Raw genomic sequence first — 144,179 nt, 5'->3', positions numbered from 1 at the left:
GAATTTGAGGCAGATAAAAAGTCCTTTGTGTGCATAACAAGCAGGTCTTCCACAATCATTATGGCGGACGCACTGACGCATTGCATCAGCGGGCCAGCGCGCTCAATGTGGTATCTATTATGTAAATAGGTTACTAAAGTTTGTAGTCGACAGAGGGCGCCATGATGCTACTTCCCCTCCACGTGACACTCATCTCTCACAGTGGTTGTCCAAAGTAACTCAGTGGCTACACACTTCTGCAAAGTTCCCATTTGATACCATGTCCCTATACCGAAACACCATCTGGTTTTTAAATGGAATACACCATTATACAAGGTCAGTCAACTATTTTAATGACTCTTTCGATGCTTCAATAAGTTCAATGTTTAGATTATTATTAGATCTCTTATTTTTCTTGTTATTTAAGCCTCTTGGTGTGTATTTCTTTCAGCCAAAGGGGCTTATGTAGAGGAATTATGAAAGGCCTGATCACCGAATGGCACCACACAAACCGTCCTTTATGTGCCATCACAATCGGCACCATTGACAGTTGATTTGTCTTGACGCAGTGGTTCCCAAACTTTATTAGGCCGAGGCACATATTTAACATGTACCACTAAACAAAAATGTAAATTAAAGGGTACATACTGAAACAATGATGATATCTTAATTTACTCTCAAATTTACTTACTCAGTGTGAAATGCGGGCATGTTTTGTCGAACACAAAGCTATTATTCTGTTGTATGAATGGCAACTGGTGGATACACAGGTTAATTGTACCTTCTGCCATCCAGTGGAAGAGCATTTAATTGTTCTGCCTGTCACTATGTGTTGCTGGCATAACTAGATGATCTCTCAGGCACAGTGGTTGGGAATCATTGGTCTTGAGGATAACATTGAGCGACATGAATGGAGTTAAAATGTTGACACAAAAATACATGGTTTTCATATCAATTTGATTATACCAATATGTGTGTGATTAACATGTCAATTCTGTTCTTATAGAAAGGGATATGAAGCAGCATCTCAAGCCTTCGAGCCACAGGATCTGGATGTGTCAGTCGTGGGAAGGTCTTTTATGATCACTGGAGCCAATAGTGGTATCGGTAGAGCCACTGCCATGGCAATAGCCAAGAAAGGTACATACTTTCAACACGCAATTTTTATGGCAAAATTCAATGACACCAGATATGTTTGCAGGTGGGAGAGTGCACATGGTCTGCAGGAACAAAGATAAAGCCGAAGAGGCCAAGGTGGAAATCATAAATGAATCCGGAAATACTGTAAGTTGTCGTCGACATCATGGAGGTATCAGCTGTCGGTCAATGTTTTTTAGGGATGGTTAGGATTTGTCAAATGAAGAACCATATTTGTTTTTGCTTGCAAGATCAGGCAAGTGCACAGACAGTTTGGGGGCAGGTGCTCAAGCCCCAAAAAAGGGCACCGACCCATCGCCAAAATGATTCATACATTTAAGAAAAAACTGTTTTATGTATTTAATTGTATTTAACTGTATTTATTTTTGTTAACACAATCAAAATAGTTACTATTAGAATACAACTATTAACAAAGGAAGTGAAGGGAGGCTGCAGTGGATACAAAAAAATCTGCACTCCTCTGTTGAAATAAAGTCTTTGGAAGGAAAAGGTGGGAGCGTTGTACAATTCTCCCAAGAACCCAAATAAATGCCAGTCAGATTTCAAAACACGTACGCGAAAAGTTTATGACAGAGAAGGTAATTTTGGAAAAAAAAATATTGATAAATGATGAAAAAAAGGGCTGAAGCAAAAATGGCACTTTTTTGTCAAGGCAAAAGGCCATGTGGTTGAGCACCACTTAGTGTCTTTGTGTGCACATGCCTGGGCAAGATGCTTGAGGATCACATCAGTCGTTCAGTACCCATTGCCACCCCCCAGCACTGGTGCCCCTTGGGGCCGAACATATTGCACATGCCAGAAACCGCCACTGTAGTTGCTGTTTGTTCCTAATGACATCTTTTTTTCTAGGCCCAAAATTCAACTAGTCTCTGAGGGATTACCATCCTCCAATTGCAGTATTAGCAATTAAAAACTGTAGCCTACTTATTTTCAATAAGGACAGGATGGCAAATGTAGCAACTAAATTCAAACATTTAGGAATTATTGGTCAGGGTCATATCGAGGAGCCTACTGACTTTCAATGTCAGACTCAAGATGCGGTTCAATTTATCATAACAATTGTTTAATCAATTTCCCTCGTTACTAATCACTCCAGGGCAAAACACTCTTGGTAAATGAAGAAAACTCCAGAAATCTTGAATGGGATGTTTAGCTGGGGAATTATGGAATATTCAAAGTTGGAGTGGGACAATATTACTCAATGTGTTCATTCCAGGAGGTGTACATCCATATTTTGGACTTGTCAGAGTCACGTAAAGTGTGGGAGTTTGCTGAAGCCTTCAAGAAGCAGTATACATCTTTACACGTCTTGGTATGTCCTGTCCAACAACAAAGTGTTCATATGTTCATTTTTTTTTTTTTTTTTTTTTAAGCAAGCCAACATTTAATTTGATATAATTGACAGATAAACAATGCGGGGTGCATGATACACAAGAGAGAAGTGAATGCTGAATTGCTGGAGAAGAACTTTGCTATCAATACAATGGGTACAAGACTTCATGTACTCTTCACATAGAGTAAACATAAGAAGAATATTCTTACAAATGCCCTTTGTCTATTTTTTTTTAGGGATGTACCTTCTCACTGAAAGTCTCATACCACTTCTACAAAAGAGCCGGCATCCGAGGGTGGTATGAACCAGTACACGATGTAGTGGACTGCACAGCGCCACTTTTGTACACACTGTTAAGTGCCTGTTGTCTAAGGCTCTAAGCACACTGTGCCTCTGTCAGATCACTATGTCGTCAGGGGGCATGCTCGTCCAGAAGCTCCAGATTGATGACTTACAGTCAGAGAAAGGATACTTTGATGGTCTCATGGTCTACGCCCAGAACAAAGTAGGAAGGGGACAATCTGAGGGGAATCAGGATTTGCCTAGTTGAAGAATAAATGAGTTGCTGTTCTTCTCAGAGACAGCAGGTGGTGGTGACAGAACAGTGGGCCAGAGAGTACCCTGACATTCACTTCTCTGTGATGCACCCTGGCTGGGTAGATACACCAGGTACTGTATACTAATACAGTGGACACCCCACTTTTCATGGAGGACAGGACCGCAAATCGAAAAATATAATTCCCCCGCTTTTCACGGGGGATAGGACCTCGAATAGCAAAAAAATACAAAACGATAATTGACACCCATTAGAATTACACTGGAAAAAAATTAAAGCCCCAAAAAATTGGGGAAAAAAGGATTGATTTTTTAAAATTTATTTTTAAAAGACACTAGTGAGGATCAGAGAATGAATGGATGGATGGGGAATTACAAAAAATATATATATCAGCCAATAACCATGGGTGCCGAGCATGCGGGGGGTCCACTGTAATATAGGAATAACATGTTCAGGCTAAGAAAAGTAACAGCACATGTTGCTGTTTCAGATCAAGTCTGTTGAGTCATGGCACAATAAAAATTAGCAGATGAATTTAAAAAGCTTGTATTAAATTAAACCAATTCCTTATCTGCAGCTGTGTCCACATCAATGCCGCAGTTTCACCGGATGATGGGGCAGAGGCTGCGCAGTGCAGAGCAAGGAGCTGACACTGTGGTTTGGTTGGCGTTATCCAAGGCTGCTGGCAGAACCCGTAGCGGGCAGTTCTTCCAAGGTGAGGAACACTCCCTGGGAGGCGTATCCCTTCACTATTTTGTCGTGAGCTGAAACGTGATGGCCTATATTGCAGATCGGAAAGCTGTCCTAACCCACCTGCCTCTGGCTTGGACTCACAGTTCTACAGTGGAGGTTCTGACTTTCATCTCTCAGTTGGAGATGCTAGCAAAAGCTGTGCAGTCAAAGGCTGATGCGCTCCTCAGTGATCCACTGTGGCCCAGCACATCCTAAGTAGAATAGGTTTTGACTATTACAACTAATTAAATCAATTACTGAAAAGAGTCATATTTTTGTGTGGCTCATTTAAAACACTGCAGAACTTTACAGACTACCAGGGAACATATAAGTAAACAGACAACACTCAGACCTTCTGAGGTATGTACATGTTACTGTAATAACAAATGACATGATCTTGGTACCAAAATGTCCACAAAAGCCAATTTATTTATTTATTTAATATTTATTTATATTATATAACAGTTAGATATCAAAATATAAGTATTTTCAAAGTGATGGGTCATAAAATATTTTGCTCTCCACTTTATTAATGTACATATACAATGTATCTTAAAAACTGTAATACATAGACATACTTACTAAAATATCCGCAATACCTAACTTTATATTTAACTTTAGTACATATATGGATTAAAATCAATGCATTTGGAGCTATGAAGGAAAATATTTTTTTGGGCGACATCGTGGGTTTTGGGGCCACCATCTTGGAATTTTGGATGGCTAGTGGTATTTTAGAAGAGTAGGATTTGAATAATGTACCAAATCTCATGCTTGTATCACCATTTGAACAATCCTTCCACTTATCTGCTCCACTAGATAGGCGATTTATAGTCTTCAATTGACAGCACACACTTGTGTAATGCAAGAAAACAATATAATTGGAGAAAACTCAAACACAAAGAGCACATACAAAATCCACACAGAAAGATCTAAAATAATTACAAAACTATAACAAAGCAAAAATGCTAATAGGGCAGATTAAAAAAAGTTATTCATGCAAAGTATTCATTTGGCTCCAGGTATCAAATACTGGGTGCTTATTTAGTTTTACATTTTAATTCTACCCATTCATTTCAGATACATGCACTTGCAGAACAATTACCAAACCTTTCACTTATGTGCATTAAGCTGACAAAATAAAATTAAATGTAGAAATGTAATTATATAAAATGAAATTGGTTTCAGCATATTTAAATTACACACATTTGAGCATTACCTCGGTTTATTTTTGTTGTATAACACTCTACATTCTAAAATAAATTATTTTACAGCATCCAAACAACAAAAAATAAGGTGCAGATTCACATTTTTCACAAAGGATTGGTCAGTCTGATCTCTCGGGGTAGAAGAACGAACGTGGCTTCCTTGAGTAATACTGGTTCTGAGTATGTGATTTTCTCTGTATATATCTCTTCCATTTTAGTACATTGTAGTTGTAAGGCCCGAGAAAAGAACACAGTCCGTCCTCCGTCTACACAACCCCATCTATGCGATGTAGGTGTACATATTACGGTCTTCTGGAGTCCTTGCCAAGTATTCCCTCTCTATAAGTCCCTCTATGCGCTTTTTGATGACCACGGGGCTGGGGAGGAAGCGTGCCTGCAGCTGCTGAGTCACCTGAGCACACCCAAGTCACAGCGTGTCAAAAAGTGGCAATTTGAGCTGTCAATACCAGGAGAGGAATATTCACCTCGGCCACCAGGACGTTGTGCTGTATCTTCTTCCTGGACTTCATAATGCGCACTATGGCTGCCTCAATCATAACCTTCCTGTCGTCATCAACTTTCTGCTGTGTCTCTTTCCTCTCTGGGTCAGATTCACCTTGTTTAGCAGCGACTAGGAAGGATACAGGGTACAAGTTGATGTTCAAGGTATTTCTCTTTCTTGAGGCACAATTTCTTGAAAATGGAAAACACTTGATTAAATCTAGATTTGTATTTTAACTTGAACTCTACACAGAAATAAACATCCTCAGTTTTTCGACAGTCCCGACATGCAACATTTTGAGGTTACTAACTGGACAGAGCGTTAGAATGTCACGTGGCACAAGAACGCACACTCAATAACCACCGTACTTACTGTTTTTCCACCGAGTTTTTATATTCGTAGCTTAGAAGTGTTTTTCTTACAAATGTTTACTAGTTATAACATTTCAAGGTTATGAACAGTGGGCAATGAACTAGTTTGCACGCACGTTTAGTTATAGCCATCATTAGTTTATCCATTTCATTGTTTTACATTGATGGCCAATAAGTGCTTTTCATACAAATATTTACTATAATCATTACATTTTGTGGTAACTAACAGTGAGCAGGCGGCATGGTGAACGACTGGTTATAGCGTCAGCCTCACAGTTCTGAGGACCGGGGTTCAATCCCCGGCCCCGCCTGTGTGGAGTTTGCATGTTTTCCACGTGCCTGCGTGGGTTTTCTCCGGGCACTCCGGTTTCCTACCACATCCCAAAAACATGCATGAATTGTAGACTCTAAATTGCTCATAGGTGTGAATGTGAGTGCGAATGGTTGTTTGTTTGTATGTGCCCTGCGATTGGCTGGCAACCAGTTCAGGGTGTACCCCGCCTCCTGCCCAATGATAGCTGGGATAGGCTCCAGCACGCCCGTGACCCTAGTGAGGAGAAGCGGCTCAGAAAATGGATGGATGGATAACAGCGAGCAATCAACTAGTTTGCGCAGTAGCGTCAGAATACGTGGTCACCCAGCACATTCAGTTCCACCATACTTACTGAAGTTCTATTTAATTGCTTTACATTTATGGCCCATTACTTATAAGTAGTTACTGTAATTATAGCTTTTGAGTTTGCTAAGGTGTTAGTGTTAAACTATGATGCATTCTGACTCACAAATTCATGTTACGTCGCTGGTAATGAAACTATACCCGAGGATGTAATTGAATAAAAAAATAAAGTAAATATAATATTGAAGTACATGAATGAATTTGAAAAATCAACAGTTGAAAAAAAATAGGTGTCCATAATTATATAGGTGGTGCAGGTGCTATGCTCTAAATAGGGGTTGGTGCTGCGACTATGTCTTGTCATGCACACACACCTGTCTGTATTTTGACTCTGTGCACTTTGGCAGTAAACTGGTCATTGACTGTAAACACATGTCCGTTTTCAATCTCCTTGGACTTTGGCTCTTTGGTGAGAACTCTCTGCGTGGGCTTCCCGCAGGCTAGAGACTGCAATGCTCGCACTAACTCCCATCTGGGAATATCTGTCTCATTGTGGATCTCCTTTTAAAAAAAAAACAAAAAAAGTAGGTCGGGGGAATGCATAGCAATGTCACAGAAAGTCATCATTTAAGGTAAAGGATGAAGCTTTGGTTGCAACAAACCTCAAACGAGAAGCATTCTTTGTGGTTGAAGAGCATGAGGATGGTCATCTGGAATGTGGACACCTGCAGAATGGTCTTACGGGAGTTTGAACCGCTCATTTGGGCACCTCCCACGCTCGCTTCACAACCATCATCCTGGATACAGGAGTTGAGAAAGTTTTATACAACCTCCCAAGAAAATACATCCTCTAACAACGTGAAACATTACATTTTGATGCTCACTTTTTTCAAAGCGCCGTAGAAAGTCGCAATTAGATCTGCCCCACCCATGTGATGTTGCAGCGTGAGCTGTCTACCACTGTGTTTGGCGAGGTAAAACCTGCCAAAGAGAAGACTTGAGCCTCTAAGAACCAAATACCAACTAAAATCTGGTGACACGTCAGTTAAACATGTATTACCTTTTGAAGACCTCAAAAGCGTGCTGAGGGGAAAGAGGGATGGTGCATCTGGGTGTTGCTGACTGCGTGGGCCAGTAACCGGTAGTGAGGACTCGGACGGTCAAGTCCACGCCACATAGAGAGGCCTGAGAAAGATGGGGGCAAAGAATTTATTATTTATTAATTTTCCACTCAATGCCGTGGACGTTTACATTTCTCAACTGGAATCCAAACATTTATTGCCATCGACGTAGATTCGTCAAGTATGTTTACTGCCACCGACGTATGTTTTAGTCAAGTATGTTTTTCAGTGGGTAGGCATGGAATTAAGGTTTGTAAACCACTTTCATGTCTAACAGATCCCTGTTAGTGGTGGTATTGCATCGCTTTGGAGTTGAGGTTAGCACAGATTTTGAGTAAAAGTCTTACCGACGTGACGTGTACGTGTCGTCTGAACTCATCCATGGTGGTGTTGGAGATGGTCATATCTCGAAACATCCCTTCTAGCTTTGAGGTGAACTGACAGCCACATTCTGTCTGCGAAGAGCAAAGACGATGAGCCGGACAACTGGACTAGTGATGTTAAGAAAACCGACCTTCTCTTACTTTGAGCTTGGAGATCATGCTCTTCTCTAAATCGTCCGAGACGCTCTTGTTGCTCAGCAGTCTGCGGCCCAGATGCTGCTTGTAGTACCTTTCAAAAACATCTTTCTCTTGCAGAAACCTGAACAACACCATGGTCTTGTCCAGAATCAACTCCACCTCCTGTTCTGTCAACTTAATAAGAATACCAAAGAGAAAAATAATAAAATAAGTTGCTTTTAGGATGATGGATGTGATAATTCGTTCGGCATACCCCTCGTACTCCTTTCTTGAGCTTATCGTCGATGAAAAGTGATAGGTACTCTGGTGAGCGGGAGTTGAGATTGAGGAAATACTCAAAGTCTCCTGCTATGGTTTGTTTGAATAGTTTGTCATTGTTAAAAGACTTGTGCAGGAAATGGTCAAACACCGTCTTCAGGTTTAGCAGGCCCTGTTAAGGAGGCAACAGCAGTCAGTCGTATAAGTTCCGTCATTGTTGTTTTTTTCAAGAGTATTAAAGTCATGTTTTGATTTTGGAAAGTCTGAAATTTCTGATCAGGCAAAGTGCATTAAACAACTCAAGGGTCAAATTGACATATGGTATTTCACGGTTATGAACAGGATGCGGCATGCTCAGTTACGTCGATACTGTTTTTCATTAGAGTTTTTTGTGTTTGCTGTTTTGATTGATGGCCTAAGTGTTTTTCATACAAATATTGACTGTAATCATAAATTCACTACGGTGCTAGTATAGGTTAGTTTTGGACAATGACGTGATCTAATGTGCAAATTCACTGCCATGAGGACAGAATTCCAATGTAAACCAAGGACGCCGACATACTAATTTCAGCGCGATGCAGTAACGGGACATCCCTCGGCACAATAAAAACGCTAAATTATATTGGTGGTACTAGATATTGAACATGGTAATCACAGTACAGTGGAACGTCAGTTTTATTATTCCCTAGTTTTCGATAAGATTTTTTTTCATCTAAATTTTGCCCCACTTTTTGCAGATCCAATTGGTTTTCATACAAAAAAAACCCATGTGACATGGCCATTAATTTCCCATAATCGATGTGCATTCATACAAGGCATTTTATAAGTTGTGTAACAAGGGTTTATCAGACAGCAAGCCGTGTTCCACAATTCGCAGTCCCCTGTAGAGGTGTCAAATTAATTGATTAATCAACAACTAATCGATCAGCAAATTAATCGCCAACTATTTTGATAATTGATTAATCATTTATAGAGCCACTGTTTAACTTAAAATTGTCCAAATCCTCTGATTTCAGCCTCTCAAAAGTAAATATTCTCTGATTTCTTTTGTCCTTCAGTGATTATCGTTTATGTTTAAGCAAAATAAGAAACTTGCAAATGTTTGCTTTTACTTTTGTAAAAAATTATCAACATTTTCACTATTTTCTGACATGCTATGGACCAAACCATAATTAAATCATAATAAATTTATGGAAAAAATAAAAGTTAGTTCAATCTATTACGAAAAAAAAAAAAAAAAAGTTATTTGCAGCCCTAGTATTTTGCATGAATCAGTACCCAAGAAGTAGCTCTCAGTTTCAAAAAGGTTGGCGAGTACATCACTCCCTCTCATGTGATATTGTTAATTGTTTATTTGGTTTTGTTTGAATTATACAAAAATAATTGGTGAATAAACAGTAATTGGAAAATCTTGCAATCTAATTGAATGCAAAATAATTTTTTATCCGATTTTTGATTATTCGATGGAATAATCGATACAATTGAGTCAAAAAAATATTCAATAGTGACAGCCGTGGTCCCCTGTGAAAAGCAAATAGTGGAGTTTCACTGCACTTGTACTTGATTTGGGGGAAAAAAAAAGGATATTGATGCATCGCTAAATATTTCCCAGTTGAATGTAGCGTTTGCTTTCCCTGTCAGTATACCTGTATATAGTCGACTGGGTTTTTGCCCTCTCCTTCCTCTGATACTAGAGCCCTGCCCTGCTCTCTCAAGTACAAGCTCATACAATCACACATTGTTTTTAGGCCATTTGGTACACGGCTGAACAGCTTGTACATGCACAAAAGGTCTGTGGGCAGAAGCAAGGAGAACACAAATAAGTGAAATAGTTTACGTAGGACAAATTCCAAGGTTACTCTACCTTCTGTTATGCCATTGTGGAGCATGTGGACCATGCCGGAGTTCTCCATCTCCACTATGGTTTTCATATGTTTAGTTATCAGCTCCCTTTCAACCACCTTGACAATTGACTCCTCCGTTGACTTGTCTAAGCAATGTTTGACCCGCTCGATCTCCTCGTTGATTCTGGCCTCCACCTTCTTGATGTAGATGCTGGTGCTGTTTTCTGTGAGAAACCTTTGGCTTTCCATCTAATCGGGCCAATATGGGCTGTTACTTTAATGTCGACTCCGGGTACCCTCAAGACGACACAGGCACCCGGAAGCAACTCACCTGGTAGAATTCGGCTGACATTTCTAAGAATGGACGCTCAAAGTCTTCCTCATACACAATCCTGCTGTCAAGGCCGAGAATCATCAGCATCTGGCAGGTGTTTCTGATGGATCCCCTGCAATTAAAATGTTTACAGTCAATAATAATGCTTCTGGGAAAAACATACTATAGAAAATGTACTTTTTTTTAAAGGTTTGTATACAAATAGTTGGCTCTCATGAGTCCCTGTCCAACCATCAAGTGTGAAATTAAACAACCAAGTAAATCTCTTATCTGCCTTTTTCTGAAAATGTCTACTAACTGTTACGTAACAGTTGGGCGAATTTACACAATCCGCCTCTACCTATTACATGGGGGAGGCAGTGTCCCCTTAACGCTGCGCCTTTTTTGATAAGCGCCACATACCGGTACTTGGGAACTGTTTTAAAGTGTAAAAAAAAAATGTTCAGTAAGTGTCCTTTAAGGATACATGATGGCCACCTATGGGTGACCTCTAATACTTCTCCATACCTGTCCACAACTTCTCCCCTCCTCTCTCGTTTAATCATGTCCAGTAGCGTCTGCCATAGGTGTTCTCGAATGCAGCTGTAGTGAACCACCTGGTCTCTGAATACGATGACGCTGAGGTTGTACACATTCTCCACATTGTTTTGCTGAACATAAACTCGGTCCTGGAATTGCACAGTCCAGCACACAGGATCATTCATAAAATGTGTATGGTCTAACACAGAACACAGTACAAACATAACCTTGGGCCACCAACTGTACTGTACATATTATACCTACAGGGGCTTCTACAACATCCTATTTCAGATCCATGGGCATGTATTTGTTGTTCACGTCTACTGACGTTCACCAAACCCAGACTGATCCATAGATATTACCAGATTGGTGTAATTGGTCTATTTAAAGGAAACATTTCCACTGCTCCAGGCCAGTTGTGGCAAGCTTAGTTTACACCACTCCAACCACTGCTTGGTGTTTTGCTGAGGAGAGGAGAGCACTTACGGAACTCCTTTGAAATATTACGTGGTCAGAAACTTCCACTTTCAGTGATAGTACCCCATACATTTGATTTTGGAAAATAACGGGAAGACATTTCATGACTACAAACAACCCATTCCGTTCCAAATGACTGTACAAGAAAACTGGATGAGTTAATATGAATTCAACATTCTCGAGAAACTACATGGCTTCACTGCCATATAGAGGTGTGTGTTATCAATCTTGACTTCAATTAAATTGGCAAGCATCGTTAATTTTCACATAAAAATCTCCAACAATCAACAATCACGCAAACACGGCAGGTACAAATCAATTACGGTTATTCAGCACAGCATACAGGGACTCTTGTTCGACCCCAAACAAAACACGTCATACTTCCAGGTTGGTCAAGCTTTATATACAAAGGAAAAATCTATTTGCCAATGTATTAGAAGAATGAAAACATACTAAACATAAAAAAACAATATAAACGCCAACCACACTGCTTTGGGTTACGGATGCTTATGAGTGATGAGTGACTACATAAAAGGACATTCATAAACATTGCATAATCCTGCCTCCATACCATGTACATGAGGATGTCTCTAATCATGATGGTGGCAGTTTGATGGTCATTCCATTCTTGATTTAGTATTTGCAGACATTTGTTATTTAGACATTTGAGGACATCTTGTCGTACCTGTAAAAGGGATTATATTAATCAACGGTGAGGTTATATGCAAAGTCACAAGGGTATATTTCTTTACTTTGTTGATGAGATGCTCTGTGACAACCTCCCTTAGGCCTGTATAGAGCTTCTCCCCATGCTTGTGGAGCACCATGGTGTAGGCATTCCTGTACAGCTCTTCGAAGCTCAGCCCACTGTTGTTCTTCCTCTGGATCTCGTGGATGGCATTCTTTAGCAGGGCCCAGATATTTTCCACATACTTCTCATCCATTGTCATCTATAATGGTAAGGTGAAACCCACTGATATTACACACATAGGACATGCTGTGTTAAACGAGCTGTTTTCAGTGTATCTGTGTGTGGTTTGCCACCCCTTAGAGGGGGCAACAGGACTTGATGAGCAGGCACAGCAGCTTGAGATAAAACATTTTTGGAATCTGCTAAAGAAACGTCACCTAATTTCAAGACAAACTGGACAATTGTTTGTTTTGTATATATGAGATGCCCTTGCTGCCAATGTTCTCACTCACTGTTCCACACTTTCTGCTAGTTAACTGCCTTGTACACACCCACAAATTCATCTTGTAGAGGTGTGGCTAGAACAAGATCTGGCCACTATTTGAAACACAGGAGACTGCCTTTACGATAGATTTGCCTCCACTATGACAGGTTTTAAATTATTTCTTAAAAATCCACATCTTTTCCTTAGCATTTCCTGACCATGCATCAAGAGTTGCGAGCTTTATGTTTTTTTTATTTTTTTATTTGTTACCAAGGTTTTCAGTGTTTTATTAATTTTATAGTTTTATTGGGTGGCACGGTGACCGACTGGTGAGCACATCTGCCTCACAGTTCTGAGGACCGGGGTTCAAATTTTTGTTTGGAGTTTGCATGTTCTCCCTGTGCCTGCATGGCTTTTCTCTGGGTAATCAAGTTTCTTCCCACATCCCCAAAACATGTCTGGTAGGTTGATTGAAGACCTGTAGGTGTGAATGTGAGTGTGAATGGTTGTTTGTTTATATGTGCCCTGTGATTGGCTGGCGACCAGTTCAGGGTGTACCCTGCCTCTCACCCGAAGATAGCTGAGATAGGCTCCAGCACGCCCGCGACGAGAACATGCAAACTCCACACAGGTGGGACCGGGGATTGAACCCTGGTCCTCATAACTGTGAGGTAGACGCTCTAACCAGTCGTCCACCGTGCCACCTTGGCCAGACCCCCCCCCCCTTTTTTTTTTTAATGGTACAGATGAGAACATCTATACGGGTTGTCCTCATTAAGGTTGCGGGTTAGTTCTCGAGCCAACCCCACCTGACTTTAGCGACAGGCGGGGTAAATTCTAGACTGGTTGCCAGTAAATCGCAGGGCACATAAAACCATTCACTCACCCAATTATCACGCGCTTCTTTTTGGAATGTGGGAGGAAGCCGAAGAAAACCCACTCAAGCACAGGGAAAACATGCAAACGTCACACAGAAAGGCCGAAGTGAGATTTTAACCCCGACCCTCAGAACTGTGAGGTGGACTTGCTAACTAACCACTTGTCCACTATGTCCCAGATTTGAACACTGTACGTATTCATAAAGAAAAACCTGTTTTAAAGCATATGACTAAGTACAATGAATGAAAGGATGTTGCAGTAGATGGGTTGAACTGATGTGTCAAGCACAACTAAATGCTCTTCCACTAGATGGCAGAAAGTACCATCAATCTGTGATTCAACCTGTTGCCATTCAAACACAACAACTTTATGTTCAACTATACAGGCCCAGATTTCACTGTGTAAATGGAGAGGAGATCCTCGTTATTTCTATATATAATACATACTTTTTGTGACAATTCTGTCTGGTGGTATGCCATAAGATGTTTTGAATGTAAAAGATGTGCCTTGGATAAAGGTTGGGAAACACTAACATAGTATGTGGTTGAAACCTCATGGCACAAAAATATCACAAAAGGTTTATACACAGGTTAATTATATACATTCTGCCATCTAGCAGAGGAGCATTTAATTGTTGTCACTATGTCGCTTATATATATATATATATATATATATATATATATATATATATATATGTATGTATGAATAACAATACATTATTAATGGTAAATAAAAAATCAAAACTTTCATTCATTGCACTGTTTTGTATCCTTATACCTTGATTGCACAGGACGTTTACTGCATTTTAGTGTTTTATTATTCTTATTTTCCTTGTACTCATCATGCACAAGCCAAATTCATTGTGTACCACAGCTTGTCAAATCATTTTCTAACCAGGTGACAACTCACTAATATGGCCGACATGGCGTTCGTCCTGTTTGTGGTAGCTTTCACTTGTCACTTGGTCAGTATTGTATTATTTTTCTTTTTACATGCCAGTTGGGGAATCTGCTTGCACTTTTTTTTTTTTTTTTTTTTTGTAACTGTCTGGGAGCTGTCACATACTTACAGGGAAAGCGCGTATCCTCATTTTTGCTTCCTTCTTGGTTTCGCCTTTAAGATTAGACATGATTCTCATGGACATCTGATGACGCTCCCAAATAATAAGAGACAGCATTCGATGCGTTTGGGTGCTAGCTTTGTATAAGGACGCGCGCTGGGCGGACATTTTGCCTTTGTAACAAACGACATTATGGCGTCATAAGCTAGACTTGTAGAAAAATGACTACGTAGATGCTGCTCCTTTTTTTGGAAGGAGGTGGAACAATAACGAATGATACCTGTCGCTTCCACCAATAATGCATTCTGCGATATATGGTTTAAAAAGAAAAGGAAAGAAAAGAAAAGAAACCTTAACCCGTCGTATAAGATCAACAAGAGCGACAGGGAAAAAAATCTAAATAAATGAGAAACATAACAGACCAATTACGTGTAGAAATGAAGGTCTCGCGAGATTCTGCGTGTCAACAGTGGCAGGTGCCAGGAAAGCCAAACCGAAGTGGTGTCACATGAGGCTAAAATGAAGTGAAAAGAACAAAAAATCTTCAACGGAAATCCGGTAAGTATGTTGTTGTTGTCAACTACTGCACATTGTTAAAACTAAAGACTTTCTGACATGACAGGAGAAAATTGTGCCCTCAATAACATGTGCACAAAGTGCTAAATTGAGGCCACGTGTAAGGTATAAGGTGTGCACTAAGTACCAACTTGTGGCCTTGAAGTAGGTATAATATGTGCACAAAATACATAACAATAATAATAGAGTTATAAAAAGAAAAACCTTCCATCACAGTAGAACATTGACTTTTTGATTTAACTTCATGACTTTTAAAAAATGTAATACTGTATAATGATGCTCTTGTCAGAAGCAGTAGCACTGCTGTTCGTGTCAGCCGAGTATAGAGATGAAATGGAGTGAGACGAGTGACACTTCATCACAAAGATAAATGTGTGTATAAAAGCGGTTCAAATGGTAAACTATATGAAATGTTAATTAATTTTCTGATCAATTAAAGTAAAGGTGTTGAGATGATTCACTTATTTGATAATCATCAAGAAGGATCTTAAGGACTTTATGAAGAATTTGATCAAATTCAAACTTTTTAGTTGACGATAAACATTAATATTCCAAATCTTTGGTGGTAAATATTAGTAGGCTAACTTTAGCTGTCAGATAATTGCAACAGATTTCAAAAGCGGCACAAAGTGGTCTAATTTACTGAAAGGGGTCGGGGGAAGCCGTGACTATGTTAGCCTTTGATCCCCAAATGACTAGCTAGCTACACCCTGCATCAAGTCAGTGCTGCCGCCACGGCTCAGCATGACAACCAAAGTGGGATTAGCAACTCTTACATTGATAATTGCGAGAACTAATGCGAATTGCGGGACATTGACCATCGACACTTCAAACGTAGCCTATGTCGTAATAAATATGCATGCTTCAATTCGGTACCAAGTGGCTTTTGTCTTCCCCGATTCGCCTCTCCCTGCAGAGAGCCCGTGAGCCTGACTGTTTAGAACCAGCAGCGGCTGTTCGGCGGATTGAAGCATTTTACGAAGCAGGGGAAAACGACTAAACCATTAACAGCGTTCATACACAGCAGAATGAGTGCGCTCACTTGAACTTTAATCAGGATGGGCTTTTGAGTTTTGATGCAGGCCATTTTGTTTCGACGGCGTGGAAAATGCTTTGCCACATCCTGTTTCAAGCCATTGGCGCGGTGGCGAATGGACAACAAGAACCCTGCAGAAGCACCGCAAAGAGTTAACTCGGTAAGGTTTAAATCAACTCTCAGACAAGGAGGAGGAAATCAAAGGGAAGAAAACAACAAAATAGACGATTAAAATGCCGAGACACGTTGTGGCACTAAAACTGACACATACAAACTGAACACTTCACCGAGGATATTTTGAATGACACCCTGCGACAATTTGATGCCACTGTCAAGTCAATGAAGACTGACAGAGTACAGCGTTGCCAGTCTGAGAGCTTGCATGAACCATCACATAGGTGATGAATTTAATATCGTTAGTCTAATAGCATAATTCTCATTAAAAAACTTACAATGTTAATAAGAAATACAAGTGTGCTTGCTAAACATTGTTTTTCATTAATCAAAATATTATTAAGGCAGTTATGGTATTAGGCTAAGGATATAATGTATATGATCATCTATTTACTCAAATGTTACAAATTTTTTTTAGAATTTTTTTTTTTACCAAGAATTCTGGAAATTAGGGTCTGGAAAAAGTATGGAATTTTGATATCTCAAATGTGTAGGAACCCTGTCAAAAGGGATGTCATCTTCTTGACTTGAATTACGCTGCATCTCTTCAGTCGTGGTACTACAGTGAAGCTGCACAACTATAATTCCGACTTCGAGAAGTATTAAAAAAATTATTTTAAGTAACATCTAAGTGTTTGTATTTTCAAAATGTTTGTAAAATGAATGTTTCCCAGTAGTCCGTGATATAGTGGGGTGTGAACGATAAACTGCAAAATCATAGGGGAACACCGTAGTTGCCAGATCACATGCTGCAGTAGCAAGTTAGCATCACCAAAGGTCAATGATTTATTTTTTTCCCCTTTCATTTGCAAGTGGTTACATCGTTTTAAATTTCATCGTTGCGCTGCAAATATGACACTACAGGCGACAGGACAAAATGCCGCTCCCCTCAGAGTCTCGCACTCATCATTTTAGCCAAGTTGCTGTTGACCTGGCGCCAGCGGCACAAAACAGGACAAGTAATTTAATTTACTTCTGCTGTCGACCTTGAAACGGGGAATGTAGGCTAGTGGAATCCCAATGGGGAGGAGGATTGTCACACATAATCTCCAAGCATCTAAAGGAATACCTTTTCTCCCTAGTATGTGCAAGAGATATGATGTTACTAGTAATTTACTTAGATTTCTGTTTTCTCAAATGTTACAGAAAGATGTGGACCTCATTCTAATGATCTCATGAGGATTATTAAATATAACTTTGAGGGGATGGCTAATACTGTATGCTTAAACTGTCCCTTCTCACAACATTACATTGAAACAAACTTCCCTATCATGATGTATATATATATATATATATATATATATATATATATGTATTTATATTTATATATTGTATATATTAGGTCCCCTGCTGGACCCCCTGCAGTTTGCCTACCAAGCGAACAGGTCTGCGGATGATGCAGTCAACATGGCACTGCACTTCATCCTAGAACACCTCGACAGTGCAGGGACCTACGCGAGGATCCTGTTCGTGGACTTCAGCTCAGCGTTCAACACCATCATCCCTGAACTCCTTTCAACCAAGCTTCTCCAGCTCAGCGTCTCACCTGCCATCTGCCAGTGGATTTACAGCTTTCTGACGGGCAGGACACAGCAGGTCAGGCTGGGGGAGGCCACCTCATCCACACGCAGCATCAGCACTGGGGCGCCCCAAGGTTGTGTCCTCTCTCCGCTGCTCTTCTCTCTCTACACGAACGACTGCACCTCAGCGAACCCGACTGTCAAGCTCCTGACGTTTGCAGATGACACCACTGTCATCGGCCTCATCAAGGACGGTGACGAGTCTGCATATCGACAGGAAGCGGAGCGGCTGGAGCTGTGGTGCGGCCGACACAATCTGGAGCTGAACACGCTCAAGACGGTAGAGATGATCGTGGACTTCAGGAGGCATCCTTCGCCACAGCTGCCCCTCACGTTGTCCAGCTGCCTTGTGTCAACCGTCGAGACCTTCAAGTTCCTGGGAATAACAATCTCTCAGGACCTGAAGTGGGCGAACAACATCAACTCCGTCCTCAAAAAGGCCCAGCAGAGGATGTACTTCCTGCGGCTTCTGAGAAAGCACGGCCTGCCACTGGAGCTGCTGAGACAGTTCTACACAGCGGTCATCGAATCAGTCCTGTGTTCTTCCATCACAGTCTGGTTTGGTGCTGCTACAAAAAAGGACAAACTCCGACTGCAACGGACAATCAAAACTGCTGAAAGGATTGTCGGTACCCCCCTAACCACCATTGAGGGCATGCACGCTGCCAGAACTAAGACAAGGGCGTGCAAAATCCTCTCGGACCGTCTGCACCCCGGTCACCAGCTCTTCCAGCTCCTTCCCTCAGGTAGGCGCTACCGATCAACGCAAACTAGAACTAGTAGACATTCCAACAGCTTCTTCCCTCCCTCGATCAACTTCTTAAACACCTAACCTATAATTCCATTACAACAAGCTGGGAATTTTTTGACTTGAGTTCGTTGTCACATTTCTGTGGGGCCAATTATGTATTACTCGTGCACTCACTGTAGTTGTCTCGCCATGCTGCACTATTTGCATATACTGGCCACTCATGCCAGAGTAGCATCTGCTCCATTTGCACACTGATTGAGGAGTATCTGTAACATTTGCACAACCAAAAATTGTCCCAGATGATCGCACTACTCGTCACTTTAAACCGCATACACTCCTTGAAGTCTCAGCGCCCTTTGCACAATGGTCATTGGACCGGACTATTGCAATATTAGTCGTTCGAACTGCTCTAAGTGCTAGAGGACTCTGCATCTTTTTGCACAATTGTTTTTTGTCAATGTCTTTATGTCCCCAAAGTGTTCTGTAAATTGACTGTCTGTTGTACGAGAGCGGCTCCAACTACCGGAGACAAATTCCTTGTGTGCTTGGACATACTTGGCAAATAAAGATGATTCTGATTCTGATGTGTGTGTGTGTGTGTGTGTGTGTGTGTGTGTGTGTGTGTGTGTGTGTGTGTGTGTGTGTGTGTGTGTGTGTGTGTGTGTGTGTGTGTGTGTGTGTGTGTGTGTGTGTGTGTGTGTGTGTGTGTGTGTGTGTGTGTGTGTGTGTGTGTGTGTGTGTGTGTGTGTGTGTGTGTGTGTGTGTGTGTGTGTGTGTTAAGTATTGGCGGCACGGTGGACGACTGGTTAGAGCGTCAGCCTCACAGTTCTGAGGACCCGGGTTCAATCCCCGGCCCCGACTGTGTGGAGTTTGCATGTTCTCCTTGTGCCTGTGTGGGTTTTCCCCGGGCACTCCGGTTTCCTCCCACATCCCAAAAACATGCATAAATTGGAGACTCTAAATTGCCCGTAGGTGTGACTGTGAGTGCGAATGGTTGTTTGTTTTTGTATGTGCTCTGCAATTGGCTGGCAACCAGTTCGGGGTAGACCCCGCCTCCTGCCCGATGGCGGCTGGGATGGGCTCCAGCACGCCCGCGGCCCTAGTGAGGAGAAGCGGCTCAGAAAATGGATGGATGGATGTTAAATATTGTACAATATAGAAATGAGTGAAACATTTTGTGATGCAAAAGACAACAGCGCGTTCGCTAACATATCACTGGCTTAGCCTTTGTGCATACAGTACTGTTTGTGTTCCCTGTGTATCCCGCTAGCCCAAAGTTACTGCCACGCTTCACAGTGCACCATGTTGTTCAACAACTGACACCTCCCGTGTCCAAAATGTATTCGTTAACCGGGTCCTTCGTAAACCACAGGCAATAATGTAAATTTATTTAATTCGATCCAGGGGCAAATTGTCATCATCATAAAATTGTTATCTGTACAGGCAACATTTAAAGTGTGCTAATCAATCAATCGATCAATCAATCAATCTGCTTTATTTACACAATTAAGTTTCAGGCATATGAAAACATGATGCATAATTTAACGTAATAAAATACAAATATAGAGAGTTACCATTCATTCATACGTGAAGAGTCTTTAACTAAATGAAGAAACATAACTCAAATAAAACTGAAACTACTCGAAATATACTGCACCACAGCTGACTTCTTTTCCTGTTTTTTTTTTGTGTTATTAATACGTATCATCGACTTGGCGTTCAGTGGTATTGTACTTGAGCAGCCAGGACAGATAAGTGTACAGTATCACTTTCAAGCCTATGGTACTGCTACATTTCTGTCTTCAGACAGCAAACTAGCTGAAACCGAATCAACAGATTCATACTTAGCACACTACATTTTGCCTCAATTGCTTCAAAACAAAAGTAATGAACAAACAATTGCACACAATCAGCTGGATTCATTTTATTAGTCAGCCCTGTCCATCCTGTGGAGTAAGATGTGAAAGGAAGAAAGAAAAAGAAAACCCCACTTGTTGAAGTAATCGTTTAGATCGGGGTGGGCAAACTTGTGATCGAGAGCCATATTTTATTTTAATTGTTTTTTAATTCTTAATTAATTATGATTATTTTACCAATTAATAAAATACTCTAAAATGTAAAAGTATATTTTATTTGCAATAAATAAATTAACCAATTGTTTAATGCAATAAATGAATACAAACTAAATTTTAACAGGTAAAAAATACATTTTAATGAACTAATTTTAGGAAAAAATGCAGCAAATATTTCAGGCCTCTTGATAATGTAAATGCTCAGTGGGACGGATTAAAGAACCGATTGGTGCATACCTTGCCCACCCAGGTTTCAGATTCTCTTGGAAGTGAAGAAATTGCAACCTCGTGACCTTCGTTTTATGTGACTTTTGAAGCTTAGATGAACTCCAATTTGAATTCACTATAATTGTATGAGTTTAGGTGCATTCAAATTAGTATTCTTCTCTTGACTAGTTCTTCCTCTCGTATTTCCGAGTGGTTTTGGATACATCATGCTGCTTGGTGTGGGAATGTGGTGGTGGTGGGGGGGGCTGGGAGGGGAGAGAGAGAGAGAAAGAGAGACGGCTCACAGTAATATGAGAACTTAAGTAGCAATTCATGGTGAGGAAGTAAAAAACAAAACAAAAATACAGATAATACGTGATGTTTTGTGCATGGGTACCAGCAAATAGATGGTGCGCATAAAACATGGGTGAAAGGGAATTCCTGATTTTGGGGGTGCGTATTATACTCGAGAGCATATTATACATGAGAAATTCTGAATACATTTTAATTGAATCATTATTTAAGTATGTTTTGTTAATTTTCATATATTTAAGTGCAATGTTAATGTTTGAACTGTGTATAATGTTACAGTGACATTCAATATTATAATTTTTAGGAATAAAGCCTTTTAGGCCTATTATACTATGGTATTTTAATGTTGGGCATGATGGTGTTACTTGGTGAAAAAATTGAGAGAACCACCAGTTTATTGTATATCGTGCAGCCATTTAAAGCCTATTAGATGACTTTCAAGATGGCTGGCTAAATCTGATGCGTTCTTTGTTTATGCTTTATTTAGAGGCACTTTTCCCCATCACTCATCACCTGAGAATCGGTGTGAACATATGTACCAATGTCCTCACTGCACCATGTGATGTAGACTGCTTGTAATTGCTGTCATAACTTCTTGCCCAGTGGACGTGACATCTTTAATCACCCCGTTGAAACATCTTTGGTCAGAACTCGATATTGGTCATAAAATCTAAATATAAGGCCCCGGAGGTTATGCTGTTTCTCTGTAGAACACACACACAGTGGTAATAATAAAAAGATACTGGACTCTACAAGGGAGCCTCTGCTCTTCAAATCACGAGAGAAGTGCTTATAATGGTGTTTTGCTACTTAAAGGCTTACGTAGCCGTTTTAGATTACTTTTTAACCTTGCCTTACTCGTCGTCCTCATCACCCAGCATCCCAGTGTTTCACATATAGCCCAATAGGGTTTCCGGCTTGTCTTTAATAATATAGTCCCATCCCACAACCCTCATTATGACTCACTAATCATAGGCTGCACTTGATTCCCTTTTGGTCGCTATCTACTCTTGTGTTGGAGCACTCCATAAAACTGAACTTCTGCCTCTGTTTGTCTTCCTTAAAGCAGAAGAATCCAGTAGAGAACAAGTGGAGAGGGCCTTTGTTGACTTTTTCGGCACAGACGTGTGCTCGATCCAGGGAGCCATCTGTTATTTATGATTCCGATCATCCTGTGAATGTCTGAGGCAATGTAATAATGTCAGGCACTCATCTCACCTGAGTTTTAGAATTACAAATTACAATAGGTGCCATGTTGAGCTTGCAGGTTGCTAGGTTACTAAGTGGCCTGTCTGCTACATCACTGATGATGTATTTGATATAGTTCCCCTCTGTCCTGGCAATCCCCTGATAAATCAAGATAATTTACCGGTAATAAGATTTTGTTCGCGTACATTCTTCATTCTGCATCAGTTTTACGCATTACACGTACAGAAATAAGCTATGCCAATTATTAAGCTATGACATAGTTTATTACATGATCATAAGATATGTGTTTTTCAGCGCTGAACACATATACACACATTATAAAACAATACATTATACATTATAAAACAACTATTTAAGAAGATTTACTCAATCTGTCAAATTTTAAATAATTCTCATCACTAAATTTTAATAATTGAAGGCTAAATGCAACAACCTTATCTGCCATATCTGATTGAAAGTAAATGGTACAAAGTTGCATAAATTATGTTGTTGTCACTTTACTTTGCTGATTGCATGCCAGTAATTACATGGTTTGTTTGCCTTAAATGATCATTTATAGTCACCTATCAATTGTCTGAAGAATTTGCCTTCCAGTTAAAGATTATACATATGTTTCTGTAAAACAGTCATGTTCCTGCGAGAGAGGTTTAATTGAATTATTTTCCCTGATGAGACAAGAACACTTCTCATCATAATCTGGTATTTTGCGCTCATCTCCTCATTGTAACCTAAAACAGGCACTTTGGATGGATTCATGGGATTATCAATTTAAATTGCTTTCATGTGATTATTACACTGGCTGTTCAATTACAGCAATACGCGCCTCAAATGAATTGAGGATAAGACTGACAGACAGTTTTGTTACATACTTTCAAAGTTCTTGTGCTGTGTTGACAAATAATGTAAAAATGTCTAACATTGAAACAAAAATGTCTAAATTTACCGTTTTGTCATTTAGAATAATATTGTAATATAAATAATACATTGTAATATAAATAATACATTTTAGTTACATCAGGATGGAGAGGGGAAAAAAAGACTCCAACCCACAGCCTCTAGTTTCATTTGTACTCTGCCTATTAACGATGACATGGTGTGGGAGCCTGTTTGAACGGGTTCTTTAAGTATAGAGTCCATGATTATTCATCAAACCTAATTACTGGGACGCCTGACTGCCAAATGCTAGTCTTTTTGGAAAAATCCTTGAATGGGTTGATAATATGGTTGTAAACTGATACTGAAAGGTTTATAGATAGGTACTTTGTTAGAATATTGACACACTTAACAGCTAGAAAATAATCACAGTTGTGACCGTCGCCTCTTTCTTTCTCATCCAACACTCCTTGGCGTAGATCGGAATGCAGGAGTGCCACTCGCCGATCGCAGTGTCCAGAGAGCCCTAAAAGGGAAAGAGTCTCACTCTTGATTCGTGGCAGCTCAAGGAGGAGTGAAGACTAAATTAGGCATGGTTTCATTGACTTCCAATTCCCAGAGTCCCAGCATCACTGCAGCCCAGAGGAGGAGAGGCCGGGCGGTGGTCTTGGGCTCTGAAGTCCTGCCTGGTAAGTCAGATGAGATGATGAGCTGAGAAACCTTGTTGAGAGCTCGCGTCTCCATTATGAGTAGACAGGAAACTAATCAATCAATTCAGCATTTTAATATAACCAGAGATCCTACATAATCAATGCTGCGAGGTTTGTAGCTGTAGAAAGTGCAATGATGGTTCTTTACTGTGTGAGCAACGTGGCCGTATGCCACTGTAATGTCGCACAGTGAAAAGAAAGTTTGACATTTATCCACCTATGTGTTTTACACAGAATCCGGGAAATAAGGATGTTGCTGCAACTGTGGCTTCCCACAGCGATACAGGATCCATCATTCAAATGATTAAAAACCTGTTGACGTCCAAAACAATTGCTTTCTTTGCAAAAGTGTGGGAAAACTGAGTGTGAGGTGTGATACTTCACAGACACATCTTTCACTTTAAAATATTTTAATATTTATGTTGCAGTTTAAAAAAATATTATACTTTATTGGTCCTTTTCCGCGGCACGGTGGCCGACTGGTTAGAGCTTCAGCCTCACAGTTCTGAGGACCCGGGTTCAATCCCCGGCCCCGCCTGTGTGGAGTTTGCATGTTCTCCCCGTGCCTGCGTGGGTTTTCTCCGGGTACTCCGGTTTCCTCCCACATCCCAAAAACATACATGAATTGGAGACTCTAAATTGCCCGTAGGCGTGACTGTGAGTGCGAATGGTTGTTTGTTTCTATGTTCCCTGCGATTGACTGGAAACCAGTTCAGGGTGTACCCCGCCTCCTGCCCGATGACAGCTGGGATAGGCTCCAGCACACCTGCAACCCGAGTGAGGAGAAGCGGCTCAGAAAATGAATGGATGGATGGATGGTTTTATATAGTTTCGTAATCCACTCAAAGCAAATTATTTCTCAAATTATCTGAAAAGGTTTATTAAAATGTAAGTTTGTTTTTTCACGAGCAATTAAAAGTTATTTTGTGTGTTAGAATATATCAAAAAGTCAAAAGGGTGCGCTGTGCATTTTTTTAGGAAACTCAATAAAAACACCAACTGCGAAGCAGTTCTGCACATGGCACAAAAAAATTAAAAGAGTAAGACTTTATTACGCTTATTGAACATTTGTGAAGCTTTGCGGACTCAGTTACAAAATCTATATGTTTTAACTTTGCTAACTAAATCTTTTATTATTCAACATGAAGCCTGTTTACAGTAATTTCATTTGCCCAGGACAGGCCTGGTCAAGCTGCAAACCGCGGCTCGAGAGCCGCTTGCGGCTTTTTGACCAGCTTGTTGCGGCACTTACGTTCACGCCGCGCGAAAATGCGGAACGGAAACACTCGGAACGGACTACGCAAAACCCTCCCTGCTAACGAAGAATTTGTGGAAAGAAATCTCTGATCACACCCTGTGTGTGCGCCATTGTGTTTGATGTGGTTCTTCGCAAGAACACAATAAAAATTGTGGCTCTTAGCCTCTGACTGGTTGGCCACCCCTGGCCTAGGACATGTAGTTAGTCAGATATGTAAAGGATGTCACAATTTTGGGAAAACCCTTTGTCTTTCATGAAATGAATGACAAAGAAAATAACTGAATTTTGAATTATATTACTGTAGACATTCCACAAATAGTCAGTCGTCATGTCATTTGTTTCACCAAACATGCAACTTTTATGCTGTGTTACTGTCTTGTCTGGGCTGATGAATCATTATTGTCCATTTGCCACCCTTCCACCCCCTCTCTTTTCTGCTCTTTTGCTCTGCTGTCCTGCATGATTGACTCTGTCTCTTTCTGTGCACTAGCAGCTGTAGACAGGTGCTGAGTGCTGCTGAGTGGCCCTGCGGGCGTGTGCGCGCTCCAGAGACCTCCAGAGGCCTGCCTCAACATTCCTGTGATACTTCCAGAGATGCAGTCCTTCAGGGAGAAATAGGTGGAGGCCCTGACTGAAGACTAACTAAAGGTGGTGAGTTGAAACCTGCCTGCTCTGAGGGTGTTATCACATCCTTTTTCTTTTTAGCTCTGAATAGCGACGACTTCCTGATTTACCTCTATCTTTGCACCGTGCAAACTGCTCTCATTCTCTCCACTTCCTCTTTCCACACACACTAGCAGCAAGAATGCAAACATATCAGTGAGCACTAAAGTATTGGGACACCTAGCCTTTTCATCGAAATTGGTTTTCCCTTTTGAAGCCACAACAACTAGGGAACCCTTTGGTCAAAGATCACTGATGTTGGACCTGAGGGAAGGCCCGGCTCAAAATGTCTTTTCAAGGTGTAAGGTATTTGATTTATAGTCCTTTGTACACACAGATTGACAAACTGATCCTACAAACTTCAAAGTATTTAATTTTTTAGATGTCTTAGGAAGATTTGGTCCATGACCTCATGATTAACTCATTCAGTGCCAGCCATTTTCAGAGTTCCCCATGTTGCTAGCTGTTTTTAGATGCCTTGGGACACCTTAAACTATAAAACAGAAAAAGAAAAAAAGACTGAGAAAGAGCTTTTGATAGCTTCCCTAGAACATGAGTTGGTTTCACCAAAAACACCGGTTTCTGACCACCAAGCGGAGAAAACAAGCTTTTTGTCAAAAGAAACGTCAAGCAGAACAGTGACTTAGACGCTAATATTTTTTTGCTTTTCTGGTACCTCAATGATGTCAAAATAGTAATTTATTTACAGATGTACAACTATGAACTGCACCTGTGAGCGACGCTGATGCACCGCATGACTCGAGTTTAACATCACTGGCTTTTTTTATATGCCGTTCGTCATTAACTCCACGAACTGCGTCATCTTTTCTCACAATCGCGACACACACTTTCTACTACCTACCGTGACACATAACTTAAAATATACATACTCTGTTCAAGTGTGAGGTGTCTAAACTTGTCAAACTTCCAACGTGTTGGCATTTCTCTCCCTTATAATCGACGTGACACGGCGTGATACACCCCCTAAATCTTCATCTTCGACTCAAAAGCTGTGCTGATCTCAAATCCAAAGTGACGCAACACCACAATTTACAGGGTTACTGTTTGTCATTACAGTATTTTATGAACCTGAATTTCAGACAAGCTGTGGGAGACCGTCATTCACACATTGAAAAAAACGTACATGCCGAAAAGAATCGGTTGGTGGCAGTAAACCGTTGGATTCCACTGGACGAATACAAACAGTAGTCAATGAGTTACAGTAATTTGTTGATTTAAGAGCTGCATGTCAGTATATGTGGACACAGTGTGCATTACAACCATAGCACACAGCTGTGAAAGTGAAGAGGAAGAGGAAGTAAAAAATAAAAAAGGGACACAGAGAGAGCTAAATAACAAGGTGACCATATTTTGAATCACATAATGCAAGCAGAGGATGCAAATGAGATAAAGGCGCGGTTGTCATGGAGACTTGATGTTGCGCAGTGATGGTTCGCTGTAAACCTGACCACACTTGCAGTATGGCCGTTGCTAAGCAGAAGGCACTATTGTGAGTGAGCAAGAGGGGTGAGTGAGTGAAGTAGCGGATGGGGGAAGCGAAAATGTTCCTTCATGGTGTGGTGCGTTGCGTCAGCGTGACCTTTGCTTAAAGTGCTTTGTCTGTCCGAGTGGCACTTCAGCACCAGACACACACAGGTAAGATCACTGTAAGCACTCTGTTAATCTCTGCTGATTTAAGTTTGTAATTAATCACTTTTGATTAGTTATGTTTTCCGGCTTTTTGTTTTATTTATTTATTTATTTATTTTAACTTGGCAAGGTTTACTTGTGAACTCGGTTGCTCTTCATACAATGTTGTCCAGTCCAATTGGTGAAGTGTATTTAAGGCTTTATCTGGGATAAGGAGAGTTTGTTTTATATTTTTGTACTTGCAGTCATATGTCACGCTGTATCTAGACAGAGAACCTCCTAGAAGCCCAAGTGAAAGGCCTCTTCGGAAAGGGTGTTTCTATTCGATTCCTTTTTATCTGCAAGATAAGCTTCCAGCTTGTGTAGGGAGGCGCGGACACAGACATGCACTCACACATTCTTTCCAGTACCAGAAGAGGACGAAGCAGCGTGCTATTTCCTCACTCTGTATTTCAAACTTGACAGCTTGCTTGAATTACACCTGCCTCCCCCGCCCCTCTCTATGTGGAAAATAAATTTAGAGAAAACCACAAATTATGAAGCATAAAAACTGCTCAACTCCTCAGTCTCCACGTTGGGTTTTCAGCAGCCACATATTTATAACTTGTCTTAGTTTTCTTGTACACTTTTACAAATGTGTGCTGTATTTATAGGATGGTTGTTTACATAGCATAAGACTCGCTCGGTCCTAATATATAACGTAACACAATCAGGAAATGACCCCGGCTAGCGTTATTTCGCTTTTTGATTCCACTGCCACAAAAACAAATTCTAGTTAAATGAGTTAGTTTGATTGCTGCTCCCAGCTGTTGGCCTTTCTGCAGGCAGGCAGGCTGTGTGCTCCATTGCTTTTGTGTCACCGTGATGCTCTGTAATGGAAGCCTAATGTGTATTTGCGGCTTAGTGATAGATGAGCGGTCAGAGGTTGGCACACCAAGGATCGGGGACATTTCTTCAGGAGAGTGAGAGTTCACATTAGCCAGCCAGTGGCATTTGCAGAAGGTTGGGAAATAGCAGAGCTCTTGACATTATAGGACAGTTGAAAGTGGAAATTTCGTCTCATCCGGGAAGGAGAGAAAGTGGAAATATACGTTTTGACAACTGAAAAAAGTTAAGAGTCGATTTGTAAAGGGGTTAATGTGACCAAGCAACCTACAACCTCCTTGTCTTCTCTTAAGGAAGCATTCCATCTGTTTATTATCTTGCCATCAAACACTGATCATTCAAACTGTTGAAACTTAACAGCCTTGTTGTGTCCAGTTGGCGGAAATCCCCTTGAACTCCATTTTGCAGTTACACGCAAATGCCACTTCCTGTTTTCAGTTAGTTAGTGTTCACTTTGGTTAATGTGTGTGAATTCTTTGTTTAACCCCCATTTTTTCAAATGTTCTTTTGTGTTCACAAAGCCTTGGAGAGCAGCGATATTTCAAGTGCTTATTTTTAAAAATAGATTGATAAGCTGAACTTTATTTACATATTTTAATTGACTGAAAGAGTTGATGTATTGTTTTATGTGCAGTATATGTAATATATATAATTGCTATTATTTTATTATATGCTTATTGTTTTTCCTTTTACTATCATTATTACTAGAAATTTGTTTTATTATTTTCATTTATTATTATTATTATTATTAGTCATAGTAGTAGTAGTAGTAGGGCGGCACGGTGGACGACTAGTTAGCTCAGAGGACCCAGGTTCAAATCCGCCCTCGCCTCTATGGCGTTTTCATGTTTTCCCCATGCCTGTGTGGTTTTTCTCCGGGTACTCTGGTTTCCTCCCACATCCCAAAAGCATGCATGGTAAGTAATTGAAGACTCTAAATTGCCCATAGGTGTGAATGTGAGTGGGAATGCTTATTTGTTTATATGTACCCTGCAATTGGCTGGCGACCAGCCTAGGATGTACCCCGCCTCTCGCCCAGAGTTAGCTGAGATTGGCGCCAGCACGCCCGCGACCCTAGTGAGGATAAGCGGTACGGAAAATGGATGGATGGATTAATAATAGCAGTAGTAGCAGCAGTAGTCATAATTGTAGTAATAGTAGTACCGGTAGTAGTTTTTTTTTGTACCACTGTAAATTGCAATTAAAAAAATCAACAAGTTTCTGGGCTACCATTTCAGGGTGTACCCCGCCTCTCGCCCAAAGCCAGCTTGGATAGGCTCTGGCACACCCGCAACCCTAGTGTGGATAAGTGATACAGAAAATGGATGGAGGGAAAAAAATAAACCAGTAATTAATTAATTATATTTAATTAATCAGTTGTGCAAATGTAATTTATTAATTTGAGAATTAGTATATTTGTCTTGTTATCAAATTTACCATAGCTTTCAGGTGCTTGAAATAGTAGAAGTAAGAAAATGTCAATTAATCCTGGGAGAGGATCGCATCATTATCTTGTCAGAGAAGAAAACAGGATCAAACATGGCTGTTTTTAACAGATGAAAGCCAACAAACAAAGAACTGGTTTCTATTGTAGTGTACATTGGAGCAGATACTCTCCCAAAAGGAAACATTTCTTAAGTAGCTACCCATCTGGCATCTGCAAACTTGGATCACACTTTCGATTGGACAATGCTATGGCTGTGACAAATACAAGTGCTTGTGGTTCTTGGGGAGGAGACGTGGATTAGGTAATAAAGATGTATTCCAAAGTGGGGATAGACAGGTCAACTCGGCTACTGTAACCACTCCATGATAATCATTTGGAAGGATGGGAAAAGAAGGCTGTATCGGAAGAGATCTTGCCTATGCTTGGCTTTAGCAGCAGAGGGGAAATTCCACATCAGTTCTTGCGGGGCCCAGATTTTGGCAGCATTGTGATGTTATCTCCATTACGTTGACTGTTCCCAATCTTAATCACATAAATGTGTCTGTCTTCCTGTGTATTAAACAAGCTGTTGTTATGGTGTGCAAGCGCATTGCAGCCACATTCTGGAAGGTAGTGTTGCAGCTGTGACTGCAGCTTGTAACACCGTGCTTAAGGGCACACTGTGTAAATTAGACATGACTTATCACAAGCTTTGTGTTTAAGCTGTGTAGAATTAGAAACACTTTCACATTGGGAGGGAACGGACAGACACAGACACATTGAAAGATTTGGTGTGTTTTAGATGAAATATTTTAATGCACTTGCAACACTAGAATGGCACTCAGTTGAGGTTAGACAACTGCCAAAGCCAAGCCATCTAAAAAAAAGTAACACCTTGTACGAGGGTTTGTTAAGTCTGTGTTAGCCTTTTTGTAATGGTGTTGCGGGCCGGAAATTAAACTGCAACAGTTTGCATTTCTTGTGAAAGCTTTTCTATTCCAGTGAGAGATTGACAATGTTCCTCTGAATGTACAATTTTCATTGTAACTTTATTTTGTGTAGTTTTCTGGATGTGAGTTGGTGTGTTGCAGGGTTTAATGCCAAAGCAGAACATCAGACAGAAGCCAAAATTCAATGATTCTGTCCATACATTTTCATTACATTTGTCCATTTCTCTGCACTCCCATTTTGTGAGTCTTCCCAGTTGCTTTTTTTTTTTACCCCGATATTACATCCATCAAGGAGGTTTAGGTTAGGTTTTCATTGGCATGGGTTTATTATTTGTTTGTTTTGCTAATGGAAGTTTTGGATATCCATCCATACATCCATTTTCTGTACCGCTTATCTTCACTATGGTCATGGGACATTATAGCTACAATCGTAGCTATAATGTCCTTAGAAGTAGGGATGTCCCGATCACATTTTTATTTTATTTTTTTGCGTCCGAGTTCGAGTCTTTGATTTTAAGTATCTGCTGATCCCGAGTGCCGATCTGATACATATAACTACCAAAACTCAACTTTTAATATTTAAATGAACAACCAAAAAATAAATTGGCAAGAAGTAGAGTAATAATATAAAAATAGAAATAAACATAATATATATATATATATATATATATATATATATATATATATTTAGCAAATAGAAATAATCCTAATTGACCTAAAACAGGAACATTTCAGTCTGATTTCATGTTAGACAGTCGGGGTGGAAAATGTCTACTGTTCCTGCTGTGCGCACCTTGGCCTCTTAGTGGTAGTGTGGTGCGATGCATGCATGAAGCTACACTTCTGAGGATTATCTGGCGAGTTGATGAAGGAGCCTGTGACAAACATAAACAAGATGGTGACTGACATGTGCAAGAGATACAAGCTACATTCGGAGCTAAGTGCTATAGCTAGATGACCGCCACTAACTAGCCTGTTGCTAGCCATTGTCCAGTCTCTCGATAACAAGATGGATGAGACGTTCAGGTTATGGAGAAAATACTGCTTGATGAACAAAGTGTTGATGGTAAAGTGCAGACCTTCCTATCTACTGAAGGAGTTCAGTGTTTAGTTCATGCTGGCTAGTTACTGATGACTGGTGACCGACAAGGCTACAGGTAGAGCATTAGCTCCTATGCATGACATCATAGATTAACAAGACTGCACATCCAGACGCTTGTGATTGTTGATGTGGGAGAAATGGCTCTTCGGTGGGGCAGTGGCCCCCCAACACTGTGCTATGCCCCCCAACACTGTGCTTTGCCCCTCCCCCCAGGTTTGGTTCAAGGCAGGCCCAATAATGAAAAATATACTGACTGGTATTTTTGGGCAAAATGTTCAATAAGTGACCCCCCACCCTCCATCCCACCGTTGCTGGGAAAATGTTCAGTCAGTACATCATTTCATAGTCAATTACAAAACATGTTTAGTCAATCGACTTTTACTGTATATACAACAGTCCGTATCTATGGAAAACATGAAATTGACTGTGTTACCACAAACCTTTGAATGTTCGGGTATCTTGCAGATCATCAGGTTGGGTTGTAATTTTTTGATCTTATCTAGGATGTCAGTTGCCAGTAGGTGATTTTCAATTCCATTTCAGTTTGTCTGGATTCAAGGGAACAAAATATTGAAGTAAATAAGTGTTGACTTTGAGATCATTGATACTTATTGATTTTGCAAGCGAGTTTTAAGCAGTAGTCGGAGTGCTGCTGTTCTTCATAATCCTTGTTTTGCCTGTGTTTGCCTTATCCTTTCCTGTCTGGATTGTACAAATTTCGTATTCCAATTGATGTGCTTCCTCACTCTGCCTCATCTTCCTCTGCTTTTATTGGCCTCCTGTTACTCATGTTCTTGTATCCCCTTTATCTCTTAGCTATATTTTCTGAAGTCTAGCGTCTTTCCCCCTCTTCCCTATTTACTTCCAGCTCTGAATGGGTAGGCAATAGCCATGTTGCTGTTATAAAGGGGGCTGCTGGGAAGGGTTGTTATCCGCCTGCAGAAAGGAATCGAAGGAATATGAGGGGACTGCATCATCTGCTGTGTCCTGGGAGCTTCTGCCTCCTCCCTAATCTCTGTCCTCCTCCACAGTTGTTGCTACTGCCCCTCCTCCCCCCACCCACACATTCGCACCACTTTCCTCGGCCAGCAGACAGATGATCCAGAGGCTGGGGAGAAAGTCAGCCCAACTCTCCCGTCTCTGCAGTTAGTTCAGCCACTCGAAGAGGCAGCGGTGGGGAGACACTGGCGTACAGAGCCAACGCTGCAACGTGCACACGCAACTGCAGACGCACACTCCACCTCCCTCTTTTCCTTCACTCCCTCTCTCCCTCCCTCTCGCTGTGGTGCTGGGCTCTGCACAGCTCCTCTACTCATTCGCTGCTGATTCACCCGCTTGCCTCTCCTCTGCCAGTGGCTCTGCCGTGCTGTGCTCTGCCTGCCTGCCTGCCTGAGAATGGTCCAGCCGGTGCCTGGGGGTCTGCTGTCGCAGCCTGTCTGAACACACGCGCAAACATAGTCAGTCGACACGCGGAAGCACTCACACATTATCGGGAGAGCAATGTGAAAGGTAAGAACTCGCTTTGTAACCCTCCTCCCGGCCTCAGCGGTTTAGCTCGATCTTTCCTCCTGTGGTTGCTGCAGCCTTGACTATCCAAAGTGGGCGTCTGTGCATTGGAGCATAAGTCACAATATGGGGATTGTTGTCCTTAGTGATTGCTTTGTGTATCCAGTATGTGTGCCATGATTGCTCTGTGTATCCAGCATGTGTGCCAAAGGGTTAACGTCTGTCTGTTACCGCTTGTTTTATAGCCATTGGCACTGACACACACTCACGCACGCAGGAAGAAACACTCTTCCCTCTAAGCGGTCAGTCACAATAGCCATTTCCTCAGGCTAGTTCACGAGGAGATTTTCTGACGTGTGTATGTGCGCGCGTGCAAGTGTGCTGAGGGCCGTTCTTGATCCAGGAAGCAGTGAAGATAATCAATAGATCACCCACTCGGCTCTCGTTCCCCCTGTCTGACTCACCACTCTTTGGAGTTGTCCTGCGTAGCGTGGTTATGACGAGGAGGAATGGTAACATTTGATTCCCTTCTGCCTCTTCCCTCCATTGCTGCGTCAGCCCAAAAGGGGAAGCATGATTTTGCGCGCGTGTGTTTTTCAATGTGTGTGTGCACCGCAAACTACCGCCTGCCGCATGTGAATTATATGTGACATGTGACTGCTGCTACCTTATATGGTAAGCACAGTATTTCAGTACAGTAGAATCTTGCCAAGCATTCCGGGTTGCGGGAGGAGAGAGGGCGAGCGAGAGAGAGAGAGAGAGAGCGAGAGAGAGAGAGAGAGAGAGCGCATGTGTGTGCTTGTGTGTGTGTGTGTGTGTGTGTGTGTGTGTATCAATGAGAGGGTGACTCCGTCTGTGCCTGCGTGTGTGTGTCTCAGTGAGTGTTTGCATGTGTCTGGCGGAGGGGGAGTTACCAAGAGAAGGACAAAGTTGAGCAAAAGAAACGGGGGCAAGAAGGAGAAGAAAAACAAGCAAATGGAGGGAATGCACTTCTCAATGGTTAAACTGAATTGAAAGTAAGTAGTTCTTTTTAGGCTTTGTTTTCAAGTCTGAGATTACCGTACCTCGCTCAGAAATATTCTTCTGTGTGGATCATATGAGTGTAATCAGCCCTTGAAGGGTCTTGCCTTTTTTCAAAATTGCCCTAACTCAGAAATGGTCTAAATTTTATCAGCATGGGATTCTGCTAAAGTCATGATAAGATCAGTGGATCTTCTGAAGCTTAAAAAATAATCTTTTTATTCTCCTCCCCTTTGTCCCCCCTTGCTCAGTACCTTTGCCCTGCTCCCCTCTCATCTCTCCCGGCTTCCTCTTGGTAGTGTGTCTGCGGTTGGGGCAATGATGTGGAATGTTGTTGTTGTGACTTTGTGGGAGTCAGTAGGTAGCTCAGACAGTGGCGCACATGCACACACACTATCACAAGTATGTCCGCAGATGCAGCAAGAGATCTGTGGTAGATTGCATTGTCATGCAGCAAGTAGACTTGGCTATTGACATAATTTTAATCAGGCAGCAACCTGAGGTGTATGCTGTTCCTGCTAAAAAGCTCTCCAAGAGTCTGTGGAGCCCATGATATAGAGTACAGACGGGATTATATGCTTGACAGCATTGGCGCTGACAGGTTAAGCCTTTATTACACGAGGGCTTTTCTCTGTGTTCCTACTGTGTTGTCACCACTTTTCACCAATGTCACAGTTTTGGGCGACTTGGAGACCTTCACTCGGATGAAATTCCTCGCTGAGGAAAAACTAATTGCTTAGGACATGTCATTACACCAGTATTTGACTCCTTCACCTTTTCTAATATTTATTTGCACTCTTTTTATATGACTAATGATCAGACATGTGGACTGTAAACTTCAGTCCAGCTGTTTCCCACGAACAGTTGAGTCATGCTGGTTCTGATAGAAAGCAGCAAGTGGCTTTAGTGTTGTTTTGCATTGTTTTGTCCGGAAATGCTGCAGTCAAAATGACTCTGAATGACACCCCTGTCACTCCCTGTGCTCTTTCTCCATTCCTGACATGTTCAACTTGAAGGGGAGACTATGATAATTAGTAACAAACATTGAAAGGTAGAATTTGCAGTGTGAAAAACTGCTTGTAAGATTTGAATGTAGCCTCACTTCACTAATCCAGCCCCAGATCTCTAATCAAAGCCACACCCATCACTAACGTGTACAAGCGCGATTCTCAAACATGGCCATTCGTAATCGCATGCGATTAGGAAAGTGTGTAGTCGTCACGGAGAATGCACATTCAGCTTCAATAGAATAGCAGTGCCAGCAATACTAAGATAGCACTGTAAACAAGCCGACGTTAGCCATGGGTGTTACGTTGGAAGCAGGACTTATTCGTGATGGAGTAACACTAAATGTTATTGGTTTGAAGGAATGGAAAATTAATAAAAAATCAATGGGAGGTGATAAACATACCTGTCGAGCAGAAATGTTGCTAATTTCACACTGCTTCTGGATCCTCTCAAGTGCCTGAGGTCCCACCGCTGTGCTTGATGATTGAGGGCCATTTTTTTATTTTGCGGATGTGGATATTCTGCCATAGTTTTAGCATAGCTCCTGAAGCCCAAGGTAACACGTCAGCACAAAGTTGGGGGGTTGTGATTGGTTGCTTTTCCTCTGCTGCGGTGGTTTCTAAAGAAATCAAATTAGAGGTGCGTGATGGGGCCAGATTTTAATTTTTTTTAAATATATTTTTTCCCCACAAAGATCCTTTTTAATGGACCAAAGGTTCAAATGGTCCATATTTCACTACCAAAGTTGATTTTATGCATTCTTGCTCAAGGAAATGAAACTGGCAGTCATTTCCAATAACTATCCATTTTGGAGCAATTGGTAGGTGTGAATGTGAGTGCGAATGGTTGTTTGTTTATATGTGCCGTCCGATTGGCTGGATTGGCCAGTTCAGGTTGTACCCCCCCTCTTGCCCGAAGATAGGTGGCATAGGGTCCAGCACGCCTGCGACCCTAGTGGGGATAAGGGGGACAGAAAATGGATGGATGGATGGTAAATACTGTAACTAATTGCACTTGGAACGCCCCTTTTTCGTCACCAAAATCAACACCCCCCCCCCCCATGGCTGGGTGTGATGTCAGTGGCAGAAGTGGAGACCAAATTCACTGGATAGCCAGTGTGGAGAAAAGAATGCATTATACTATACATCTTTCTTGAGTTTCCATTTCCAAACACCGCTTTGTTCAACTTTGTATATTATACCATATATTGCTATCATACCGTTGCACTTGACCATGAACACAACAGCGACAACCCAAAATTATGTTCAATCGCTAAAAGTGCTGAAAATTTGCTAATTTATTGGAGTGTTTGCTGTCAATTAAAACGAACAGCCGTGGTGGCCGCCACCTTGGCACTCGCTCAATACGAGCAATCATGTACCATAGCACCTGCACTCTCACATGAACACAGCAGCTATAACACCCCAAAATTATTGAGGCATTTTAATGATAGATTTAAAAAAAAAAAAAAAAAAGAAAAACTAAAATGTTTTTCGATACCTATTTTCACTCATTATTGTCTTAAAAAACACCATCCAGAGTTTCAATATTGGCAAAAATTACACTGCAAAAAAAGTATAGTTCAATGAGAAAATGTCATCTCCTCCTGCAACTGATGTGTCAGGCTGTGGCAGGCTGACGTGACCAAAATGTGGGCGGGACAAAATCTGGCTGAAAATAAAATATTTCATCAGAAAACAAGTCTAAAATTACTACGGAGTTTTTTTGGGGGGGAATTTGGTGGGATTATTTTAAATAACAAAGCCCTCTTCTTTCCCTCCCATCCTTGACACTGGACATGTTTGTGTCTGCATTATTAGAAGGCCGAGCAAGCACTCATCACACCTCACGAGCTTGGCTGTGCTCCCTGAAAAGTATTAACTCAATGAAAGTCATACAGATAACAGTGGCAAGAAATACAGCCGATGTAGAAAGTAAACACACCCCTGAAAAAAATTGGACCATAAAGAAAATTGATTTTATTATTGTACTTTTCCTCCCTTTGATATTTATAGTTTTACAGGTTTATTTTTTCAAAACAAATTTAAGTGATTAATCTTTGTCCTTTTTCTACATTATAAAAGCATGGAATTTTGACACCTTCATTTTATTATTCATTGTTTCTTTTGTTACATTTCAGAAAAATTACTTAATCAAGACACACATTTACGGGCAAGGACGAGGGCTAAGAAGAACCCATTCAATTTTTATGTAAATGCAGGAATGTTATTACTCTCACCCCCATTTGTATTCATTTTCCTTAACTACAGTTACAGTATGTAGTGGGTATTTATGAAGGAAGGTTTCATTTTGGTGCTGATACAAATAAGGATGTGTTTCTCATTTTCCATTGAGCCTAACAATGATATTGGAAGTCATGTACAGACTTTACACGATCAGGATTTTTGGGGCCGATCAGCGAGTTTAAAAAAATTATAACCGATCACAAGATGGAGGAATGTGTCTATTTAAATGACCTGTTTGTTTACTGTATATACTTGTGTACTTAATTTCTCAAAAAATTATATTTACAATAAATAATGTATCTTTGTTCCTCTATTTAAGCCAGTGAGGCATAGTGACAGACAGAACAAATGAATGATCTTCTATTAGATGGCAAGAAGTACATACAGTAATTAATGTCTCCACGTTTGTTGGTGTGCCATGAGATTTTTCAATTGTAAAATATGTTCCTTGGCTCCATAAAGGTTGGAAATCACTGCTCTCGTCAGATCGTGTATTCAAATCAGTCAGGTCAAACCAACATTACAACATGACAGAAATAATGGGTGCTAACTTACTGTAATTAAATTACTTTGTTGTAATTCAATTACAGAACGGCGGCATGTTTACGTACAACCAGTAGCTTGCTAGGCTACATAACGTTTTGTTGCCTGCTTGCGAGCCGTATCGTATTAAAAGTACGTGAACATACCTCAAGCAAGCCTTAAATGAACGTCCTCTCCTCTCCTGAGCACTGGTGCCCACCAACACACGTTTTTCCTCATTTTGTCCTTATAACACAGTCGGCGCGATCCACTCTTGTTGTTGTCGCCACGGTAACGAGTGTATCCGGTCGCATTTGAGTTGACAAGATAAAGCCCAATGATCGTAAGAAACGGGATGCGGTGGTATCGGAATACAAGATTTTATTGCAGTAGGCTGACATAGTGCAATCGTGAAAGAGCAAATTTGTCTTGTAGTGTGATCCGGGCATTACTTGTTGTCTGTCTCAGACGTGTGTGTCGTCTGTCCCACACGGCCGACGTTTTTTTTTTTTTTTTATATCTTTATTGGCCGTCAGATATTTACAGTACTACGTCAAAAGACATGCAACAAGGCTAAAAATAAACTAGCTTTTGGATTCAAATATACTGTGCACGATGGCGACGCGGAGTAAATGTCTTTTGGGGAGCCGATCAATCGGCGAATTATGACATTAAACCCGATCACCATAAAATGCTAATTAAAATCGGTGTAAAGTCTAGTATTGTATATTAGAAAGATGCGAGTGGTAACAGATGTGTGATAAATCAAAAATAAATCTAAATAGTTAATATTAAAATGAAGGGAAATTTGGTAGCTTCCCATTAAAAATAGTATACATTACACAATGGTAAGGGAATAGTCATCCATGACTACATCACCTGTATATCAGACCGCTTCCCAAATGTGTCAGCGGCTACTGTATAGAAATCAGCCTGTGAGCTGCTGACGATGTTTCAGACATAAACGAGATCCAATGAGCTTCTCATTAAGCCATAAGGCCAGGCATGATCGTTAATATCTGTTGACTTCAGCACATCCTTAACACACGCAAACACACAAAGATGCAGTGTTGCACACAATCATATATTCACCGTAATTTAAGAATACACATGATCGTGACACAGTTTGTCTGTGTGTGTCAGCATGCTAAACAAGAGGCCTCATTCTCTCCAGAGGTTGGCTTACGGAAGAATAAGCGTGGATTGTTCGTGCGATCTTGCCCCAAGACTACCAAGTTATTTAATGCCTCTGCAAACCAAGTTAAACGAACAGTCGCGAGGGGGCTGTGACTTGATGATGAAGGTGGCTAGAAGAGGGCTGATAGCATTCCCAACTATGGTGAGGACATTCAGGATAGCGGAGCGTGTCTGTGTATTGTCCTATTACTCTGGCCTTTATTCTCCTTGTATACAGTCTTGACTGTAGTCACCATAGCATTCTGTGTTTGAGCTGATGTAAAATATACGTGGAATAGAGGAGCAGCTAGGGTTGCGTGGTATCTGCAGTAGACGGTATAAATTTAGCTAACGTATGGATTACAGCTCTACCAATTTATTGCCGTAATGTTTGTTGTCATCATATCTGCCTTTGTGTGAAAATGCCTCAAGCACATCTGACAATAGAGCTGTAAGCACTGCTTTTAAAAATTTTGTCTCCAAGTCAAACAATCCAGCATCATCATCCCTGCTTTCCCGGCTGCTCCGGATGCTAGACGCTAAGCTAATATGTTCCGAGTCTGCACCAGCTACGAGCTAGTTAGCGCGGCTAAACACTGTCCCTTCATGATGTGGAACTGCTCCTCTTAAGTCACTAACCCTCGCCTCCATTACACCGAATAAGCTAGACGTCTGACAAGTATTTTACGTAAGGAGGAAGAGGAGTATATAACGGAAGAAAACGGAGAAGCCATGCTAACTGCTAAGCTAACGTGAAATGTACATTACCGGAACACCAGAATAATAAGTGTTTAGGTATGTGGTACTGTACACTTCTGGCTGTAATCGTGTTACAGCGGAGGGTAATCAACGATGAACAGCAATTTCAGAGGTACGTAAATTAAATACCGTCTAGAGAAAAAAATATTACAACAGCTACACAGTAAGCCTAGCACACACCTCCGAAAACTGGATATGAATATATATGTTATCACATACATTAGCCAGGAGGCGGAGCCTATAAGGTCAAAAGTATGCTATCGTAATATATATTATGTTAAATATTTATAATATCAGCAATGTTATGAGTTTGTTTCCACCATAGAGTGCTGAGTTTGAATGTGAACTTTTGAGATCTGCACAATAAAGGTTCTCAGAATTTGATTCCTTGTTTTTTTTCTTTTTTGTTTTTTTATCAATTTGGTTTTGCGAAGTGTCTATATAACGCATTCAGAAATACTTTATCATTTCTACACTCAATTATATATGACGATATATTCCATTACGTCAAGTGATTACATTTATACTGTGATATGAATTTTAGGCCAGCCCTTGTACCAGCCGTTAAGGCAGGGGTGTCAAACTCATTTGTGTCGCGGGCCACATTGTCGTTATGGTTTCTTTCAGAGGGCCGTTAAGATTTTGAAATCATATAAATATTGAATCACCTCCTTATATTATTACATAGACAACAAATTGATAGATTAATAGTTTGGAAATCGATATTCAAGGGTAATACTTTGTAACTATTGTTGAAGTTACTGTATTGTAAAAAGAGGTTTGGTAACCAAAACATGGTTGGAATTATTTATTCCTTTTTGACAATAAAATTTTTTAGCAAGAATCATGGCAGTTCAAGCACGTTTTGCTTTTGCAGGCCACATAAAATGATGCGGCAGGCCAGATCTGGCCCCTGGGCCTTAAGTTTGACATCTGTGCCTTAAGGCCTCTTTATACTCCTGCGGTCGCGCGGCAGACAACACCCGCATTGCATCACGCGACCGACGAATTGTCCCGTGCAGCACCTCTGCGTAGCTTGCCACGCACTCAACAAAAATAGTTGCTGCGCGTCGAACGCCGTGGAGATCATCTCTCGTGATTGGTCCATTTTAGTCACATGCTTTGATGACGTACTCAGCGTGCCCCTTGGTTCTATATACCATCTATGCCACCGCCTTCTTGATCGATTTTGCAGCATAATTAAACTTATCATCTGGTGATCTAGGTCCATTTGTTCTTGCAGACACTGTTCCACGGTCACCATTGTTGTTGCTTTGTTCCTTGTTACTGAAAGGAAAGTAAAAACCGCTACCGGAAATGGCCAAAAAAAGCAGTGGAAACTCCACCCTGTGGTGTCCTAGCCAATACCAGCAGTAGCGACACCCTCGACTTGGAGGTGAACTGCAGTACATTTTCAAAACTGCGCCCGTGGGTTGAGCTCGAGTTTAAAGGCTAACTATGCGCCGGATAGCCGCAGTGACGTCAGCGCGATCGCCGTCCGTGCGAGTATAAAGAAGCCTTTAATGTCTTTCTGTGTCTGTCTGTGGAGACCTCAAGAGAGAGAGTGGTAAACATACTCTATATGTAAAGGTCAGAGAGGGCGTTATTGACATGCTGTAATATTCCGAGTAGCTACTGCAGCATCATCATGGAGCCCTGCGGTGTTGTGTTTCCTCCTGGCGTCCTCCACTTTGATGACCTATCTCAGCACACTGTCACCCTGCCTCCACTTCTATCAGTATGCTGAAACCCAGCAGCAGCAAACAAAAGGAAACCTTCTCTGCAGTCAAGAGCTGAAAATAGAAGTGCTGGCTGGAAGCTATCATTTTGTTCATCCTGTTGCCATAGTAGATGTTGCAGCAAAACAAGCAAGCTGCGTGTATTTTGCAGAATGCCGCATATACTTTAACTCGACTTGAGCTGTAGTGTCACTTGACTAATAGTTGATCACCCTATGTCATCTCTTTCAGGAAGGCCTATCATAACTGAACCGCACCCTCTCTGTTGTTTTCTCATCGGTGCTAAAGTAGTTAGTCATACTGACAACTCCAAGACCTGCCTGTATTAAACACATTAATTTTATTGCCTTTGCATTTCTGTCTGTGCTCGTCTGTACTCCATCCTCAATGTTTGGCCTGGCTTACCAGTACTACCAAAGGGCACACACACACACACCAAAAAATTGCTTCTGTGACTCATCGACAAAATGAAGCAAGAGAAAGACAAGCTCGCTTGCTCTTCATGTTAGAAACTGTCCATGAGCTGATGTTCAAAACACCTCCTCTTGTCCCAGCCCTGCAATGTTTCTATGTTGAGTTGTAAAAGCTCAGAGGAAAAACCCGGTCTCCCTCTCTGTGCTTCTTTCGTTCTCTCTCACCATCTTCCATCCGTTCAATGTGGTTGACCTTGCACCAACTTCTAAGTCCTTGGACTTGAACCAAGAATTTATCGGTATGCCTTTATCTGTAGAATGAGTGACCTCAGTGAAGGATCCATTTTGCAAAACAACATGAATTAATCGTAAAAAAAGTAGATCATCTATACCAGAAAGACATGAGATGATTTGAATGAATTAGCCAAAGGGTGTGGCCTACTGGTAAAAGATGAAGCAATCAATAAGGGAAGGACGTCCATGTTCAGACATGATGGATCATATCGAGCGCTCATTATGAGGATTACTTTACAGGGCTACATCCTCACACTCTTACACAGAAAAATAAAAAAAGAAACATTTGTGGGGTTGTCACCTTTTCATGCATTGAGCCAGTAGTGCGTTTCATATGACTGAAAGAGCCCATGGCACCATCAATGTTAATGTTGCGATTGACTGGCGACCATTCCAGGGTCTATCCCGTCTCTCGCCCAGAGTCAGCTGGTTCCAGCACGCCCACGACCCTAGTGAGGAAAAGCAGTACAAAAAATGGATGGATGGATGATGGCTCCACTCTACCTTTTTGTACAGCTAAAATTGTGTTTGTCCATATTCATCTACTTTCAACTGATTGCAGTGTGTTTGCGTCGTACTGTAGATGTACAAATATATACATACATGCAAATCAGTCGCCTTATGGGGAAGTTTTACGTTTTGAAGTCAAAATAGGCCATTAACGTGAATTGTATAGATCCGTAGAGTTTTTCCTGGGGCGGGGGGCGTCGCTGCCGCCGTTGCTGACGTCATAGCTAGATCAATTTCACACATCCACCATCCACACATCCACCATCCACACGCAGATGTAATTGTGAAAATTACTCTGCGGTGGACTACTATGCGAGCGCAGTGGCCTGAGGTTCCGCCTGTGCGCCCCAGACCTACTTTGGATAAGTCACAGGAGTTGACGAGACCAGAAAAAACACTTCCGCCGCTTCTGCTGTGAAGACGTAACGGTACTTTTACTCCATTTTACAATGATCTAAATTTCGCTCGCTACCTTTATTGGTCAATTATTGCTTATCAACTATTTAGTGCGCAAGACTTCCGCATCGGGCGCTGTTTGCGGCAATCAAATTTAAGCGCTAGTGACATTTTAAGTCTACTTCACCAATACAACGACACAAGAAAGTCACATGACCTCACACAACGTCTTCTATTGGGCTTCCCGGGCATAGGTATTAACACAAGATAAGCCAACCCGGCTGATTGGTGTGACTACCTCACTACGTGGCCACCATTTTGGGAAGGTCGTCGTTACCATGAAGGCAATGGCGAGCTACTCTTGTTCACATTTAGATGAACAAAAACAACAGCTTTCATGCATTGTAGTATTTTTCTGGCACTGTCTGCCCAAACGTGGATATTTCCGCTCACTTATAACTTGTTTTGACTGTGCATACACAAACGCACTCACACACACACACACAGCAACATCAGAATTTTGCACATTCACGTTTTATTTATTTATTTTTTATTGATGTTCATGCTGTGGTTAAAAGAAATCAGAAGTTACTCACTATTAACTCAGTACTTGAGTAATTATTTCACTGTGCACTTTTTACTCTTCAGTAATTTTTTGGAGGACTACTTTTTATTTAAGTCACATTATTGTCAAGTAACTACTTACTTGAGTACAATATTTGGCTACTCTACCTACCTCTGGAGTGGACGCCCTCTATTGTTACTCTTACGTTTAAGGAACATTTTTGCTCCTCAGATCAGCCCGTGTCGTATTTGTTGCACTGGTCTTGTATTTTCACGTTGAGGTGATGTGGGTCGTGGCCCTGGTTGTGGTCCGAGCGGCACGCCAAAAAACACACGTAACTTCGGTAACGAGCTGATCCGCTAGTACAGCTTGTATTAATTAGGAAACGCGCCTACAATTATCTAATTAATTTACCGATGTTAATGTTAAATGTATTAAGCGACGGAGCGATGTTAGGGATTATGTCACAACACAGAATTAACTAACTTCAAATTCAGAAATGGCCAATAAACACAGAAAAATATTGTACTTAATATTTTCCTGGAGAATACATTTTGGATTGGTCTTTGAAGTTTGTAATAATGAAAAATTAAGTGAAACAAACAGTGATTTTAGTTAATTCTTTTCCAGAATGAGAGTGCTTAAAGAGGAGGATGCTATTCATGTGGCACAGTTTGAAGCAGGCATCATGCAGGTGGAGATGGGACTGGCTCAAGTAGGTGGCCAGATCAAAAAAGCTAAGAAATTAGACAAATTTAATTTTAATCTTACTTTTGTACATCAACATTTACTTGGGCAGTGTAAATAAGTCTGCGTGAAGAAATTATTTTTCTTATTATTATTATTATTTTTTTTTTATCTTATTGTACACTTCAGAGTCTTCCAGATTGCTTAATTTATGTTAACATCAAATAAATTCTCTGCGGGGCCCCGGGGATCCCCCAGATCCCACCTGCAATGTTTCTGTCACTTTTTTCATGCTTTTGGTGTTTGGATGTCTGTATATACACCAAGCCGCAGTAGGGAATTTATTGTGTTGCCATTAGGTATCACTACGGCTTAGTTCCTGCTGAGCAGTACAGTTCTGTTTGTTATAGTATGCAATTTCTTGCTTTTCAGTTGTCAAAAATTGTTAAGGCTACCAGAATAACAGCTCTGCATCATGCCACTGCCGTGCATAGTCCTTTGAGAGGGTGCCAAAAGTGCTGCAGTATGGTGGCTTTTTTAAAATATTTTTTTCAGAGTTTTTAACCTAACAATGACAATAGAGAGTACAACCTGAGTTTGCAAAAGGCACATTACAAAAATTCACAACCTAACCCAGACTGCTCATAACAATAGTTCTTGCTCTTTATAGCGACCATTTAAAACAAAGCACATTGGGCAGTTGCTGAAAAACATGCTGTAGGGCTGTATTCTCCCAACCTCGGGGTTGAACGATTTTAGGTGTTTTTTTCGTTGTTGCCGACTATGTGATGAAAGTCAAGTCGAAGTTGATTAATCAATGACGTCATTGTTTTTTTTTGTTTTTTCCCCCCCGTGCAGTATAATGGTCCCCAACCTTTTGTCGTGTAAAATATGTGCCTTGGCTCAATAAAGTTTGGGATGCACTGCATTCTGAGTTAAATTTTATTTTTTTTATTCTCGTGTGCATCTGGTGCGTGCCGGGTGCAGTTGCAGTGTTTGTATTAAGATCATGTCTGCACCTCAAAGGTCATTCATGGCGACAAGGCTACTTTTGCTATCAAGGGGTCATGCAATGTCAGAGCAAGCTGTAACTTCACTCTTTCTTTCAATCGAAACACGTCTAACCATGATGCTGGGTCATCATGACCTGGGCTGCGCTTGTGCAGGGCTCTGTTACAGCACGGTGTAGTGCTGCAGTGCTGTAACATTCGCAGTTCCTAGCATTACTCAAAGTGCACACAGTGTTCTAGGAAAAATTATTTCGCTACACAGGGTGTGGTGACTTATCCCCCTCCTTTTGATAAGAGTAGATTTGTCCCCTGGAAGCCTAATCATTCCAATTCAACTTGTGGTTTCACCAGAAATAGAAAGTACTTTGGAAACGATTAAGAAAAAGCATTCTTTATTGCATGTTATGATCAGCGAATACAAAACATTAAATAAAAATACAAATTTGTTTAATTTTTGATGACTGTTTACCTTCCTATGTTAGAATGCATTAGAAAAACAGTGATTAGTTTTGACTCTTTTTCACTCTGGCAGCAGGCAGGTCAGCCTTCTCTAGGCTCCGCCTCCTCTCACCTGGCGCTCGGCCCAGAATGTTGCAGCAACTCTGCTCGCTCCCATTGGCCCACACTCACGCAGCTTCGCAAGGAGGGAAATGACTAACCTCTTTCAACCTCGTCCCTTGCCTCAACTTCCCCTTTTCTTTCACTCTCTTCCCCTCTTTCATCTTCAGACATATTTGCAATGGCTGGCTTTGCTGCACTCTACTGTAAGTGAGACAGGATTTTTTATCTTATTTCATTGCGTCGACAGGGTGGAAAGTTGTGAATGGCTGCTTTGTACGCGTCAGTGCGTTGAGTGTGTGTTTGTGTGGGGTGGCGTGATGAGCGTGTGTGTTTAGTGCAGTAGGCGGCTGAAAGTTTTATTTGTCTAGCTAACAACTGACAAATTTCTGACATTTTTACGCATTCTTTAGTCCCACAGTTGCATACTTTTGTTGGACCTTGACTTAAAACAAACGGTCACAATCTGATCCCAAAGAATGATGAAAAAAAAGTTTGGGGACCTGTATCATTAGCCTAAGTTCTCATTTTTTCTCTCTCTCTCTCCCCAGAGGAAGTGCCTTTGCTGATGTGTGCCGCAGCTTTGACCTGCTTCTACCGCTGAAGCTCTATCTTCTCGCCGCCCCTTCTGCCTCGCTCGCTTGCTGCCATAGCGCAAGGAAAGTTGGCCGCGCCCTCCTGACTCCTCCCCGACCTGTTCGTCCATCCGTCATCATCACCATCCATCCCTCTCAGTGGGCTGCAGCCTCCACTAATCCTCATCTGACAGCCCAGCAGCCCAATCCACCACAAGGCCCACACAGAGCATCACACACTTTGCCTTTACTTAGCTTCGCCTTGGACCCTCTAAGCCGCCATACAGTCCTCAGTGTTCTTAATTCCCACCCCAACCCCACACAAAGCAGACTACACCCAGACTATCACCTTTGTTGCCTGCTTCACCGCATCTTAACCAGAGGGCTTTCTCTCCTATGCCACTTTGACTTGCGAATGTTCTTGAAAAGAAGAGTCAGTGAGCAATAAGAGTGAACATTCAGGCAGGCTCCCTCCTGGATAAAATCAACTTCCATGATCGGGAAGATGGCGCAATAACAGTCGCAGCCTTAATTAGTCCTGCAGCATTTCACCCTGGACACTTCTGTCAATAGAAATAATTTTTCATGTGTCAACTCAACCTCGCAGTCGATATCAGCATAAACACACAAACGTAAAGAGAAGTCGAGGATTAAAGCCAAAGCGGTACTTTTATCAACGCTCAAACCGATCCCAGCTCAGAGTTGTTTTTTGTGCCAGCGCATTGCCATGGCGATGAACATAGCACAGATCCGCGACACAAAGTGGCTGACACTAGAGGTATGCAGGGAGTTCCAGAGGGGCACATGTTCCCGCTCGGACCAAGAGTGCAAGTTCGCTCACCCGGCTAAGAGCTGCCAGGTTGAAAACGGACGGGTCATCGCTTGCTTCGACTCACTCAAGGTAAGAAACCGAAAGAGAACCGGGGTAACAAAGTCGGAGGTGAGCATTCAGAGAGGCAGACGTGCATGATAAAGGCCATTGATAAGACACTGAGCACATGCCGCGTGGCAGACATAAAGTCACAAGCTACAAATAGCAGTCTTTTACGGCCAGTGGAGAGTGCACCATCTGGTCCCAGCATGTGCTCTCCCTTGTCCCGCCCATTTCTGGTCAGGTGATGAGAACATGTGATGAAAGGCCCAGAGAGGTGGGGAGAGGAGTCGAAACTCCTTGGGTTCAGGAAGCAGCCGTTTTGTACCGCTGTGCCGTGGCACTCGTCTGATGCAGTTAGACACATTGGCGTGTGATCACTAAACACTTGCGTGAATGTAGATCATCAACACAAATCCGCTGTTTAAAAACACATAAAAAAGGTCGTCACATACCAACTCAGATGCATTTAGGACCCTATGGCTGAACAACTAGAGAGAAGTAAGGCGAAAACACCATCATGTAGCACACACACCACTTCCTGTGCCTTGAGGCAGTTAGTGCGGGGGTTGTTTGTCTGTGTATGAATACAAACGTACACTGTAGTGCTAGTAATTTGTTCTGTGACCACGCTCATAACTCAAAACGCTCATCTCAAATCATCTTTCCCCATCGCACTGAATGGAAATGCCGTTAATCCATTCCAGCATCACCCCAATAACCTCCCAAATCTCTGTATTTGTATTTTTTAATAAGGAACAATATTACTTATTTATTATTATAATACTTTATAAAAACAGAATAATAACAATTAAATGCAATGTAAAGAATGAAAGTTTGTGCATCATGATGTAATACTTGCAATTCAATTCCTTTTGCTGCTCCTTCTGGTATGCCCACCATGGGAGGCAGTATGATGCAATCATGCAGACAAACAAAAAATAATACTTCTTTTACTGCTACTGTAAGAGACTTAGTAAGATTCTGTAATGTAAGTATTTTTTTGTTGAGGATAGAGAATATATGCCTTTGAGTTTTATGTGTCTTCACCTTTTGCATTGGAATATCCTTTGCTTAAAGGGTTCTAAAACCGCATCTATCGATGCTAATGTTAGCATGTAAATGGCATTTTCCATTTTATGTTAGAATTAAGCTATTGGGCCGTTCTGAAGGTAACGTTGTTTGGTTGTAATGTGTAAATATTTTGTTTAGTTTGACAGTAATCTTCAACTGGGAGTTTAACAGCTTGAAGCCTCTCTTGATGAATTGTTCACTATTTTCCAAACTGCTGCTTATTGTGAAGTGAGTCAAATTGAGTTCAGTGCCACGATACACCGCTCGTATCTCAAGCAAACGTATCTTGAAAAACTCATAATTCGGGTAACTTGTATCTCAATGCACCACTGTATAAGCATTTTTGTTTTTAGATAGAAGCAAGAAATCAACCTATTTCCTTGTCCGGCCTCTTTCACAATCACACATTTTTATCACAGCTCAAATTTCAAAAGATGGGTGGGACTCACCTCTAACTTTTGACCCACTTGTACATGTTCAGAGCTTGCATCCTTCCTTACAGACGGTGGTGACTCATGGTCATTGGCGGTTATTGAACGGGGCAGGGTTAGGGTGAGGACAGTTTGTCAGTCCACCCAGAACACAGTGTTTACAGTCAGATGTGGTCAGAGGGACGTCGTCGGACATGAACTGAACTCTTCCAAGATTACATCATGTGTGTATCAAAATTATAAACTAGCTAAAGGAAGTCGTGTGCCTGGGCTTTCGTGTGCCTGGGCTTGGGGGATTTCTTCATGAAAAAGGACACAATTAATGGAGACTACTTTAAAAATAAAGCTTCACATTAGCAACTTGGATTTCATTTAAACTTAGTCCTCGTGTTGTAATTGTGCAAACAGCTTCCCTTTCCAAAAAGGGACCAGAATTACAGGCAGTCCCATTTACATAATGCCAAAGTATTGATATTCCTCTAGAAGCTATTATAGCCATTCCCCAAAAAAAAGTAGAACGTCACTCAGTAGATCACAGACCTCCACCGAGGCAAGCCATACTAATTCTCGCAGCACCATGTTGTACTCCATCATATTACACATTGTCAATATATATTTGTTCACATTTTAAATGGTATTTTAAAAATATCCAGTGTTGCAATGTAACATGAATGAAAAATCCTGCACATTTCACTCTTCAGGCAGGTTTACGTTACGTTACATTACATTACGTTATATATTTGTTCACATTTTAAATGGTATTTTAAAAATATCCAGTGTTGCAATGTAACATTAATGAAAAATCCTGCACCATTCACATTTCACACTTCAGGCAGGTTTACGTTACATAGGATTGAACTTTTCATCCATTTTCTATCGTGCTTATGCTCATCCGTGTCAAGAATGAGCTGTAGCCTATCCCAGCTGACTTTGAGTGACAGGTGGTGTACACTTTGGACTTGTCGATAGCCAGTTAGATTGACACTAATTTGGAAAATAGTTTTGACTGATATTTTCCAGAACATATCTATCGTAATCATTTTTGAGAGGCTGAATCAAATCGGCGGTACGGTGGACGACTGGTTTGCACATCTGCCTCACAGCTCTGAGGACCCAAGGGTTCAAATCCGGCCTCACCTGTGTGGCGCTTGCATGTTCTCCCCGTGCCTGAGTGGGTTTTCTCTGGGCACTCCCACATTCCAAAAACATGCATGGTAGGTTAATTGAAGACTCTGAATTGCCCATATGTGTGAATGATTGTTTGTGCCCTGCAATTGGCTGGCGACCAGTTCAGGGTGTACCCCGCCTCTCGCCCAGAGTTATCTGAGATAGGCGCCAGCACTCCCTAGTGAGGAAAAGCAGTACAGAAAGTGGATGGATGAAAATAAATATTTGAAAATACTATAATTGTCATCTAAATGCAGTAAATGACTGTCCCGAGCAGTGTTGCCACAGTTACCTTGAAAAAGTAACTTTGTTACTTTACTGATTACTTAAAAGTAATTTATTACTTTAGGATTGTGGCTGAAAATTGATCTCCATTTATGACATGCACCGTGACTGAATCAAGTGACTTGGTTATTGACTTTCCTCACGGTCCCAAGCACTGTAGTTTGTTGATGATATATATCTGTCGAAGCAAAAATAGCATATTTTAATATAAAAAGCATATTAAGCTCTTGTTCTCGTGAACAAAAAAGTAACTATTGGCCGATAAATCAAAGTAACTGTAATCTGACTATTCTAATATAGAGTAACGCGTTAGATTACTTATGATGTCACCGGACCACATTTTTTGAGTAACGCATTACAAATAGGCTTTACACGATCAGGATTTTTGGGGCCGATCACCAAGTTTACAAAAACGATAACCGATCACAAGATGGAGCAATGTGTCTATTTACATGACTTGTTCATTTATTGTATATACTTGTGTACTGTATGACTTGTTCATTTATTGTATATACCTGTGTATTGTATACTGAGTAGTGTATCTTCAAAATTATTCTCTAGCATTTTAGACAAAAGTTAAAACATCAATGACCTCTTGGCCACTGACATAAGTTTAGGTCAAATCAACATTACAACATGACAGAAATAATGGGTGCTAACTTACTGGAATTAAACTACTTTAGCAAATACTATTAATGACATGCTTACTCTAACTTTCTCACTGTCCCGGCTATATGGACAGGTGTTGTCCAGAGTTTGCATCGGTTCGGCTTTTATATAATAAAAAAAAAAAAAAAAACATTTCCCCACTTGAACCCGGGCTTGCTCCTCCTTGTGTACATTCTTCACGTGCCCGATCAAATTTGTTGTGTTGAAGCATTTAGATGACGTTCGCCACGACATACTTCAGTTGTGCACAGACTGCAAATAACTTACGTGTTGTTTGTCTGAGACACCGCAAAATAGTCCCAAACCGACGACGTGTTTTTTCACCGACAAGATAGAAAGAACTTTATTCGCCGTCAGATAGTTACAGTACTGCGCCACAAGACACGTGACAAGGCTAAAAATAAACTAGCTTTGGGATTCATACGCGATGAAGACACGGAGTTAAATGTCTTGTGCGGAGCCGATCGATGACGTCATTGCTCGGATCGGCGAATTATGACATGAAAGCCGATCAGCATAAAATGCTAATTATCCTCCGATACCAATCACACCGATCAGATCGGCGTAAAGTCTAGTTACAAAGTAACGCGTTATTGGCATCACTGGTCCTGAGAGTATCTCCATGCATTATAGAAATGATCTAGTAGATCACAAGCAAACATCTGGTTGACCACAGTGCTGCTGTGCATTTAACGCTAGCCCAGAAAAGTGCACTACAGTGCTACTGAGTTCAATTTCTCAGTTAACAAAAAATACATATACACAGTGGTAAGGTATTCTTAAGACTATTTTGGACAAAACCCAGGAGAACAAGCAGTGAGCATAGCGTTTTGATAATGACTATGTCTGTAAGTGAAACTTTTCAAAAAGAAAAAACTTCATTGTTGGCTCTACTTTGGCCGATTTCTCACCTGTCCCTTAACTTTCATGGATAACAATTTGTATTCTTTTTATAATACTGTATTGCAAACAAACAATTAGTAAATCCTCTGCATAGGTAAGACTTAAAGCATATAGCATCACAAAAGCATAGATGACCCTCATCAATCTGAATCTCATGATCCCTGTTTTCAATACAGTGTTGACTTTCACTGACACAGCAGTAGAGCAGCAATGTGCAGGCTGAAACCTCTCGATACATGAACACGTGTTTAAATTGTCATTCATGCTGATAGAATCAGCTACCAACCGGAAAAGAGTAACTGGGTACAGGGTTTTATTCGAGTGAACCAAGGGGCTTATTTGGGGACTTTTTGACTGATTTTTCACTCGATCTTGTTTATTAATGCAGATGGATGACTTTTTAAAAAAAATAATAATAATTTGAATGGGCGTCCAATTTTTTATGTACGTAGTGAAACACTGCACATTTCGAAAAAAACCCACAGTGGAAACAGAAGGACAGAGTAGATATCAAGCCTCTTGGTTTACCTGTAGCAGGTTTACACTACATTTAATAACCTAAAACTATAAGAACACTCATTCATGTTAACATTCATCCATATTGTTTGTCACCCACATTATGCCACGGTCTCACCCCGCCCCCATCTTCACTGTCCTGCAGCCTCTTAGATATGCATGTGCACACTCTTACTGCATGTGAGAGAGCATCGACCTTCTTCTGGAGAGTGTATAATTAGAACAGGTCTCACATGATCATCAGTGCATAGCTGAATAGGTCACACCCAAACCCACTTATTTCACCAACAGTCTCTGTCTCTCTCTTGCTGACCTCCTTTTTTTTTTTTTTTTTTTTTTTTTTTCCCCCTTGCTACAGGATACACACTTGGCTGTCCAAGAAGGAATTTGGAAACAGTTTGTACCAGACTAGACAGAAGACAAATTGCAACATTTTATATTATAATTAGGTTTTTCATGACATGAGTGAGATATCGCCCTGAAATACGATAATCAATATGTTCAACTAGACAAATAGGCATCACTGTGTGCAAATTAGCTAACGCACTGCTCTCCCCGCCGTCTGTGTATCTGTTTGGTTCAGCGCAGGCAGCTCAGCGACGTGGAAGAGGTGTAAATATTTGTAGAAGGATAATGGCTGGCTGGACCCTGTCATTTTAAAGTTGGCTTGTAACTTTTTAATGATTAACTCTGGAGTGAAAGGTTAAGTACGATCCTTGTAAATAGTCACACTGGTAACAGTCGCAATTGAAAAGTGAGGCTTCTGCAGTGGGAATGAGAGTGGAGTAAACCAAACAAATACATCAGAAACAGAATGAATGTTTTTGATGTACCGATTTCTAAATGAAACACCATAGGTCAGATAATTTTTGCTTAATTTGCAGGGGGAAAAAAGTGGCGCCATAGAGCTTCCATGGTCAAACACCATCCAATGTAACAAGTCTCTTTGGAGAAAAAAAATGAAAATAAATCTTTCCAGAGTTTAAGCTGTTGTCATCATAAAACCTCTTGTTAAACTTATTGACTCTAAAGGCAAAGCTTAAGTAACACTTTAACATTCTTAATTGTGTAAAGAAAAAAAAGAACTGTAAAAATTAAGTTCATATGATGAAAAGGAAAACATAGTTTATTCACAAATGATTGTCTACATAACATGCAAGTGTAAAATAAGTTAACCACTGGTATAGTTGTAAAAACAGCAACACACTCAACCTTGATAACGTGTATGGCTTGTGTGCTTGAGCAGATAGAGTTGAACTTCTTTTGGACTTATCTCCCATGTAGTACTGACGTCTTGCGTGACGTGATGTTTGATGACAATTCAGATTCTGAATTTTATGGAACTTTAGGGGCCAGAATATGTAAAATGTTGACTTGTTTTGCCTCAGGGGAATTCATCTTTAGAAATTCTACTACGTATTTTCATATACACATTATGTAAACCCTTTGGAATTAGTTTATTATTTTAGAAAATGTGTGTGTGTGCGTGTGTGTATATATAATAATTAGTATTTTATTTTATTTTTTAACCGAACACAACATATTAACATTCACAGTGGATGGTGGACAAAGTATGTGAACACCTAGGCTTAGAATTTCTCCAAGACCTATTTGGAGTCAGTAGTCAGCCAACCTAAAGTCCAATTAATGTGACGAAATTGGAGGTGTTGGTTAAAGCTGCCTTGCCTTATAAAACCCACCACTTTTGAGTTTTCTAATGAACCACGCCTCACACAAAAGAGCTCTCAGAATACTTACAATTAAGAATTATTAACTTGCATGCATCGAGAAAGGATCACAAAAGTATCAATAAAAGGCTTGATGTTCATGAGTCCATAGTAAGACGGATTGTTAAAAAATGAAGAAAGTTCAGTTCTGTTGCTACTCTCCCTAAGAGTGGACCTCCTGTAAAGACGACTGCAGGAAAATTCTAGCGTTATGGTTAATGACTTCCAGAAATCTCCAGGGCACACCTACATCTTTGTTGACAAATCTACAATAAGTAAAACATTAAATGATAACGGATGTCATCAGAGGACACTACCAATGAAGCCATTGTTTTCCCCATAAAGGTTTGCAAAAGCGCCTGAGTGTTCCAGCCAGCACTACTGGCCAACTCCAAAGTTGAATTGTTTGGAAGAAACAAATTGATATGTGGAGGGAAAAAAGGCACTGCACACCACCATTAAATCTCATCCCAACTGAGAAGTATGGTGGAGTAGGCATCATGGTTATGGGACTGCTTTGCTACCTCAGGCCATGGACACATTGGAAAAATTTATTCCCAAGTTTATCAAGACGTTGCAGGAGAACTTAAGACCATCTGTCATTTGAACAGGACAATGGAAAGAAAATATGCCTTTTGGAGTGGCCCAAACAGTTGTTTTTTTTTTGTTTTTTTTTTTCAAAGAGGAATGGTCCTGTTTCTGTTCCTGTCCTGGTTCCTCCTGAGTGTTGTGCATGTCTTATGCAACTACAGGAAAAGGTTGGTTGTGGTTATTGCTGCCAAAGGAGTGTCAACCAGTTATTAAATCCAAAGGTTCACATACTTTTTCCGCCCTGCACTATGTTTATATGTTGGTATCATTAAAAACATGGATTTTTTTTTTTTTTAAGGGGGGTGTGGGGTAATAGTTAAGCAGACTGTCTTTTGTGACATCGATGAAGCTCAGATCACATTTTATGAACAACTTATGCAAAAATTGAATTCCAAAGGGTTCCCCTACTTTTTCCTCGGAACTCTGTACATATTTTATGATCTCCAGTGCCATGTGTTATTTTGCAATACTATACATGTAACTGCTTTTGGAAACATTACACAAAAATTACATGCAAATCATTTGAGACATTAGGGCTGTTGGTCTGCTTTGTGGATTCAGTCCATTTTCTGGCTTCTAAAAGTCTAGTTCTAATACAAAAGGAGAGGTACGCTAAACCTGATTAGTGAAGTGTTGTAATGACCTGCAACCACAAGATCATTTAGATAATTACTTTATCGTTGTTATTCTCATGAAAAACACATTACTTAATTACTTTTCTCATTTTTGCATGTAAGAATATGTCATTTGAAGCAAGCCTGTTCTCGTTCACCCATTTTCTTTCTACTGGTGCTTATTTTCACTCTTCCTCCATTTTGCTTTCCCGCTCAGTCTGGTTTTTACCTCAGGCCACACCCATGAGTCACATTACTTACACACACAAACACACACACACACACACACGTACATGTGGGTTTAGGTAAATGACATCAACCCTGACCTGGTGCGAACCCACCAGCAGCAGGGCCTCGTCTAATCAAACAAGGCCCACGCTTTCATAAAACAAGCAATGTGGTAACGGTCTCGAACAAGAGAAGTTTGAATACATACCTCCACGCCATTAACCTCGTAGTCTGTCTGCTCACTTGCCCGACACACCCACCATCATCATGTCCGACTTGTGAGGAAAAACAGGTCGACCGTGTGCGCATACACGTGCGCATTATATCTGTGTTAGTGGTGCTGTTGGAGCAGGTTTCTACTCCGAGCCAAGATTATATTCCCACAGAGCCAAAGGCCTCATACCTTATCTTCTCTCTATTCCCTTCCCTCTAGCTTTCTCACTCCGGCTCCAATTTTTCTCATCCTATGACAGCATGTTTATGTTGAGGGGTTAGGTAGCACAGTCAGGTAAAACACATACACGGTGGTGTAAATATTTGTTACGTTGCTAGTGGACAGCGGTTATCCTGCTCGGGACTAAAATCAACATGCCACGCTCAGTGTGCAGTTGTGTTCGGGTTTGAGTTCAGGGGGGTAATGTCTATTTGACACTTCTGTCACACGGCGTGCACAGAATTAAATGACACAATGCACATGGCCCAATTCAAGCAGCATTTACCTTTTCAGTAGTCAAGAGAGTAGTTGCTATAATCCACAATTGTCTAGTTTGATGTATTATCGTATATTAGTCCTGGTTTAACCTTCTTTTGAATTTGTGATCCCCCATTCATCGTGGGAGTTATGTTTCAGACCCACACATGATTAGTGATAGTCTGTGATATAGAAATATTGATATAAAATATGTTTTTTAATAGTCTAACTTCAACTCCAGGTTCAACTTGTTAAAGCACACCAAAGACAACACATTGTAAACATATTTTAACACCATTTTTTTACAAGCATAAAATGTATGCAAAATGTTTTTTCTATAGTTTAAGCCTCAGACTAGCCCTCCGTACGCTGTAATCACATCGATTTTTATTCAAACACAAACATATTTCAACAAAATAATTGATATGTTTAAATCCACAATATAACTGGACTGACAAGGGGATTTCTGCAGTCAAATTTGTGATTTGATGTCGTGTTTGAATCGAAAAACACCTTTAAGGGAATATATAATTTATATCAGACTCATAATTATGCACTGTGAAGTTTTACTTAACAGTTATAAAACATAAAACATTAACTTTATAAAATAATATGTCTGTCCATCGATTTTCTGTAGCTCTTGTCCTAGTTTCGGTCATGGGTAAGCTGGATCTTTTCCCATTCGACTGAGCGATAATCGGGCCCATCCCCAGACTGTATAGACAAACAGGCATTCACATCTATGGGCAATTTAGAGTCTTCAATTAGCCTTGCGTGCATGTTTTTTGAATGTGGGAGGAAGCCGGAGTACCTGGAGAAAACCCACGCAAGCATGGGGAGAGCATGCAAACTCCACACACAGATGCTCCAATGGAGAGTTGAATCTGCATCTCGTGACTGTGAGGCGGACACGCTAGTCACTACCCCGCTGTGCTGCCTGATCGAATTCTTATTTTGTATGATTATATCTAAAATGGATTTTAAAAAGACAGTAGATAAAATATAACTATACAATATATAAGTGACCTGACTTACGTTTTTTTTCGAAATGCGACCTGTCGTGGGACCAATTTTTTGCTTCTACTTGCTAGCGAAAATTGGAGTTACGACCACTGTTTGGTTGCGGTGAACTCAACTGAAGGCCTGTTCATGCTTCTGTTATATAGCATCTTAGTACGTCTTCATGTGGACAAATAATTTTTTTGAACGCAGCTGTGTTTAGATGTAGATATCCGTTATTAAATTTTTTTATTTAATAGTCCAAGTCCAGTTATTAATACAGGCCCAACTCATGATATCAAAGGGTGTGTACAGACCTGTAGGAAACGTGTGTGTAAAACTGCACAGGAGAGATTATTTGACGCTAAAGAGACCAATCTTTCCTTTTGATAGGATCAAAATATGTTAATGCAGTGTTTATCTTCAAGACAGCATGTGGACTCCACAAAAACGTGATCCTATCATTGCTTGCCTTGCTGTTTCCCAAAGACAACATGGGTATGCATAGGAAATAAGAAACCTGTTTGGGGTATTATAATGCCAGAATCTGACAAAGACAAATGTGTTTTTAAGTTCCTCCCCCCTATGAACAGCTAGGTTTGTTTTTAGTAGCACCGTGCTGATTTCCAGCCAGTCCTGCGGTGATGTTGTAATCCAGACCGTCTGCGGGGACCCTACGGGCTTCTGTCTGCTGAAGTCCACACATAAATTCTCCACCCCTAATTGGATTTTTAATTTGATATCTCTGGGTGAATCCATTGTGAAATCTTCCTTTAAAGAGTACGCCAGGATTCAGTCATCCATAAAGTGTAAGCTTTTTCTAAGTGAGTTTTTTCATGACACAAAGCCACGGGGGTGTTGTCGTCTCGGGTTTTATTAAGAGCTCACTTATGTTACAGGAGCTTTTGTTTTAGTCCCTGTATTGGTTTTGGTTGTTCTATTCTAATGTCTTTTTCACTTATGCCAAAGGGCGGGGGATTAATGCTTTACATGTACTTGCACACTAATTTTAACACAAGCATTCTGTCGCTACTCTTTCTGTGGCATGTACATCCTCATCACATCACTGCACACTTTGTCAACAACAGCCTGTCCCTTCTTTTCAGTGTCAGATGACTCTGTCCCACCATCACACTGGGTCCCTTTATAACGCCACTAATACAATGAGCACTTCTCTGTCACCCCACTACCTTCCATGTTTATGTGCCTCTATATACACATGCACTGCAAACACTTCGGGTTGTGTTTGCTCAGTTGAGGAACAAATATTGATCCCTCGACACTCAGATTATCCTGGAAATAATCCTAAATCCATATTTTCCAAAAAATGACTTTCTAGAGAGGTGATGGAGACGTCAGCAAGGATGACATCACTAAATGCAAGTCAGTGTATTTTGTCTCACACACCGGCTCTAATACAGTATGTAGCAAGATGAGACAAAATAATATTTGTTTCTTGTGTTTGTCCATCATAAAATTATGATGCCGATACTGAACGTCTGGACTCATACTCGAAAAAATGCTGCGATACAATGACATCGATAGCACTTTTATCAGTTTAACAGGTACCTTTTAAGCGCTATTTCAGCCATGTAAAAATACATGTTGGCAAACACAGGTTACGATACAACAGTACTGATACTTTTGAGAGGCTGAAATTCCGAGGCGTTGAACAATTTTGAAGTAAACAAGGTCTCTAAACAATTAACCAAATATAAAAAATTGTTATCAATTAATTTGATAATCAATTAGCTGTTTAGTTGATTATTTGTTGCACCTCTCCACAATTGAAACAACAGTTTGTTGGCTTTATATGATCATGATTTGTTGGCAAATGTTGCAGTAAAATGTATATTTTATTTCAATCATGGAAATATGGGTCATTACAAATATTGTTTTTAAAAGTAGTAAGTCATCATACGCGGCACGGTGGACGACTGGTTAGAGCGTCCGCCTCACAGTTCTGAGGACCAGGGTTCAATCCCCGGCCCCGCCTGTGTGGAGTTTGCATGTTCTCCCCGTGCCTGCGTGGGCTTTCTCCAGGCACTCCGGTGTCCTCCCACATCCCAAAAACATGCATGAATTGGGGACTCTAAATTGCTCGTAGGTGTGAATGTGAGTGCGAATGGTTGTTTGTTTGTATGTGCCCTGCGATTGGCTGGCAACCAGTTTAGGGTGTACCCCGCCTCCTGCCCGATGATAGCTGGGATAGGCTCCAGCACGCCCGCCACCCTAGAAAGAAAGTGGATGGATAGATGGAAGTCATCATACACTAAGAAAATATGTAATGAAAAAATATGGATCATCAAACAAATGTAAATATCAGACAATCATAACCCAAGTGAACTTAAAATGCTGTGTGGAAAAACTAATTATCCCCCTTGTTAAATCATTAATTAATTGTGGCTAATCACAATTTTTGGTTAATTTTCACTGACCACACTCAAGCCTGGTTACCTCCAGACCTGTTCAATCAAGCAATTACTTAAACAGAATCTATCCCGACAAAAGCTAGACAAACGATCGAAAAAAGCTGCAACAAAATGACACGATCCAGAGCAGTCTGGAAAGAGTTACAAAAGCCATTGCTAATGCTTTAGGATTTCAGCAAATAGGGAGAGCCATTATCCTCACATGGAGAAACCATGGAACAATGCTGAAGCTTCCCAGGAGTGGCCGGCCTACAAGGATTACCCCAAGAGAACAGCAATGACATCCAGGAGGCCACAAGGGAACTCAGGACACCTTCTAAAGAACTGCAGGCCTTCTTTGCCTCAGTTAAGGTCAGTGTTCATGACACAACAATAGAGACTGGAGACTGGGCAAAAATGATATCCATGGCTGAGTTCCAAGGGGAAAAGGAACATAAAGGCTCGACTTTTGCAAGTAAAAAATAAAATAAAATTAAAAAAATCATCTGAATGATTGCCAAGACTTCTAGGAGAATTATATGCACACACGAGATAAAATGTGAGCTTTTTTTAAGGCGTGTGTCTCCTTACATCTGCCGTAAATATAGTACAGCATTTCAGAAAAACAACATCTTACCAACAGTCAAACATGGTGGTGGTAGTGTGATGGTCTTGGGCTGCTTCTCTCCTTCAGGATCTGGATGACTAGCTGTGATTGATGGAACCAGAAATTGTGCTCTTTAACACAAAGTCCTGAAGAAGAATGCTCAGCCATCAGTTTGTGACCTCAGGCTGAAGCTCACTTGGATTCTGCAGCAGGATAACGATCCACAACACACCAGCAAGTCAACTTCTGAATCACCTTAAAAAAAACAAAATGAAGGTTTTGGAGTGGCCTCGTCAAAGTCCAGACTTGAATCTGATCGAAATTCAGTTGCATGACCTTAAAAAGGCCGTTTATGATTGAAAGCCCTCAATTTTTGCTGAATTTAAACAATTCTACAAGGACGAGTGGGCCAAAATATCTCCGCAGAGATGTGAAAGACTCATTGCCAGTTATAGAAAATGCTTGGGCCATCCTCAGCAGTTGTTGCTGCTGAGGATGGCCCAACCTGTTATTAGGGTTAGGGGGCCATTACGTTTTCACACAGGGCCAGGTAAATTTGAATATTTTTTTCCCTTATTAAATGAACTCACCATTTAAAAATGTCATTTTAAGTTCACTTGAGTTTTATTTGTCTATTTACATTTGTTTGGTTATCTTAAACATTAAAGTGGGGAAACTATGCAAAAATATAAGAATTTGAGAAGGGGGCCAATACTTTTTCACAGGTGTGTGTGTGTATATGTATATGTATATATATATATATATATATATATATATATCCATCCATCCATTTTCTGAGCCGCTTCTCCTCACTAGGGTCGCGGGCGTGCTGGAGCCTATCCCAGCTGTCATCGGGCAGGAGGCGGGGTACACCCTGAACTGGTTGCCACCCAATCGCAGGGCACATACAAACAACCAACCATTCGCACTCACATTCACACCTACGGCCAATTTAGAGTCTCCAATTAATGCATGTTTTTGGGATGTGGGAGGAAACCGGAGTGCCCGGAGAAAACCCACGCAGGCACGGGGAGAACATGCAAACTCCACACAGGCGGGACCGGGGATTGAACCCGAGTCCTCAGAACTGTGAGGTTGACGCTCTAACCAGTTGCCCACTGTGTGTGTGTGTGTGTGTGTGTGTGTGTGTGTGTGTGTGTGTGTGTGTGTGTGTGTGTGTGTGTGTGTGTGTGCGTGCGTGTGTGCGTGCGTGCGTGCGTGCGTGCGTGCGTGCGTGTGTGTGTATATACACAATGATGTTTTGAATCATATTTTTCTTGAAATTTTAGGTTGAATTCTGAGTTGAGGATCGTATGTAATATACAGTACTGCATATGAAAGAATAATTTGTGATTTCATCATTTTCTGAAGGCTATTTCAATGCTTAGGCCTCTGCAAAACATTATTGTTGGCAGGGTTTGACAAACATAAGCATGCAACAAATCTCTTCCATCACCACTGAGGGATCCTGTGCAGCCACAGAGGGCATTAATAAGCCAAAGTTTCCAAACATGTTTGTCTGAATTTTAAGGCACACGTGAAACATTTAGAGCACAAGGGTACATACTGTGAAAAACCTTTCTGAACAGTGTTACGAAAGTGGTTGGGCAAAAACTTTATGATCCTTGGATCTGTTTTTAATGTTTGCCTGTGCCTGTCTGGTAATGTCCTGCCTCAAAATTAGTGTGTATGCTCTGAAGGAGAGGAGGCATTCGGTGCAGGCTAAATTTAAAATGATTGTCCATCTCTGGGAAATACTGGTGTGATGATCCCCTCTTACAGCAACTGTCGGGTACTTTTCAGGATCTGAAGTCATGATAGGTGCACACTTCCAGGAATTTAAAGCACTCCAAATTGTGGATCTGGATAAATCACTTTATTGTGACCAGATTAAATGATGAACACATAATCTCAGCCTACTTTATTGGGCTCTGGCTTTTCCTAATGACATTTTTTTCTCATATGCCAGCAATCCAACATACAGACAACCCAACTCAGCCATTATCCTCCCACTCAACAGGTGAGCGCAGTGCTCCAGGGCATTAGCTTCATTTACTCAACACTTATGCAACGTGCCCCTCCCTCACGTGAGCATTTAGTACCGTCAGTCAGGTTTACCTCGCCCCTGATCTCTCCCTTGTTAACGCACATGAAAGACTGATGCCAGAAACTACATACGCACAAGGTTGCCACCGGCGCTCGTGTTTGACATGCTAGTTCCAGATGATAACTGATTGATTTTATTATTGTTCAACACAGCTCCTCACCATGCGACTGTTTTGTTTTTGTAAGAACATTCCTTCATAGAATGACAGTGTCTGGGCCTGTCAAAGTTTTGATTGCTCTACCTTCTCCTTGATTCAGGCTTCGCTTCAAATTAATACTAAATTATGTAGTTTACATTATTACGATAAAATATTAAAATGTCTCTCGTGTAATTTTATCTGAAATTTGATGCTCTTATTGACACGGTTACTGTATGTTGCAAAGTAATTTTGTCTCCGAAGTAATGCAGACGAGGGATCATGCCTGATATGGATGTTAGCCAAACTAATTTTCTGCTTAAACGGGCTTCGTTTTGATTTTTAAAGTACTGTAATCTGAGCTGAGGTTAGGGTTGGGCTTTTGACAAAATATCTACCTTCCATTATTTTTTTTATTTTTTTTTTACGTTCTATACTCCACTGTCGTTGCCAGTGTTGTATTAAGCAGAATAATGTTTCCCAGAGGAGTTACATGATGCCGTGTTGGACTGCTTGCTGAGGCTGGTTGCTTTCAACTAGTGGCCTCCATTTTGCTTCAAGACAATTAATAAATTCCATACAATACACCTAATTTTTAAGAAATCAATTATGAATTTATTATTACAGTATGTCCATTCCGAGTTCCTGTTTCATATACAGTGATTCTCCAAGTATTTGAGACTCACATTCACCTGGCAACTGAACAATAGTATAGATTTGTGAAAAAAAAATATGAAATTGACCAAATATGGACATAGAACATTTCCGCCCGACAGTGACGGAACTATATTGAAGTGGGTTGAGGAGCTTAATTTAAATGAAAGTTGTGTTTTCCCGCCATCTTGTGCTACTGTATCTATGGGCAATTCTGAACCTTTTTCAGGGGATGTTAGTTACTCGCGGATCTTCACGATTGATGGCAGGGCTAAGTCCTTATCCCTCACAGATAACGGAGGAACACTGGATTTGACTAAGTAGGCAGTATTTGATTTTATTTTTATTTTATTTTATTTTTTTTAAATACTTGGTTTGTATATTTGGTATATTTGCATGTGAGGCTTAGCTCAGCGCCTTTGGCTCTCCTGAGTCCTGAGAGGCACTTAGTATATTTTGCTTAAACCAGGTTAGAACAGCTATAATTAGGAGCATAGCAATAATGTAATTTAATTTTTTGAAAAAACATTTAAGCATGTGGCAACCCGTGCTGCCATGCTGTCATAAAATAGTTTGCGTGTCAGCCTCACAGTCGTGAGAGAGTCTCGGTTTGAATCTCATGTTCACCCTCTCCTTGTGTAGATTTTCTTTCTTCTAACCACATTCTAAAACCATGCACTTTAGGGTAATTGAAGTCTCTGAAGTCCAGTCCAGGGTGTAGCCCACCTCTTATCCCATATTTGCTGGGATAGGGCAAGCGATATTGAAAATATATGAAGATTCCAGTATGGAAAAGCATGCTTCGTTATTTACTGCCACTGGGAATTTTAGCCATGCTGCTCATTAGCCTCCCATTTTTGGTTGGGAGGAGCAGAGAGATGCAACCTTTTTTATGGTCACCAAGCTTTCCGGATAAACGCCTTTTTTTCTGCTTTGAATACGCCAGGATCCATCTGGATTTCTGGGTGTGGTCTTTATTTACATGCTTGACAGTTTTCTGCACAAGCACACTTCTATTTTAAACTGGCTTAGAAATAGCAGTCTCTTTCGGTCACTTACTCTTTTAAAGGTCAATGCACAACCATGCATTCATTTTCCAGATGATCCATGAAGGGAATTTCTTTAAATTCCCCTTCTGTCCAATACATGTTTGTGCTTCATTTGGATTTAGACTGGTGATGCACCCAATTTTACCATGCTGCAATGCACCAGCAAATTAGTCTCTTATACATTCTGGCAGTTCTGACACCATATATTGCTGTATATCATCTCTATTAGTAATCCAATTAGTATCCTTAACACAGTCATACGAGAAAGTGCCAGAAGAAGCACCTAATGTGTCCTCTTGATTTACTCCAGGTTAAAGTCTGTTTATAATTTAAAACAGCATCACTAACAAAATTAAATTACTCCTACTCCGCTGTCAAAAAACATCCTTCTTTTGCTGGTGCCAAGTCCGAAGGGGATAATCACATACAGAAACAGGATTAGGCTAGTTGACAGTGGGATTAGAGCTGCAGATAGGATTAGAGTTTTTGAGATCAGATTAGTGTAATATGTGCCGGATTGATTCTGTAAATTCACAGTTGGAGGAGCGTGTGTGTGTGTACATTTTACAATGCAGGCGCCTCACAGCTGAGATTGAAACTCCAGATGTGAGTTAGAAAAGGAGAGCATGGATCAAAGATATGTATAAATGAGAAGTGACATCTCTCTCACGTTTCTTTTTTCACCATTTGAAGTGTTGAGAGGTATAACACCAAGTTGCTTCCAGTGCTGTCTGCAAAGACTGTATATTGAAGTCTACAGTTCACGTTTCCTACCTTTGTGTGTGTATGCCTGTCTGTTGCCTAATATAATCACTTCTCTCATGGTTGTTTTTTAACATTTCCCTAGTACTAGTGAAGAATATAATACATTTTGAATAAGAAACCTTCAAGACAGTGAAACATAACCAAACCAAACTCAAATGAACTCATGCACAATACAAGTGTCTGATTAAGATGAACAGCAGAGAAATGAACACCATTTCCAAACAAAAACATGGTGTATTGAAACTTCATGAGAATAAACCAGTTTGTAATGAATTCACAGGAAAGCAGGCGTGTGTGGCAAAACAAATGCAATTCAAGGGGGTGGCTAGTAAAAAAAAAAAAAAAAAAAATCTACAGCGGTCTAAATTTGGACGGAGGGCTCCTGTGTATGTGACATTTGACCTGAGGCATTTTTTCAAAACAACACCCTGTTGGGTGTGAATAACTAACGCTGTTTGGCTGCACACAGATAACAAGGCCTGTTCGATTGCTGCTCCTGCGATACGCACTATACGGAATCAAGTATTGAGACACACCTTTTAAGTAGTTAATTATTCTAGGGCCTCCATTCCCAATCTATCTACAACTGTATAAATGTTAATGTATATCACCAGCAGGTGCAGAAAGAGGGTTCAAAATCCCCAATCCCTCACACTTTGTCGTCCATCAGCCACCCTCCTCTCTTCCATGCTGAGGAGTAGCTTCTTTCCGGAAGCTGTTAGACTATTAAACTCGAACAGTGCTCTGTAGCCCCGACCTCGCCCCACCCCTAATGCCTATTCATCCCTGCACGAGGAACACTTAATTCTCTTCAAGTACAAGGATCATGGAAATATCATGGAAATATTATGTGCAATTCAAGCCCCTGGCATTTGTATTTTGATGCATCCAAATCCTTGCTGCATTTGCACTTTTGCACACATTAACGGCTGCAATTACATATTTTTATCTTGTCTTATTGTCTTATTTTCTTATTCTATTCATATTTCACAAGTCTTGAGACTTATTTGGCTAATCTTGGACCGTTGGTATAATTTCATACCCTGTCGTGTAAATCAGAATTAGAATCATCTTTATTTGCCAAGTATGTCCAAAACACAAGGAATTTGTCTCCGGTAGTTGGAGCCGCTCTAGTACAACAGACAGTCAATTTACAGAACACTTTGGAGACATAAAGACATTGACAAAAAACAATTGTGCAAAAAGATGCAGAGTCCTCTAGCACTTAGAGCAGTTCGAATGACTAATATTACAATAGTCCGGTGCAATGACCATTGTGCAAAGGGCGCTGAGACTTCAAGGAGTGTATGCGGTATAAAGTGACGAGTAGTGCGGTAATCTGGGACAATGTTGGTTGTGCAAATGTTACAGATACTCCTCAATCAGTGTGCAAATGGAGCAGATGCTACTCTGGTATATGCAAATAGTGCAGCATGGCGAGACAACTACAGTGAGTGCACGAGTAATACATAATTGGCCCCACAGAAATGTGACAACGAACAAGTCAAAAAATTGCCAGCTTGTTGTGAAAAATCTTGTGTAAATGTACTTTGACATGACAATTGAACTCTTTGAATCCTTGTTGCAATATTTAAAGTCCCTGTAAAGTAAAAGTTCTGTCTCCAATACCCATCTGAGCTAAAACTGTATAAGTTTTGCCTTTGGCATTGCTGAAGTTAGCTTAGTCGGTTTAAAAAAAAAAATGCATTTTTCTCAAGATGCTGCACCTCCCCCATACCTCACACTTTGAAAACTGCTTCATTAAGCCGTAAGGTCTAGGGCTAGACTCTTTATGTCCCTGAATTGTTATGATTACCGAATCTTACCAAATACATTTTGAAAAATTCTATGCTTCCAACCAAAATGGGGCCGTTTAGGATGGATTCAGTTTGGTAGTGAAGAACTTCCGAGCCCTGGAGGACTGCGTCCAATTTAGTATTTTCTTCCAAATATACTTGCTTTTTGCTTGCTATTTTGATTCACTATCGAAATGTTCAAATCCATCACATTTCCCCCACATATTAGCCACCAATATTTGTAATCATTGTGTGTATCTTTGTGTTGTAGGTGAACTCTCACCCATAATCCTCTGTGCCATTGTTCGGGCAGGGTGGTAATGCATCACCAGGGGCGAACTAACTATTATTGAAGATTAACAACTCCCACCCTTCCCCGTCTTCATAAGCTCCACTGATCACATATCAGCTCCCTGACCACTGAGCAGTGCAGTGAGCATCAGTGTGTGCTATGCACATAATCACAAGGGTATGAGTGTGTTGTGCCTGGTCTGAAATAGAGATGCAATGGCAACAAGAAACCCATCTGGCATGGGTCGCTTTTTCGCTCTTTTTTAGAAACAGTTGCTAAGTGTAGTCCCAGTAAAGCACTGGGATTTGGCCTTTGTCCACCACCTTCCATAGAGAAATCCTCACATTTCTGGTCTTGTTTTATTACATCAAAGTAAGTATCCTGTTGATTTTGAATTATAAGATCAAAGGTTATTTCAGTGCATGTTCCTTGTCAGGCTTTTCAAGGCTTATTGCTGTCAACAACATGGATTTTAAATACACTGGTGGCTTGAGATAGATTCATTATGTGACCATGCTCAGAGTCATAAATCAAAGCATTTGTTTGTCAAATCATCTTTCCCCATTGAAATGAATGTAAATGCTAGTAATCTGTCCCAACTTCCGACCAAAAACAACAAACATTTGGGGTTTTGCATAAGGACAATAGCACTCTGTAATTAATTGAACTGCAGTAATACCTTTGAGTATTATGTTGTCTGTCGAAATGCACGTTTTGTGTTCAAATAACCGACGCTTAAAGCGTTATAACACCACTACATTGCTATTCATTGGCCCATGTATGGCATTTTGCATTTTTTTTTTTTAAGGCTATGTGTTTCTTTCTATCTGGTTCTTTTGAATACACGTAATTATTTTTGCTTGATGTTTAGTTCGACAGTAAACTTCAACTGGCATTAAACAGCTTGAAGCCCTTTTTGAAGAATTGTTTATTCTGCCAAACTGACGGTCGTGAAGTGAGTTGAGTTCACTACTGCCATACAGTGCTGGTATCTAAAATTTTTACTTGCCAGTCAAAGCAAAAAAAAAAAAAAGTCCAAAGGACAGCTCGTATCTCGAAAAAACTCGGGGTCACCTGTTAGCTCGTATCTCAAGGCACCACTGTACTTTCTGATCAAACGCTTGATTTATCTTCATTTCTTCACAGCCAATAAATGAATGCAGCTTATTATTTGTGAGTTGCATTCAGTTTGTGTTAATGATGCCAAATGTACTGTTTCAAAATCAAAGTCGAGCCTATACTAGCTGACTTTGGGTGGAAGGCAGACTACACCCTGGACTGAGTGTAGGACTTGGGGCTCAATCACAGAGCACATAGAAACAGAAAACCATTCACGCTCACATTCACACAATCACTGAGTGGCAACCATTACTAGACTGTCAGTGACTAACCATAGAATTATAGTAATATTTTTCAGTAGTTTGCTTTGGTGTTTATCTAGAGATTCCAATGTTAGGACATGTTCAACAAAGACCAACCACTGGGCATGAGCCTTTGAGTTGCTGCTGCTGGCCAGTAACACAAAGCTTCATTCACAGTGTGCGCGAGAGGAGAAAGCACTTTCATCTCCGTGTATGTTTGGACAGAAGTCACTGGAACGCGGGCTAGAGAACAGTAGAGCCTTACATACCGTGATCCAAACCATCCCTACCAGACAACAGACCATCAAAGATTCCAGTCCACGGTGAACATGATCCTGATTATTATGATATGTAAACATTATGATACATAGAGAATACCACAATCTCCTGGGCCTCATGGATTTAGAACTGACCTGATATCGGAAGAAAATGTAGTGTCCTCCTTTTGCAGATTTAATGGCGTCCACTCTTCTGGGAAGCCTTGCTACAAGGTCAGGGAGTGTCTCTATGGAAATATTTGCCCATCCACCCTTCAGGTCATTGTTGTTGGAGAGTGCCTTGCTCACAATCTCGGTTCTAGTTCATCCTACCGATGTTTTGTGCTGGTTAAAATCACGGCTCTAAAGTTCTTCCCACCAAAGCCCTTTGTGACCTATAACACACACACTGAGCTTGCTGTCACAATCACATGGGACAATACCCGTAACAGAAGTATTTCGCCATAAATTTTGACTTTAACGGTGAAATCCGACTTACGAGGAAAATCGTGTTACGTTGCCAGCGTAGGAACGGAACTCGTTCGTAAATCGAGGACTTCCTGTATATACTTGTATACTTAATTGGTAAAAAAAATATATATATTTACAATAAATAATGTATCTTTGCTCATCTATTTATGCCAGTGAGGCATAGTGACAGACAGAACAAATGAATGGTCTTCTATTAGATGGCAGGAAGTACATACAGTAATTAATGCATGCACTTTTTGTAAAATTTTTGTTTGTTGGTGTGCTGTGAGAATTTTCAATTGTAAAATATGTGCATTGGCGCCATAAAGGTTGGAAATCACTGCTCGGGTCAGGTCTTGTATTCTAATCAGTCAGGTCAAACCAATATTACATGACAGAAATAATGGGTGTTTAACTATTGGAATTCAGTTACTTCACACACACCGAAACTTTAAAACATGATTCGACATCACGCCGGCATGCTTACGCACAACCGTTAAGTGCTGGCACTAGTTTGCTAGGCTACATAACGTTTTGTTGCCTGCTTGCAAGCGATATGGTATTAAAAGTACGTGACCGTACCTTAAGCAAGCCTTAAACAAATGTCCTCTCTCCTGAGCATCGGTGACCACCAGCACACATTTTCCGCCATTTTGCTCTTATAAACACACGGCGCAATCCATTATTGTTGTTGTCCCCATGGTAACGAGTGTATCCGGTCGCGTTTGAGTTGACAAGTTAAAGCCCAGTAATCGTAAAAGACGCGATGCGGTGGTATCGGAATACAAGATTTTATTGCAGTAGTGTGACATAGTGCAATCGTGAAAGACCAAATTTGTCTTGTTATACGATCCGGGCATTACGTGTTGTCTGTCCCACACTGCTCACATGTTTTTTTTAATAACTTTATTGGCGGTCAGATATTTACAGTACTACATCAAAAGACATGCGACGAGGCTAAAAATAAACTAGCTTTTGGATTCGAATGTACTGTACACGACGGCGACGTGGAGTAAATGTCTTTTGCGGAGCCGATCAATGACGTCATTGATCGGATCGGCGAATTATGACATTAAATCCGATCAGCATAAAATGCTAATTATCGGCCGATACCGATCAGGTCGGTGTGAAGTCTAATATATATTTGAGTACACCCCTCACATTTGTGTAAACATTTTCATTTATGGGTGTGCTCAGTTGTTGCCAGTGGTTCAGACATTAATGGCTGTGTGTTGAGTTGTTTTGAGGGGATCGTATATTTACACTGTTATACAAGCTCTGCACTGACTACTTTATATTGTTGCAAAGAGTAATTTCTTCAGTGTTGTCCCATGGTGAAGACGGGGCTTTCGGCTTTTTCCTATCAGGGGTGAGATAAGAAATATTTACAAAACAATTAAGGGGTGTACTCACTTTTGTGAGACACTGTATATATGATTAATTTTGTAATAATTTATTTTATGACTAAACATGCAGGGGGTCACATGACACATGAACAGTTTTGGAGGGTTAATCAGGGAGCTAATGTGATTAATAATTTTTCACAAGTGGTGTGTCCTAGGGCTTTTGTCAATATAGTGCCCCAAAGGGGCCTTTTTAGCTGCTGTATCAAATACACAAAGTATAAGTGTCAGTCAGTGCATATAATTATAACCAACAGTTATTAACATGAGTACAACATTAGTATTTGTTGCACGGCAAGAAGTTTGATGCCAACGTGAGCCTATGAGTGTTTGAATTTTGTAGCGCAACCAAAAATGCTGCTAAATGTTCCATGAGCGAACACGAGCAGTGTTGTATAACTGAGTCGCGTTATCTGCTGTGTTTCCTCTTCTCCTTTAGGGGAGTAGAATATTTCTGTGTTCGCCGTGGGAGTATGATGTTGTTTAGATGGCGAGGTGAAGGAAGGTGCATCTGTACTCATGCATAGCACTTGCCGCATGCCTCTTCCCCTCTCCAAAAGGATAGGACGCAGCCCCACCCAGCATTCTTTTTACCCCACTTAATTGTTTGTTCTAACCTCGCACAGTTTCAAAAGCAAGGGTGTGTAACATGTTGGTGGGAGAGTTGGACGAGTGCGCGATCAGGGCGGTTCGTGTTTTTAGTACTACTTGCCATCAATCAGGCCGCACAGTAGCATGCCGCATTAATTGTGCCTGTTTGGCCTGGATTTTGCAAGTCTGATCTCACCAGGTAAAACGAACTCCTGACTATATGACAACATTGCAACGGATTGGCCTCTTTGAAGTCAGGGCAAAGCTCAGAAGAGCACACAGCAATGCAGACACTAGCACACATTTTAAGTGCAACCCAAAGCCGAACAAGCTTACATATTTCTCAAGTCTCACCGAGAGGGCTGGAGTGGAACACTTTGTGCCCACTACTTTGCCGACGTCACCAAGAGTGAGGACACAGTGCTCCTCAAGGCTAAGTGACGTTTTAGCTTTCGAAACAAATTTGGAATTTCATAAGAATATAGTTAGTTAGTTATAGTTAGAACAGATTCGTAACATGAACAAATTGTCAGAATGTTGGCACTGATTTCTAATGGAAAGAGGATAAAGTTGTAATGTTAATAGTAAAGTACATAACAATAAAATACTTGCCCTGTCCCTACACTTCACTACAGCGCTCATCACAAGTTTGTGCTCACAAGTCAAAGCAAAAAATCGTCCGAACAACGGGTTGTATCTCAAAAACCCGTAAGTCAGGTCACTTGTATCACAAGCCACCACTGTATTGTGTATAATTTATGTAATTTCTTAAAAATAATAAAGTCGTAATGTTACAAGTCGTAAGCCGAATTGTTGCCAAAAGTGAAACTACCTCCTCACTCTGCTGTTCAGTCAGTTTCCTTACCAACAATCAAATGATGAAAAGAGTCCAAGAGAAACTCCTTAAGGAAGAGACTTTTTCAGGAACTTTATAAAAAAAAAAAAAAAAAAAAAAAAAAAAAGGTTCCCTAAGCGTCCAGTTCGATTCCTCCTCGCTGCTATGCTCTTTCTGGAAGGTCCTGGAATCTTTAAGGGGTGGGCTGTGCTGATCAACATTGATTAGTTGAATCTACCGGTAGTTCAATTACCATGAACCATGAAGTGTGGTGGAAATGCAAACCACATGGTGCACAGTAAATATTTCGTTCAAAGAACTTTTGTAGGCTGCCCGGTGGATGACTGGTTAGAGCGTCTGTCTCACTGTTCTGAGGTCCGGGGTTCAATCCCCGGCCTCGCCTGTGTGGAGTTTGCATGTTCTCCCCGTGCCTGCGTGGGTTTTCTCCGGGCACTCCGGTTTCCTCCCACATCCCAAAAACATGCATGGTAGGTTAATTGACAACTCTAAATTGCCCGTAGGTGTGAATGTGAGTGTGAATGGTTGTTTGTTTGTATGTGCCCTGCGATTGGCTGGCAACCAGTTGAGGGTGTACCCCGCCTCCTTCCCGATGATAGTTGGGATAGGCTCCAGCACGCCCGCGACCCTAGTGAGGAGAAGCGGGACAGAAAATGGATGGATGGATGGATGGAACTCTTGTTTACAGGAACTAAACGTTCCTTTTCTTTTGGTGGAAAAGGGGCTATTTGTCATCTTTCCAACTGTCGCATACTATTTTGAAATGGAAAACCAAAGCAAATTGCGCTTAAGAAGTTGACTGTGATAGGTTGATATATTCCCACTAGTCTAAAAAACTGACTTTTTTTCCCTGACACTTTCCTAATCACTTTCATTTATACACATGGAGCAGTCCTTACTGTGGGGCAGTTTGTTAGTGTGCGTGCAGTGACCCGCAATGATCTCTGTTTGTGCAAGTTCGAACATTTCCCTGACGCAGCCCAGCTCAAGCTACTGAGTTAATATGGCTACATTACAGACACTCATGCCGGCGTTTCTGGCAGTTGGTTCAGGGTTCAGCTGAGATTAACTGTTTGCTACACGGTTACTTCAGTTTTAGCTTCTTCTACATGCACCTTCTGAGTGTTTTCATTTTGTATTTGTTTGTTGTTGTTTGGCTGTTTGTCTTGGTCATTAAATGGCATTAACTTAATAACTAAAGTGCCAGTGTATTTAAATCTTGCATCAGTCAAATTTTGGCTCGCAACACAAAGAAAAATATTGAGTCGTAAAACTTAATTTTTGGACACTTGTGAGTCAAGGTACCACTGTAGATGGATTTTAATTCGGAATTATAATTGGAATATCCACTCACGCAACTGTGAATCCGGTGGTCAACGTGTGGGGTCATACAGGGTGAAGGCAATGCGATCTCCTACGCACAACACACACAGACACACACAATCATTCTTCCCTCATCACCCTCACTGCATGCCACTGTTACTCTCCGGATGAGTGCTATTAGAACACATGAGCTTTATGGCCTCTAATTTTCGCTTTTACTGTGCACATCTACTTGTTATGTGGCTTAGTTTAAAATACTGTACAATGACACACATCCAAAGCTAAATTATTGACCAAAATCCTAAAACCATGTTTTTTCCAGTTTGGCAAAACATAAAAATAATCGAGACTAAGTTAGTGTGAACTTGCTAGGATTCATACTTCACAATCTATTCAAGTATATTCCTGCAGTCGTAATGGGTGTCAAGGAAGTATGTGTTGCAATGATAAATAAATTTGAATATTACGCAAGAAACAATCAAAATGATTTGTAATATCGTCGCTGTTGGGCAGAAACCTATGTTCAAATGTGGTCAGTTTCATATTTTTTCCACTAATCAATACTATTGATTAGTCCTCATGTGGGTCTGTTATTTTTTACAAATTATTGACCAATCAGAGTGTGGAAAATGGCTTGATGGATGTCTGGATGATGAAATGTTAATGGCTCATCAGACATGCCATTTTTTTTTGGGGAGGGGGGGGGGGGTCCTGAAAAGTGTTTTTTTGGGGGGGGGGGGGGGGTTGAGGATTCCACCCAATGACAGTGATATACAAATTACGTAGTGGTTGCTTTTTTCCTTCTATTTAATCAATCTGTTTAATATGATTATTATTGAGTTTCACTTTTTGAATTGAAGTACTGAGATAAAGAATAACTTGTTGTAACTTTATGCACTTTCTATTTCAGCACTATATATAGACAGACATGCTCGTCCCAATCTCAACAAGATCCAATAACAACTTGAGACAGCAACTTCACACTAAGTGGACAACGCTAAATATCTTTGAAAAGCCCCCTGCAATCTAAGTACACTTCTTAGCTGTGACCTCGCTCCTCTCACCCTTGCACCTGTCTGGTAATCCAGTATGAGTGAAAGTGAAGGAGAGTGAAGTCATGACAGGGTTTCGAGATGTTGCCCATTGGGGGCTGCTATGTGAGGTCAACCAGGCCCCTGGGTCTGTCTGTCTCTTCCAAACACTGTTTGTCTGTATTTGCCTCTACTCACGTGATGTGTTGTGTGTGATCAGGCCACCTGTCTCATGACCCTGAGTGCATGCATTCATGGCTTTTGTGTTTTTCAAAAAAAGTGACGAGCAACTTTAATTCCTGCTAAGAAACAGACAACATAAGTGGAATTATTTTCACAATGTTTTAGTAAGACATAAAAGGAGCCTCATGGAAGGCATTCACAGACTCAATTGCGCTGGACATTGCCGCAAGACATGGTCCCCATGTATATGTTGCAAAAGCAGTCATTCATCCACGTTGTAAACACAGGAGGGCCTAAGCAGAGATTTAAACCCAGGACCTCTCTACTGTAAGGCAGACGTTGCTCCTGATGCTGCATCATCAGGAAACAGTGTTAAAGCGCTTTGAGTATCTTAAAGGTAGAAAAGCGCTATGCAAGTGAAAGACCATTTACATGCTAACCAGTAGGCTACAATGTTGTCCAGTATTAGAGCAACACTGGGGAAAAAAAAGAAATATAAAGTTGAAATGTTACGAGAATGACTTTCTGTCTTTTTTGTCATTGTTTTGCCATTGTTTTGTTTTTTCCCCAGTGTGGCCCTCATACTCCTTCGTTGCCATCAAAAATTAGCACACATCGTGCTAAATCTTATTTCTTGGCTCTGGTGCATATAAATATTGAAAAATAGTAAACGTTAAAACAAAAGATGTTTGTTAAAAAAAAAAAACGATATTAGTTCTACATGCTAGCTACAGACTATTTCAGTACATTTTGAGGGATTTTTTTAAGTACACTGAGGCACAATTTGCTCGCACAATTGAGACACTCATGAACAACTTAACGTGAGCGGTGTCTCCTTTTAAATGCCCGTAAATACAGATAAGATAAGAGAAACCTTTGTTCTTCCTCTTTCAGGGCCGCTGTTCCAGGGAGAACTGCAAATACCTGCACCCTCCTCCGCACCTAAAGAACCAGCTGGAGATCAATGGCAGGAACAACCTGATCCAGCAGAAGAACATGGTCATGCTGGCTCAGCAGATGCAGCTCGCTAATGCCATGATGCCCGCTACACAGCTACCGCCTATGGTGAGAAGACAGACAAACACACGTTTAATTGTATCATCATATTACATATAAATGTACACAACAAATTGATGGATAACTAGTTAACTGGTGAAATCAGAGGTCAAGGACAAGAGTTTGTTCAACTATTCGTCAAGTTACTGTAAAAATGAGTTTGGCAACAATAAAATGCTTTCAATATCTCATCGTTATTATTACATATGACATTTTGAAATTTTGGTACAGATTTTAGCAAGAATCATGGACGTTGATGCACATGGTTTGCTTTCGCGGCCCACATAAAATGATGTGGCAGGCTGGATCTGGCCCCCGGACCTTGAGTTTGAAACCTGCTTTCTACTGTACTGTATTATGCTACTTGTGACTTAGAGTGTGTATGGCCTTAAAAGGCAGGGCTTGACCTGGTGAGTGAATGAGAGTGTTGAGCTGGCTAGCTGTTAACTGGCTAACCTGTTGGCCAGTCTGCGTGTAGAGTGACTCAGTGTGAGTTGTGGCACTTATTACGTGTTTGTTTTCTTACCGTTTGTTCGATGAAGTGACTACAGAATCATTAGTCCATGTGGAAAAATTATCCCTGCAAAGCTTTGCGTTAGAGATTTTTCTGCAAACTTTTTTTGTAATCAAATTATTCAAGTTATTTGATCAATCATTACAGCCCTGGAAGTGTTTCATTGGTTCATTGTTTGTTGCTTCCAGGATTTACACATTTTTCCTATTTTGGAAACTCCCCACTTTTTTGGCACCTAACTACTTCCACATTTTCAGCCAGTTCAAACCATTGCAACGTCAACATTAAAGTTCCATTAAAAACATACTGTACATGCATGAACACATCACAGCTTCTGCTCCCAACAAGACTGCCGACTTCTAAAAGTGGAGACAGTGCAGCTCATTTACTATCTCTGCGACAAATTTGATCTGCTTTATTTATTGTCAGTAGTACTGCCTGTTTTGTTCCCCCTAACGTCATTCTTCCATCCTTCAGCCCATGTTCTCGGTGACGCCCGGCCTGGCCACCAACGCCAGCGCTGCGGCCGCAGCTGCAGCCGTGGCTTTTAATCCCTACCTGAGCCCTGTGTCGCCAGGCCTGATGCCCTCAGAGATCCTGCCCAATGCCCCAGTCCTCATGGCTTCCAGCCCCGCCGTCAGCCAGGTCCCCAACGCTGCCGCCGCAGCCCAGAAGCTGCTGAGAACAGACAGACTTGAGGTAACTGAATGACAGCTTCTCTTTAAATGTCAGAAGAATTTAAATGGAAACACTTCATGAAGCATTTGTTGTTTTACTAGGAATACATTTTTATCTTTGTCTTTACAACAAATTTGGTTTTCCTCAGCACAAACTACTAAGAGATGTTTCAGTGTTGTATTTTATCAGTTCAGCTCTACAGTAGCTAGACCATCAAGAATAGAAACCACCCCTAATTTAGGTGTTTATTTTCATCGAAATGATGCAAAAATGAAGTATTTACATCATCAAGCACATATCCAGACATGCATGTTGGGCATTTGTTTTGATGAAAACATGCTACAAACTATAAATGTTGAATTATAGAACTGTGCACAACAGACGCAGTACAATATGCAGGGACCACTTGGATTGTGCTGCCCCCCTCTGCCTCATGTATGAACTACTGTTTCCCAAACTTCTAGTCAAGGCACATATTTTACGATAGGAAAATCTCACAGCACACCATCAAACAAAAAGTATAAAAACTGGAATATTGATGAACTCCTCTCAATTTACTCCAAAATTTACATACATAGTGTGAAATGTGGGCTGTTTAGTGGCATGAATGGCAACTGGTGGATACACTGGTTAATTGTACCTTCTTTTGTCAAGTGGAAGGGCATTCAATTGGCCTGCCTGTCACTATATGTCGCTGGCATACATAGAGCAAAGATTTTTTATTTTTCTTTGCAGTAAATGATTCATAATTCTTCAAAATATTTGCATGCATAAAATTGGATGAGTAGAAAGGTCACTACTCTCCTATGCTCTACTGTAACTGTAGATATTTGTATGGAGGAATATGATCACATGGGGCCTGGTTAAAAGAATGCAGGTCTAACCCACTTTTAAGCGTATTGTAGTTTTTGGAACTACATACTATCCACAGAAACAGATACAAGCCTTGATGACTCATACTTAATCTGCATAAACATAAAAAACAGCTGTTTGTGCTGTATCCAGTGGTGTTTTATGAGAGGAAAAAAATGGTGAAGCATTATTGGCTTACATACCAGGAAAACTGTAGCAAATTATAACAACAATGTAATAATAAATCGCATTCACAACAATAAAACAAATGTCAATCCAATTGCCTAGCACCCGTCTTAACAAGAGAATTGCTCAGATTTTTATTATTTTTTTCTCCCCTAATGTTGCCAGGCATAGTTCAATAAGAATCACCTCATAGGTGTCAGGTGTGGGAAGTAGCTGAACCCAAGAGCAGGCGGAGGCTGATGTAAAATGATGAACAGTTTATTGAGCAAAGGTTATGGAAGTGGTCCTGGATGTGTTGACAGGCAGCGGCGTGGACAGGTGGCAGGCAGTGGACAGAACAGGGGGCTGGCAGGAATGACGTGGGTCAGGAACACTGGGAACGAGGAGACACAAGAGTTAACAATGGAACGAGGAGTTGAGTATCTTACGTGAGTACGGTGGACCGTGGTACCGCTAGGAGAAACTGCAATACTTTGGCGAGGATTTCCGGGAACAGGCAGGCTTAAATGTAGGTGGTGATGAGGGTTGATTGGAGACAGGTGCGTGGGTTGAGAAGAAGCTGAAACAGAGGGGAGGGGAGAGAGAGGACGAGAGGGCGCAAAGCGCCATCCAGGCTCCAAAACAGTACTGCAGGACAGTCCATGACAGTAGGCCTGTGAAATGCTGTTTGAATTACAGGAAGTCACACTACACAAGTTCCTAAAACAACACAATAAGGATTGTTAATTAAGATGGTCATTTGCATCTCAGTCATTGGTCTGTAATAAATACAAAATGCACAGTGGATATTAAAGTTATATCGCGGTTCACCTATCGCGGACTTTGGAACGTAACTCCCGTGATGAATGGTGGATGACTCTACATTGGTAGTTTAATTTATGAGTGCCCCAATGAAATTCCATTATTTATTCCGATAGCGGTGTTTATAGAGAGCATTTTCATTCAGTTGGGGCTTCTAACCCGATTCTAATTATAATACAGGGCTCAATGTAAAACAGGCTATTGAAATGAATGGAAATGCCATTAATATGTTTCTGCCTCATAAAAAAAATGATTAAATGTGTTTTTGAGAAGAAAAATAGCACTCTATAACGTTGTACTTCATAAAAAACATACAGTAATTACTAGGGCTCGGACTTGCCCTCTAAAACCCCATTCGCTATTCGTATTGACAGTAACAGTAATAGTCCAATAAAAAAATCCAATTTGCTCTTTTGAAAACTATCCTTTGAACTGGAAAAAGTGTTGGCTGCCACGTTTTAGCTGCCGTGTCTCCCTCTGGAAAAGTGTTGTTGTTTTTTTTTGTTTACAATGGCTTACTGTAACCAGGATCCCTCACCGTTCCTTGATTGGTTTTGCACTTGTCGGTGCTGTAAATTCTTGCTGTCTTGGACCAGCTGCCTCCTTTCTAGCTGGCTACCTGGCCTGCTGGCTACCTAACCAGGCTGATTACCTAGCTGGTTGGCTATCTGCTATGGTGCTGTGTTGGATAAACTTTCTCCCATTAACTCTGCCACGGTCAGCGTCCACCTCGGCGATGGCTCCTTCTCTGCTTCGGTTGTGATGCTGCCATGAATAGCCACACAGCTCCTCTGGGCTAGGCTAATTAGGCTGTGATCTGTTTTTTCTTTTTTTACAAATTTTCAACAAAAGATTTCGGTGGAGCTATAACTGTGTACAGTAAGTTCAAATGGCATTGACCATTAACAAAGGCTGAAAGTCTATTAAAAGCAGGATGGCAGCATTGCAGCTCTTCTCAGAATACAGTTAGTATGTTAGTCTTTGATTCGCTGTGATTCAAATCCGAAAATTCAGCTTTGGCGCTCGTTTGTTTCGTTCAGTGGACTCGAATGTCAATTCAAGTCACCACATATTCGTGCATAGCCCGAGTAATAGCATAATTAAATGGAATGTAAAGAACAAACAGTTTTGCCACATTTTTTGCTTCAGTTTGATGGATCTTGTGCTGCTCCTCCCGGTGTGCACACATAGGGCCTGCTGGGGGCATAATAATTCGGACATGAATATACTGTACATGTAGATGGTCCCACCTCCTCAGTAAGCTGCAGTAATATTAGTCATTCTTCACAAGGGATAAAGAATATATGCCTGTGAGTATTATTGTATTATCTGTCTACATATGTTGCTTCACTATTTGTTCAAATATTCATTGCTTAAAGGGTTATTACACCACAACACCGAGGCTATTCGTTAGCCCGTTTTTGGCTTTTCCCATTATGTGTTAAAATTAAACTAGCGGGGTCATTCTTCAGGCTAAGTTCTGCAATGTGCAATTTTTTGGTTTTGTTTTCCAGTAAAGTTCAACTGGAATTGGCTTGAAGCCTCTATTAATTTTTATTTTTTTTTACGATCTACCAAACTGCTGCTTGCTGTGAAGAAAGTCAAGAGGATGTATCTCAGATGTTTTTGCTCACAAGTCAAAACAATCGGCCGAAAGACTGCTCGTATCACAAAAACCTGTAAGTTGGGTCACTCGTATCTCAAGGCCCTACTGTACGAGTGAATTTAGTTTCGCGCTTAGTCAGGGAAATAATAAAACTCGTAATCAAAATATCACTGTTGATTCTGACCGCTGTGTCTTTCGCTTTAGGTGTGTCGCGAGTACCAGAGGGGGAACTGCTCCCGGGGAGAAGAAGACTGTCGCTTTGCCCACCCTGCAGACAGCACCATGATCGACACGAACGACAACACTGTCACCGTGTGCATGGACTACATCAAGGGGAGGTGCTCCCGCGAGAAGTGCAAGTACTTCCACCCGCCGGCGCACCTGCAGGCTAAAATTAAGGCCACCCAACACCAGGTGAACCAGGCCTCAGCCGCCGCTGCCATGGTGAGCAATCTTGCCTATTATGGCCACGTAGTTGACGGTTTGATTGTGTGTGAGAGATCCAATTTGATTTAATGTTGGTTTTGGTCAAACAATTTGATAATATCGTTGCCCACAAACAGAAAGATAGTTCCTCTCTTTCGTTCAGTACTTTGTTATTGTGCTTCCTATCTATTACTTCACTTCCTTTTGACATTATAAACAGGTTTATTGTGCTTTAAGTTCTGTCTCCTAGCAACAGCACTAGCACAGCCACTTGTCTTCTGGGTATTGTTTGTTGTTTTGTTTTCTACACACTAATGTTGACGTAACGTGGCAGAGAGCTGGAAGTAAATTATTGCAATGTGACTCTGACTAGGATGTGCACAGTGAGACCGTCTCAGATGAACTACAGTGAACCCCCGTTTATCATAGTGGTTTTGTTCCAGACCCACTCGCAATTGGTGAAAGTTTGCCATATGAAGACCATATTAAAACAACATTCATTCATTCATTCATTCCTTCATTCGTTCATCTTCCGTTCCGCTTTTCCTCACTAGGGTCGCGGGCGTGCTGGAGCCTATCCCAGCTATCTCCGGGCGAGAGGCGGGGTACACCCTGAAATGGTCGCCAGCCAATCGCAGGGCACAAAAAAACAAACAACCATTCGCACTCACATTCATACCTACGGGCAATTTAGAGTCTTCAATTAACTTACCCTGTATGTTTTTGGGATGTGGGAGAAACCGGAGTACCCGGAGAAAACCCACACAGGCACGGGGAGAACATATTAAAACAACATTTTAAAGTAATTTTACTCCCCCCAAAACACGATTTGAGCACATTTAAACTGATTAAAATATACTTAAACTTAAAACACTTATTAGTATATAAGTATTTCCTTAGCGACTCTGCTTACTCTCACTCACACATTTCTCCAAATAAAAGGAAAATCGTGCTTGCCTTAAGTTATTTGTTACTCCCATTAGCATAGATGTTACAGTAGGTATAAACCTTCAAACAACTGCTCCTTGTTTGCAGTTATTTCACTAAGCCCTCCCCCCCCCACAAGTCTCTGACCAAAGCCACACCTCTCACTGATGTTAAAACATGCCAACGTTAGACATGACTGCTAAGTTGGTAGCATGACGTATTCGTTGGAGTGTTAATATAACACTAAAGGTATGAAGTTTTATTTTTTGGAATATACTATCAATTATATATCCAAAAGAGGTAATCAACTTACCTGCCGTTTTGAATCCTCTCAGCTGCCTGTGGCCCCTCGGCCTCTAAAAAGCAGCACCTATGTTTACGCTTACTTTGTCCTAGAGCTGTCTAATTCCTTCTTTTTAACTTTTGTTGCTAACTGGAGGTGGATATCCCACCATAGTTTCAGGAAAGCCCCTCAAGCTCAACAAAAAAGGTAACAGCATAACAGCGCAAGGCCGCAGGGGTGTGCCTGCTGTGAGTATGCCTGCAAGTGCACAAGAATGATTGACACCTCATCAGTCACACCTTCTGTCTCTGATTTTTTTTCTCAGGTGTGGTGGTTTCTTAAAAATCAAAATAGAGGTACAAGATGGGACTAGAGAAGGCAGATTTTTTTCAAAGATAATTTTCCTCGTGTGCTACTTTCAGGTCATACTAGCAGTTTTAACAAAAATGACAACGGTATTTTTTTGAAAATTAAATAAAAAACACATGGAGCAGCAACACAGATGAACAGAGCATACAGCAATACTCACTGGCATATTATCGCTGCTTTAAACTCTGTGGAAACAATGATTATTATTAGAGCTCAGTTGCGGACCTTCTCTACCTCTTCATCTTGCTGTGCATTGTGCTTCATCTACTTAAGTAGAGCTCAGTGCTGCCCGGCATGTTGCGGCACAACATGGCAATACACGGAAGGGGTGCCACTCTGAATTCGAACTTGCCTGTATACTTTACAAAACCCATTTAAAATAAATAGATAAAATCTGCGATATAGCCAGGGCGCGAATGAAGAACCGCGATATAGCGGGGGTTCACTGTATTCTGTTTAACTTGATTATTTACCGAGTTAAATAATGAGTGAACAATGTTTTCATTGCTACTTCCATCCATTTGTGTGTGATGCTAACTAATGTAGACTAGTCGAACTGTCTGTAGTATGATGATCATGTAACTGTTGAGCAATAGAGCTAGTATCCACATTGTGCATGCCTTAGTCCTGTAATCCCCTTGTAAAAATGCATTCCAATGATTTGTTTTTTTATTTGTTTTTTTTTTCTCACCTATACCCAAACTGCACTGCTGCCCCCATGATGCACCTCTGCTTGCTGGTTTATGTTAATGCGCTTGAACCCCATTGGCCCATTGCCATCATGTGCTCGCTGCCTGCTAATTAAGACTCAGTCGGCTGTCAAATCACTGAAGCGACCCCTCGACGCAACCTTTGACCTGGTACTATGACCTTTCACCTTTTAGCTTGGCATGTGGCTTTGTTGTAGAGCAGTGTTTTAACTAATGTGATATGGTCGTCTCTGTCTCAGTGCAATGTCTGTTTTTTTCCTTCTGTCATTATTGTGTGTGATGAAATGACTGCGGCTCTTCCATTTAGGGGTTGGGCACTAGAGGGATTCAAAACGAGGTCACCTCAAATATGAATTCACGAGGAGTCTCATTCATTTCATCGCCTGTCCTGTCTTTAACAAAAAAGCTAGTGAGGGTTAGGGAAGCCTTTATAATGGTAGCATGGCTTTATGTCTTATGTCAAAGTGTTCACTGTTGTGGAGCTATCTACTGTGTGCATGAATATGTCGCTAATGCACGTCAGGTGGGGCTAAGAGCTCTTACAGCTATACGTACAAGGGGGATCACACCGTAACAGGTGATTCAAAAGAGATGGTTCACTCCATCAGATCTCAAAGGCGGCCTCATGTCAAAGATATTTTGCGCCTGAGACCGTTTTGGACTTTAATCTGTGAGTGAACCATCACTTAAACACGGTTTCCTCAGTTTATCATGGAGCTAGCAGTGCAGCCTCACCCCCCCCCCCCCTTCTCTCTCTCTCTCTCTCTCTCTCTCTCTCTCTCTCTCTCTCTCTCTCTGTGCTTCCACCTCTTGTTAGCATCTGTATTGTTGTTCTTTTATTGTTAATGCTTGCTTATGTTGCTATCTAGTTAGCTGCAAGTACCAAGTTAATATTCCCAGTGAAGATGATAATTTCATGTATGCTTATAGCCAGTAGCTCCAGTAGGCACCATGCTCCTGCTTGTGTAGTACATGTCCGTGCTGCTTGCTTGCTACTGATGATATGATCATATTGTTGATGTACACACAAGGATGTTGTAATGCTGCTCCTATGATGTCCTCTAACATATGTTCCCTTTTTTGTTTTGTTTTTCTTTTGTTTGTTCCAACTCATCTTTTTTTTCCCTCCACATACTTATCTCTCTATCACTGACCTCCCTTCATCTGGCTGGGCAGGGTATCGCCCCCAGTGTCATGGCTACCCTGCCAAAGCGGGCAGCCCTGGAGAAGGCCAACGGGGCCACTGCTGTGTTTAACACCGGCATGCTCCAGTACCAACAGGCCCTGGCCAGCATGCAGTTTCAGCAACAAGCTGCTTTCCTCCCATCAGGTATGAAAACCACAAGCTAGCGCTCTGATCAGCCAGACGATGCCCAGATTGGCCTAACCCGACTCCCACTTGGCTGGAGTTGGACAGATGGCCGTTCATAACATTGTGGACCATCTATCCAACACGTGTCCATTTTTTAGTTTTGGGTGGAGGAACATTACAAAGACAGATAGCTCAAGATATCTCATTGTTTGCTTTGCATGGCCACTTAGAAGAAGTCACAATCCTACTAATTTTTCTAAAAGCACATGTGAATTAGGTGCTGTTTATAGGGGATGCCAGGTCTCCACCAAGCAGTAAAGTTCACTTCAGTTCATCACAGTACAGTTTAAATATGAATTTGAATCCTTCTTTTATCGAAATCCACAGTTTTCTTTCCATTCAATTACACTACTCTCAAATATTTGTATTTTGGACTTCCAGGTGAAATTCGAGGATGAACCTAAAATGTACTATAACCTTTACAGGTCAACTTAATTTTACCTTCTCCAAACTCAACTGTTGATAATTTATTATCTATTGTCTTATGATGTGAATAGCATGATGAAGAAGACTGTTTAAATACCAGCTGTAATTGAACCAGGAAATTAATTGGTCCATTCGTGGATCAAAAACCTGTTGTAAATTTTGCCGTTCAGCTCCTTGTAAGAGCTGCCACACACCGAGCGACACAACCGAATGTGACATAAATGCACAACCAACATGCTCCACAGATTTGACTTTTTCAAGGAAAAAGAGGTTGTCCTGGCTGCTGTAGCTACATTATAATTAGGCTTTACACGATCAGGATTTTTGGGGCCGATCAGCGAGTTTAAAAAACGATAACTGATCCGATCACAAGATAGAGCAATGTGTCTATTTAAAATACCTGTTCATTTACTGTATATACTTGTTTACTTAATTGGTCAATTGTTTTTAGCAAATAATCATTAACTCCCGTTCCATTCTTCGGGAGATCGACAGGCGGATCGGTGCAGCGTCTGCAGTGATGCGGACTTTGTATCGGTTGTGGTAAAGAATGAGCTAAGCCGAAAGGTGAAGCTCTCAATTTACCGGTTGATCTATGTTCCTACCCTCACCTATGGTCACGAGCTGTGGGTTGTGACCGAAAGAACAAGATCCTGGATACAAGCGGCCGAAATGAGTTTCCTCCACAGAGCTTCCGGGCTCTCCCTCAGAGATAGGGTGAGAAGCTCGGTCATCCGGGAGGATCTTAAGAGTAAAGTCGCTGCTCCTCCACATCGAGAGGAGCCAGATGAGGTGGCTGTGGCATCTGATTCGGATGCCTCCTGGACGCCTCCCTGGTGAGGTGTTCCGGGCACGTCCCACCGGGAGGAGACCCCGGGGACGACCCAGGACACGCTGGAGAGACTACGTCCTTCGGCTGGCCTGGGAACGCCTCAGGATCCCCCCCGGAAGAGCTGGATGAAGTGGCTGGGGAGAGGGAAGTCTGGGCGTCCCTGCTAAAGATACTGGCCTCGCGACCCGACCTCGGATAAGCTGTAAAAAATGGATGGATGGATGGATCTAATCATTAACTTAGAATTTTATTGTTGCAACACTTCCAAAAAAGCTGGGACAGGATCATGTTTACCACTGTGTTACATCATCTTTTCATTCAATAACCGTTTGGGAACTGAGCACACTAATTGTTGAAGCTTTGTAGGTGGAATTCTTTCCCATTCTTGATTTACAGTCCGGGGTCTCTGTTGTCGTATTTTACGCTTCATAATGCGCCACACATTTTCAATGAGAGACAGGTCTGGACTGCAGGCAGGCCAGTCTAGTACTCGCACTCTTTTACTACGAAGCCACGCAGTTGTAACACTTAGTGTAACACAGAATGTGGTTTGGCATTGTCTTGATGAAATAAGCAGGTGCATCCATGAAAAAGACGTTGCTTGGATGGCAGCATGTTTCTCCAAAACCTTTATGTACCTTAAAGCATTAATGGTGCCTTCACAGATGTGTAAGTTACCCATGCCATGGCACTAACACAGCCCCAAACCATCACAGATGCTGGCTTTTGAACTTTGCATCCATAAGAGTCTGGATGGTTCTTTTCCTCTTTGTCCCAGAGGACACGACGTCCACAATTTCCTAAAACAATTTGAAATGTGGACTCGTCGGACCACAGAACACTTTTCCACTTTTCATCTGTCCATCTTAGATGCGCTCGGCCCAGAGAAGCCGGCGGCGTTTCTGGGTGTTGTTGATAAATGGCTTTTGCTTTGCTTAGTAGAGTTTCAAGTTACACTTACGGATGTGGCGCCACACTGTATTTACTGACATTGGTTTTCTGAAGTGTTCCTGAGCCCATGTGGTGATATCCTTTCCACATTGATGTCGGTTTTTGATGCAGTGCCGCCTGAGGGATCGAAGGTCACGGGCATTCCAATGCTTGTGAATGACTGAGCAATTCAGGGAAGCTCCTTTTATACCCAATTATGGCACCCACCTGTTCCCAATTAGCCTGTTCACCTGTGGGATGTTCCAAACAGGTCTTAGATGAGCATTCCTCAACTTTCTCAGTCTTTTTAGCCACCTGTCCAAGCTTTTTTGGAACGCGTTGCAGCCATAAAATTCTAAGTTAATGATTATTTGCTAAAAACAATAAGGTTTATCAGTTTGAACATTAAATATCTTGTCTTTGTAGTGTATTCAATTAAATATTGGTTTCACATGATTTGCAAATCATTGTATTCAATTTTTATTTGTTTAACACAACGTCCCACTTCATTGGAATTGGGGTTGTAATTAAATTACTTCACCCACACCAAAACTTGAGAGCATGATTCGACAGAACGCCGGTACAACTGTTAGTGCTAGCAGTAGCTTGCTAGGCTACATAACGTTTTGTTGCCTGCTTACGAGCCGTATCGTATTAAAAGTACGTGAACATACCTCAAGCAAGCCTTAGACGAACGGCCTCTCCTGAGCAACGGTGACCACCAACACACGTTTTTCCCCATTTTGGTCTTGTATACAGTCGGCGCGATCCACTCTTGTTCTCCTCGCCATGGTAACGAGTGTATCTAGTCACATTTGAGTTTGACAAGATGAAGACCAACGATTGTAAAACACAGGATGCGGTGGTATCGGAATACAAGATTTTATTGCAGTAATCTGAGTAATCAGTAATCAATCGTGAAAGAGCAAATTTGTCTTGTAGTCTGATCCACGCATTACATGTTGTCTTTCTCAGACGTGTTGTCTGTCTCACACCACCGACGTTTTTTTTTGTTTTTTTTAAAATAACTTTATTGGTGGTCAGATATTTATAGTACTACGTCAAAACAGACACGACAAGGCTAAAAATAAACTAGCTTTTGGATTCAAATATACTGTACACGATGGCGATCAATGATGTCATTGATCAGATCGGCGAATTATGACATTTCAGCCGATTTGTGGAAAGTCTAATTATAATATTGCAGAGAGTGGAAACGGGCAAGAATAAAGGCGAGAGTGTGGGTATTTGAGAGGCCATTGGCAACGATAGCCCCATTCATTGACTCCACTCGTGCATTTCGGCAACAGACTCCTTACGTTTCGCTTTTTAGCTTCACGTACATATGAATTATAAATACAGGTAAGTATTATTGTAAAACACTATGTATACTGTATTTGCTGTATTGGCACAGTTTGGCAGCCGTCGCGTGGATCTCGCTTTGTACCTGGAAACGTAATTTTTGTTGTAAAAGATCATGCACAACAAGGCATTTTTTGGGGGGGGGCGTTCAGTTGTGATTAAAATTTCGAGTCGCAGCAAAACTAGTTCTTAGCGGTCGGCCACTCATGAAAACTAGTTTTACAACCCCGCAAACTGCTCGACAAACTGCTTGGGTTCAGTAGCATTTATCGGTGTATGGCGGACCTTAGAGAAAAGCAATTTGTGCAAAACGTACTGAGCGATTGGACAGTTCCAGTCTTTTGTTGCCCCTGTCCCAGCTTTTTGGGAACGTGTTGCAGACCATTTGTTGAAAAGGTTGAAAAAAAATATTTACGTTTAACAGAAGTCCCAACTTCATTGGAATTGGGGTTTGTAAAATAAAAATGTAGCATATCGACCTGAACCAAACTGTCCCTCCTGCTTGGTAGAAAAAAGGCAACTTGGTACGTTTTCACGACATAGTAAAAACTCTCATTCAAAGTGGTCACTCATATTCAATGGCTGGGGCTTCTTGGTGGAGCTGAGGACACGTTGACATCTAATGGTAATCTAACGGGCTGACGAGTGTGGCTTTTGAACACATTCACCCTTCTTTAGGCCTGTGTTTATAATGTTTTCATACTTCTCAGATGTTCCATATTTACTGGTACATGCACCATGCTTGAAAACATGACTGACCAAGAGATATTAAGATTCGCCCACCTTATCCCCCACCCCTCTCCCCCCACCCACCCACTCACTCTAACGAACCTTGTGACGGGCTGTTTTGATTTCTCTTCCCCCTATCCAATCCACTTCCTGTTCCACTGCATGATGGGCAGGCTCAATATTGTGCATGACCCCTGCTGCCGGCGTTGGTAGGTTCCAGTTCTCCTTCTTCAGTTCTATGTGACTTCCTGTACGTGGCTTGCATGCGGCTCCAAAATGTAACCACTTTAGCCTGAGTTATACTGTTTGCTAGTTAAATGTGGCAAACTGAGCTGCTGTTGCTATAAAAGCAATACTTTTCGTGTAAAAAACAAATATTTCAATGTTGTGTTTTGCCTATCATTCATCTGTATTCATTGGCTTAAGTTCATTTGATATTTTATTTAGCTGTTTTCTCCGTGTTGCTTGACCACTTACCCTCTCATGCTTGTTTTCAACCTTGCTTCTGGCTGGTCACACCTTAGAGTGCCTTAACATGAAGAACCTTTTAAAGCCATTAAACACAGAATGGGACCCATTTAAACCTGCCCCTTAATACCTCTGCCGAAATGACTATATTCCTAAATATCACTAGTTGTTGTTTTTACATTATTGACACTCAATTGTATTCCCCACGAAGCAACTATGTCTGATTTGTATCTAACTTTTGAACTGCGTCAAAGCAAGCATCTCTGTTTCCTTTTAGTTTAAAACAGGGTGGCTTCATTTGACTTTGAGTTATATCCAATACAAGTTGGCAAAAACCTCGAACCTCAAACCTACAACAGTTCTTTGTTGAGGCAAAAACTCTATTCAACTTAGCTTGCCCTCTAGTCTTTTGCCCAATTTTTCTTGGAACTACACAACCTCTAGAACACTGTTTCCCAACCTTTACTGAGCCAAGGCACATATTTTACATGAGAAAGATCTCATGGCACACCACCCAACAAAAATGTCTCAAAAAGTATTTCGTCGCTGTCGGGCAGAACCTCTGTCTTTCCAAATATGGTTAGTTTCATATTTTTTCACAAATTGATACTATTTGTCTGTCCACACATGCTCTGTTATTCTTAGAATTTAATAACCAATCTCAAGTTTTGAAAAGAGCTTGAGCACTTCCGCTGTCTGAGAAGTGTCATATAACTCCACCGCTTCCTCACTCCATGACGTTGCCTCAAGATTGAAAGTCTGTTTTTTAGACAATAACGAGGGAAAAACAGTTTTGTTTTTGAGCCCCGTCTCTTGTCGGGGCTCGGGGCAAGCGCAGACTTTGATGGGCACGGCTGGCGCCAGTTATGTGTCCGTAACATTTTAATCATTGATGCTGTGCTAAATTAGTGGATTTGTTGCAAATTACTTGTGATTTAACATGATTATGGGGAAGGGATATGTTGATATTGATGTGCAAAAGTATATGATAGCAATAAAAAAAAGTATAATAACTTATATGCGCAGATTCTGTCTGACAGCAACAATATACAGTAGTGAAATAATGATGATGTCTCAAATTATTCACAAATTTACTATGGGCCTGTTGAACACAAAGTTGTTATAGTACCATATTCTGTTGTATTAATAGCAACAGGTCAATTTTACCTTCTGTCATCTAGTGGAATTGCATTTAATTGTTCTGTCACTATCAGTTGCTGGCATAGATGAACTGCAAATACATAATTTTCAGACCAATTAAGTGAAATTGTATAATTTCCTTTGACACAATGATTGGGAATCACTGCTCTAGTTCACTCCTAATACCTTACACACACTTTCATGGTTGTCGGCAGAGAAACAAAAGGGACTGTGTTAAATCGAATCCCTTGAAAACTTCCTGTCTAGCACTCTCTTGTCTTCCCCTTCTGTTATGTCTCTCTGTGTGTGTATGTGTGTGCGTGCGTGTGTGTGTGTGTGTGTGTGTGTGCGCGCGTGTGCTCTGTATTTTTGCTTACATGATTCTCCCCTCCAAAAAAGTTCCCATGATGCACGGTGGTACCCCAGTCACTGTGTCTGCAGCCACCACATCTGCCACAAGCGTTCCCTTCGCAACTGCCTCCACCAATCAGGTTTGCACCTCAACCGCCTCTCTCGCTCTCTCTGTCTCTCGCTCTCTATCACTACACTTGGACGATCTAGTGATGCCCGTGTTTCACAGCGGGTGGGGGGAGGGGGGGGTTGCAAAGTAGGTGGGACTCCCTCTTGTTGGCCTACACAAGAGTCCAACTTTCCAATGTGTATGTTAGGAATTCTCGTCTTTCCTTCCTGAGAAACAAAATTGTGTTGCATTTTAATGTGTGTCCTCGTTGTAACTCCCGTTTTTGTCCTTTCCTATTTTGAGGACTCTTCCTTATCAAAGTTGACTACCAACGAATACATGCAATTGGTATGTATGAGGTAGTTTGTTTTTTTAACCTCACACCACATTCACCATTCGCACAGCTCGTGCAACAGCTGCTATCTGTGCCCTTTGGTGCTTGGCTTTTTTTCTTCTTTTTAATTTTTTGTTATTTTGAATTTTTCCGCCGCTGCTTCCAGCACGTAAATCGCAGCTTTTCCATGTTCCAGCCCAACAGTCTGAGTACTGTTACGGACATATTCCAGTCAAAGTCTGACGGGTGATGATGAGGAGTCAGTTTTGTGCATTCTTCTGTTGAGGTGTGCAGGTCAACAACATGGAGGACTTAGATTTGCATGGGGGGAGCCAACACACTGACCCTTCACTGCCTTAATAATAATAATGCACTCCCCTTCTTCACGCTGTCCAGATATGCTAATTCTTACTTAAGTGTAGACTAATAGCTTTTCTATTTTGTCATCTCTATCTTTTTTGTTTGTTTTTCCAGCTGAGAACAGAATGCTGTTAATCTGTGTGTACAAGGCTACGCTGACTGTATTTTGTGTTTGAATCGCCCTCAGTTTGATCATGTGTCTGCTTTCTACCCCTCCCTAGATTCCAATAATATCTGCCGATCATCTGAGTAGTCACAAGTACTTGACTCAAATGTAGTTCCTCCTAAGAACAGTGAGTCTCTATTTCAATCCATCACACATACACTACTCGGAAAAAGTTAGGGAAATTAAGCTTTCGGGGACATTTCAGGATGAACCTAAAATGCACAATTACCATTACAGGTGAACACCCTGTAAATTAAATTCAGATATTTGTTTCTAAATACATTGTACATGTTTGAAGATAATTGTTGAAAATGTGAAAAGACTGAGAACTACACAGTAATGAATAATGGAAATCAAGCGTTTAACTCTTTTTCATCGTTTTCTTGATTTTTGGGGTGTGTGGCTAAAATGGCACCCACTGACGCACTTGCCCTCCATTATATAAGAACTTAAACGCCTTATTTTTACATCAATGACTATCCGGCGCAGTTGCGAGTTACTATTATTATTACTATGCCCATTTCTACCACTATACAGGTAGCATGCAGTTAACTAGGTAACTAGCTATGCCTACACCCTAAAAAAGCATCCTCCCTGCATGCCAAAATGTATAGAACTGCTCAGTGTTCTTTTAATTCCCAAGCAAGGAGGTGATGCCGCAAGACGAGTTCGCAACAAGAGGCGCGCCAGAAGCCAAAAAGGCAGAAAGAATTACTGAAACATTAAGCAGTTGGACATTTTACGTTGGAAAAATATCAGAAAAACTATATGTTGTGATATAATGATGATCTCATCTCAGTTAAATCACAAATAGACTTTACACCGATTTTATCGGGCTGATCGGTATCGGCCGATATTCGTTCGTTTAGGGCTTGCTTGAGGTATGTTCCCGTACTTTTAATACGATACGGCTCACAACCAGGCAACAAAAACGTTATGTAGCCTAGCAAGCTAGTGGTAGCACGAACGGTTGGACGTAAACATGCCGCCGTTCTGTCGAATCATGCTCTAATGTTTCGGTGTGGATGATGTCATTTAATTAAAAATAAAGTAATTTCATTACAGTAAGTTAGCACCCATTATTTTTGTCATGTTGTCATGTTGGTTTGACCTGACTGGTTTGAATACACGATCTGACTAGAGCAGTGATTTCCAACCTTTATGGAGCCAAGGAACATATTTTACAATTGAAAAATCTCACGGCACACCAACAAACAAAAATGTCACAAAAAGTGACATCTAATAGAAGACCATTCATTTGTTCTGTCTGTCACTATGCCTCACCGGCATAAATAGAGGAACAAAGATTATTTATTGTAAATATAATTTTTGGAGCAATTAAGTACACAATTATATACAGTAAATGAACATGTCATTTAAATAGACACATTCCTCCATCTTGTGATCGGATCGGTGATCGGTTATCGTTTTTTTAAACTCACTGATCGGTGATCGGCCCCAAAAATCCTGATCGTGTAAATCCTACTCACAAATTACTTACTCGATGTGAAATATTGAGCCTGTTTAGTTGAACACAAAAATACAGCTCTATTTTATGAATGACAACAGGTGGATACACAGGTTAATTGTACCTTCCGCCATCTAGTGGAAGAGAATTGAATTGTTCTGACTGGGACTATATGTCACTGGCATAGATAGATGAACAAAGATTTATTTATTTTTAGTTAGTAGAGTGGAACCTCAGTTTTTGTGATGAATCCATTCCAGAAGGTCTGTCTAGTTGTGCACGCGTTCAAGATTTTACAGAATGTCAATTTAAATTCACGTGTGAAGGTGCATTTTAGTTCTATCCTTAAATTTAACCCCAAATCAACATTTCCCAAACTGTTTGTTAGTGGTGTAGGTGAGTTTTTGTTTTCGTGTGCCTGCCTGTGTTTCTTCCTGTGAAAACCTCCAAATAGTCTCTAATCCCCAACTCCTCTTTCCTCCTCTTATAGATCAAATGAATGTGTGCTGGCACCGTCCAAGCCAAAACAGTTCAGCCTTTATTTACATACAACTTCAGAATGTCAAGCAACGGGACTGAGGAGGGTCCGCCATCTGTCGAAACATCAAGGGTGCGACCCGTGCCATCTTCCCACATGTCAAAACCTGCGAGAGAAAGGGATGTCTTGGTGCCTGGGGATGGGTGAGGGGCAGTGGGTCTCATCACACCGCTGTACATCTAAATCACAGCACTCGATTGGTTGTAATTCACTTCACTGGACGTAGAGAAGGTCAATGAGTGGCGTTGCGTGAGTCAAGATACACCTCTGGTACGTCCGGCGACCAAGATTTATTTTATTCTGTTTGTTTTTGTTTTCATTAAGCAGCCATATTTCATCGTTTACAAAAAGACATGCACCTTGAATTTGAATCGAAATGAGAACGGCGCAGCCATTTTGAAACAGGAATCTGCTAAGACGATTGAGCGCGTGCAGTATTGTGTGTGTGTACAGCTACTAGTCAAACTAGACACGGATGGATGAATAAATGAGGGTCGTGGACATATGAATGTTGTGGGTAAACCAACATACCTGTGTACCTTGAAAGCACAGCCAGGCTTGCTCTTCTCTCCTTGTCATGTGCCATGGAGGCCATACAGCTCAAACCAGAGTGTTGTCTCAGCAGTGTTATTTGTTTACCGAGAGTGAAATTTAAAATAAGAATTGTATGGCTCTTAAGATTGTTTGGATTTTTTTTAAATGTTAATAATTTTAGAAGTGGGTTTTGTGCTAATTTTTGTGTTCTTTTTAATTATGACTTTTAGATGGGGGGGTGGGGGGGGGTGTACGGTAGTTCCACTTTTCATAGACTAGAGTGCTGTTAACTTTTTTTTTGGTCTTGTCGGGATTAAGATGTCGCTCAAGTCTGTCGACTCTAAAGCCTGTTGATTAGGAGGGTTGTTGTTACCATGTGCTCTTTTAAAGAGTGCCGAGTTTGTTAGAACTTTGAGCTGTGTGCTAATGGCAGTGAAAGATAAGTGTTAGGTCATTGTAAACAGGAAAAAAAAAAAAAAGTACACTTCAATGTTTGTCTGAGTAAAATGTCACTGAGTGAAACCTAACAGAGGCAGCGGTTCCCAACCTTTTATATTAAATTATTGCAACTCTTACAAAATTATAAGAGTATTAGGGCTACATTGGAAAGAAAAAAAATAATACAAGAATAAATTAGCAATATTATGAGCTAAATTGGCAATATGAGCTAAAAAAAATATATCTGTGAGCGAATTTATTTTCGTAATATTATGACACTTTCCTTGTAATGTTACAATTCTCAAAATTAAGTTTTGTCCACATAATCTTACAGCTATTTCTTGCATGCTATTTTTTTCTTGGGGAAAAAAAATATTCTCGTCTTATTCTGCTGTTTTGTCCCAAAACAATATGACCGTTTTCTTATAAAATTTTATTTTTTTCTTTTCTTTTTTTTTATTTCTCCCTTGTAAATGTCACAGCTTTATTCCTGTAACTTGACAATTTTATTCTGATGACCTTCTAACATTTTTCGTCATAATATTAAGCTATTCCCCCCAAAAATAGGCTATTCTTGTCTTGTCGTTTTTGCTATGAAAAAAAGGCCGTATTCTTGGAATATGTTTTTTTTTCTCATGTCTTCATCCTTTATAATGTTACTTCATTCCCATAACTTTAGTTTTATTCTCATAACATTCAGACTTTTTGCCTCATCTTACAGCTATTCCCCAAAAATACACTTCTCGTTTTAATGCAACTTTTCCTTAAAAAAAAGACTATTCTTGTAACATAATTTTTCTTCACAACGACTTTATTCTTGTAACATTACTGCTTTATCTTGTAGTACTCTTTTACGACTTTTTTGTTGTAATGTTGACTTTATTGTTGCAATGTTACTTTTTTTCTCACAAAATTACGACTTTGGTCTTGTAGTAGTTAGTCATAATGCTTGCACTTACAATAGCTGTAACGCAGTAGTAAACTAATTACAGTAAATATTTGAAAAACACATCAAAGCCGTAAATAGAAAACTATCAAATGAAAGCCTGGCACTAACTGAGTGTGCCTTCTTGTCCTGCACGATGATGTAAACTAGTTAATTGTGAGCCATTTGTAACCACAAAATGTACTATGGCAGCCGCGTAAACCAAGGACCCCCTGTATTTTTTTTCTTTTCACTGTGGCCCTAATAGCCCATGCAAAAGTAACATGCATGAGGTGAATATACAGCATACTACATTTGAGCAGAGCAATGTTTCTCAACCTTGTAGCCAAGGCACATATTTTACGTTGGAAAAATATCACAAAAACTATGTATTGTGATATAATGATGGTCTCATCTCAATTTACTCACAAATTACTTACTCGATGTGAAATCTCAACCTGTTTAGTTGAACACAAAACTATAGCTCTGTTTTATGAATGGCAACAGGTGGATACACAGGTTAATTGTACCTTCCGCCATGTAGTGGAAGAGCATTGAATTGTTCTGACTGGCACTATATGTCACTATCATAGATGGATAGATGAACAAAGATGCCTTATTTTTACTTCATAGAGTGGAACCTCAGTTTTCGTGATTAATCCGTGACAAACAGTCTGACTAAAACTGAATCGTACGATATCCAGAAATATATTTCCCACAGTAGCTAATAATCAAATTTATCCGTTCTAGACAGTGAACAATATTAACAAAACTGTTCAATTTGATAAAGAATGACTATAGTTTTATAGACACAAAATAAGTGTCAATAAATAATGGATTAATGAACATTTAACATGACTTTTAGCTTTTCTGAAGACTTGATGGGTTATACACCGAGGAGAGGACAAAAGGGTAACCATTTTTGTACTTTGCTTCAAGTTCTTTCTTGAATTCTATTGTACTTCTCATCTTGTTCATCAAATGGCTGGCACTCAGAACTTTCTGTCGTATTGTGTAAAAAGTGGTCCAACGGGGACAGCAAGGTGTATTCCACAATGCAAGCTTTTTTTTAACAACTCAATGCAATAGTAAACAACCCAACCGGTCTGCTCAGCAGCACTCCAACAAGAGTCACCACACTTTCTTTGGCCCTTTTATTTCAAAGTTCTGACTTTTGACTGGATGTGTAGACCGATGTTGCCCGAGTGAAAGCTGGCATTGTGGAATATGCTTTGTAGTCGGTTGAACTCTTTTTTTACTCATTTTTTTAATTCTTTCAGCTGTACGCATGGGATAATGCTCACTCGACGAGTAACAAAGGCAGACTGAGTCACCAGCACATGGCATGACGCATCGAATCCGCGAAACAAATGGCCAAGTTGTTGTTGTTGTTGGGTTTTTTTTCGTACGAAAATCAAGCGGATGTATGAAAGCTGGCACAATAGCTCCAAAAAGTAATCGAAAAATGAATCATCCCAAAAAATAGAGTATACAAAAACCGAGGTTCCGCTGTAATTCATAATTTTCGGACCAATTAGGTTACATTTCCGCGGCAGACCTGACGATCTCTTATAATACAGTGGTTGGGAATCACTGTTCGAATTTAGACTGGCCAAATCCAAGTTCCAAATCCCCCCTGTGATGTTGTTGGTTACCCCTGCTTTAAGCAAAAACGCAACAGGATTAGGACTCCTCAACGTTAAACTTCATTAAAATCACAGAAACCAAAAGTCTCTCATCGAGGAATCATTTTGTTGTTCATCTGATTGTTGTGTTGCCACAGAGGTGTGACTGCACGTCTTTAGCGATTGTATTGTACCTAACAAAGCCTTAGATGACCATGAATGGGTCACGGCCCAAACTTGTCAATCACCATGCAGGTAAAGAGCACCAATGATGTTTTATAGTTATCTCACACGCCGCTTACGATACGTTTGTGCTTTTCTCTTACTCTAGGTAACAATTCTTCTCTTAAAAATCAATTTAAGAGCTTTTATTATGTATTAAGGATTTGAATCTATTTGAGATGCATAGTTGTAGATGTTTCTTTCTTTTTTTTTTTTTTTGCCTTACTATATTACTATATTACTTGAGAGTATCGATATAGCCGTTGTAGATTTTAAGGTTGTATGACATTCATAACTTTTTTGTTTTCAAACCATATAAATGATAACGTTTTAAATATTCACATCATATAGCTGGATGTCTTTTTTTCAGTTGGTGTTACATTATACGTTTTTTTTTTTGTTGTTTTGATACGAGGAACATGTGGAATTAGTTTTGCTGTGACCGCAGCGCCAAGCATTTTCCTTGTCCACACGTCAAGATCATATTTGAAAATATAATGTATCAATCTATAGATTGTCCATGTTTTAGAGTAAACATTGTTTTCTACTGTATCCATTTAAAAAAAAAAAAAAAAAAAAAAAAGTCGTTTGGTTGGAAATATTTCTTAAGTTTGCCCTGAATGTCAGGCCAAAATGAGCAGTTGAGATTTTGGGGTGTTTAGATATTATTATTGTTTGTTGTTTTGTTTGTTTTGTTTTCGGGGTTGGGGGGGGGGGGGGGGTGATTGGTGAGAATCGGAGCGAAGACTTTCCCCAGCTGGTGAAGTCAGAAATGCTGCAGATGATGAGTTCTAACCTAAGGGACGAAGGTTGTGACTTTTTGCACTTCTGTATATAGTCAAATAAACAGAGACAAATGTGTATCATATTGAGATATTATTTTGAATAAAAAAAGATCTATAATTATAAGGAATTTTGTTAGATTAATTTAAATTCATAAATTAGAAGACCAGCTAAAATTGCTTGCAAAGAAGGGCACGAGTTTCTTGGCCAATGCATTCGGAGAAAGCTATGCGCTTTTTGTCTTCTTTTTATCAGTGGCTAGTTTTGCCTGGGAATGTTTTTTGGGGGAATAATGGTCCCCCTGTCCTGCTTAATCCACCCCTTCAAATGATACATTTTTTTCATTTGTTGGCCACTTTCCTGCTCCCACGGTTCACTTGATTTTAAAAAAAAAAAATGAAAAAAAATAAAAAAACCACACCAGAAAAAAAGAATTCCATTATGATTTGAGTGCATGTAAAACCATGTAAACAAAAACATAGCTACAGTATGTAAGGAAAGAGTTCACAATAATCCGTACAATAGATAACATCCACAGTGGGGAGAAATAACACTTTTCCAAAACTCATTTTACGCTTGCGTGATAAAATAGTTTACGAGCAAATATGTTATTTAAAGAATAACGAAAGTATGAGCACTCATCCAACCCAAATACAGTGGTGTCTTGAGATACGAGTACCCAGATTTTAAGTTTTTCGAGACACGAGGCATCATTTGGACGTTTGTTTTTTGTTTTGCTTTGACTTGTGAGCAGAAGTTAAAGATAGGAGCACTGGTGGCAATGAACTTCATTCAACTCAGTTCACAATAAGCAGAGGTTTGGCAGACTGAAAATTTATTATAAAAAAAGAGGCCTGAAGCTGTTTAATGCCACTCCCAGTTGAAGTTTACTGTCAAACTAAACATAAAATTGCACGTTGTGGATGTAAAACCACACAACATTGCCTTCCGCTAGCTTAATGCTAATACACATTGCAAAACACCATAGATGATTAAACCAGCGGATGTTTGAGCACAAACGGTGCATCAACACATGGACAATTTGACAATACTCACAGGCATATATTCTTCATCCACTACGACAAACTAATATTACAGCAAATTACTGAGTCATTTACAGTAGTAGCAGTGAAAGTCTTCATTTGTCTTCATGACTGTAATATACTGCCCCCGGTGGCCATGTTGTGCACACCAGAAGTCACAATGAATTAGTCGTGATGCACTGTTTAATTCTTTACGTTCAATTGAATTATGTTGTATGAATTGCAATAAGACAAGAGTACTATTTTCCTTATTAATAAACATTACAACATTTGTTGTTTTGGGGGGAGAGGGTGGAACAAAGAGTATATACATTCATTTCATTGGTGAAAGATGATTTGAGATGCGGTTGTTTTGTGTTACGAGCATGGTCACGGAATGAATTAAATTTGGATTTCAAGGCACCACTGTACTTCTGTACTTTTCCAGAGCCATATATATATATTCCCAGTCAACTCACAGTAAGATGTGTTGCTCTGCTCTCCAGACTGTGCGCTCAGCAGGCGAAGGCCGGCCACACCAAATGCACATTTAGGCAAATTCAAGTCTTTGAAATGAATGTAAAGCGGCTGCTGTATTGTTGCTATAGAACCAAAGCACCAGTTTCTCCAAAACCGGACGTTCAGTCCGTCTCTTCCCTGCTGGGGGCACACACATACACAACCGCAACAACGCTTTATGCCCGCTTTTTACTTGTAAGTGCAACTACCACTTATGTATTCGCTAACAGTTGCCACACAATGATGTCTGATTTGTTTATGCACACTTGATTGTTGCCATAATTGACTCTTATCTGTATGAATGAAAAACAAAATAAAAACTATTTGATTTGCTCATGCAACATGCATGTGTCTTTTTGTTGTCAATGTAGGGCAGCCTTTGCTGTCATAATGTGTGTGTGCGTGAGCAGCATCCCACGCTGCCTTTGGGGTGACCTTGTGACATGAGTTCTGGAACAGCTCCACAGAGGCTCACGTGTGACAGATGTAAGGTTACGCTGATGGTGCCCACGAGACCGCCTGTGTTGCTATCTCGGTCACGACTGAAAATGACGGGAAATTAACCCTCTGACGAACATTGATACTGAAATGTAACATGTTAAGCGGAGTACAGTAATTCCCCACAAATCTTTGGCTGTGTCCTAAGATGCCACAAACTGGTGCCAAACTGCTGTCTAAATAGGAAATTATGGTGAGACTGTAAGACTCACAGAAAGGCACGGAAGTGAAAATGTATTCCCGAACATCCCTAACTTACTAATATTCAACATGTTTAACATTTACAATTGAAAGGGAAAATCACTCTTAAAGGTTGAGTTTGTGGTGTTAGAACTGCTAGCAAGATTTGAACGTAACCTCACTTCACTAATCCCTCACCCCCTCAATTCTCTCACCGAAGAAGTGCCCCTCCTTCATTTGTTTAAAGAAGAAGTTGTGAAATAATCCTGAAGGAGAATGTCCAGTCATCTGTCCGTGACCTCAGGCAGAAACAAACTTTAGTTCTGCAGCAGGACAATGATCCAAAACACACCAGCAAGTCCACCTCTGAATGGCTGAAAAAAGAAACTAAATTGAAGACTTTGGAGTGGCCATGTCAAAAGTCGTTTTGAGATGCTGTGGCATGACCATTTTAAAAAGGCGGTTCATTCTCGAAACTCCTCCAATGTGGCTGAATTACAACAATTCTGCAAAGAGTGGGCTGAAATTCCTCCACAGTGCTGTAAGACTCATTCCAAGTTATTGCAAACACTGCAATAGTTATTGCAAACACTATAAGTGTTATAAGTGCAATAAGTTATTGCAAACACTGCAGTTGTTGCTGCTAAGGGTTACCCAACTAGTTATTAGGTTTACGGGGCAATCGCTTTTTCACACAGGGCCATGTACAGTGTAGGTTTGGATATTTTTTTCTCCCTTAATAATAAAAAACACCTTCATTTAAAAACTGCATATTGTTTACTTGTTGTCTGACTAACATTTAAATTTGTTTGATGATGGGAAATATTAGTTAGTGACAAACATACAAAAACTAATTATTCAGGAAGTGATCAAACACTTTTTCATACAACTGTACATAGACCGTTAAGCTTTCGAGTACCACTTTACAAGGGAGCCAGGCACTGATATTATGCCTACGTCAGACTACAGAATTTTAGCTCCGATATTGGCCCAATTGCCTATCGTGGGCGATTTCCCAGCATGATTCAACAGAACGTCGGCAAGTTTATGTACAAACATTAGTGCTATCACTAGCTTACTAGGCTACATAACATTGTGTTGCCTGCTGTTGAGCTATATCGTATTACAAATCGAGAACATGCCTCAAACAATCCTTGAATGGACATCTCGATGTTTTGAGCTGTCAAGATTTTGACAGCTCAAAACTGCTGGCGATCGGTTCAGGGTGTACCCCGCAGGATTTTATGGCAGTAGTCTGACATGCAGTCGTGAAAGACCAATTTTGACACATGCATAAGGCATCGAACTCCAAACAGTCAATATGATCACTCTCTGGTGGACAGACGAATAAACTGCCATTCAGACCCATACTGTATACCCTCTCGGACCGATACAAAATATGTTTCCAATGCAATTCTAATGGCTGTCAATTATCCACAGTTTTTCGCTACGATCCGGCCTGGTCCCTTTCCCTTGCAAATAGTGGGGGGGTCCACATTAGTGAACTTATATGGAATAATAAATACATTTAAAAAGCAGAATTTCAATGAAGGCATTTTCTCACCTTTCTATCACACCCACCCCACACCAACACAGTCACAGCTTAGAATGGAGTAATGATAAATAAATCCACTGTTTGTTCTCACAAGGTGTGAATTATTATTCTCTCTGAGTGCATTCTATGCACTTCGTGAATATGAATATAAAATATAAACCATCAACAATAGGATCCAATTGTTAGTGAAACTTATCCTTTGCGTCAATGCTTGGTCTGAATTAATTCCCACAATAACTCGCCTTCAGGTATGCCACAAATTTCTTTTAGCCAATATCACTTAATTGGTCTGAAAATTATTATTTCTTCACTACATAACATGCATCTTTGTTCATCTATGTTTTATGTCCATATTGATAGGCAGAACTATAGAACGCTCTTCCACTGCCACCACAAATCATCATAATGTCAGTATTTACACTTGTGGAATTTTGGTTTGGCGTTGCGTTGTGAGATCATTTTAATGTTTTGTTTTTAATAATTGAAACCAGTGTAGTTCAAAGACCAGTATTGTAGCGCATGACCACACCAAAGCGTTACTTACTCGCTCACAATTGAAAACATATCAACACTTTCTACTCATTACTTTTTCAAGAGAGGCAATGGGGTATGGATATGTAAGTGGCTTGCTTTCATTCTTTCATTTTTTAGTAAAAGACATATTTGCTTATCCAGCATTATGTTTTTTTGTTTTTTTTTGGGGGGGTGGGGTTCCATGATGATACATGTAATGGCATAGCTGTAAACAAATACGTATTTGTAAATAACTAGAGCCAAAAGTATGCTGTGATAGAGCCGCACACTCACAGTACGGCAAGCGAGGAAGTCTTGAAAAGCCGTATCCACATTACACTACATTGTCAATTATTGGCATTAGTATGGGGAATTTGTGCCCCGGCTCACTGAATTAACATTTATTTCAAATTTTACATCTCATCGTACCTCTGCTACTTTTTTCCCACCGACCGAGAGACGAGAAATATCCGTTTGTAGACATACATACACACCTTTTTATGCCTTTATACCTATATCTTTTATACCTTGCGTTCTGGATATACCTGTGCTTATAGCTATATATACTACCTTTTACGTCATTTATAATTTATGGCAAAAGGTGGAGGACCTGTGCCAGCCCACATTACCATTACCAATGATGAGGGGGGGGGGGGCGCACAGACCACCGCCTTCAACCTAGCACCGCCACTGCCTGCAACATTACTGTACAGTATTTGTGTCCCAAGTGTGCATATTTTATTATGTATTATATATTTATTTTTTTATGTCCACTGCCATGTCTGGACAAGCCCCCCGCTCCCCCTCCCCCCCCCCCTCCCAGCCAAGACGGCCGTGTGTTGACGTTTCTGCGGCTGACGTCTCCTTTAAGAAAGCGGAAGTGAGCCTTGCGGGCTGTGGGCAGGAAATGCCTGGCAAAGCGAGAGCAAGCGTGATCGGCGCTTCTCCGGTGAAGTTGTCGGCGCACTTGCACGAAAATGCGCCTCGGTTGACGTCGCCGCCGTCGTCAGCGTCCAGGGAGCGGCCACCACTCTCGCCCGTGGCCGGGCTTGTGTCACCCGCACGCTCGCTGTGATTCCGCCCGAGGCAGGCAGGCAGGCAGGCAGGCAGCCTTCCCGGCCTGCTCGCCCAACACCCACACCCAAAAAAAAGGAGGTATTTCGCTATTTTTCCTCTGTTGTTTTGTTTTTCCCTCCCCCCACTCGCCGGCCATGAGGGAATACAAAGTGGTTGTTTTGGGCTCGGGCGGAGTCGGTAAATCGGCTCTCACGGTTCAGTTCGTGACGGGCTCCTTCATCGAGAAGTACGACCCCACCATCGAGGACTTCTACCGGAAGGAGATCGAGGTGGACTCGTCCCCGTCCGTGCTGGAGATCCTGGACACGGCCGGCACCGAGCAGTTCGCCTCCATGCGGGATCTGTACATCAAGAACGGGCAGGGCTTCATCCTGGTCTACAGTCTGGTCAACCAGCAGAGCTTCCAGGACATCAAGCCTATGAGGGACCAGATCATCCGGGTGAAGAGGTACGAGAGGGTGCCCATGATCCTGGTGGGCAACAAGGTGGACCTGGAGGCCGAGAGAGAGGTGTCCTCCGGGGAAGGCAAGGCCCTGGCCCAGGACTGGAACTGCCCCTTCATGGAAACCTCGGCCAAAAACAAAGCCTCCGTGGATGAACTGTTTGCAGAAATTGTCAGACAGATGAACTACTCAACTGTTCCGGCTGGAGGTGACCAGTGTTGTTCTTGTGTTCTGCTCTAAAAACAAACCACACACAATCGCATAGTTGTGCTTTTTGAGATCATGCCTTTTTACTTTTGAAGTATCTCTACTCACACTGTTGTCTTATAGTTTCGCACAAGTTGACAACAATGGGCGATGTATAATAGTTTGGGTTGCAAAGGGGTGAGGGGTAATTGGAAACTTTTCATGAGAACGAAGTAGGAATTGAAGGTAATTTCATCAAATAGAAACGTTTTGTTTTGTCGTACAGCCTTTCAAAACAAACTGTTCTCCTTGCCCACACGGGAGAGCATTACCCTGCCGTGATTGCGCTTTAAAATTGGGGCATAAAATTGACAAACTCTCAAGCTTTTACTCGTAAAAACTTGCAAGTTGGGGGTGGGGATTGTAATTTAAGGTAGTCCTTGTACTTGTTTGAAATCTGGTTGTTTTAGACAGAATTATGCTAAAATATGTTTTCCCCAACTACAGTGGAGCTCCCGTGATTGGGCTCGCTCCCTGTCCTGTGCAAATAGTGAAAATCTGCAAATAATTGACGCTCACATGTAACTGCCATTTAAAATAAATATATATATATATATATATATATATATATATACATAATAATTTGAATTTGTGAATGGTAAACTGCAAATATGTTAATTCCTATGGAAAGTTTCCAGGTTAAAAAAATTCCCAGAATTTTGCAACCCTAATAATAGTCTGGAAATGTGTTTACATAACAAAGTACTTGAATGTTTTTGGGACTTTCTCTTTTTTCCAAATATAGCTTTCTTTGTATATTATGACACTTCTCTGGAAACGTGCCTCAGTGGGAATGTCTTTTTGTGAAACCTAAGAGACATGCTTTTTTTTCCTTCTTCTTCTTATGTACTGTTTTAATAATCTCTTGTGCTCAGTGGTGGAGTCAGTGTTATGTCAGTCACTTTTAAGATATTTTTGGGGGTGTGAAAGTCCGTAAAAGCATTGGTTACTGGCCTAGGGATGGGCATTTTGACAATGGGGAACATTTTGTTTCTTTTTAGAAATTTTTTATATTATTATTATTAGAAGTGTCGGCATGGTGGACAGCTGGTTAGCACATCTGCCTCACAGTTCTGAGGACCCGGGTCGAATCCGGCTTCATCTGTGTGGAGTTTGCCTGTTCTCCCTGTGCCTGCGTGGGTTTTCTCCGGGTACTCCGGTTTCCACCCACATCCCCTAAACATGCATAGTAGGTCAATTGAAAACTAAATTTCCTGTTGGTGTGAATGATTGTTATATATGCCCTGATATTGCCTGGCAACCAGGTCAGGGTGTACTCCGCCTCTCACCTAAAGTTAGTTGGGATAGGCTCCAGCGCGCCTGCGAGCCTCGTGAGGATAAGCGGAATGGAAGGATATTAGAGGTTAGAAAATGCAAAGACATTTTTTTATTTTTTTCCCCACCTTGTACATACCTTTTTATGTCAAGAATAACCCCTTTCTAGCTTTTGGTTTAACAAGTAAACAAAACCATATTCTTCTTCAGGGTTGCAAACTAGTTGAGACTGAATCAACAGCGCCTCAGCTGATTGCTCTCGAGTACTGCACTTAATTTTGCTCCAAGGTGCGATTCGTCGAGCGTTGAAAAGTGGTTAGCATGTCTGCCTTCAAGTTCTGGGGTTCGAATCTCGGCTCCAGGCCTTCCTGTGCGGACTTTCCATGTTCTACAGCTTCCTCCCACATTCAACAAACATGAATGTTAGATTCATCGAAGTCCAAATACTGCATTTCTGGGTTTGGAACGGCGTGTTGTCCAGCTTCCTTGCTATGTCAGGTAAATTGAAGACTCAAATTGTCCATAGGTGAAAATGTGAGTATGCATGGCTGTTTGTTTCTTTGTGCCCTGTGATTGGCTGACAACCAGTCCAAGGTGTACTCCACCTTTTGCCCATAGTCAGCTGGGATAGGCTGATGGACGTGATTAGTCAGCAATCAATTCCACACTTCTTTTTTTTTTTTATCAAGTTAATTTATGGATTATTATGCCCATCCCTAGAATGAAACTTCTCCATATATATATATATATATATATATATATATATATATATATTTTTTTTTTTTTTTTTCAACCTTTCCCCCCCTCCCCCATTTTCCAAGGTGTTGGAAGTGTATTAATGATGGAACTTGGACTTTGTGCACAAGGACCTTTAGTGCGTTGCTGTCGCTGCATGGGGTCACGTCACGATGACCCCATGTCAAGTGCCTTCCCTGCGACTGTGCCAAGTGACGAGCCCTCCTTCCTCTGCAGTGCGTCTCCATGGCAATCAGAACTTTTATTTTTTATTTTTAGCAATTACCTAGTTTTCCCAATCAGGCCCAATGTTGAGGTACTGCAGTGAAGAAGCCATGTGTGATGGTGTTCAGTTGTTTTGTTTTTCCTTGAAGATGTGATGAGAACTTTTTATTGTGATGTTTCTAACTTTGGACAAAAATCTGTGATTTTCCTTGTCAGTTTTGAGAGCCTTGTAATACAAAAAAAAAGCATTTTATGTACCAATGAGTGCTGTGCTTGTCTCACTGAATGCAATTTACACTCACATGATGATTTATTAGGAGCACCTTGAGACTATCCACTGTGGTAGCTTTAGTTTGGGGAAACCTAAAATTTTCTCATCACTAATATTCTCTTTTTCAGATTGGAGTATAAAAAAAAGAATGTTGTCTCAAAATCAAATGAGATCTAGAGTAATGCAAGAGCAATCTCAAAAGCATACCTTTTTATTTTACTTTAGGAAGCACCAATACTACTATTGGGGTTGATACTGTACATCTGTACTCGCACTCATAAAAGCGTGACGCTTTTATGAGTGAAATGTCTTGCAGCGGCAAGACCTTTAGGATGTTAAGATGTCAGTAATGACAAGTTGTTATTCTAAAAAGTTATAATTGAGTGAAAGTTATGCTATGCTCATGAAAAGTTTGTGTTTCTAACCTTAGCAGTATGTGCTTAAAATAAAACAGCACATTTGCATGACATAATGGCATTATCAAGTATTAGTATTTGATACCATGAGAATTTAAATGCAAGTACTGGGAATTGGTCTGTTTAAAAAAAAAAAAAAAAAAAAGTAAAACGTAGTATCATTGCAGCCTTCATTTTATCTTAAGTTGCAAAACAGGTTACACTGGACTTAAAATGAAGCCATGCATGATCACATGAATAAATGTTTTTAGTTTGCAAGGATTAGTGTTGCTAACATATGGTATAGTATAGCACGCCTTAGTATCCTCTAGGTATCCCCAATAATTTGGCACTCAAGTATATATTTTTTATTTGGTGCTGGTCATCACAACTGTGAAGTTAGGTTTTTTTCTGTCCAATGAAAAGCATCGACATTATTGAGTTTTTTAAAATCTGAAAAAACAACACACATTTGGTGGTGCATGCATTTTATAGGACTGCACTAACAAAAACATACTGTAATTTACATTTCATTGTGGTAAAAATGGCCAGAATAATATAGATTGGGCAGTATTCTGAATTGTTATTGTTGGTGAAAACCAAAAATGAAAAGATACATTGCATATGTCTTAATAGGTAAGGACAGTGGATGTAGAAAATGAATGTGCCCCTGTTGAAATAGCAGGTTCATCAGATATAAAGTAGAAATCAAAAAGATAAAACATTAAAAAATAAAACATGCAGTTACATTGAAAAACAAACAACATTTAAGGGGAAACATAATAAAATAGATGCTTGTCCACAAATAGTTTGTCAAAACACCTTCCAAATGTCACAGATTGTGAGTCCGTTTCTGGTAGACTCTTCAGATCAACCCACAGATTTTCTATTGAATTTAGGTCGGTGCTCTGGTTGGGCCATTTTAAACTTATTTGGTTACTCGGAAAACCTTTGATGTATCTGCATGCACGATTTGGGGCACTTGTCATGCTGAAAGATTGAATTAATCTTAAATGGGGTGCACACATACTGTTTTTGTTAATTTTATTTTATTTTTTTACATCCTAACTCATTTTTAAAATGCAAGACTGCACACTGAGAAGAAAATCGGCACGTAAACCCGTTCGACATTAACCTTCTGATGCATTCGGGCACTACAGTGGACAGCTACTTCTAGGAGTCTCATTAGTCATGGATCAGAGGGTTAATGATTGTCGGCCCGACTGTTTCCCAAGCAGATCGGTAACGAAATATCACTCCTCACTCACCCACATCTCAGGATAATCGCTCAATCTTTTATAGAGAGAGGAAAAATTCTCAAATTAGGCCCGACTATCTGTATACGAATACGCCTCACTAGGTAAGCCCATTCACAGTGTGTTGTGTTATTTTTGCACCAGAAAAACCTGCTATTTCATTCGGGTTCACTTTTTATTCCCACTTAAATCATTTAAGAAGGTCATAAGAATGAGCGTATTACACAAACCGTTTAATTTCAGCTTTCAGATGAAATTTCAGGATAAACCTAAAATGCACTATAACCTTTACAGGTGAGCTTAATGTGACCTCCTCTAAACCTTTGAATGCACATGTCCACCTGTTCGGTGTTTCTTTTTGCACAACTTGTTCTCTAACAAGGAGCTGAACAACAACATTCGACACTTTGAACAGGATATTTCCGAAGGGAAGGTGTCATCAGAAGGTTGCAACAGCGAGACTGGAAGAGTCACAGAAAGGCATAAAAGTGGACGTCCTTTGGAATAAATTGGTCCGTTCCATTATTCCATATACCCTATTAGAGAACAGCAAGATGTGCAAAAAGGACTCAAACACTGAACAGTTGGACGTGCATTCGAAAGTTTACGACTGTTTCTTAGGGCGGTTGTTTCCTTGGTTTGTTTATGTCGTGCTCGATGCTGATTTGGACGTTAGGCATTTGGCATTCATGACATGAGAATTAATAAGTTCCACCAGGGGCAGTTTGTTTGCAAAGTAAATAAATGACTGAGGCCATCTTGGCTCGTCTGCATCAAATAACACTTCTTGGAAGTGTTTGAGTTGCGGGCTGGTTTTCCAGTAAGTGTTTTTAGCCCCGGAGAGCCGCTTCCTTCTCCCCGCCGCATGTTTTCGAGGGAAGAGAGGCCTTTTTGTAACGTCGGCGGCCACTTTTAATCCGCCTTACGCGCTGTCCGCTGGCATCTCTCGCTAACACCTCCTCAAAGCGGTCAATGAGTGTCTCCCCCTCGTTGCCCAGGCTGGAGGTCAGAGTGCCAGCGGGAATGAAAAGAGACGCTCACACTGTGGAGAAAGAGCCGCTTCTCTCGCTTCACCAATGAAGCTTTTGTCTTCTAACTGTCACCGCCGCTGCAGCTTGTAAACACTGTATGGATTCATGCTGCAGGTCAGCAGTGTGCGAGACCCTCCCCAAATGTGACCAAACATCATTTTGATGGGAGAAATGGAAGCGACAGCAGTGGCAGGTAAAAAAAAAAAAAAAAAAAAAAAAAAAAACCATACAAAACATACTTCTTGTACAGTACAAACACATCAATGTGAGAGCTATACTGTGTACACATTTTGCCTCTGCAAACATTTGGTTGACAGTGACACCCGCATTAGTATTTGTTAAACCGTATCGTTAACCTAATGCCGGTCATTTTTTAAAATTTTTCGGAAAACGAGGAAAACCACAACTATTTCAACAAACAAGAAGAGTCCAGTTGCTTCGATTTAACCTTTGCAGACTACGATGATCTGGCTGACTTTGAATCTGCACACACATAAAGAACATTTTTGTTTAGAAAGCACGTTAATATTTTTTATTGGTAGGGTAACAGTAAGTTAAAAAATAACTTTGACAATTATTTAGGCTTATTGTTAGTGTTGGATGAGTACTGCTACCACATATCGGTATCAGGCCAATACTGACCTTATTTCAAGGTATCGGGTACTGTCGATATCAGCCACCGATACTTAAGGCAAAACAATCTGTAGTTGACGCTACACTGCAGCAGTTTGACACATTGATCAATCGTCATGTGCGTCAAAAAGAAAGAAAGGTCTTTGTTGTCTGTCATTGTGCTCAGTGAAATGTTCAGCTTTAAAGTACTGGTTCTATCAGTACTTTGACCCTGTGTCGTCGCTCACCCATCCCTAATATGCATCGCTATTTTACCCCACTGAATTGGAGACCAGTTTGAAAATTGTTGATTATACAAGAATTATCCGAAGTATTTGATCATTTTGGTTCATATTTGTGTTTTAGTTCTCTTCAGAAATAATAATAAAAATATATAATATAAAATACAAATGACTCATAGACCATGGTTGTGCGCTATATTATTGTTATATTGGCTTGACAAGTGTGTTGAATAGAATTTCATCACATGCATGTACGGTACAGTATGTCAACTATAGCTCACAGGAAGTAGAGGGTCACAGCGCCCTTCCTGTGTTGCGGTAGCTCGACACAATGTCGCAACCGACTGTTATTTCCTCTTCTTGATCGGGTAGAATAAAATAAGTGCATAATGTCAAATGTTGGACTCCTTTCGTGTGACTCAAGTCACAGGCCCTGTCTGTCTAGTAAAGCCAAAGTAGTATGAGCTTTCAAAAATGTAGACATGACATGAGCGTGGGATTCAAGTGCGGGATAGCACAAAAAAAAAAAGAGAAGGACAATTGTGTTGAGGGGAGTTCATTGCGGTGGCGCTGGTGATCTGATTGAAAGAAAAAGGCGATAGGAAAGCAGGTCACGTGACCCCACCTTTGTGGTCACGGCTGCTTAAGTATCAGCTGCTTGAAAAGGTGATGTTTCAAAATATCATTTGAAACCTAACACCCCCTTCCAAAACGCTGGGCTTTCCCCCAAACACAATTGTAGTTGTATTTGTGGATTTACATTTGATTCCAAAGTGGCCTCGCGTTTGGCAAAATTTTAAGTTAAAGTGTTTTTTATTATTATTTGTTGAAGTGGTATCGTATGTAATATTCACCATTCTTATTGTTTTTGTTCATAACTATTCACTTATATGTTCAGTGTAAAAAATATTCGATCTCAAAAGTTGTATCTCCTCTCTCGCAAGACATTTATGAGAAATGTTCTATTTGACGATTTAGTGCTACTATTAAATCCTTTCTGCCACTGTGTTTTTTGTTTTTATTTTATTTTTTTTATTTTTTGGTGCTGCACTGTTGCAACGATAATCACATTTACCAGGCCCGGATCAGAACATTTCACAATCAGGCATTTATTTCACTTATGAACTGTACATATTCATTGCTCATTAGTTATTTCAAGACAATCAATCTTCCCCTTTTAAGGCTAAACTCTATTAACCTGAAAATTTCCATTGAAGCGACATGTTGAATCGAATGGATATTACTAGTTTTATGTAGTTGTCATTATGCTCTTCCACTCTTATGCTGTGAAAGTGTGGTTGATTCATATTCTTGTCCACGAGAGGGCAGACAGGTTCAATACTGTACTGTATACTGTATACTGTCGGGTTTGAGACTTGCTTTCTATTATTGTATAAAATCCAAAAATCTAAATCAAAATCAAAGAATGCATATTAAAAATATGTAGAATTATGTAATGTCTTTTAAACGTTTATGTTTAAGTCATTAAATTAAATTAAATATATTAAATATGGTACATGTATTGATATTGTTGTTATTACAACAGAAAAACACATTTAGCTGACGATTCTGTCGTCAAAGACACCATTTTTACACATTAACAAGTTTATGATTTTATTTACAGCACAGTTTAGATGAAAAAAAAAAAGTAATGGCATGTAATTAAAATAAAAAGGTTCACAAGGTATGACATCATTCCATAATCTGCTTCAGGTAGTGTTACAAGAGCAGATTAAGTGGATCAGATGCAACTTTTTTTTTCTTTTTTTTTTTTTCCTTTTTTTTTGTAATGGTGCACAACAGATGTATGCTGATATTTCGGACAAAAATATCCCTGGGGCTTTGCTTGGCTCGCCTCCCAGACGAGAAGGCCTTGCCTTGCTGGAGCCGCCACGGAACTCAGGCAGATTCCTCCTTTGTCTTAATTTGTCCGTCCACTAAGAATAAAGGTGACCTCACAGGTATGGCGTACGGATGGTAATACAATAATGGCTCCTGTTTTGGTTGGTGCGCTTTACTTTTCGACATACTGTATCTCTTCATATAGTGGCTGGGGGCATTTATGTAGTTTATCTTACTTAATTGATTGAATAAGTTAAGATATTGACTCAATTTACTCATGTTACACAGTCATTTATAGGGTAAGGAATTCATAAAAGGAACGAGGCCTTTAGTTGTACAAATGCATTTTTATGATTTGATTTATGATACATTATTCAATGCATTAATATTGTTTGCTTCAAACTTCAGCTTTACCAGTGCCATTTCTGCTCCACAGGCTTCTTGTGCACTTTTAACAAACGTAATTTAAAAAAATAAAAAAATAAGTTCGGTATTTTAGTCAATGGTGGGAGTAGCAGGCCTTCCGCTGTTTGGTTTGTCAGGAACAAATGCCATGGAGAGCGTCAATTGTACTACGTGTTACAGCAGTGTGACGGCCATAAAGCTTCTCAAACTGCCACTGAATTGCTGTCTGGGACAGAAAAACACCTTGCCAAGCGGGAACTGCTCCGGTGTCAATTTATGAGCCATTGGCAAGGGAACGATATGCTTACAAAAACTGCAAAGTCTAAGCTGTCAATAGCAAGTGGCCTCACATCTGTCCAAATGATGCCTGAAACAAAATGGGAAAAAAAAGTGTACAGAGACTTTTGGGCCACCCTACATAAGAGTTCTAATAATATAAACGGCATTATGTAGTTTGTAATCATCTTTGGCGCTGTATCACTGCGCTGCGTTAGATTTGCCTGAATTTTAAGGGCACATTATTACCCCAGCATGACTAAGCTTATTGACGATGATCCAAAACTGTCCTGTCATCCTAAGGGAGAATGATCCAAGCCTACTGTATGTATTTCAGGACAGAGGTGGGGGGTGTCCAAGCCGGATTGCTGCTGTCACACACCCATCCAGCTCATCAGGCAAGCAGGAAGGATGAACCGATGCTCGCACTCCAGAATGCCACCAGCTGTCCTCTTGGAAGCTTTACAGCCAGTGTGGAGCTGAGGAGAAGCTTTTTCCATGTGCTTTCATCCAGGTGTCTGCCCAGCCTTTGTGCCAATATGTTGGACAGGTAGGATATGATAAGGTGCATGCCTTGACAACTCCAAATGCACTGAAGTAGTTTTTCCACTTTATATTTGGAAGAGGGTATTGCGCATCAAGTAGTTCCTTTATGAGGCGTTTAATATGCATGTGCAATTCTGGCAACTCAAATAATTTGAATGATTTATGAACCACTAGAGGTACAGTTTAGAGTTGAACAGGGCTTTAAAATACCTTCACCATAACACCTCCACTCCATCATATTTCAGTAAGGAAGCTTCCTTCTTAGCGCGAATTCCCTCTATAAAAAGTCTTGATGTTCGTAAATGAAAACATTTCAGTGCTATGGAAAGCGTGAGGATTTGAATAAGAAATGAGATACAGTAGATTTGGCATCAAATGTGATTGTCATAGAAAATCGGGGAAACGCTGGCTGTCTGCAGTTACAATTGGCAATATTATTAAATGGGATTCTGTTTACTCACATTTACAGAGTGCTGTCACTGAAATGCAACAGCAGGACCTTTTTTGATGGGATTTGTGACTTATTTATGTCTATTTGTAATAATAATTTTTACTTTCCGAGTATATGTGCCTCTAAATCCCTGTGAATGAATTTGTGCTTGTTTTAAACCAACCATAATTTTTAACCATAACAATGATCGCAGCCGCAGAAACTGAAAATCTGAAGTGATCCCCTCTGGAGTCTATGCTGGCCATTTGTATATCTCAAATCATCTTTTCCCATTGAAATAAATGGAAATTCCATTAATGCTTTCCACCACCACCCCCCAAAAAAAATGTTGTAATGTTTTTTTTTAACAACAAAAACAGCACACTACTGTCTTGTACTTATAAGAAGACACATTAATGATATAGTTAAATAGAATATACACAATTAAAAAGTTGTGCATCTTGATTTGATGCTTTAATTCAATGGACATTGTGCTGCTCCTTCTGGTGTGCGCGCCTTAGACACAAGCAGAGGTGGGTGGTAACACGCTACATTTACCCCATTACATTTACTCAAGTAACATTTTCCATAAACTGTTCTTGTTAGAGTACTTTAAATACGCCATACGTTTTACTTTTACTTGAGTATACATGTGAAGAAGGATCGATAGGATCGTCGTACCGTTCGCTACTTGTATTTAGTCATTCTCGACTTCCGCATAGGGCGCCCGTTGCGCCAATCAAACGGGATCACTAATGTCATTTGACTCCAAATCACCAGTCAGACCACACAAGGCAGTCACATGACCACGAACGTAGCCTTCGCGAGCCAATCAAAAGGACACATTTAGGGGGGGGTAAACAAAACAGCCCGGACTGTGTTTATTTTGCAGATTCCATAATACAAAAGATCGTCGCAACTAAAATGCAGTAATATTCGTCGTTTTTGGCAGAGGATAATTCTATGCCTGTGTTTTGTTGTGTGCTCTATCTGCATGTGTTGCTACTGTTTGTGTTCAAATCTAAGTTGTTTAAAGTTTTAGAACTAGCACGATAGTGATGCCAGTTTCAGATTACGCTAGCAGACTCTCGTAAGGGAAAGTTTGGTTAAATACACAACGTGTACTTCCCTTTGTTTTACGGTGTGTTTAATGTTGCTGTAAACCTCCACTGGAAGTGGCAATAAACAGCTTGAAGTCTCTTGTACGAAGAATTGTTCACTATCTGCCAAGCTGCTGCTAGCTGAGAATTTTGCTGCCACCATTTTCCACTTATTAAAACAAATTGTTTTGCTTGGAACTCAACAAAAGAAAAAAATCACTGTATATCAAAAATGTACCTCTTACATCAAATTGTATCTTTTGGCTGTATCGTGGACACCTTTGACTAATTGAAACCCATGCAAAGTGCATTTTTCTTTATTGTTATTTACTGAGTTGAACAGAAATTTGAGTGAACTCTGTTTCATTCTCGACTCAACACTTCTACCAGATTACATTGATCAATTTTGGGACAAGGGAGCAAATTCATGTAAATCCTCCATTTCCAAAAGTGGAGTTTAATGGGTTGCTGCACTCCAACAGAGCAAATGAATGACACAATTTTGAAGAAGGGCTGTTTTATTAACAATAAAAGGAATAAGCGTGGTACTGAGAATGATACAAAAATGTTTTACTACCTGCAGATTGTGCAAACACTGACTTTTCCCCCCTCTTAGCTAGCCAGGTAATCTAACCTTTTTCCTGGCCTTTTATGATATGCTAAGATTAACTACCTCGGCATCAAATCATTGTGTGATTTTGTGATTCGTTTAGCCTCAGTTATCGCTCTTTATTCATATTAAAACTGTACAAACTATCTATTTTGTGAACAGGTTTATTGCACGCCACTAAATCCTGCCCTAAGAGCATTTAGGCTGAGCTGTAACCCCTTGACAAATGAAAGAAGCAATAACGTCAACATGCCCAAAGTCCAGACTCAGCCTCTGAGTCATTTATCATGAAGTGTGTTTTATCAATAGTCACTATAGGAGGCGCGGAAGGCTTTGACTTTAGGGATAACTGGTTGTGTATGCGCAACATGCTATTCAGTCAGTCTCACCTGTCAAGCCTTCACCTTCGGTTGCTTTGTATGCCATAATAAGGACGTGAGATGCATTAGAAAGGTGCTAATTGGGGAAGGAGAAGGAGAAGCGGCGCAGAAAATGGATGGATGGATGGATGGATGGATCTTCAAACATATATAATCAGAAACATCTTTATTTGCCAAGTATGTCCAAAAAACACACAAGGAATTTTTCTCCGGTAGTTGGAGCCGCTCTAGTACGACAACAGACAGTCAATTGACAGAGAATAAGACATTGACAAAAAACAGTCACTGAGCAATAAAGGGTTGCTAGTTATCTGGTAATGCCGGTACATCTTTTATTTTTTATTTTTTTTTATAATTGTGCAAAAAGATGCAGAGTCCTCTAGCACTTAGATCAGTTCAAAAGACTAATATTGCAATAGTCCAGTGCAATGACCATTGTGCAAAGGGCCCCGAGACTTCAAGGAGTGTATGCAGTTTAAAGTGACGAGTAGTGCGATAATCTGGGACAATGTTGATTATGCAAATGTATATGCATATTAGTATTAGTAGTATTTAGAAATAAATCTCTGAATTAACATTACTGAGATCTTGAGTAGCATCACAAATGAGGGTAATTGAGATTTTGTGGATGGTACATGCACCGTGCATCACAATCATCTGCTGCACGTGGTAAAGTTTATGGACTTGGAAGTGAGAGGGAGTTTGTCACACTGTATGTTGATTCTGAGAGGAGCGAGGGCAGAGCAGAGTGAGGAGAGAAGAGATAACAGAGACATTCCGGAGTGTGGAGGAAAAACCAAAGTGATCCGGCGCAGGGAATGTAGGAACTGCAGCATCAGTGACGTCACACGCAGCTTGGAAAGGCTTTCGTGCCATTAATCTCAACAGGAGGTTAGTACTGATAAGTGGGAGAAATGTCTGTTAGAAACCCAGTGGAACGTATGAGATTATGATTTTAGTTGGGTTGCAGAATATGTGTAGTGCTTCATCAGGTGGGGAACCAGATTTGGTACCCTGAATGAGAATTCTAAAGAGGAAGAGGAACTTCCCAACCAATCAAATTAGAAAAATGCAATCATCCATCCATTTTCTGAGTCGCTTCTCCTCACGAGGGTCGCGGGCGTGCTGGAGCCTATCCCAGCTGTCATCGGGCAGGAGGCGGGGTACACCCTGGACTGGTTGCCAGCCAATCGCAGGGCACACATAAACAAACAACCATTCGCACTCACATTCACACCTTCAGGCAATTTAGAGTTTTCAATTAGGCAATCATAAACCTTTTTTTTTTGTGGGTGGGGGGCATCATTTACTAGCGGATATTTTCTTTTCAAGGGGCTTTACTGCAGGCCAGAAGTTATGTAAGGTCAGCGGAATAGATTAAGTTTTTTATTGTCATACTAACAGTGGTTAACACTTGTATGACATAGGCGTTTTATTATGTTACTTCAAACAGATTATTTTCATTTCCTGTGGGAATTTTATTTAATAAATCATCAAAATGCACTGTATTCAACCTCCACTGTATTTAAATGAGGGTCAATTTGTGAACATCATTTAGCTTTAGCACATTGAAAAGTGTTTCGCGCTAAACTTGTTATCGAATGGTAATATTTGGTGAAAACATTGGCAGCTCTATTTAAGCTTCACTAACAGATGTTCCACACAGTGTGAGACGGAAGGTCAAGTCAAACTGGGTATTAATCTAACCCCTCGTGTCCAGAATGCACACAGCATCATACAGAGTATGTGCAAACTCACTGTATTTGTGAGGATTGTGTCTGAGCAACAAAATGGACATAAAGCAATCAGAGGGTCTCACTGGGGCAATCAGAGCAGAGAACCTGGCCTTTGGGTGAGTGTCTCTGTCCTCTGGGGAGTCCAGGTGAGAAGGTTACGTCACGTTCTGCTTCACAATTTTGACTGACACACTTTGAAATGGGATTGACGTTGAGGAGCGTTTTGAGCCTCGGAGGCGCTCGTGGCCTCAACGATGAGGGCTTGAAGACATGAACTGTCGGTTGGTCGTATGGCTCCGGTCAATATCACTATCAAGTGCCTTTGGTGTCCTCATCAGAATCAATCAATCATCATGAAAATGCAGCAGAATAATTCAACTCTGAGATCTTATTATGAGTGGCCGAGCATTTGCGCTTGATCTCCAGTGGTGCATTCACACAACAAACTGCATTGTCAATGAAGATTTGACAATTTTCAATTGAAAGTCATCGTATTTTATTATCATTTATAATCTGTTGTTTTGGCGCTGTTGGCTATCCATGTCGTAAAAATAAATGTCACGATACTTCCAACTCCATCCCTCTAAATAACGACTCTCATCACCATTCTGTATTAAATATAAACACTGTCATGTGGACAGGCTCCTTGTTGCATTGTGTATACTTCGGGTATGCCTTAGTGCATCTTTAATGACATTTGATCATTAACATTAATTTCACAGAATCTTTTGTATGGTGTCAACAATACATACACCACATTCTGATGCAATGCAGTTTTACACCACTGTAAAGTACAAAACGAATACCTTTCTAAAAGTGTCATTCAAAACAGGGCAATATAATGTTCCAGCATTATATTGTGGGGAACTTAATCTGCCTCTTAATACCATCACGATAACGTCTCAATTATGGAAACCTTCAATACCTTTCAAAAACGCAATATACTGTAACAGTACACAATTGTGCAATGTACCTCATGTGGAACAATTCAGATTTGCATCTATGTTTATCCAATAGCATGATTAAAAACATTCATAAAATGATAATGAATAAATAAAATGCATCGTATTCACCAGGGTTGCTGGTTTTTAAATGTCTGCAGATATTTACAAATGTTTTTTGCAGTTGAAAGGTTTTGCTCTGACCAACCAATCAGTGGATGGTAAAATGCTGATGTTATTGAGTGCCAGCTATCTAACCCTCTGAGGCAAAATTTGCAATCTGATTGATTAAGTTACATGAGGCGGCGCTACTGATTTTGAAGGCCTTGGGTAGATTAGGCATGGCAACACATACAGGCTGAAATCTGATTGGACAAAAAAATCTAACATAAACATAGTGGAAGCAGTGCAGCCAAGAGAAACACTATGAAATGATTTTTTGGGAATAAGTTAATATAATTGCATTTTGCAGGAGTACCTAATATAGTGACCATAAAGTGGCCTCCTAATGTATAATCGATACTTACACACTCCTGTCAACATGTATGAATATCTTGCTTACCTGCCACAATTCAGAAACCTAATATAAAAAGTACCTGACTGCAATTGAGCTGATATGTAATTTAATTTATTATTATTATTTTGAAATGATTATATAGTATATACCTGTATATATATATATATACACACACACACAAGTGTTTGCCTCCATCAAACACAATCGTGAGAATATAAATAAACTGTGTTGGCCCGGAGGTACATGAGTGTTGAATGAAGCATGAAATCCTGCATTGTCACCTTACAGCTCAGTGGAGGGAAGGGAAGTAAAGACGCCTTCCTCAACTGTTTAGTTCATCATGCTTTATTTCACTGCCTCGCCCAACGACACGTACTCCCCATCTGCCCGTGTCTGAGTCGCCCTCCTTTGATTGGGACTTTTCAGCGTGTTCGCGAGAAAACAACATTGACACAAGGGGACAGTTTGTCACAGATGGGATGAATTGTAAAGGCTAATGTGAAGAGGTCATGCGCCGTGATGGCAGATATTGTCGCCAAGCGTTTGGCCTCAGAGGACATTAGTGAAGTGGAGCATTCCCAAGGGGTTTACGATTTAGGTTCTTACATACTGCACCTTAGCATCACGCCAGAGGTGTTTTCCCGTAAATAAACGACCATCAACTCTCTTACTTAGAGGCCACCTCCTCTTCTTCCTCTCTCTCTTTGAGCGTGTGGCAGCACAGAGCAAAACACTGCAGTTCTTTCAGCCAGACTATCTCTCCCTCTCGCTCTTTACGCTCGCCACACTCTGCTCCGTATCCGTCCTCTTCTTCCTCAAGTGGGCTACCATGCGTCTTAGTTTCTCCCATTCCTCTCTGCTCGACTCCCACCCTTCGAGGGTCCTTTCATCATCAAGCCCAGCGCTCTCGCTTGCACGCCGGGCTCGCTAAACGCCTTCCGGAGGACTTTGGAACAGGACACAGCTGCTTGTCGGGTCTGCGGAGACCTTTGCTGAGACCCTTCACTCGATGGAGGAAACGCATCAGTCAGCAGTGTCGTGTCAGACACGTCAATGACGACTCACTGCATGTAAGGACACTTTTATCGGGAGAGACTTGTGTTTTGTGGATGCGATGTTTGGGTTTTGTCTGTGGAAGAATGATTGAGTTTTCCCAGTAACAGAGCTTGTTGCTGTATGTACTAGTGTGGCTATTTGTGTTCTGACAGAATAGGAGTAGGATTCCATATGCACTAGTAGCAATGATTTCAAAATAACTTTTTCGGAAAAAACAAACAAACTAATAGGTATGTTTCCAAGCTGTAAAAGACAATGTAAGAAAACGTCTGACGGTTACACCACAAGGGGGTCCCAAGGTGAGATCAGTCGAGATCATCTGAACTACCTGATCTATCAGTGTGCCCATCTGGTTGTTACACAGTGAACCCCAGTTTATGGTGGGATACGTCTGAAGGTCAACCGCAATAAATGAAAAGCCACAACTTAAAGAGGCCATATAAAAACATTTTTTTAAAAAAAGAATGGTACCCCCCTAACATTGTTTAAACACATTTCAACTGATTGAAACACACTTTTTTCAACAAATTTTCTTTAGTATAAAATGTGTAGAAAATGCTGTATAGCAGCAGTCCCCCACATTTTTTTGCACCACGGAACAGTTTCACCTAAAGAATATTTTGGTGCACCGGCATAGAAACAACTAAAAATACATTATTAAGTTTACAACTCAACATTACGCCATTATCCTGAATGTAGTTGTTGTAATTAGTGGGAGCCCTGTGCTTGCTTCTTTCAGTGAGCCAGTTCAATCTTGGGGTAATCTTTTGTTCTTTCCACAACTCCAAAGGCTCATCTTTCTTGCTTTGGATCCATGTGGTGGAGCAGTTTTGATGGCTTCATTGACTCATTTGCATGCCTGTCGCGTCATATTATGCAGAGCGGGTTTTGGTGTGTGTAGGTCTATTAGCAATTAACACGTTCTGAAGTAGTGCTGGGGAAAAAAATGGAATAACTCGGCTAAGTTGACTTCAAAACACAACATTTATGCCTCAAAGCTCCACTGGGACATAGACAAACAGTCCCGGAACCGTATTTGCACTGCTGGAACCCATGTTTCACATTTATTGCAGACAGACACAGTGTTGGGCCAATGATAAACTTTGCCCAAAACGACAAAGGAGCATCTGTAAGTGAGTTTTAAGATTCTGTTAGATGTGTAATGTACATATAACATGATACGTATGAGTGAGCTGATTGGTAATTAGCATTAAATTATTATTTTTTTTTTTCGTAAAACGGCAATCCCTTGCACGCTAATGCTCATCGTGTTTAGCATTTTGCGGTCTCCAGTTCCTTACACCAAATTTATACCATACACTCAGTACAAACATGCAGTTGAAGTCCATCCCTCATAAATGAGAATAAAATGTTCGTAGTTAAAAAAATCTATTTATTTTTTTCAGTAATAGTCTCAGGGGGTCGCCATTATCCGATTATTCCATCAATAATGAATAGGAGAATAAATTCTAAAAAGATTTGATAGTGACAACCTTATTATGAAGTTGTCTTATATTGCCGATATTCTTTGATATTGTGTCATTATTTGGCCTGTTCCCCTTTTCAAAGATGCTCTCCAAACACATTTGGGTTTTTAAATACATTTTTGCTATGTTGTGGGCTTACTTTTTTATCATATCACGTGACCAAGATGAGCATTTTGACAAAAACAGAAGTGGCTACACCTGATTTTCAGAATGAAACATCTTTTAGACTGATGAGCAGTAAAAACAATTGCTCAGTCTGGTACGCGATATAGGCCATGTCAGTAGCCTTTTTGTTTGTCACTTACTGAAGTTTGAACCAAATATGAACTGAAAAATATGTCCAAATACTTTTGCACCCCTGAAAATGTGCATAAACTGGCTAAAATTGCTAAATGTTGAATGCCATATTTCTTTGTGAAACGTGTAATAATAAAAACAATGCTCTCCACGTCTTCAAAAATATCTTAACATATTAGTTTTTTTTCCAGTTACTGGTAGCGTGAACCCCACACATTCGTGGATCGGCATTCATGAATTCACATTCACAGATATATATTTTTCAATTAGCTCTGTTATTTGCTCAAAAATTCATCTATTCTTTTGTGGTCAGGCCAAAGCAATAAAGATATTACTTTGGCACCATCTTGTGGTGTCTTCCTGCCAAGGAACTATATTGAATTAAATTGAGGAGTTTCAATTAGACAAAAGTAGTGCTTTGCCGGCATCTATAGGCAATTATAATTATTTTGGGGAGAAGTCTATTCCTCAGATTTTTGTGGGAACACTGTATTAAGGCAAAATCATTCATTATAGGTTTTGGTAGCAGATAGCCAAAGCGCTGAGCAACCTGATTAAAAAAAAAAAAAATCCATATAGACTAATAGGATATTAGCAAGTGACAGTGTTTAAATTGGGTGAGCAAATGCCGACATTATTAATAGACGTGAGGCGAATACAATTAGGCAAAATGATCTAATTCCTTTCCTCTCCATCTTTTCTCACATTTTCAGGTGGAGTCAGCCTTCCGCAGGATCTCACTCTTAAGTCTCCACAAACCAATCAGGACGGCATGGCTGTTACATCAGTTTGAGTTACCCCCGCACCGCCTCAAAAAAAAAAAAAAAAAAAACGACACTCATGCTCCTTCTTCCCAGCCTGTGACCTCCATATGAGATACCACAGCTCAGCGCAGAACTGGCCCCGACTTTCAGCTTCACGTCGTCATAAAAAGGAGCAGCTGTCTCGGTCTCGGAGCTAGCTCTCGTGGTCGCGGCGTTGGTTTGCGCCCACAGCCATGCAGGTGTCCTTCGCGTGCACAGACCATGGGCTGAAGGCCCCACGCAACGGCGAACACAGTAAGCAGAACACCACCAGCCCCAACACCACCAGCCAGGCTCGAGCCCGCTTTCGCACCGTGGCCCTGATAGCTCGCAGCCTGGGTTCCCTCACCCATCGCTACCACCACAACCTCAAGGAGTCCACCGCCAAGCTCACTGGCATGAAGTACCGGTAAGAATGCTTCTTCTCTTTCCTACTCATTTCTTGCTAAAACATCTCGACCTGTGGCGTAAACTGATTAAGTGTAAACACAAGACACTGTTAGAAAGAAAATGATGAATGCTAGAGGTCTGATTGTGAATATGAAGATGAGCAGTGACAGGCGTTAAGTGGGAGGATGTGGGTGAGTGTCAGCGTTGTCTGAGGAACAAGTAGAGGAAGACGTTTTGGCAGATTTGAACGATTATTTAACAGCTGAATGTGAACTCGGTGAACTACAATCGAGAACAGTGATTCCCAACCACTGTGCTATGAGAGATCATCAGGTGTGCTGTGCGAAATTATCCCATTATTAATTTATAACTACAAATAATGTATCTCTGTTCATCTATCTATGCTAGCGACATACAGTGACAGGCAGCTCAATAGTTAACTGCGGTAAATGGCAAAGGGGATGTTTAACATGTGTATCCACCTGTTGCAATTCGTACAACAGAATAAATAGCTTTATTTTCAACTGCATGGGCCCACATTGCACACTAAGTGAGTTTGTGATTAAATTGAGACGAGGCCATAGTTCTTTTGGTATTTCAGTGCTACCTTGGCTTGAGAGTGCCCCAACTTTGTTTTTTAAAATTTTTATTTTATTATTTTTATTTTTGTTTTGTTTTTAAACTGTCAAACATACAAATACAAAATGTAAACAATTCCAAGGAGCTTTCTTTTCCTGATTGGCTGGGAGAAATTATTTGGTTCTACTTCCTTATTATGAGCCATGTCACATTCATTTTGACTGAAACCCAATGTGGTCCCTGTCTTATAAAGGGCGACTTTAAGTCACTGTCATCAATATAAATCGGCTTGGCTAAACTTTAATTTGTTGTGATGTTTTGTGCACACTGTTCCACCTGCAGGTGATGCAAGGTGGCCATAGCAGTGACAGCGATGCTATTCAACTCCTTATTTCAGGCCACTGTGTCACTAAATATGTTTGAAGCTGTTATTTTGAGGTAAAATTACGACATTTTTGTTGGCTAAAGTAAGGGTTCTAAAATGTTTTGGTCCAGGAAACGCTTACAGGGGAGAACATTTTCCAATGACCCCCTCATAATAACTGCCACATGAACCCCTAAATACTTGCTTACTTTCCAGAAAAAAATGACAATGAATATAACCAATTCATCTATCCATTTTCTGTACCGCTTCTCCTCACGAGGGTCGCGGGCGTGCTGGAGTCTCTCCCAGCTATCTCCGGAGAGGCGGGCTAAATCCTGAAGTGGTCACCAGCCAATCGTAGATAACCGATGCATTTCGGTGAGAAAATAAAATGTTTTTTTCCAAAGAAAGAATTTGCTACTTTTACATTTTTTGTCGGGATAAAAAGTCGTAATCTTAGAGAACAAAGACATTTTTCATAGATGTAGTCTGAATACATATGATGTTAAAGTCAAAGTTTAATGTGGAAAGAGTTATAATGTATTATTGTATTATTATTATTATTATTATATTTAAAAGTTGAATTTAATATTTTACCTATCTATCTATCTATCTATCTATCTATCTATCTATCTATCTATCTATCTATCTATCTATCTATCTATCTATCTATCTATCTATCTAACATTACGCCTCTTATTCAGGAAAAGAGGCAGTTATTCTAAAAAAAAGAACTAGATTTGAAAAAGAAAAATTTTCTTCTTGAAAAAAAGTGTTTTTCATGTAATAAAACACTTTTTGTTAAGAAAAGAAAAACATGAGTTTATTAATCCAGGGATGTCTTATTTATGTGATTTTGGGGTAGTGGGTATCTTATCACCAGAAAGTAAGGGTTTGGAACAAAGAGGTAAAATTTGCTTGGTAAACCCTCAACTGAGCAGATGATTCACGTAACAATATAACGCTAAGTGTAATAGAGCCGGGTTTTGTAGAGCTCTCCATGTGTGCCCGAGTGGGAGTTGTAACGAGGCTGGGACGAGTAAACAACACTCTCTTATCTCAATGAGTGGGCTCTCAACTTGAAACACGGGTTGGCTTCCAACTTTTAACACTCATTTCGGGCCTTGGGACTCAATGAGAGGACAGAGATTGTAGTTAGTCAGAAAAAAGTGGGACGCTTGGGTCAGATGATGGAAAAGAAGCAATTAGCAGAACATAACAGATCCACACAGCTGAATGTGTGATAAGCGTCTGCTTGTCACACAATCTCATCTCGTTTCCATAACGATATGGAAATTGCAGACCAGCACCACGCGAGCCTGATGACGAAGCATTGTATTAAGACTTCAAGACTTGAATCTGTCACGCATAGTGCATCCGTGTGACACCTACCTCTAAACCACTTCTAGGCTAATAGAAATATAACGACTAAGTTAAATACTACAACAGTGGTTCAGCCTTAGCAAAACAGTCTCAGTACCGCTATATAAGGATAGGAATTCTTTATTTTTTTCATAAACTGTAATATATTATTTAAAATAGTGTTGTCCCACTTATGTGTAAAAATAGCACTAGCAAGCATTTTATAACAAACAGGGGGAGGGGGAAAGTCACAATTTGCCAAGCAAGTGGTCATTGTCGCTGAAATGATTCATGGAAATTGGCCTTGTAGACTTCTGTAATCCTGCCAACAAACAGTCATATATTTCGATAAGGGCATGCTTATGAAGGGTTTTATTATAACAAGGGGATAATATGAGGTCATAAACTCCTAAATTAAAGGTATTAATAAACAGTGATTTACAAACTTACTTACTGTATCCAACATACAAACACTACAATACATACAGCATTTTCTATACAATTTATGCCTGCAATAGTTGTGTTCAAATATGTTTAAAAATATATTTTCATATGGCGAAATGGGTTTAAAGTGTGCAGGAGGGGTAAAACTAATTTGAAGTTTTTTATATGGTCTATCTCACGGATTTTCACCTCCTTCGGGTGGGTCTGGAACATCCCCCACGACAAATGGAAGTTCACTGTATCACTGTTTGCTGTAACACATGGCGCACATTTGCTAGGAAATGTCTTCCTCCTCACTCAAGAAATTAAAAGGTTGACAGCTTCCAAGAGCGATTTCTCTGACAGACACACTTGTGAGCGCAATTTTTAAAAAATGAATTCATTTATTTATTTTTTGGAGCCGTTCGCACTGACACGCTGCCTTCCACGCATGAGCCAATAGTGAATTTGCACTGGATGTGCGAGACACAGTGGGAGCCTCCGAAGGCGTAGGAAGTCGAAGCAAAAGAAAATGCCCACCATAAACTAATAATACCACCACCTGCAGCGTTTTTAGTTGTCATGGCGATCCAAAAATAGTGCAGCTCCAACTGCAGGGTCCCTCACGCGCAACCTTCCATGGCAGTTTGACCTTTTCTTACTCATTGGAGAATACACGCAGGCAAACACTGTCCCAAACATGTGACATAGTAGAGTATGCAACTGTTGCCGGATTCAAAATTCTCAGGTTTATTTCCGTTTCCTGTCCGTCCAGTCACAACATAGTGAACAAGTGGTTAGCACGTCTGCCTCACAGTTCTGAGGTTTTTGATTTGAATTCAGAGCTCTCCGGCTTCCTCACAAAAAACAAACCTATGCATATTAAACTTTCATGAGACAAAAAAGGCCAGACAAATGTAGATATATATATATATATATATATATATATTGTATTGATATTTAATTTCTTTTGTCTTTACTAGCATATTTGATATTGGAATAATCCAAAAGTAATTGAAAGTAATCAAGTTACATTATGTTACACATTACATTATGTTACTAACTACATTTTTAAAAAAAAGGTAGCTAGCTAGACACTGTATCTGAAATTCTCTTGACTCTCCTAACCCTCCTTGTGAGCATTATTGTATGCTCTGTTTGTATGTGTTGCTGCTCCAACCATGTTAAAGTAGCAGTTGTTTGAAGGTTTATAATTACGGTAAAAATGTAGGTTCATTACCGTTTGCATTATGTATTAGCATTTAAGTAGCGGACCTTCGTTAGACAAAATTACAGTACATACTATATATGGACTATATGTGAGGTAGAACGTATGGATCAATGTATGTCTGTATGAATATTTGGCTGGATGGATGAAGCTAGATGAGATCTTTTTTATTAATTCCCAAAAAATAAAACCTGCTTTTGGAAGCCCAAGTCATTATATTCTCTGAGCATCAGCAGCTGTGTTTTGTATCTTCTTCATGCTTTCCAGTTATCTTTGTAATTATAGTCTGTTTGTTAAAAAAAAAAAAAAAAAAAGGCCCAGTTGAATCTATTTTTAAAAACGATTTGCCTGCATAAAACAATCTGTGTTTCTATTACAATTCAAAAAGTGTTAAAGTTTTTGCTAATTTAACTGAGAAGGACATCACTGTATTATGGGCGCTTGTTTGCTCTAGGCTCACATTATCACAGCTCAAGTGCTCTGTGGTCTCACACCAGTTACATTTTTAATTTTTTTTTTTACATAAACGATGTGTACTTTTGCGGTATGAGGTCAAAACAGGAGCTCAGTGACCATCTGACGTTTTAACTCCAGGTGTATACAGTGAACCCTACCATTTGTTGTTGTTTATTTCAGTGGAACCTACTGCAGCTTCCATTATTCACGTTTTTTTGGTGCTGTTTCGATTGTGCTCTAATATGCCACAAGATGGCACCAAAGACCTGAATAATAGGAAAGTATTAATTGGTGTCAAGGAAGTATGTTGAAGTGCTGCAGCTTGGCTTAGAGACAAGCGTTGTATGTCGGGGAGGAGCGAAGTTTAGGTTGTTTGTGGAAGTTGCGGATTGTCTTTGCCGCATGAGCATGTACACCAACACTTCCAGGGCATTTGTTCCAAATCAAATACATGCAAGCCATTTATTATTTTGGGGATAATGTTGTAAGATGTGTTTGAAATAATGTAGAACTTTTTTGTGATCATAGTTTGTGGTATATTTACAGTTTAAACTATTAAAATCGACATTTAGAAAAATTCTTATGGAGAACGTGAATTGCGTTATTTTTTTTTTTTTGGCCATTCGCAAGGTTTGATTACTGCATCAGGATTCTGAGACAAGCTTCTTTATGCACATTAATCTCACAATGAAGTTGAAACTCTGAATTAATTAAAAATTAGAGACTAAAAGCAGAAACGCGCCATCTGATGGAAACTGCCCTTTGCCCTTCTTGCAGAGTCGCCACTATGGCAAAAAAAAAAAAAAAAAGAAGCAGTTTGGCTGAACTCACACAGTCAGACTGTGCACCGGAGCAAAATGACTCATGATGGGCTCTGTCAGTGCGCAAACATGCAGTCAAGCAAGGGCAGGCATGCGTGCACAAATCAATTTTCAAAATTATTGAAAAGAAATACAAAAAATGCGTGACTGCAGATAGTTTTCATAGCATTTAGTTGATTCAGTTAAGAGCAAGAACAAAAAAGACCCAATACAGTGAACACCTGGTTGGAGGAAGTTGAAGTTTACTGTAAAATTGACATAAAACACAAGAGAACTATACATCGTACTATCATCCCTCACCATATCACGGTTCACTTTAGCACAGATTTTTAAATAGTACATACGAATATTCTTTAAACTACAGTAGGACATTTTCTGACGTACTTTCAGCGTGATGGCTTTCTAGTTCTCTTGATTTTGTGTGTATGGGTTTGTGTATGGAGGGGTGGGGGGTTGGGTGTCTCACTGAAATTCACAACACAGTGAATCAAGCCCTTCAGATCTGCCCACATGTTCTTCAATAAAGGATCAACCCACATGCCACCAGCTCTGAAATACAGCTACTCTGTGTGGGGAGATTTGTAGCTTTTCCCCACACATCATTTTAATGTCAGTGGATGAAAAGGGTTTAAATATTTCTAACCTGCAAAATCAATGAGTTAACAGCTATCATCTAGGATCCTAATGATTTAAATTAGATCCATACTTTCTAATAAATCTGGAATATACGGTAATTGGCAGCCCTTCGCAATAATCAGTACCCAAGAAGTGGCTCTTAGTTTAAAAAACATTGGTGACCCATGATATAGAGTGTCACAAAGGTTAGTACACCACTCACATTTTCGTAGATATGTCTACGAAAATGTGAGGCGTGTCTCTCTATGTCTTCAGACCAAAACCCAATTGAACATCTTTGGAGGAGCAAAAGGTCTCTAACATCAACCATCTCTATCATGTCATCATGGAGGAGTGGAAGAGGATTCAAGTGGCAACCTGTGAATCTCTAGTTAACTTCATGCCCAAGAGGTTAAAGGCAGTGCTGGAAAATAATGGTGGCCACACAAAATATTGACATTTTGTGCCCAATTTGGACAGTTTCACCTAGGGGTGAAGGGTGTACTCACTTTTGTTGTGTTTAATGTTTAATCGTTCAAATGAGTGTAAAAAAGATTGTTCTCCATCGTCCATCCAAGGAATTTGATCAAATGCCCATCCCTGATGTAATTATAAATTAGTGTGGGGCAATTAGGTAATAAAGGACTTGCCTTTGCATTCAAAGTTGGAGTACTTTTGGAACTGAATACAAGAAAGCTGTCCCGTTTATCCACGCACACACTCAACGCAAGCATGAGCACTGTGCAAGAGCCTGTAGGGAGCAGCCTGTCATTCTCTGTTTGCCGTTCTTTGTCATATAGAATGCTTTATGCGTAGAGGGCGTGTGATGTGCTTAGACTTGAGGCTCGGATTTGCAGCACTGGTAGTCTACTCAAATGCTTGTGTCTGCCTTGCTCCCTTTTTCTCCCAACTCGTTTTTCTTCCGCTTGTTAGGTTTCTTATCTATTCATTTAAAATTTCCCCATGGCTTTTATATGTTGCGATAAAAGAGGTATTTCTCCCTGTTTGTTTTCATGAGCACATTGTGGCGGCCGTTCGGGAAAAGGGTAGGAACAAAAGAGGCGGGTGTTGGTTAATCCTTTTCTACCCATCAGTGTTTTTTGTTTTTTGTTTGTTTGTTTTTTTGTGTGGGTTTGCTTTGTCTTCAATAATCCCCTCAGGGGAGCAAGGAGTTTTATCGATGACAAATATTGGTTTCAGCAATCTAGGAAACTGATGAAAAAATAAGAAATGCCTTGGTGTGACCATATTACACAGTATGAGGCAATTTCTCTGAAGATTTAAGCACAATAAGAGAGCCAGATGTTGATTTATTATCCAGATATCAGTGTTAGAATAGAATCATGTCAGAATAGAAGCTCCATATTGTATAGTGGCTGGCTGGTGGGATGCTCATAAGTGGTGACAGGTTTTCTGTGAGTGGGCATCTTCAAATGACTCATTTGTCATCTTTCTTCAAGGCTTCTGTTGGGCACTGTCCAACCACGAGGGATTTAGGGGCAGTCATTGGTTAGCAAAGTTGTTGATGCATTACATTTTCACAGTCAAGTTGTCCTTCAGTCAAGTTGTCCTTCAAGTTGTCCTCACTTTTCAATGTGCCATATTTAGATGATGAGTTTTATAATTCCGAATATTTATACACTATGAACCTCTGTAATTTTAGCTTCTTCGCCATTGTGTTAGATCTAGTAATTGTGTGAATGCTGAAGAGCATTTTCCACATTCCCCAAATCCTGCACTTTCCGCAGTAAGATTTTCATACTTCCACAATAAAATTCCCCAAATTACTGGAAGAGATTTTTACCTCCTCCTTCCACATTTCTTGACTTGTTCAAGCAATTCCCAATCCAAAATAAACAGCTCATTTAGGTCATATTTGGAACCATTGCATTCTAAGACAAATTAAGACATATTGTGAATTCAGTATCTAACACCGGCGTGGATCTCTGGTACAGCTTTAAACTGGTTCAAGTCCTATCTCCAGGACAGGAAATACTTTGTTGAAATTGGTAATTGTGTCTTAGACCAAATGGTTATGACCTTTGGGATGACATTCAAGTCTGCATATCACTGACGGTATGTTATTAGCCTGTAGATTCACTCTGTCACTGCATCGAACAGATCAGTGTGTGGATGCAAAACAATTTTCTCCAGCTGTCAACATTAGCTCATAGCTCAGACAAAACTGGAATCATTGTCTGTAGCCCACATAAACAAAGAAAAAGAAAGTGTTATCAGTCACTTTGAGACTATCGCTAAAACTCAAGTTAGAAACCTAGGAGGAATATTGGACTCAGACCTGAACTTTAACATTCTCATTAAATCAACGTCAGCAGCTTTTTACCATCTAAAAAAACATTGTCAAAATCAAAGGAATAGTGTTTCCATCTGACTTAGAGAAACAAATCCATGCGTTTGTCTCTAGCAGGTTAGACTACTGTAACGGCCTGCTCTCTGGGTTCTCTAAAAGAGCCATAAGAATGCTGCTCGAGTCATGACTAGAAGCAGGAAATATAACCAAATAAGCCGAGAATGGCTTCCTGTCGCTCACAGAATAGTCTTCAAAACGGCTCTGCTTGTGTATAAATCTCTCCATGGTCAAAAGACAGGACAGGCTTCAACTGAGTGTTCCAATGATTGATGATTAAGATCATCGGCTACCACATTGGGGAACCTAGGTTCAAGACCCCGACCGGAACCGCCCCCGACATCCTCACGGCTGTGGTGTCCTTGAGCAAGATACCCCGAACTGCTCCCCGGGCACTTCAGCTGCCCCCTGCTCCAGTGTGTTCCACTAACAAGTGTGGGTGTTCACTGTGATGGTTAAAATGCAGAGAAAAAATTTCTTGTGCATGCATGCATGTTCATGAGAACAAAGGTGATTCTTCTTCTTCTTCTTAGCTGTAGATTTGACAACTGAATTTTTTTTTTTTTTTTTTTTATCTGCACTCACTTTTAATTTAACTAATGAATGATTATTCTTGTTTTATGGAATGATTTTATTTGCCTTCTTGTAATTTTATGAAGAGTGAATTGCCTTGTGTACTAACTGTGCTCTACATATAAACTTGCCTTTATGAGATGAAAGGATGGATGGATGGAAGGAAGGAAGCATGGAAGGATGGATTGATTCACCTTGTAAAAAATCACTTCAACTCATAGTTTGGCCAGGGTATGAATAATATGGGACTTAAGATCAAAAGAGTGTAGAGCTTTTGGTACAGTGCTTGCGTTGGATCTCATTGAATTCCACATTTCTAATGTTGTGGCTTGCGAGTTTATTGAACGTATGATGTCCAATTCCATATAGTTTTATTTAGAGAAATTGCATGAAAGGAAATTGATTGGTTCACATGTAAAACAACTCCTTCAGATGTACAGTGTGTGGATTACATGCAGGGAGCATGGTTTGTCCTCAAATATACTTTTAGAACTCACACTCTCACGCGCACACTCGCACACAGATCAGAGCTCCCCCTCTATTATACATCACAAGAAAGAAGGCTTCACATCCAACTTCCCCATGCTATATCCCAAACTTGCAGTTGGGTCTATCTCCTAAATTTATTTTATTTCGTCAGATGCTTATGATGTTTCTTATTCCTCCTAATAAAGTAGAATTTTATTATGTAATTTATTTTGTAAATCTTCCATCTTTTCCTCTACTTTCTTGCATTGAGTAACTGGAACACAATGCATTTTCCTCTGTGACCAATGAAGTACTCCTGTTCTGATTACCAATGCCTTTATTATGCAGTAGAGCAAAGATCACACAGACACAGTTAATTTAGGCAAAGATGTGATGCCTTTGTTTAATAGTCTTCTCAGAAGCATCTTAGTAACAGTTTGACAAGCTGTCACTTCACCACGAAGTGCACAGTCTCATTGTTTGTTCAGTTTCTGTTTGTAATGTAACTTCAAATGATTTAGTGCAATTAATTTAATTTCATGCTCTCAGTTGTTGTTCTTTTAACGTTTAAAAGGGGTAAATGGACATTTGTGTTAGGATCAGTGGACAAAAAAAAAAAAAACATCTTATTCGGGCCGAAATGACCTTTCCAATAGGCCACTGTCACAAAAAAAAAAATACCAAAAAATAAAATCCCACCTCCTGCCCGATGATAGCTGGGATAGGCTCCGGCACGCTCGCGACCCTAGTGAGGAGAAGCGACTCAGAAAATGGATGGATGGATAAAAAGCCATAAGATACATTTGCAAAAATAATAATGCTCAGTCTTGATCGATTTAATTTAAGTATATGATTGTTATTGTGGTCGTATTGTAGCATCCAACTGTACTTTTTTGTTGACAGTACCATTTATCTCTCGTGTAGTTTTCTATTTTTATTGAATTGCCTGTTAGAAGTAGAAGCTTGAAATGGACAGACCATTGTGGATGCTGCATGCTGTATTGCCAAATAGTTTTGTCCCTTTGGATGCAGCCTCGCTGAGTGACAAATCCATCTCAATGTTCGAATCCTCTCCTTGTGATGTCTTTTTTAGGTATAGTGCACATACATCATTCTGTGGAAAGACACTTGTGGCAGCTGGAAGGAGATCAGTTTAGCTCTAACTGCCACTTTTTAGGCCGCTGTCATCACAATTGCGCCACATGTCGTAACCTCGCAGTTGGCTCTCAGACGGTAAACTAGACGAGAACTAATCTGCAATGTTTGAGGCTAGGGAGGCAACAAAAACTCTTAGCTCATCTTCCTCGGCATTAAAGAGCGATGAGAGAGCTGCTACATACCGCCGTGAAGCAGCTGGATGTAGATGAACGTTTGGCTTGGAAGTTAGGAAGTCGTCGAGGAGGGAACAAAGAGCAATCAGCGTCAACAGCAAAGCTGTTTTCAAATGACCGCTGTGTCTCCTTGAGAGCCAGCTTGTGCTTTAAGAAAAGAAAATTAAAGAAAAAAGCCTGAGCTTGTAATATGATGGAATAGGATAAGATGGTGAAATGATAACAATGCTGTCATGGTGCTGTACATTACAGACATTCAAGTTTATGAGAATGATTGTTGAGATGCAGTGGGATCCACATTAATCCTCTAAATAAACTCGAATCCGCTTTGTAATTTAGCAAACAGGATTCGGGCATATTAAAGGTGACCCATACATTAACCTGCCATCCATACCAAAGTTGGATTAACTTTTTCCACTTTCTTGTATGTACAATTGCACCCCCCTCCCCTTGATGTTTGTTATTATCAGTCAAGTGAAAGGGACAAAATAATTTGCAAGGCATAAATACACTATGATACACAGTGACAACTGTCATCAATTGCTAATATGTACAGTACATATATATTCGCGAGAACTGGACATCCCTCCAAAATTGCTAAAAAAAAAATGATAAGAACAAAACTGGTCAAGGAGGCTGCCAAGAGCCCTACAGCAACATTGAAGGAGCTTTAGGAATTTCTCAACCTCAATTTAGCAGTGACCCAACTTAATTTTTTTTTCGAGATATGAGCCATAGTTTGGCCAATTACTTTGTCTTCAGTCGTGAGCAAAACATTTAATTGGAATTTTGTGCGTAGATGGTGCCAGCAAACTTCACAATATGCAGCAGGTTGTCATACCCAGTTGACGTTTACTGTAAAACTAAGCTAAGCAAAGACAATTACACGTGTAACCAAACACCTAACATTGACTTCCTAAAGTCTGCTAGCTTAATGTGAATACACAATGCAAAATGCCATAGACAGGCTAATGAAACTAGCATCAATGTTGCATAGTTATAACTCTTTAAGTAATGGTGTTTGAACAAAAATGGTCCAGCAACACATGCAGGCAGACAAAATAACAATACTCTCAGGTGTATATTCTCTATCCTTTTGCGAAAAATGACTTGTTCTGCAGCTTACTGAATCACTTAGTTGTGACAGTCTTCTTCGTGTATTATGTATGTTTGTACAGTGTATGTATGTACAGTACACGTTTTATACTGACCCATGGTGACAACCGCACGCACACCAGAAGGAACAGCACAATGTCAATGGGCTTTGAAGCTCGAGATCATGATGCACAAACTATTTCATTCTTTAGCAACATTAGTCACGTTGTGTTTCTCTCCACAGGAATCTTGGGAAATCTGGTTTGCGTGTCTCCTGTCTGGGCCTCGGTGAGTACATTTAATTAGCATTAGAGCGTACACCTAATGATTTCACAAGCAGCCAACTGCAAACCCGAGTGACCTGTGGGGATTTGGAGGGAGAACCAGGCGCAGGCACAGAAGGAATTTCTTTTAAGTTTTATTCTTGTGAAATCTTGTCATCCCATGCATCATTCATACAAATTGAATGTGAGACAATGCAAATCTGTTTTCAGGGTGTTAATTTTTTCCTCTTTAATATTTGAACGATAGCGGCACACAATTATCACTCATCAAACATTTAGTATTCATTTAGTACACTGTTTGCATGTGGGTGTGCATACTCTCTGTATATTAATGTGTGGGTATGCTCTGCACCACGGCATGTACTGTGTGTCTGTGTGTGTGCCAAGTCGCCTGCAGGACATGATGTCTGTGAAGGCACCAAAAAACACAGCAAAGCAGCAAAAACAAAGCAATGGAATGATAGAGCATCTTCCAGAACCAACGGAGCCTGAGGCTTATTTATTGACAGAAATTCTCTGAATGAGACAGCGAGTCGTATGTGCAGTGATATTTAAAGGAAGGTGTCCACAGCAAAAACAGATCAACAGTGGAGCACTTTGATACCTACAAAAAATGTGACATGATTTGAAATATGAATATCTGAGTAACCACATATCCTAGGGCAGACAAATGAAATTAAATCAGCATATTGTTGGAAAAATACAATATTTGCAGTGGTACCTCGACTTACAAGTTTTTCGAGATACAAGCTGTGCTTGGCTGATTTTTTTTTTTTTTTTTTGCCTAGACCTCCGAGTAATGACTTGAGTTTTGAGTGGAACCTCTTAACCTCAATTATTACATGGCCTCATGAACTATGCATCCTGACATCCACCTGTAACACTCACTCGTGCTTTTGCTCAGGCAGCATGTAATTCGCTCCGCGCGTCACATACGTTTTATTTTTTATTTATTTTCAAATGTAAATTAGCCCTCTGTATTAATTCTTCTGTCAAATTTTACTTTTACTCCTTACCTTTGAAAACAAATACCTACTTTCTACTCCTCATTAGCTTGACACAATGCAAAACGCCAGAGACAGGGTAATGAAACTAGGATCGATTTTGTGGTTTGGTAGTGATTACCCTTTTATGTTTAAGCAGCGAATATTTGAACACAAAATGTGCAGCATTACATGTAGACAGACACTATAAAAAATTGTCTTTATCTTCTGTTAAAAAAGACAAACATCACTGCAGCTTACTGAATCTCACTGAATCACTTATTTGTGACTGTTTTGTGTGTGTTATGTATAGTATGTATGTATTATACTGCCCCTTGGTAACCAAGGTGAGCACACCAGAAGGAACAGCACAATGTCTATGTAGTAAAGCTTGAAATAATGGTGCACAAACTGTTTAATTCTTTACATTCTATTTAATTAAACTGGTATGTGCGTTATAGTCCTTCTTTTGTCACATCTTTCTCCAGATGACGACACAGCGTAAGAAAAACATAGTAGGTACTTTTAAAGATGTTGAATCATCACTTTCACTTTTACAGAACATATTTTTTACACACGTAGTATGTGTGTACTTCTACCTAAGTACGCAGTGATCGTGAGTACTTTTGCCCCCTTTGGAGAATGGCAAAATATTCCGAACAGCTCTCAGTGCGTTGCATTGCAGTTGTAAGCCAATGCAAACTGCAACCGCAATACTAAACATATTGTGAAACAAATACCTCTCTGACAGTGTCAGTTAAAACCTAAAATATAAATGCATATTGGTATGCAGCTCTTGTCCTGGATCTCATTAAACTGTGCAGCTATTATTCTTATTATTAATCAGTTTATTTGAAAGGGGACAATGCAATTTCATAAAACACATGAAGTACACATGGTTAAAAAAGCCAGAATTACCCAGAAGGCTAGTTTTCATCTGTAGTCCCCTGTATTAGCTATACCTAATGCTGTGGCCATTAAAGATCTCCCACTTGTGCAAGGCCTCAGAGGAAATATGATCCTTCATGTGTATTGATAGCTACAATACCGCGATTCACTCTTGAGCCTCGTTGAGCTGTTGACAGATAACAGGTGTTGCCTGTCCATCCACACTAGCCCATTTTCAGAATTTTAATGTGGATATAAAAGGTTAGGACTGTGAATCCTCTTTACATGGTATCTTTGCAGAATACTTTCAGAGCCTCAACTCGATGGATAAATATCCAATAGAAAAATGTCAAGCTGAGCCTGCAAAGTACTGTTGCTGTACTTTTTGGTAGACTTAGGTTTAACACTCACCCACACATTATTTCTCGGTAGTGGCAGAGCACATCAGGGACAGGAGAAAACGTGAAAGAAATAATAAGAATTCGAGCATTTTGTAATTATCCAGAGAAGCATATTCTACCATAGTTTCAGCCGCCCACTATGAGTGCCTAAGAGTGCATAGATCCTATTCATTATTGCTTTTATTCATAAAACATATCCATGAGTAATTTCCCTCTAAAGGACGAAACGAGCCGGGCTAAAACCCAGCACCTGGTTAATATTCTATGATGTTTTTGTTTTGTTTTCTTTTTTTGAGTCAAGTCAAAAAATAAACGTGACATTGTAAGACATGCTTTAAATTCCACAGGATTAAACGTTTGACTGTGATAGTTTTAGCGTCCCAAATGTTTTGACATTGATGTTTGGCCCAACAGGCACGTGGGTGACATTCGGCGGTCAGATCTCAGATGAGGTAAGACATCATGTCAAGTTCCATCCCTCAGTAATTACAAGCCACGCCCATATGTTCTAACTCATTCATTCAGGCCACCAACCTCTAGCTACTGAGCACTTGTGACGTCCAATTAAATGTCACCCATTTGGTGTATTTGGCATGAATTAACCAATAAAACCGTTAGCAGCTTGATGCTCTTTCGGACTCTCAATTGCTTCTGTTGCACAAAGGACTGCCTGGATGGATGGATACTCTTATTAATACTCAAATAAGAGAAAGAACCAACAAATGACAAACAAATACAAATAGAAGCTTTGAGGAGAAATTAAAAGAATGTCTAACCTAAACAAGATGAAACAAGTTTAAGATGGAACAATGCTTATGCTAGAAAGACTCAAACCATAAGGCTGTAGCCACTGTAACTGATAGCCGAGCGATTCATTTCTATAGTCAGATTTAAGTCAAATGTAATAATTAGTAGACTACCCATGGACTGAATGAACAGTGACTGAGGACTGAATGACTTTGCTATCAGATCCGACTGAAAAAGAAACACAAACCACGGCGGAAGAATACGTGGCGATTTTTAAATCCTGGCTTGACAGGTCCCACAGTCATTTTTCTTGAAATGCATTTTTTGAGAAAAGGTTTCCTGAAATCTAAGCATCGCTGTGTACTAGTGGTTAGCCTGCCTGCCTTGCGGTTCTGGAATTCAGGGTTCAAGTCTCGTCTCTGATGTTCCTGTGTGGAGTTGGCATGTTTGCTTCCTCCACATGCCGAAAAGCATGCATGTTAGGTTCATTGAAGACTCTGAATCAGTGGCGGTCTGAGCTTGAATGGCACCATGTACGAAATATTATTATTATTATTATTTTAGAAACACATATTGCACATGCCGTCACAGTCTTGGGTCCTACACCACCACAGTCGCTTTGTGTCACATAGCAGAAAACAGTTTTTTTGGGGTGTTTTTTTTTTTTTTTTTGTCTATTTGTGCCCAGTGATTGACTGGCTACCCATCCATGGCGTATCACGCCTCTCGCCCAAAGACAGCTGGGATTGCCTTCAGCTCACGCACTTTAATGAGGATAACTGCAATAAAAAACATCCATCCATCCATCCATTTTCTGAGCCGCTTCTCCTCACTAGGGTCACGGGAGTGCTGGAGCCTATCCCAGCTGTCATCGGGCAGGTGGCGGGGTATACACCCTGAACTGGTTGCCAGCCAATTGCAGGGCACATACAAACAAACAACCAGTCACACTCACAATCACACCTACGGGCAATTTAGAGTTGTCAATTAACCTACCATGCATGTTTTTGAGATGTGGGAGGAAACCGGAGTGCCCGGAGAAAACCCATGCAAGCACGGGGAGAACATGCAAACTCCACACAGGCGGGGCCGGGGATTGAACCCCAGTCCTCAGAACCGTGAGGCAGATGCTCTAACCAGTTGTCCACCGTCCCGCCCAATAAAAAATGTTTTTTAAAAAGAAGTCATGATGCCATTTTGTTACTGCAATGGATAAATAAACAAATAAATGTGTATATGTGTGTGTGTGCGTGTGTGTGTGTACATCCACACACCACCAAGGCATCATACTTCATTTATAATACTTAAAAACTATTAAGCTGCCCCTACGCTGGCAATTACCAAGACCATACAGTAAGCTTCTAGTGCTTGGACAAATATTTTTCAATCCAGCGGGGGAAAGTATTTGACCTGGGGTCAATACATCCCCTTTTGAATAAACTGATTAACAAAACTTTAAAATATAAATTACGCACAAATAAAGAATGCCATCACATTGAATTTAGCTAATCCGTGTATGGGTCTGATTATCTGAAGGCCAAAATAGACTGCAATTTAAAAAAAAAAAAAACGTAATCAGCTAGCAGCCAGCAGACTCTGATTAGTTCAATTCTTGGGAGAATTTCAAGGCCCATCTTTTTAAAGTCTGCAGTCGAGTGGGTGGTAGGAATATGTGATGTGTTACAAAAGTACATTAAGTAAAGTTCACAAGGGGAACATTCATTGCTTGTCTGTGTCAGGTGGCCGAGCAGCTGATGACGATCGCGTATGAGAGTGGGGTCAACCTCTTCGACACGGCGGAGGTGTATTCCGGCGGGAAGTGAGTGATTGTCTCTGTTTTTGACTATGTTTAGCGATAAACCAAATTTTTTTTTCATCTCACAATGCGGCAGTAGGCCTTGTGTAATGTATTCCTCAGTTGGGGCAACGCATTATGTTCATGGTTTTGTCTGACTTTGATAGCCTCTGTAAATAATGAGCAAGAATAATATTGTAATTGTGCTGGTAAGATGTATGTGTGATTGCGCTGATGCTGTTAGATAACAGTCGTGCACTCAGAGAAATGGTTCAGATCTCATTTATATGTGTTGTGCCCCGTGGTGTTTTGTTTACAGAGCAGAGATAATCCTGGGAAACATCATCAGGAAAAAGTGCTGGAGGTACTGTATATGCTGCTTACACATTCCCAATGCGCCTTACAAGTTAACATCTATTAAGCATGAAATAAATCAAACATGTAAAGGGTTGGAAAACCTGGCCTCAACTTGACAAACTCTTTAGAAAACATGTTTAGTTGTGAAAACTTAAGACAGTTATACTGTTATTGTGTAAATGCTAGGAATGGTCGTATTTATATATAATGTAGTTAGAAATCTCTGAATTCACTTTAGTGGGTCTTGAAAGGGTAAGCTTTGTTTCTTGAGTCCATAAATCTTTACTCTAGAATTTTCAAAAGTTCCATTCGGGCTTTTCTATTATTCTTGCTAAGATGTGCTTTTTTTTTTTTTTTTTTTTTTTTTGTCTTCTGTAATAGCCTCAGTACTTTTGTCCATGTTTTCTTCTGAGATACCTTCATTCATGCTCTGTGGAGGTTGTTGTTGATGTCACTAACTAGTTGTTTTAGTCTTTGTCACTAGTTGTTTTAGTCTTTCTTTAGAGCTCTCGAAATGTGTTTGTTGTCATTGGCTGTTCTTTTGCTTGGCCTACCCGTTCTTAATCTATTACTTAGTACACCAGTGGTTTCATTCTTTTACACAATATTCCAAATGGCTGTGGCCAGTGTTTGTGCTGTGATTGAGTTTCCATCTTCTTACAACCTCACAATTTACACCCATTAAACAGCTTTCTGGTTTCATTGTGGTTACATGTCTAACCGTAAATGTACTGTAAAAGTATGTACAGGCAAGACCCAAATCTGAAACTCTGCATAGACATTTAGTACTTTTGTTTGAATAATCAATTGAATAAGCCTGTCAGTCACATGGCCCAATAGTTTTGTTCACATGAATGAAAAATGGGTGGGTTTAAACAAAATGTGCAGTTTTCTACAGTGAGTTGTGTATCAGATCCAGATGTAAACACCTGGAAATAAAAGACAAAATAAACTGGCCCTACTGCTAAAATAAGATCTATCTTTAAACAAGTCTTTTTGTCTTGCTGAAATTCTGCATTTATTGAGAGAAATTAAATTTTGACAAAAAAATGCTATGAAATTAAAAGGTAGTGAAAACATGAATAAACACATTATTAACCATTGGTACATTTGAAAGAAAAAGTTATTATTTCCCACAGTGCATTATGCTTGTGGCCAACATTTCTAGGTATCAACTAATTATGGTTCTGAATGCACGTGCACGTTCAGTAACGGACATAGTGGAGCCCAAATTTAAGAGAACATTAAAATCAAATGTTCATGGCTTTCAAAAATGTGTTTTTATTCCCACAGGCGTTCTAGTCTGGTGATCACCACGAAACTCTACTGGGGAGGAAAGTAAGTGTGTGGATGTGTGTCTTCACCAGTTATAAGATGTATGTGCATTACAGAACATTCATGTCAAGCAATTTGTTTTTGCTGGAGTCTGCTCTCAACCTGTATTAGTCACATTAGTGCTGGAAGTGCACTTCCATTTGAGCATGCGTGATTTTTTTTCCTCTTTCCATCCCATTATCCAATTTACATCACCATTACACAAGTGTGGCAAGTGGGTCAATCAAATGTGTGTGCCCGGACTTGACTTTTTGCTCTGACTTGCGAGCACAAACTTGAGATACGAGCGCTGTATGGGAGCAGGTGACTCAACTCACTTCACCACAAGCAGCAGTTTGGCAGATAGTAAACAATTCTTCAATGAAGACACTTCAAGATGTCTATTGCCTGTTAAACTCTACAAAAAACAAAGAGAATTACATATTGTGTATTTAAAACAACCACGTAACTTTGCCAATGTCTGCTAGCTTAATGCTCACACATAATGGGAAATTCCATAGACGAGCTAATGAATAGCATCAGTGTCGCTGTGATATATGAAATAACAGACATTTGAACACACCCGGTGGAGCAACACATGCAGGCAGATAATGTAGCAATACCCACAGGCATATATTCTTTATCTTCTGTGACTAATGACTTATATTGCTGCGACTTAACAGCTGAGACCGGGTCCTTGTACAGTATAGCTGTATGTCTGTACTATACTGCCCCCAGGTGGGCAAGGTGAGCATGCCAGCAGCAAAATGGGCATTGAATTGAAGCAAACAAATATTTCTATTATTATTCTATTATAGAGTGTTATTTTTCTTATGAAAAAAAAAAAATAATTACAACCTTTTTGTTGTTTTTTTGGAGGCTGGATTGGATTCATGGAATTTCCATTTATTTATTAATCCTATTATCAATATGGAATATATTTAAGAATATATTGACGAATGAACCGCTTAACATCAACTCAACTGTGTCTATTTATTCTTTTAATTGCACTTTGCTCACAGGGCAAATCAGGCATGGATTAACGCAATTATTACCCAGGCTGAAACAGGAGGGGAAGTTGCATGGAAAACCTTTAAATGAAAAACAAATAGCCAGAAACAAACTCTTGTAGAAAGTATAAAGTGCTTCAACAGACCGCAAAGAAAGGCAAACGTAAGATAGAGAGGCATTTAGCCGCTCCCTCCGCTGTAGCTGTATACGTAAATTGAGCGCGCATATCGAATTTCAATTACACCGAAAGCAGGTCGGAATGCTAATGGTGTCCTCGGTGTGGCTGTAAAATCAACACTGCAGCCTATCATGTTGCACTTTGTATCAAAGTATGGCGGAAGACAGATGAAACACAGATTGTTCTTTTTTTTTTCTTCCATGGGGATAAAATGTGCAAGTGAAAAGCACAAGTACGTGATGATCTTCAATACGAGATGTGTATTAAAAATGTTGCCTTTTCAAAGATAATAATGCTTAGTTTGGATTGACTCAATCATAGGGGAATGAATACAGTACAACAATATGTTTATCATGAATGAATGAATTGTATAGAAACACCTGTCAGGTTAATGCAGTCAGCGCAAACTACAACCACATTAATAAACCTATTGCTGAACCTCATATATTAGCTCTAATAATATTGTGCTAGAGTCCCCAATAAAGTGAGCGATGAGTCTCCTTTGAGGCTATAATCTTGAAGTGTGCTGTATAGAGGTTTTTTTTGGTAAGTTTGCTGTAATTTCCCCCACCATTATGCTTGCAAATGGTTGGCCCCATTAGACAGTAATATCAAGCTTGCCCACTGGTTACATTCTACACCCTACACAACGGTGTATAGACTTTCTATATCCACACATTTCTTCTATTTCTTTGTCTCATGTTCCAGGGCAGAGACAGAGAGAGGCCTCAACAGAAAACACATCATTGAAGGTAACAGATGTTCTCTCCTCCTGCTTTGTCCTTCACGGCACCCCATTATTTGGATGCTTGCTGGCCTTTCCTAATCGTCTTCTTTTATCTGCATTCCTCGCCTCGTCTTTCTTCCTGCCTGTGTCTTTTCAAACACTTGTACTAGTCCCACCTCACTAATGTCCTTTCTGTTCCGAGGTATTTCTAAGAAACATTGACTGCAAACTGCAGTCTTCAGTGATAGTCTGAATACTGGGGT

At 40.4% G+C, this 144,179-nt stretch overlaps 5 protein-coding genes and 1 long non-coding RNA gene across 24 annotated transcripts in view; 4 read left to right on the top strand and 2 right to left on the bottom strand.

Annotated features, from left to right (window-relative positions):
* The first annotated feature begins 204 nt into the window (after positions 1-204).
* LOC133411742 (dehydrogenase/reductase SDR family member 12-like) lies at positions 205-3,974 on the top strand. Its single transcript, XM_061694406.1, has 10 exons — positions 205-315; positions 986-1,119; positions 1,181-1,263; positions 2,354-2,449; positions 2,543-2,624; positions 2,707-2,768; positions 2,871-2,975; positions 3,049-3,139; positions 3,604-3,741; positions 3,817-3,974. The coding sequence occupies exons 1-10, from the start codon at positions 260-262 to the stop codon at positions 3,972-3,974; spliced, it is 1,005 nt and encodes a 334-aa protein (XP_061550390.1). The 5' UTR covers positions 205-259.
* A 922-nt stretch (positions 3,975-4,896) lies between these two features.
* Positions 4,897-18,058, bottom strand: LOC133411266 (cullin-3-B-like). 3 transcript variants are annotated; one of them, XM_061693389.1, is made up of 16 exons: positions 14,653-14,956; positions 12,282-12,479; positions 12,101-12,214; positions 11,041-11,201; positions 10,531-10,645; positions 10,220-10,448; positions 10,002-10,147; positions 8,351-8,527; positions 8,101-8,271; positions 7,924-8,031; positions 7,516-7,640; positions 7,340-7,436; positions 7,118-7,252; positions 6,830-7,016; positions 5,452-5,597; positions 4,897-5,378 (listed from the first exon to the last, which is right to left on the bottom strand). In XM_061693389.1, exons 1-16 carry the CDS (start codon positions 14,809-14,811, stop codon positions 5,247-5,249), a joined length of 2,400 nt encoding a protein of 799 aa, XP_061549373.1. In that variant the 5' UTR covers positions 14,812-14,956; the 3' UTR covers positions 4,897-5,246. The 3 variants fall into 3 exon arrangements, with proteins under 3 accessions (XP_061549373.1, XP_061549374.1, XP_061549372.1); XM_061693390.1 differs by lacking the exon at positions 14,653-14,956 and adding an exon at positions 17,976-18,058 and having other exon boundaries at positions 10,002-10,448; XM_061693388.1 differs by having other exon boundaries at positions 10,002-10,448.
* A 4,910-nt stretch (positions 18,059-22,968) lies between these two features.
* Positions 22,969-34,250, bottom strand: LOC133411269 (uncharacterized). The gene is made up of 3 exons (XR_009769646.1): positions 34,048-34,250; positions 32,518-32,625; positions 22,969-24,119 (listed from the first exon to the last, which is right to left on the bottom strand). It is a non-coding gene; the product is annotated as an uncharacterized LOC133411269 (long non-coding RNA).
* Positions 27,461-95,176, top strand: mbnl1 (muscleblind-like splicing regulator 1). Of its 14 annotated transcripts, XM_061693395.1 has the most exons (13): positions 34,274-34,599; positions 46,461-46,692; positions 47,038-47,962; positions 76,012-76,182; positions 77,165-77,386; positions 81,015-81,254; positions 83,622-83,675; positions 84,702-84,855; positions 89,350-89,385; positions 91,184-91,275; positions 91,548-91,592; positions 92,160-92,231; positions 94,063-95,176. In XM_061693395.1, the coding sequence occupies exons 3-12, from the start codon at positions 47,789-47,791 to the stop codon at positions 92,214-92,216; spliced, it is 1,245 nt and encodes a 414-aa protein (XP_061549379.1). In that variant the 5' UTR covers positions 34,274-34,599; positions 46,461-46,692; positions 47,038-47,788; the 3' UTR covers positions 92,217-92,231; positions 94,063-95,176. The 14 variants fall into 14 exon arrangements, with proteins under 14 accessions (XP_061549389.1, XP_061549378.1, XP_061549390.1 ...); XM_061693394.1 differs by lacking the exons at positions 34,274-34,599; positions 46,461-46,692 and adding an exon at positions 27,471-27,720; XM_061693391.1 differs by lacking the exons at positions 34,274-34,599; positions 46,461-46,692 and adding an exon at positions 33,181-33,586.
* Positions 95,177-103,799: 8,623 nt separating this feature from the next.
* On the top strand, positions 103,800-107,182 carry LOC133411889 (ras-related protein Rap-2b-like). Its single transcript, XM_061694673.1, has one exon. It carries the CDS (start codon positions 104,136-104,138, stop codon positions 104,682-104,684), a length of 549 nt encoding a protein of 182 aa, XP_061550657.1. The 5' UTR covers positions 103,800-104,135; the 3' UTR covers positions 104,685-107,182.
* A 6,418-nt stretch (positions 107,183-113,600) lies between these two features.
* Positions 113,601-144,179, top strand: part of kcnab1b (potassium voltage-gated channel subfamily A regulatory beta subunit 1b) — a 45,746-nt gene continuing 15,167 nt past the window's right edge. For 3 of the 4 annotated variants that reach the window (XM_061694742.1, XM_061694745.1, XM_061694744.1), the window contains exons 1-8: positions 120,269-120,585; positions 123,069-123,567; positions 135,476-135,519; positions 138,202-138,239; positions 140,274-140,353; positions 140,649-140,693; positions 141,980-142,024; positions 143,898-143,941. In XM_061694742.1, the coding sequence (XP_061550726.1) occupies positions 123,353-123,567; positions 135,476-135,519; positions 138,202-138,239; positions 140,274-140,353; positions 140,649-140,693; positions 141,980-142,024; positions 143,898-143,941 (511 nt within the window). In that variant the 5' untranslated portion in view covers positions 120,269-120,585; positions 123,069-123,352. Of the gene's footprint in view, positions 113,806-120,268; positions 120,586-123,068; positions 123,568-135,475; positions 135,520-138,201; positions 138,240-140,273; positions 140,354-140,648; positions 140,694-141,979; positions 142,025-143,897; positions 143,942-144,179 lie in introns of those variants that run through there. The other variant, XM_061694743.1, reaches the window with a different exon arrangement.

Source organism: Phycodurus eques, chromosome 13 (genome assembly GCF_024500275.1).
Source record: "Phycodurus eques isolate BA_2022a chromosome 13, UOR_Pequ_1.1, whole genome shotgun sequence".
In the NCBI taxonomy this organism is placed as follows: Eukaryota; Metazoa; Chordata; class Actinopteri; order Syngnathiformes; family Syngnathidae; genus Phycodurus; species Phycodurus eques.
Note: the sequence above shows the minus strand (reverse complement) of the source record. Positions and strands in the feature narration are given on the sequence as shown.

What these genes read in the sequence shown, in the direction of transcription:
- LOC133411889 (XM_061694673.1), top strand. Translation starts at nt 104,136, where the DNA reads ATGAGGGAATACAAAGTGGTTGTTTTGGGCTCGGGCGGAGTCGGTAAA.
- LOC133411742 (XM_061694406.1), top strand. Translation starts at nt 260, where the DNA reads ATGTCCCTATACCGAAACACCATCTGGTTTTTAAATGGAATACACCAT. An exon ending in GGAATACACCATTATACAAG is followed by an intron (nt 316 to 985) that starts GTCAGTCAACTA and finishes CTGTTCTTATAG; the next exon opens with AAAGGGATATGAAGCAGCAT. An exon ending in CTTTGCTATCAATACAATGG is followed by an intron (nt 2,625 to 2,706) that starts GTACAAGACTTC and finishes ATTTTTTTTTAG; the next exon opens with GGATGTACCTTCTCACTGAA.
- LOC133411266 (XM_061693388.1), bottom strand. Translation starts at nt 14,811, where the DNA reads ATGTCCGCCCAGCGCGCGTCCTTATACAAAGCTAGCACCCAAACGCAT. An exon ending in TGTCAGCCGAATTCTACCAG is followed by an intron (nt 10,449 to 10,530) that starts GTGAGTTGCTTC and finishes TGGCCCGATTAG; the next exon opens with ATGGAAAGCCAAAGGTTTCT. An exon ending in GCATGATCTCCAAGCTCAAA is followed by an intron (nt 8,032 to 8,100) that starts GTAAGAGAAGGT and finishes TGCTCTTCGCAG; the next exon opens with ACAGAATGTGGCTGTCAGTT.
- mbnl1 (XM_061693394.1), top strand. Translation starts at nt 47,789, where the DNA reads ATGGCGATGAACATAGCACAGATCCGCGACACAAAGTGGCTGACACTA. An exon ending in CTTGCTTCGACTCACTCAAG is followed by an intron (nt 47,963 to 76,011) that starts GTAAGAAACCGA and finishes TTCCTCTTTCAG; the next exon opens with GGCCGCTGTTCCAGGGAGAA. An exon ending in GACCCCTGCTGCCGGCGTTG is followed by an intron (nt 89,386 to 91,183) that starts GTAGGTTCCAGT and finishes CCTCCAAAAAAG; the next exon opens with TTCCCATGATGCACGGTGGT.